Source organism: Sciurus carolinensis, chromosome 2 (genome assembly GCF_902686445.1).
Source record: "Sciurus carolinensis chromosome 2, mSciCar1.2, whole genome shotgun sequence".
Classification (NCBI taxonomy): Eukaryota; Metazoa; Chordata; class Mammalia; order Rodentia; family Sciuridae; genus Sciurus; species Sciurus carolinensis.
In genome coordinates this window covers 190,510,036-190,650,718 of record NC_062214.1, presented here as the reverse complement: position 1 = coordinate 190,650,718, position 140,683 = coordinate 190,510,036, and the positions used below count along the sequence as shown (strand labels likewise).

At 52.5% G+C, this 140,683-nt stretch overlaps 4 protein-coding genes and 2 long non-coding RNA genes across 9 annotated transcripts in view; 3 read left to right on the top strand and 3 right to left on the bottom strand.

The window, feature by feature from the left end:
* Window positions 1–25,660: 25,660 nt before the first annotated feature.
* Window positions 25,661–29,648, bottom strand: LOC124976645 (putative serpin A13). Its single transcript, XM_047539415.1, is given in 7 exon segments — window positions 25,661–25,669; window positions 25,781–25,901; window positions 26,478–26,496; window positions 26,712–26,960; window positions 28,688–28,891; window positions 28,894–29,161; window positions 29,559–29,648. Coding segments are annotated over 7 exon segments (960 nt in total).
* A 6,962-nt stretch (window positions 29,649–36,610) lies between these two features.
* LOC124977894 (alpha-1-antichymotrypsin-like) lies at window positions 36,611–45,896 on the bottom strand. Its single transcript, XM_047541815.1, has 5 exons — window positions 45,743–45,896; window positions 43,467–44,116; window positions 39,960–40,233; window positions 38,132–38,282; window positions 36,611–37,049 (listed from the first exon to the last, which is right to left on the bottom strand). Exons 2-5 carry the CDS (start codon window positions 44,104–44,106, stop codon window positions 36,846–36,848), a joined length of 1,269 nt encoding a protein of 422 aa, XP_047397771.1. The 5' UTR covers window positions 44,107–44,116; window positions 45,743–45,896; the 3' UTR covers window positions 36,611–36,845.
* LOC124977895 (uncharacterized) lies at window positions 43,473–45,977 on the top strand. Of its 2 annotated transcripts, none has more exons than XR_007107279.1 (3): window positions 43,473–44,134; window positions 44,647–44,771; window positions 45,283–45,977. It is a non-coding gene; the product is annotated as an uncharacterized LOC124977895 (long non-coding RNA). The 2 variants fall into 2 exon arrangements; XR_007107278.1 differs by having other exon boundaries at window positions 44,647–44,829.
* Window positions 45,978–65,681: 19,704 nt separating this feature from the next.
* Serpina5 (serpin family A member 5) lies at window positions 65,682–74,954 on the bottom strand. The gene is made up of 5 exons (XM_047534346.1): window positions 74,839–74,954; window positions 69,386–70,054; window positions 67,701–67,971; window positions 67,216–67,363; window positions 65,682–66,705 (listed from the first exon to the last, which is right to left on the bottom strand). The coding sequence occupies exons 2-5, from the start codon at window positions 69,999–70,001 to the stop codon at window positions 66,520–66,522; spliced, it is 1,221 nt and encodes a 406-aa protein (XP_047390302.1). The 5' UTR covers window positions 70,002–70,054; window positions 74,839–74,954; the 3' UTR covers window positions 65,682–66,519.
* Window positions 74,955–85,312: 10,358 nt separating this feature from the next.
* LOC124971836 (uncharacterized) lies at window positions 85,313–102,884 on the top strand. Of its 2 annotated transcripts, none has more exons than XR_007106389.1 (3): window positions 85,313–85,396; window positions 102,318–102,409; window positions 102,702–102,884. It is a non-coding gene; the product is annotated as an uncharacterized LOC124971836 (long non-coding RNA). The 2 variants fall into 2 exon arrangements; XR_007106378.1 differs by lacking the exon at window positions 85,313–85,396 and adding an exon at window positions 88,396–88,548.
* A 31,116-nt stretch (window positions 102,885–134,000) lies between these two features.
* Window positions 134,001–140,683, top strand: part of Serpina12 (serpin family A member 12) — a 12,603-nt gene continuing 5,920 nt past the window's right edge. The window contains exons 1-2 of one of the 2 annotated variants that reach the window (XM_047540790.1): window positions 134,001–134,153; window positions 138,774–139,411. In XM_047540790.1, coding sequence (XP_047396746.1) covers window positions 138,778–139,411 — 634 coding nt within the window. In that variant the 5' untranslated portion in view covers window positions 134,001–134,153; window positions 138,774–138,777. Of the gene's footprint in view, window positions 134,159–138,773; window positions 139,412–140,683 lie in introns of both variants that reach the window. The other variant, XM_047540791.1, reaches the window with a different exon arrangement.

The window sequence follows — 140,683 nt, the reverse complement described above, 5'->3', positions numbered from 1 at the left end:
CCGCAGCATCCTCCAGGGCTCTGCAGAGCGCTACCTTCCCTGGCCCAGCTCCCCCCGCTCTGCTGACCCCCCGGCCCCTGCTGTACATTCTGCACGGCCATTTCTCATCTGATGCCGCCCTTCACACCTTGCCTGTGGCCTGTCCGCCACCTTGGAAGCACTCCCCAAGGCAGAGGTGCTGGGCCGCCCTGTTCCCCACAGGACATTCCTGCACAGGAGTTCAGGGGACCCCAGGGGGAAGGGCAAAGCCACCCCCCAAGCCGTGCCCTGGGTCATCAACCTCAGTGACCCAACACACCCGCTCACAAGCGTCTCTGCCTGCTGTCCTGGGCGGAGCTTCTCCATAGCGCCTGTGCTCTTCGCGGCTCGTGACAGACTCTAGACCCAGTGTCGTCACCTTTGGAAGGGCCCAATGTGCTGCTGGTACTTTCCCCAAGTGTCTTCCTAAGGCAAAGTTGCAGTCAGACTTTCCGAAGTTGACGGTTCAGTTTCTATTTACTGATTGTGCTTTCACAGGTCATGTGACAGCAAGAACTCAGTTCTCTGAGATGCCTGTCACTAAACCTGGCCCCACTCCAAGCTTGGGACCATCAAGTGCGGCTGCTAACTGCTCCTCTCCACCTGGGCCTGCAGAGGACAGAATCCAGGTGGGGTTTGGTTTACAGGCCAGAGGAAGTGGAGTGGAGAGGACTTTCTCTTTTCCCTCTGTCCTGCCTGCGGGTCCTCAGCTGAGCCTCCAAGGAAGCCCCAGGACTCAGAGCTGGAAACGCATCTCATGCCATTTCTGCAAACCCAATCCACTTACACACCTGAGCATGAAATCAAGTAAATAGTGAAAAGCTGGAGGAAACTGTAATGATTGCTTATGTCATCTAGGAGGGGAAACTTTTATATACATTTATTTGGGTCACTCCTATGCGCTGAGTAATTCAAGGTCACCAATGTGTCAATCAGAACTGCCTCTCCTGTCGTTCCTCTCCCAGACACCCCACCTGCCCAGGTCATCTGCCATTTTGGTGTATTCTTTTAGAGGGGTCTGTGTATTTAAGAAGATCAGTATGGAAGTACATTTCTCTCACTGCTTAATGCTCGACTTTTCCAAAACACAACCCATCATTTCTTACCGGGATGTGTAGGTCTGCTTCTTCTTATAGGATATAGCTTAATATGCTTTGATAGCAAGCTTACGGGAACAACACAGAGGACAGATAACTTTAAACCTGAACTTGCATGTAGGACATCTCAGAAAAGTACAGTAAATGAATGGAAGCACCGGCCGAGGAAAATGCACCAATGCCATTTAGCTGCCATCAATGAGAAGTTTATTATTATTTTTTAAGTCCAGATTCTGGTATTGCCCAGGAAAATTTGACAAGTTTTTGAAAAATTATTGTAAAAGGTTGAATTGCTGCAACTTGTTCACTGAAACATTCTTATTGCCTAAACGCTCTCCATCTTGCATTCATATTTAACACTCGCACACAAATGAAAACGGAAAGCTGCCGGTACCCGATTTCTCTCCAGTTTTCCATGATTGCTCAGCAATCGCACAGTACTTAGGTACTTTTGGACCCCAGGGGCAAAAAAACAGGGTTCCAAACCACCAATAACAGGATGAAGAAAAAGGTTTATTTCTCAAAAATGCAATGTTTCCCATTAAGTGGCTTTTTCAGGATGCTCTCCATGAAGGAAGGTGGTGAGCTGAGTGTGTTTTGGCAAATTGTCCCAGCGGGGCACCCATAGTGTATAGGTTTGTGTCCTTTAAAAAGCCAGTAACATAAACCTCTCGGCTCCTGGAAAACACCAACTGCTGCTCTCTGGAGGCACAGTTATGCTCTGAAGTGCCTAGCACCTTTGGGTACCAGACAGTGGAAGGAAAATTTGCAAATCTGAAGTTTAACAAATTTCTGATGATGTCCAATTGGACGGAGAGCCAGGCCTGTAGTCATGCTGTTGCTCCACCTGTCCAGCAGAGGGTGCACTCTGCAGGGTTTTGTAGCTGGTTGCTTCTGAGTGGATTTGCAGGTAGTCTGCTTTCTTCAAACCAAGGACAGAGGCCACCTCCTTTACCTGCTTCTTCAGTAGAGCTCCGTGAGCTAGCTGCAGTGCTGGTCCTGGAGATGACAGGCAGCACAGTTCCATAACTTATTTCCTACATTTCATCATCTATGTTTTTTTAGAACATGATCCTATACATTTTTTTTTTTTTTTTTTCCGGTACTGGGGATTGAACCCAGGGGCATTTAACCACTGAGCCACATCCCCAGTCCTTTTATTTTTCTTTTGAGACAGGGTCTGGCTAAACTGCTTAGGACCTTGCTAAGTTGCCAAGGTTGGCCTTGAACTTTCGATCCTCCTGCCTCAGTCTCCAGAGTCACTGGGATTACAGGTGTGTGCCACCACACGGATCTGATCCTATAAATTCTTATGAACAGGTGAAATAGTCAATAAGGGCATTTTAAATTTTGATAAATACAGTAAAATTGCTTCCCACAAGGGTTGTAAAAATTTGTGTACCCACTCAAGTTTCTGAAAGTGTCTGTTTTCTCTTTACCTTGGCTACACAATGTACTGCCGATCTATCTATCTCAAGAGATCTTTCTCTGCCTTACACTGAAGCTGTGGATTTCATTTAATGTGAGCTGTATATTTAAATGCTGTATCTTCCCTTCTGTGAACATATGTGTTCTTTTCCCTCACTCCCTCTTTTTTCTTTGTTCCTCCCTTCTTTCCTCCCTCCCTCCCTCCCTCCCTCCCTCCCTCCCTCCCTTCTTTCCTCCCTCCCTCCCTCCCTCCCTCCCTCCCTACTTCCTTCCTTCCTTCCTTCCTTCCTTCCTTCCTTCCTTCCTTCCTATCCCATCCCCTCTCTCTTCCTCTTTTCACTCTCTCTTTCTTTTAACTGGGCAAGTACTGTACCACTAAACTAAACCCCCAGAAAATTTAAAAATTTTTTGAGTCATGAGCTCACTAAATTGCCCAGAGTGGCAACCTGGGATCCTTCTGCCTCAGCTTCCTGAGTAGTTGGGATTACAGGCAGGTGTCACAGGGCACAGCTTCATAGTCAAATTAATTATATTAATTATTTCCTTTCTGGATTTTGGACTTATGTTCATGATGAGGAAGCATACACATGCACATACATACATATATACATAATACACACAAATCAATCTTGTCATCTTTATACTTTCAAAACATTTCAGTTTTTAAACGTTAAATCATTGCTTCATCTGGAAGGTATTTGCATTACAAATGAGAAAGTCAAAAATCAATTGTCTGCATGGTTGCATTATCCTGAAAATATTGATTGAAAATTTTTCTTTTTCCCTTTCAAATGTCACATATATCAAAGATGAAATTAAGAAGGATATTTTAACCTAAAAATAATGGGAAAACTACAATGTAAAAGATCAATAGAAATGTCGAATTTATGCACATGAAAATGTGCTATCTATAAAATTTAAAAGTAATAAAAAAAACCCAAACTTTTTCCCCTTCAAACTAGGACAAAGGACTAGACATTAAAACTACAAAGAACTCCAACAAATAAATGAAAATAAGCAATTGAAAGGAAAATAAGTACAGGTCTAGAGGAATTACTGACAAAATGCAAAGACTAAAACAGAAAAAAATTTACTAATAATTGAGGAGTAGGCAAAGTTTTCTTTTGGCCTAGGACACTTGTCAGTATGGTGCTGGAAATGTTGATATTTGAATATTTAATGAGGCAGATGCATTACTTGTAGTAAAGAAATCTGTACATTTTGGAGGAAATTTAGAAACATCCATAAAAAACTTGCAAGTGGTACTTTTCCTAGATGTATAATTCTAGTTTTGGGAATCTACCTTATGAAAGCAACCCAGATATTAATTTGTGGAATAGGATAAAACTTACAATATTTATTTGTGATAGTGAAATATCTAAAGGAGCAAGATATCCATCCACCAAAATACAGGAGCTTAAAAGTGAATGTAAATTTGAATGCTGGAACTGGCTTTCATTGGCATATGAGAGCAGATGGTGTACAATGTTCAGTGACATTACATTGGTAATGTCATAACTGACCATGATGGAAGCATTTACATCAAGGAAATTGGCAAATGCTATGAAGAGGTAAATAGGGACCACCTCCCAACACCCAGAGAACCTGTCAGTAAACATTTGCCAGAACACTACCACTTGAAATTACATGATATTCATGTAATAGACCATCATGTAAAATAATTATTTATGACCAAAGCACCAGCTGAAACACTATAAACACTATACTCCTAGTTATCACTACATATAGATATATCATTTGTATTTTGTTTTATTTTCCACTTTAAAACAAGTATGAAAATAATCCACAAAAACAACCAGTTTTGTTTCTAGGAAGTGATATTAAGAATAATTTTTAAAACCATTTATATTTTAATAGTTTTATTTACTTATTTACATGTGGTACTGAGGATTGAACCCAGTGCCTCACATGTACTAGGCAAATGCTCTACCACTGAGCCACAACCCAAGCCCAGAAGAATATTTTTATTGTTTCAAGTTTTTCATTTTCCAACTACAGAATCCCTGGCTTATGATAGTTTGATTTATAATTTACATTTTTTTTACTTTATCATGGTGTGAAGGAGATATTCACTTAATAGAAATTTTGAATTCAGTTTTGGATTTTTTTTTTTTTTTTTGCAGTGCCAGGGATTGAACCCAGGGCCTTGTGCTTGCAAGGCAAGCACTCTACCAACTGAGCTATATCCCCAGCCCCTGGTTTTGGATTATTTACCTGGCCTACTGATGCGGTATGTAAGCTGCAGCTCCCAGTCAGTCACATGATCAGGAGGGTAAACAGTCCACACTGTGGTGTGCTGAGCTGCTCAATGGGGAGGCTTGGTAAGTTAGGTGTATTCAGTACCATTTTCAACTTAGGATATTTTCAGTTTACACTGGACTTCTCAAGACATAACCTGATTGCAGCTTGAGAAGCAACAGTGTATGAATTTCATGATCAAAAAATAAAATTTAAATAGAGTACTTTCTTGTAAATTGTGTAAACTGTGCTTTGGTTGAATTGGTGCTAGTGGTTACTTAGGAGGTTGGTTGTCAGAATTTGGGGAGGATAAAGACAAGGTCATCAAAGAGCTGCAGACCAAGCAAGGGATTTGTCTTTCCATGAATGGATCTATTTTCACACATGTACCACACTGTTTTAATTGATGTGGACTTACAACATGTTTTTGTAGCTGGAAGCATAATAACTATTTTACTCTTCTTTTTGAAAAATTATGTTTGCTATGCTAACTTTTTACAAAAGTAACTTTAAAATTGCTTCTGTCAAATTATGAAAAACTTCTGCTGGCTTCATTGTTACTACATTAAATCTTTATTTAATTTGGGCTGAATTGACATCTTTTTCCCATGAGTGTCTTCCCGTTTGGGAACATTTTCCCTCAATTTTCCTAAATCTTCTTTTATAGCCCTCAGTAAAGTTTTACATTTTGTTTTGTATGGAATCTTTCATTATCTTTTTGGAGTCATCCTTAGAGATTTTTGTTGTTGTTACTGAAGAAGGAGTCGTTTTCCCCCTTCATGTCTTCAAGTCTATTATAGCTGGTATATAAAAAAATTCTATTGACTTTGGCCCACTAGCATGTTTCTGGTCACATGATTGAATCTCGTTATTTTTTAATAGCTTTCTGATGATTCTCCTGGGCTTTCTTGATGTATCACACTGTCTGACAGTAACATGATTTCATCTCTTCCCCCAGAAATTTCTCTCTCTTATCTGCACTCGGTGTGGAGTTGCATCACATGAGAATTCAAGAGCAACGTGGCCTAATACGTACAGCCCTGGCATCCTTTTCTTGTCCCAACTTAATGACAATATCTGTGATGCTTCCCCATGGAAACTGAGATTAAGTTTGACATTTTGCTTTTCTTAATTTTAGAAAAATGTTAAAAATTTAAATTGAGAATGAATACCAAATTTTATTAACTGCCCTTGTGACATTTGTTAAGACCGTACACATGCATTTTATTATAGTAGTAGATTCGCTACTATCAAACAGCTTGCCTTCCAAGTTTCTCTGCTCTGTCCTGGCCGATGTTGTCATGAACAAATTTGATCTTTGGGTTTGCTAATGCTTACTTGTTTTTCCACTCGTATCGTATGTCCGTGTGGGTGTGTGTGTGTAAGCCCAGTGGGTTTCGAGTCCAGGCCAGTGCTGACATCTGCAGGACCTAGGATGAGGTCAAGGCCCTTCGAGCAAAGCCTGAACAGAAGCCCACACACTCTATGCCTAAGCATCAATGAGTCGTAAAACAAACTGCTGGACCATTCATACGCATTTCAGCCTACCTTTTCAAATATAGCCATCCAATGACAAAGAAATCATGGATAAAGCTATGACTGTATGAATTTTTAGTATGACTACACTGTAGCAAAGTAATTTTTAACAATTGAAGCTAATCATTATTGCACGTGTATGTCTGTCTGCTCTCCTGATGGACAGTCAATATCTGGTTGTGTAATGGAATACACAAGCAGGAAATCCTAAAAATGGTATTTTTTATTAAAATTTTTTTATTTCTAAGAACAGTAGTTTGATCTTCACAGTTCAGCAAAATCTCCTATCACTGTGATCAATATTAGCACACAATATTTTCTATTGATAACGAGCTAAAAATTTTAAAATAAAATGGATTTTTTTTTTTTTTGGTGCTGGGGATTGAACCCACTGATCCACATCCCCAGTCTTTTATTAATTAATTAATTTAATTTAATTTTTAAATTTTGAGACAGGGTCTCACTAAACTGCTGAGGTTGACCTTGAACTTGCAATCCTCCTGCCTCAGCCTCCTGAGTTGCTGGGATTATAGGCGTGTGTTCCTACACCCAGCTAAAATATAATTAAATGTCAAGTAGTACATATAAAATATGAGGACATTTTTATAAAAATGTAACTAGAAATGTAAAAGAAAATTAAAGTTTTCATATTTTTAAATCATGATTTTTTTCTTCTAAAATATTAAAAATTATCTTTTACTAGATGAGATAATACAAATCATAATTGATCTACAATTTTAAGTCAGAATTATTGAAATAAAGCAGAACTTAGATGTAAATTTAATTAAATCTTATTACATAGTTTAGGAAATATAAGACCATCTGCAGTTCTAGCAGAGGTGCCATGTGTAGTTTGTATGGATCAATGTTTAGACAAACCTAGGAGTAATATGAATTATCAGAATTAAAAATATTCCTCGGCTGTCGTGAGCAACTGGGAATATACTAATTCCTGAGGACCTTCAGAAGCACCCGTTGTAACAACAACAACAACAACAAAGCAAGAAGATGAATAGTCATTCTTCCAAAAACCAATTCTCCATTGCCCACGAACCTCCTGCACTTTTGCTGTCTGAGGCGAAGGTTTGGCAAGTCAGCATATTTATCTTCTTTCTTCCCAAGTACTCAGTCCTTCCCAGACTCCATGCAGGGTCTGTCTCCAAAATCAACAGAAATGCAACCCACAATCCCTCCCAGCTTCTGCACACACTCATCTTTTGTCCTAATGATGTGGACGAGAGACAAGGAATGTTTCTCTTTCTATGTCCTAAACAGTGTCGGTGGATAAGAATGGGTGTTTAGGACTGCGTGGTCAGCACCAAGCACCCAACCCTGAGACGGAGATGCCACCTGTTCTTTAATTCATTTGTGTGTGCATATATACGTTCTGTGACTTACCTTCACGTGGACCAACAACAATATATACACACACACACATACACACATTTCATATATATGTATTTATATACTTTCCCTCCATATGTATATTTCTCAAGTCTATCTATTATCTATCTATTTATCTATCATCTATTTTTCTATCAAGAGGAGCAAAAGCAGATGAAGTAACGTGTCAGTAGCTAGTAAATCTAGGAGATAGACGGCTGATCGTCGTGCAATTCTCTTAACTCTTCCATGTATTTGATATTTAAAACCTTGCTTGCTTCTTTCCTCTTATTTGTTTTGATTTCAGCCTGTCTTTAACAGAACTACGCTCTGCATAGGGAGCCAGTCCTGGCAGGGCCTTGGGCATCCCCGCGATCGACCTCTTCCCTGTACGACTGTCAGGGGACCAGCAGGTTTGGGAGTTTGCCAGATCCGTACCTCGGAGGAGAAAAAGAATTGAAAATAAATGCAAGAGGTGGTTCCAACAATTGGACTCGGGTTCCGGGGGAGGAGGGAGATGATAGGCACGAGGGAGGCTGAAAGGGGAGGCACCAGGAGTCAGTGAGGGAAGATTCTGGAGTGGGATGCTTGGGGTTGGTGTGCTGCAGCCAAGGACAAGGCTTAGCTTCTGAGAGCATCACTTCAAGAATGGTCAATTACTGGTCATGACCGTTTCTAGGGATCAGAGGGAAAGACTGTTGGGAGTGAGAAGCATCAAGGGCTTAGCAGAAGGAGTCTGAGCCTATTTCCTAAATGCTCCAGAGCCAGCCGCGAGCAGCTGAATGCAGGACCTCCTTCCACACTACCTTGGACAGGGCACTTCACCTGTCTGAGACTCAGTTTCCTCCTCTGTAAAACAAGGCTGTAGCATGATCAGTGTAGCACGGGGCATGGCCCAGTACAGTTGGGCTGTTAGTACCATTGGATGGAACCTTGAAACTACTACTGTTGAACACCTTTGATCCCCCAAAATGGTGATTTCGTAGAGTTCAAGCTAATATTTGAACATTTTATTCTTTTCAATACAGGTCATGTATTATATTTCCAGTACAGTACAGCTTAATAATTTGCAGTGCTGTTTTATAATTTCCTAACTTGGGGGCTGTAAGATAGATTTCCTCAGGCTTTAGGGGCCCAGATGTTTGAAAAAAGTGCACGTCTCAGGAGCGGCCACTGAACCATAGGCTCCCAACTGTCCTGTGGCAGAGGGGACGTCCTTCTGGAGGACTCTGGGTGTGAAAACCCGGAAGGGTTGGCCCAATTGCTGTGACGACGCCCGGTTCAGTAAGTGTTCCTGAGCTACAGAGCTAGTCCGTTCTTGACCTTGAGTGCCAGATGCCAATTGCTTGGGAGTAGAAAGTTCCGGGGACACACTGATAACCACAGTTGGGCTGCTCATACTCATGAACTTGCTCCACTTGCTTTGAAGAAACTTTCCCACAATACCCTTTTAATGCTAAAACATTAATAAACATGCTGAGCTTGCAGGCTGAACCACCAAGCCCAGCCTTTTTCTCTATTTGTGGGTCAGTCTGTCTTTTCTCCTTCTTCTCATCACCTAGTCCAGTAATCTCCGTGGAGCAAATTGTCCTGCAAGTCATGACAACTGGCACCAAAGTTGGGTCCACACATTTGCACAACATGCATGTCTGTCTGCTGAGCTCACCTGACCTGAAGTCCAGGGTCTGCATGACTCGGGTTCAGGGACTGATTTCTTCCAGCCCACCAATGGTCATCTCTCTCTGGATATTGGCCAGCCTCAAGGTTGGTTCCCAAAGTCCAGGGCCTGAGTGATAAGCTCTGCCAAAGCCGTGGGGAACCCAGGACTCCAAAGGGCAGAAGTTGGTGCCAGAGCTGAACCTGCTGAGCCCTGGCAGATGCCTGGAGAAGGGGCCCTGTAGCCAGGTTCCACGGCCAGGGCTCCTTGGCACAGGGTTCTGGGTCCGAGCCCTTCTGAGTGAGGCCAATTCCCCATTGTGCTGCAAAATGCCATCGATGATCTGATTACCACAGGCACAGGATGTTTTGTCCTTGGCTTGGCAACTTTTTATTTATTGATTCACTTCCTGTTGGGTTTCTCTGTCAAGACTCGGCATCAAAGAATTTGAAAATGAACTCTGTGTGCACATGAAAGCCTTGCGTCACCAGGACTGGCACTTCTCCCTAACCACGTAGGATAAAAATGTCACGTCGCTGGTCCTTGGGAGTCATTTGGCACGAGGACTTTATTTTGGAAGAGCTGAGGAACAAGATAATGAGAAGGTGGGTCCTTGTTTAGAGACCAAGATCTTTTGAGTCACGAATTCTAAAGATGGGAGGACCTTAGGAACGTGCAGTCCAGCTGCCTGCTAATGGAAGAATCCACAGTGTCGGTTGGAAGTGATTAAAAGGCTCTGGCTCTGAGATCGTAGTTCCTCTGAGGAATCTGGGGCAAAGTTGTCCATCTTCTGTCCCCGCAAAGGGAAGACTCAGTGTCGACTCTCCCTTAGCTCTTGGCCTCAGGCTTTGCAGTTCACCGGGCAGCCTGGGAGGGTCTCCCTCCGTTCTCAATTCCAGTGTCCTGGCAGAAAGGTGGGGACAGCACACAGGAGAGCAAGAGCCCTGGCCAGGCAGCCCGGGGGACACGCCTTCAGGAGAGGGACAGTGAGTGAGGGCCGTGAGTGATGTGTTGGTTCTGGAAGGTTCCCTGGGCACTGAGGGCGGGTCAGGAAGGGAGAGACAAACAGGGAGGAGGAATGCTTCCCTGTGGGAAGGTGGGCGTTGACTAGTGGACACCCGGCCTGGCCTGCTGCTGCCCAACGCCTTCCGTGTGTGGTTCAAACCCAGATGGCAGGCAGAGGGCAGGGGTCCGGAGTCTGGGATTCTGCATACACCCGCCGTGAAGCCTGGGTTCAAACCTGGTCTTCCTGATTCCTGCACTCCCCCTGCCACCCTGGGGGACAGCTGCTCCTGGAGTGGGCACGGCAGGATGGGGCTTCATCCCACCATCTACAAAGCCCCCTGGGTCCCTGGTGTCTCCTTGTCGTTCTTCCCAAATTGATGTTCATCAAGGTGGAGTTGGTGGTTCTGAACAGGAAACTCTCCATGGGCTTAACGACGGCTTTCTCTCTGAAAAGGAAGCGGGATGAGTCACCTTCCTGGGCACTTCTAAGACAGGAGGGTGGAGAGCACACCTGCCTTTCTGGAGAAGCTGGGTGGTTCCCCTCAGAACCTTCTAGAAGACACCAAACTTGGGTCTCAGGCCTTCCCTATGGGAAGATCACCAAAATAAACTTGGGACTTCCCAAGGGACCCTACGTCTCGTGCTTCAGAAATACGAGAAACTCAGTGCAGTGGGGAATTAGGGTCGATTGCCTTGAGCCTTTTAGGTGTGAGATTTCCGAGGCATCTAGAGTCCCGCAGTTATTCCCAGTACTTGGCTTTTGTTCTCTTCCTTATTTCAGGTTGGCTTTTGAATGGGTGAAGTCTGCCTCTAACCCTCTGCCAGGTACCAAAGCCCCTTCCCAAGGCAAACACTTGGGAGCACCTTGCATGTTTTTGCGGGAACATTCTCTTCCCGTGCAGACGGCAGCACAGGGCCCAGGCTCTCCTGCGCCCAACTCCTCACACGCATTTGGTCTATTCTGGCGACCTCCCGTGTTAGTCACAGAGGACCACAGCGTTTATCCATTCCTCTTGTCGGCGTCACATCCACTGTGTGCCTGGAACGTCATTCTTATCACCATTGTTTACTGGTGACTTTTGGGGTGTTTTTTTTTTTTTTTTTTAAATTCTCTTTTGCAATTTTAAATGATGCCTGCAACGAATGACTTTGAACACATGGCATTCCTGCTCTGGTACTGTGGATACCTGTGGGTAAACCCTAGAAATGGAATCGCTGGGTCAAAGGCCATACACGCTTTCAGTTGTGAGAGGTAGCATCACGTTTCCCTCTTACAGAGGCTGTTCCCATTTATACTTGCCCCAGGAAAATATGCCCACACTTTTACCAACAAATATTTTATCTTTGTTAATCTGTCAGGTGAAATAGGGGTTTCACTTGTGATTCTAATCTGCATTTCTCTTTACCTGAGTGAAGTTGAATATATTTTCATACAATTAAGAGCCAAGTTAATTTGTTTTGTTATGAACAATCAACACACACACACACACACACACACATACACACATATGTATTTTCTTGTGATACTAAAGATTAAATCCAGAGGAGTGCTGCCATGTAGCTACATTCTTAGCCTTTTTTGAAACATCATTTTGAGACAAGGTCTTAGTAAATTGTTGAGTCTGGTTTTGAACTTGCTGACCACCTCCCTCAGCCTCCTTAGCTGGGATTATAGGGTTGCACCACTGTATCTGGCTTCAATAAATATTTTTCAATGAATATTGAGTTATTGGTCTTTTCATACTGTATATATAAGTGAAATATCCTTTTTCAATGATAGAAGCTGTATTTCTTTAGTTTTTTTCATATTTTGACTCCACTTAGTTTTTGTCATACAGAATTTTTTTTATTTGTGCATAAACTTATCAGTCTTTGGAAATATGCCTCTTGGTTTATTTCTTAGTTAGAAAGGCATTCCATACGCCAAAGTTTCAAGTATTTCTCTCATGATTGCTTCCAGTAGTTCTAGTTTCATTTTTAAGGTTTACATATTTGATGTTTAAAATTTATTCTGTGAATGTATCAGCTAGGATAAACTAGTGTATGTGGCAGTAACAAAGAATCCCCACAGATTTACAGTTGAAAATAACAAAGACTAATTTTTGTATTTGTTCTTTTTAGATCTACATGACAATAGAGTGTATTTTGACACACATACATGGAGTATAACTTGTTCTAGTTACAATCCTGTTCTTGTGGTTGTACATGATATGGAGTTTCACTGGTCATGTATTCATATATGAATATAGAAAAGTTATATCTGATTCATTCTACTGTCTTTCCTATTCCCATCTCCTCCCTTCCTTTCATTCCCCTTTGTCTAATCCAATGACCTTCCATTCTTCCCCTCCTCTCTCTTGTTGTGTGTTAGCATCCTCATGTCAGAGAGAACATTTGGCCTTCAGTTTTTTAGGACTGGCTTATTTCACTTAACATGATCCATCCATTTGCTGACAAATACCATAATTTCCTATTCTTTGTGACTGAATAATATTCCACTGTGTATATATTTTTCTTTATCCATTTATTCATTGAAGGGCACCTAGGTTAGTTCCACAGCTTAGCTATTCTGAATTGAGCTGCTATAAACATTGATGTGGCTGTGTCACAGTAATATGCTGATTTTAAGACCTTTGGGTATAAACCAAAGAGTGGGATAACTGGGTCAAATGGTGATTCCATTCCTGTTTTTTAGAGGAATCTCCATACTGCTTTCCAGAGTGGATGCACCAATTTACAGTCCCACGAGCAATATGTGAGTGAACATTTCCTCACCAACATTTGTTGTTACTTGTATTCTTGATAGTTACCATTCTGACTGGAGTGATATGAAATCTCAGTGTAATTTTAATTTGCATTTCTCTAATTGCTAGAGATGTTGAACATTTTTTCAGATACTTGTTGACCATTCACATTTCTTCTGTGAATTGTCTGTTCAATTCCTTTGCCCATTTATTAATTGGGTTATTTGGTTTTTTTTTGGTGTTAAGTGTTTCGAGTTCTTTATGTATCCTGGAAATTAATGCTCTATTTGAGGTGCAGGTGGCAAAGATTTTCTCCCATTCTGTAGGCTCTTTCTTCACATTTTTGACTGTTTCCTCTGCTGTGAAGAAGTTTTTAGTGTAATACCATCCATTTATTGATTCTTGATTTTACTTCTTGTGCTTTAGGTGTCTTGTTGAGAAAGTCGATTCCTAAGCCAACGTGATGGAGAGTTGGGCCTACATTTTCTTCTAGTATGTGCAGGGTCTTTGGTCTAATACCTAGTACGTGCAGGGTCTTTGGTCCGTGATCCACTTTGAGTTGAATTTTGTACAGGGTGAGAGATAGGGGTTCAACTTCATTCTGCTGCATATGGATTTCCAGTTTTCCCAGCACCATTTGTTGAAAAGGCTGTATTTTCTCCTTTGTTTAGGATGACAACTTTGTCTAGGATGAGGTAACTCTATTTATGTGGGTGTGTCTCTGTGTCCTCTATTCTGCTCCATCGGTTCAAAGACTAATTTATTACTCACAGTATGTGTCCTGTTTTGATGAGCCGAGGACTCGGGGACCCAGCTGACAAGTGGATCCTTGGGAACATGGTTGGCCACTATGGCAGAGGCGTGGAGAGATGGTGAACCACACCTGGCTCCAAACACCTCTGCTTAAAAGTGCTGCACTCTTGTCCGATTGGTGGATTGAAGCAAATCCCAAGGTCAGGAGGAGAGGGAAAGGAGAATACCCGTGAACAGCAGCAGTGACCACTTACCAGAAGTACAGGTTCGACATTTCGTTCCCAGATGACACCGTGTTATCTCAGCCCTACGTGATGACGGATCCACCTTCTCCACTGATTTGAAGCATATTTTCATATTCTACACTCTGCTACCTATTGGGCCATTTACGTATTTCCTGTTTTGCTTTACCCACCAGTCTTTCTTCTTCTGTAGGGTACAGTTCTGATGACACCCATGAATTGCATACCGTTCAATGACCAACCATAAATACAACGGCGATTCTATAATACATCACCTTGTGACACTGCAGCATCTGGCTTGTGTCCATCACTCTAACGTTCACACATTGGTAACATCACCTCTTGATGCATTTCTTAAAACGTATCTCTGTTGTTAAGTTATACATGACTATATATTTTTATGGTTAATTGTAATTTTATTGTTCATAATTCATTGTTAAAGATTTTAGAATATGCTTTACTATCTTGAAGGACTAGCCCTCACTCCAAAGGCTTTTGTTTTTTTCAGAATTATACTGACTTTTATGACATCTTTCATGGGAATTTTATTTACTTATTTATTTTTGGTATTGGGGACTGAACCCAGGGGCATCTAACACTGAAAATTCCCAGCCCTTATTATTTTATTTTGAGACAGGGTCTTGCTAAGTTGCTGAGGCTGGCCTTGAACTAGCGGTCCTCCAGCTTCAGCCTCCCCAGTTGCTGGGGTTACAGGTTACAGTTGCTGGGGTTACCACGGTGCTGGCTTCCTCGTGGCTTTCACTTGCACTTCTTGGTGACGAGTGGTGTTGGGCCTCTTTTCATGTGCCCATTGCCTGTCGCCTGTCTTTCTTGTCCTTCCCCCACTTTTTTTTCCCCACAATTTTTAAATTGGTGCATTATTGTCCTACACATTGAAGGGACTTGTTGTTACCTATTCGTACTTGTGCACAACATAACAATGCAATCTGGCCAGTATCACTTCCCAGCCTTTCCACCTCCCTTTCCTCTGCTGACCTCCCTTTGATTTTCATGAGATCCACCCCACCTTTCTTTTCCTTTTTCCTCTCTAGCTTCAGCACATGAGAGAAAACATATGACCCTTAACCTTCTGAGTCTGACTCACTTCTTTTAACACCATGGTCTCCAGTTCCATCCATTTTCTCACAAATGACATAATTTCATTTTTCTTCATGGCTGAATAAAACTCCACTGTGTATATAGACCACATTTTCTTTGTCCATTCATCCATTGATGGGCACCTGGGCTGCTTCCACAGTTTGGCTGTTTGGAATTGTGCTGCTCTATGTGTGTTATGCATGTATCGCTGTCGCATGCTACTTTAATTCTTCAGGATGAATACCGAGGAGTGGTATAGCTGGGTCACAGGGTGGCTCCTTGCCTAGGTTTTTGAGGAACGTACATACTGATTTTAGTGGTTATATAATTTACAGTCCCACCACCAGTGTAAAAGTGTTCCTTTCCTCCACATCCTCTCCAGCGTTTATTATTGCTTGTTTTCTTCATGACTGCCCTTCTGACTGGTGTGAGATGAAATCTCAGTGCAGTTTTGCATTTCCCTAATTGCTAACAATGTTGAACATTTTTTATATATTTTGTTGGCCATTTGTGTTTCTTCCTTTGAGGAGTGTCTGTTTAATTTGTTTGCCCATTTATTAATTGGGTTAGTTTTTTGGTGTAAAGTTTTTTGAGTTCTTTATGTATTGTATATCTAGATATTAATCCTTTGTCAGAAGAATAGCTAGCAAAGATTTTCTTCCATTCTATGGGCTCTCTCTTCACATTCTTAGTCATTTCCTTTGCTATGCAGAAACCTCTAACTTGATGCCATCCCATTCATTAACTGTTGGCATTATTTCCTGAGCTTCAGGGATTCTATTGAGAAAGTCATTGCCTGTATCCATGTGCTGGAGTTTGCTCGGAGGAGATGCATCGTTTCTGTACTAATTCCCAGGTCTTTGATCCATTTTTAGTTGATTTTTGTGCAGGGTGAGAGATGAGGGTCTAGTTTCCCCCCTTGTTTGATTGGTGCGAGCTCTTAAGTATTTTTTGCATTAAGTCCTTGTCAGCTATACGGTTTGCAAATATCCCTTTCTATTCTGGAGGTGGCTTACCCACGAGGTATGTGCAATGAAATATCATTCAGCCTTAAAATGTAGGAAACCCCGAAACACGTGACAACGTGCATGACCCCAGAGGACGTTTTGCTAAATGAAATAGACCAGTCACAGAGGGACAAATACCCTGTGATGCCACTGACGAGAGGTTTCCAATACGGTCAAACCAATCCCTGGATGCAAAGAGAAGAATGGCGACTGTGGGGTGGGGGAGGGGAAACCTGGAGCCGCCAATCAACAGGTATGAAGTTGCAATTAGGCAAGATGAAGGAGTTCTAGGGAGCCGCGGTCCAGCCCTGTGCCTGTGGTTCATGCTGCTGTGCTGACCTGGAACAGAGGGCAGACCTCATGCTAAAAGTCCTTGGTTATAATAAAAGGAAAAAGGAGAGGGATTCAGCAGGACCAGTGCACTTCCAAGGCATTTCCTGCTGAGCCACCGGGGGCTTTCTGTGTTTTGGTGTGGCACCCAGTAGGTGAGCCCCCCACCTGTGTGGAGTGCAGAGCTAGCCCGTTTTAAGGGGCACGCCTTCTGGGCTCTCCCAATGCACAGCGGGGCTTCTGGGGAGCTCGGGCAGCCAGCATCATCGGACCACTTTCCTTGGCTGCCCTCCCCAGGAGCAGGGCAGTCAGTGGGACACCAAGGCTGGCTTGGTGAGCTCTTGTCCAGCAGGCCCCTGTGACCCTGGTTCTGTCTGCAAGGAGACCTCTAGACCCGCTAAGCGACAAGACTGTAGTGGGGAAGGCCAGCTCCAAACCCTCTGGAAGCAACTCCTGCTTTGCTCAGGGGATCTGTGAAGTGTTCTGTCCTGTCTTCCTGCTGACCCCTCTGCCAGTCATGTCCCAGGGCTCCACTTTCTCTTTCCCAGCCTGCTCTGTGTGCGCGCGTGCGTGTGTGTGTGTGTGTGTGCACGGCGCACACAGGCACGTGTGTGAGACAGGGTGCACCTCAGTCTTCGCCTTCTCCCGGGCTCTCTTCCGTGCTCCTGATGTTGGAACCGCCCGGGTCTGCTCAGGGTGCCAGCCAGCCAGACTGGATCACCTGCAGATGCAGAGTTGGCTCAGACATGGTTCAGTCTGTGGTAGGAGCGCTCTTGCTGACATGCACAGCAGAGCGCTCAGGTGCAGAAGAGGCCGGCAGGGGGCCCTGGGCTTGCAGGAGGCAGACTCCTCTTCTATTTGGGGGGTGTTGAGAGGCAGTTGCTTATCCTCTCAGTCCCTGAGTGTCCTTGGCTGTCAAATGCGGGGAGCCCTACTTGAGGACGGGTTTGCAGGGGCTGCGTGAGTGTCCCTCAAGTTCTGAAATGGTGTCTGGCAGAGGCCAAATGTCACTGTGGCCTCCAGTGACCAAGGTGGACTCAGAGTGACCATGCCACTTACAGCCACACAGCTAGTGGCTGGCATCCAGTCACCTCCCAGCTCCCTTGGTCCCCAGAGTCTTTCTGAAGGGCCACTGGCTTCTCCTTGTCTTGAACTAGAATCTATTTGTCATGGTGTAACTGTCTCACATTCTAGCAGAGCGTCTGTCCCCATGTCGCTGGTGCTTGCTTGTCCCAGAAGCAGGCTAACCTTTGAGCTTCCTCGTTGCAGGAATCTCGGGCCATAGCACATCTGGAGGGCCCCTCCTGGCCTAGGTATTGTGAGATGATTGGACCACATCATCTCTAAGAATGTGGGAGCCTGGCCAGACTGGAGGGACATAGACATACGAGTCTCTTCAATGGGGACAGTCAGAGGTAGGGCGCACTGAGCCACCTCAGTCCTTGCAGAGACTCAGTGGTGACGGGCCTCCAGCAATGTGTGGGAATGGCGAATCTGGAGTAGCTGCTTGAGGTCCCCAGCACAGGGCAGGGCTGGCTTCAGGGGACCATGCAGACCTGCACCAGACTCGACTCAGCCTCTCGTGCTGAGCACGCTCTGGGTGGGCTGCGTGATGTTGGCCAGGCAGGCCTGAGGAGAGCCCCCAGTGGCTGAAATGGACTGTCCTGCAACCCCACAGGATAGAGGGCCAACAGATCATGTTTCATCTGGGGAAACTCAAGGAAGAGGGCACTGTGGACCAGCAGATGTGTGAGAGCAGTCGCACCTGCTGGTGCTCGGCCCCACGGGGTATTCATCCCGTGACGTCTCTCTGGCGGCGTCTGTGGTCAGCCTACGTGCAGGAGATAGGCCGTGAAGGGACGCTCGGCCATTGCCTGAGCTCCTTCCCTACGCTGAGGGCGGGGATCCCCTGATGGAGAGGGCCTTGGTTGGTGCTGCCTTGAAGAGGAGTTGCTTCGGGTCTCGAGTCAGTCCTCTCAGGGAGTGAGCTCACTGGGGGCAGGCAGCGGGCAGCTGGTGTTGCAGGCACTGGTCTGCGTTAGACTCTGTGCAGTACCGGTAATTTCACGCAGACTCCAGGCCCATGCTGCGGTGCCCAGTGGCAGTGGATTAACTCCTTAGGGCTGTCAGAGCAGTGACCACCGACTGGGTGGCTTCCAATGACAGACGTCCTTTCTCTCACATTTCCAGAGGTGGAAGTCCACAATGGAGGTGTTGGCAGGACCGTGCTCCTGGAAGGCCTGGGGGGAGGATGCCTCGCGTCGCCCAGCTCCGGTGGCTCCAGGCCACCCCTGCTGCTGCGTCCCACTGCTCTCTGCTCTGGCTTCACGTGGCCTCCTCCTCTGTCCATGTCTTCTCTTCTTCTAGCTCTTAAAGGATGCTTGTCAATGCACTTGTGCCCTTGGATAGTCCAAGATGATCTCATCTCCAGATCCTCAACTAGTGACATCTGCAAGGACCCTTTTTCTAATCAATCACGGGCCCAGGGCCACTCTCCAGCCCCTCAGGTGGTGACAACAGTGCACTCCTCCAGCACTTACCTGGTGTAAGGACAGCTCTGAGCACCTCTCCTCGTTGGCTCCTTCCACCTCGTGCCCTTGTCCAGCAGGTGCTAATATCACCCCTGTGCGCAGGTAAGGGGCTTCCCATTTATACAGCAGACCAAGGCCTGAAATTTGCTGCAAAGTACGAATCAAGTGGGAAATTGAACCTGGCTCCTAACCACTAGGCTGCCCTGCCCCTGGGTGAAGAGGGTCATTGGTGGGCATGGAGATAACTCATGGGCCTTTGGTGTCACCAGCTCCCATGCTCCCAGGGCCTTCTTGCCTCTGGGTGTTGCACCAAAGGGCCTGAGGAGGAGTTCCAGTGCGGCCTGTGGGTGCAGGCTGGACTTCTTACTGGGCACTGAAAGGCTGAATCGCCAGGGTTGCTGGGTCCCAGATGGAAGCCCCAGCTCTGACCCTTCTTCTCAACACTCTAGGTTGGCTTGATCCGGTCATTTCTTTCCTCCTAAAATAGAAGATCAACCCCATCCTCACCATATGCCCCTGAATCCTACGCCAAGAGCAGCCACTCAGATTGGGGTGTGCTGACGTCAGGACCCTCCTTGCCAGGATGTCGGGTGCCAAAGGCCTTGGCTTCTCCACAGGCTCTCATGCAGGGTGGGTTCCTGCCCCAACCCTCACCCCATCACTGAAGTTCTGTGAGCACACGCCTAGTGCCTGGCATACAGCAGGCACTCAATTGATGCTTGTGGAATGAGTGATGGAGGAACCGTTCAAGAGGGACAGCCCATTCTGCGCTGGGATCCCCTCTTGGCCTCTCTTGGGCCGAGAAGCTGGGACTCTGCTGTCTCCCTGTGCTCTCTTGCTGTCAGGCCTCTGCTGCTGCAGCCTCCATCCAGTCCCAGCAGGACCACAGGAGACACCTGCCGAGGCTGGCGGGAGCTTAGGCTGAGGCAGGCTGTCCCCCAACACCATTCACCCTTCCTTCTCAAGCAAGAGAAGTCCCGAGGTTTAACCACCAGGTGGTCACCTGAGATAGGATCTCTGTCTCCCCGCTCTCTTGCAGCGAATTGCACCACGCATCGGGGACTGGCCACAGGATCTGAGCTGGAGGCCTGTGTAACTTGTGTGCTGAGCCATCAATAGGAATGGGTTTGTCCTTCCCTTCTCTTGCCTGCTTCTTGCTGGTTGGAAGCTGGAATATGTTGAATCATCTTCAAGCATCCAAGTGGAGAGGACCCCTGGGGACAGCAGACCCACAGGGCTCCATCAGCCTGGGCTCCTGGTACCTGGCTGAACTGCCCTGCCAGCCTGCACTGCCACAGACGACAAAATCTAAACTAGCCTCAGCCACTTTCATAGGCAACTAACCCCTTTGGATTTGGCACCTGATCTCCAGCCCATCCAAGTCCCCACCACTGACCCAGTTCTCTCCTCTCAGTCACTTGTATTTCTCCAGAAGGGCTGTGGAATGCGCAGGGATAGCCACGTCCTGAGATAGGGAAGACTCACAGGGCTGACCGGGCCCTGCTGTCCCTGGAAACATGATCTCTAGCGCTTGAGTTCAGCGTGCTATGTGGTCCTGGGGTGTACAACCCAGCTAGGGCTGGAGGTGCTGCATTGCAAGTGGGGCTTGCACAGGGAAGGCAGCTTTGCTGGGCCTGGGGGGCTGGCTCACAGTGGACCCCAGGGTTCAGGCACCCCTTCCTGCCTGTCCATCATACACCAGCTTAATGTAACCTGTTTGCATGGGTCTCACTGGACTCAGCCAAGTTGGTAATTAATGCCCAGAGGACCTGCTTTGCACCAGGTATGGGATTTGGTCTCTGGTGTGTCTGACCCCAGGCCTGTGTGGCTCCTTTCTGATGCCAGGACTGAGGCAGAGGGTGACCTACAGATAGAGATACACACCTGTGATTTGCTTAAAATGAGGAGAAAGTATTTAGAAGACTCGTTTTCCCCAGGATACCTATTCATGGCTGATCCCAAAGCAAGCTTTGTCTGCAGATTTCAAATAGATTTACCAAAATCTTTGCTCAGTCCCACAAAGGGGTCCAAGACCCAATGCTACTCTTCTGCCCTGCTAGAGACACAAGGTTAATCCTTCCTGGCGTCACAGGGCCAAAGAGCATTTAGGAGCTACTGCTCAAAAATGTGGTCACCAGAGCAGCAGTCTCAGCATCACTGAGAAAGGCAGGCCCTTGGTCCCACCCCAGGCCTGTGGAGTAAATATTTGCTTTTTAACAAGATCTACAGGGGACTGGTATATGCAGTCAAGTCTGAGAATCATTAATTTATTAACATGGATGAGACCAGAAGCGTCAGACTTTGAAATAAAATGACCTGAATCCCAGGACTGCTGCTTGCTGCTGAGCCATCTTGGGTTTATTTCTCAGCTTCTCTGATCCTCAATTTTGAAAAGGGAGAAATAATATTAGGTTCAACCTCAAGAAAGTGCCCTTTTTTTATAGTTGAAAACAAAATAAAATTAAAAAAAAAAAAAGGCCAAATACAAGATGACTGAGGCTAATACCTATTGGGTTGTTGAGAGAATTTATTTAAAAATGAGATACAATCTATAAAGCCACTGGTACGCAGAGGGTGACTTCGATGGTGGGCATTGCCTGTGTGCAGTGGGCGTGGCCTTGATGCCTCTTAATCTTTGTCCCCGTGGATTCCCATGAAAACAAGCCAGTGAGCTGGACATTTGCAGTGTCTCGTTAGACTTGATTCTGCAACAGAGGTTCCTGGTGTGTGCGCCAGAGGTTATCTTTGTGGCTGTGTGAAACTGTACAAGGGCTTGCCCTCTTTTCTGCAGCAAAATATTTCCCATTCTACTTCCAGACAAAGAGACAGAGTCTCAGACAGCCTGATGATGTCCCCAGGGTGCCTTGACTATGACTCAGTGTCCCAGTGAGTGTCTCCTTTTCTATTTGCTCTGAGTCACCCCGCACGCCCCGGAGCACTATCCCAGTGGGTTTACGACCTTCCCCAGGAAAAGCACACTGCCTGTTTCTTTGTGGAAAGTCATCACCAGGAAGGGCCAGCTGAATCCAGCAGCCGGAGGGGTCGGGGGGGGCAAGGTCTGGGTCGGGCTTGGGAGTGAGTTGGATGCTGGTGGCAGCTGCAGCCTCTGAGCCCCCCTCCTCCAGAGTCATCATGGCCTTGTGAGTCACCTGCAAGGAAAATTCTGGAATCATCAGCTCTACCCCAATTTTCTTTCTATTCCTTTACATGATCCAGTATTTGTCCATCCATCAACTTACCCAGTCACCTACCTTTGCATCTGCCTTTTGAAAAATTCACTCATCTATCCACCTAGTAATCTTCAATACACCTGTCCACCTGTCATTCATCCATTGACCCATTTATTCAACAAACAATAATCCATCCACCTGAACTGTCAACTATCTGCTTATCCATCCTCTACTTATGTGTTCATATAGCCATCTACCCACCTATTCAATTGTCCATCATCCATCCATCCATCATTCATCCATAATCCATTCATCCACTATCATCCATCATCCATCCATCCATAATCATCCATCATCCCTCCATTATCCATCCATCACCCATCTATCATCCATCCATCCATCATCCATCTATCCATCATCCATCCATCCATCATCATCCATCCATCACCTGTCACTCATCATCCATCCATCATCCATCCATCATCCATCCATCACCTGTCACTCATCATCCATCCATCCATCCACCATCCATCCACCATCCATCCACCATCCATCATCCATCCATCATCCATGCACTCACCCACCCATTCATCCTTCCTACACCTAGCCAGTCATCCATCCACCTGTCCGCCCTCCTATTGAAGTGTTAAAGTCTGGCACCTGCATTACACAGGTTGCAGTATACTTTGAATATCACACCAGCATCTGCCCACCCACTTCCCCACCTATTTCTTCCTGCATCCATCCAACCACTCTTTCACCCAATCAGTTACTGATTCTTTCATTCACTTCATTTTGACAGGAATGGATTCAGTCAGTATTTGTGGAACCTCCTCTGTATATAATCCACAGGGCCAAGCCCCGTCGGGGGACTGTGCACACAATTGGAAGGACTCCCACGGGGAACTCGTTGTTGCTTAGGGCAGATACGACGTCTAAAACCAAGAGCAGAGACTTGCCAGGGGCGATTGTGTCCTGCTTCAGGTGCGGGCATGAGGGATAGAATCAGAGAACGCTCTACAGGGGTGACATACGGGGTCTTGACAGATGGGCAGAATTTGGATATTTGGAGATGGGGGAGGATATTTCAGGAGTTTTTTTTTTTTTTTTTTTGTCCCAGCCAAGACAGTAGGGGACAAGCCTGGGCAAGTAGTTAGGACGAGATGATGGAGGAATCAGAAGATCACACGAGGAGTGGCTTCATCCTGGAGTCGGCAGGAAGCTTGAAGAATATGCTTCCATGGAAAGCAGGGAAAGGGGAGTGTAGAGAGGAAAGAGGTTAGGAGGACCAGCAAGGCGCTGGGCGGGGCCACCAAATGAGGGCGGGGCCTGGCTCTGGGATCCAGCTCTGGGTGATGATGGGGACAGCAGCCACAGAGAGGCTGGTGACCACCATCACCCTTCCAGAGCTGATGGAGAGAGAGATCACCGGACACCAGGGTCCCGATGCAAGAGAAAGACTTGGGGAGGAGCTGCAGGAACCATCTACCTGGTCTGCAGAGCGGTCTCAGCCTCCTGAGGGCACTGGAGACAAGTGGTGACAAGCCTGGACGTGGAAGCTATCGGCCTGGGTCCAAATCCCGGCTCCACCTCTTCCTAAGTGGCCCCTCACCTTGTGCCTGGACCATTGCAACTGTGCCTTCCGTCGGGTCTTCTACTTTCACCCCTGTGCAGTTTATTATCCTTTTTTAACGTAGGTGGAATTCATTACATCATTCTTCTGTTTAAAGCCCTCTGTGGTTTCTGTCTCACTTCTGGGAAAATCAAAGTCCTTTGATCTTAAAGAGCTCTGCCTTTCTGTCTCCTGCCACACTTCCTCTTGTCTACTGTGTTCCAGCCTCTCTGGCTCTTATATGGCATGGTCATGGCAGAGCACATGTCATAGGACCTTTGCACATATTGAGCACCCTGCCAGGAACCCCTTTCTTCCCCTTGTTCAGGTCCTTGTGAAAAGTCACTTTCCCATCAAGAACTTCAAGATTAGTGTTCCTGGGACAGACCCCCACCCCCCTTACCCTGCTGCTTCTTTGTGGGTTTACTGCCACCTGACCAACTGCATGCCTATCTGTGTATTCATTGTCTGTCCCTCCACTGCGTCCACCAGAGGCTAACTTTGCCCTGCTCACAGCTCTATCTTTGTACCCCAGCTCTGTCTGGGGCCAACTAATTCCTCACTCCACCATCACATCTCTTTTATCGGTATTGCTGCATGTAAAAGTCACCCATCCTGAAGCTGGGGACCCAGTGGTGCTGTGATATTGGACAAGGTACTTTCCCCTGAGACGGGGCCCAGGGTCCCAATCATCCGATGAGGAAACAAAGGCCCAGGGAGGTGATGTAGCCCGAGGCCACACAGCTAAGATGACACAAAGCCAGGACTCAGGCCTGCCTGGCCTCAAACCCTCTGTCCCTTCTGGGACGTGTGTGACACGCAAGTAAAAGGTAGGTGCCCAGTGCTGGTGGAGGAGAAAGCAGTCCTTGCCCCGAGCCCAGATCCTGCCTTGACCTCACTAGCATGGTACCTGGGGGTCATTCTCTTGGCCCCTCCAAGAGGGCTTTGAATGCCCCCCAAGTTCCATGTTGAGATTCAGTTGCCAGCAGAGAAGTACCAAGGGGCAGACCTGGGAGACTGGACTCCACGTGAGGGCTCTGATCTCACACCTGGACTAATGCATGATGGGCCAGGGGTTGGTCCATGGCAGTGAATTCCTGAAGAAAGGACGATTTGGCCCATTTCCTCTCTGTTGGCTTGGCCTTCCTCCATGTTAGCACACAGCAGAAGACCCGCGCCAGACACCCTTCATCCCGGCTTCCGTGAGGTAGGCAGTTCACCATTACCTAGTCGGTGGTAGTCTGTTACTGAGGCAGAACAGGGATCCATACACTGCCAGCCTCAATCTCACCTACAAAATGGGGAAGGCCGCACTTGCCTCGCCTGTCCACTGGGAGGTGCTGACGTGGCACCTGGCTAGGGCTGGGCCTGGTGAATGTCCTTGAGAAGTGGACAGGGAGGGGTGGGGACGAGGCTGTCACCTCCTCCAGTCTCTAACTTTGCCTCCCCCTGCAGAGTGCTGGCTCTGTGGGTTCCTTCCATTCCCTTTCTAGGGCCTGGTTGGACTTGTGCCTAAGCCAGTCTGTCCTTCCTAGATCTTTCTAGAGCACAAATAGGCTCATGCTACTTTCCATCTTTTAGTAGGTCTCAGGACAGAGTCCCAGGTCAACCAAGTAGCTAGAAGGGTCTTCTAGGGCCTCAGCTCAGGGCAAATGGGGACTCTCAGTTCGGGGGGGCACCGGCCCTTCCTTCCCAGGCTGTCCCTTCTTCACCAGCTTGCCCGTAGGACCCAGAGCAGGAAGCTTCCTCTGCACCCACCGCCACCTCAAGAGAGAGCCCAGCATCTTGGCTCAGCGGGGCTGCGGGGACGTGGAACAGGGACAGAAAAGCCAGACCGCATTGCGCCTTGAGCGGTCCCGGCAGCTTCCGATGTTTCTCAGACGCTTCGTCGGAGTCCCGCCTGGACTTACCTTCGAGATGCCCAGTCCAGGCTGCCCCGGGAGGCCACCACCCACAGGCGCACGCAGGAGGAGCATCTCCAGTCTGGTGGTGCTGGAGATGGAAAATTTGGGGAAGTAGAAGTCGAGTTCTCTGTGGAGAGACGGAAATGGGTTTGCTGTGCAGGTCGGGGAAGGGCCTGTGTGTCCCACGAGGCCCCTTCCAGCCCCAGCTCTCCAGTCAGCCCTGCGGCCTCCCCTGGCCTCTGGCCTCTGCCCCACTCACGCCCTTCCGGCCGGGGGCAGGGGTGAGAGCTTTCAAGCGTGCACACCACCGTGCGGAGCGTGCACCTGAGGGCCTGGGGCTCCAGCCCGTCCACCTGTCCACATCCTCCCTGTCCCCTGCCTCCCTCTGCTCCCAGGCCGCTCTGTTCCTGGGTGTCCGCACGTGCAGATTGCTTGTCCTGGACGCCCTGCCTCACCCAGGCCTCTGGGGCCTTTTCCTTCCTGGTGGCACGCTGGGCTGTGGCCTGCCGTGGAGGCCGGCTGACCCCAGCACAGGCAGCTGTGGCATCCTCACCTGCTCTTACAGGACAGAATATCAGCTCCTCCTTTGTAGGTTTGTAGGTCCCTGTGGTTGTGACTGACCTTCCACCTCTGAGGAGACGCAGGTCCCTGGGAGGGACAGCACTTGCCCAGGGTGCTGCCTGGCCTGCAGCCGAGTTGGGACCGGCACTGGATTCCAGAGTCTTGGGCCAGGCCCCATAGTGGTACTTTCAGGGAGACCGGGGACCTCACCTAGAGGTGACACTGTCTGGTGGGCTGTGACAAGGCCCAGGGGTGACGGTGGTGACAAGGCCCTGGGAGTAGCAGGGCCATGGGGGACAGCACCCTGGGGCCTGAGCGAGGGGCCGGCCCTGCCTCCCTGCCCGCGGGAGCAGCCGACCTGGTCCTGAGCAGACGCCCCACTTGATCAGCGTCTGCGGCAGCAGCGCCTCTTCCACCAGCCCCAGCTTGCCCGGCTGGGGAAGACGGAGAAGGTGGTGGCTTGCGGCGCGGTCCGTCTGCAGCACGGTGCGCTGTAGCTCCGCGTGCTGGAGGAGGCGGTGGCCGGCCTTCTGCTTCACCATGGGGACCTGCACAGCCCTCTGCTCGTCCAGGAAGAACTCCTTCAGGCGGGTGGCCCGAGGGTCGAAGGGCTGCCTCCACTCAGCTGAGGGGGAGGGAAACGCCACACTGTCCTTGCAGAGAACAGAGAAGGGCCGGGTCGCCCTGTGGCCGCTGGGGGACGGTGGTCCAGGCCCTGCAATCCTGGGCTCACACCTGGATGCAGAGCCCAGCCCCATGACCCAGTCCTGACCTGGCCCTTAGCACCTGGGTGACCCCAGGGGCTGAGCCCTTGACCCCCACGAGTTTCTGTCTTTCTGTTTTTGTAATAATACAGTGGTATTAAAATTGCAAAGGTACTGTCACTCTGCTGCTGTGGGGTTTTGAATGTTCCCAAAGGCCCGTGTGTTGAAGGCTTGGTTCCCAGGGTGGTATAGAGGGAGGTGGTGGAACCTTTAAGAGGTGGGGCGTAGTGGGAGGTCTCCGGGTCCTTGGGGGCGTGCCTGGAAGGGGACTGTGGGACCCCAGTCTCTTCCTCTTCCTGTCTTTTTGCTTCCTGGCTGTGATGTGAGCAGCTTTGCTCTGTCAGGGGCTGGTACCATGGTATGCTGCCTCAGCTCAGGCCCAGAGCAACAGGGCTGGCCAACCATGAACTGGAACCTCCCAAACTGTGAGTCAAAGCAAACCTTTTCTCTCTGTAAGTTATGAACTCACTCAGGCATGTTGTTACAGTGAGGAAAGTTGACCAGCACACCCAGCTCCTAAGTCTCTCTGGGAGGTGGTTGATTTTTAGGAAGATCTCGAGCTGTATGAGCTCTCTGAAGGAGGCTCTGTGACTGGCTCTCTGTGCCTGTTTCCTCATCTCTAAAGGGGACATAATAGCACCTACCTTCTTGGGTGATAAGAGCTCAATGGAAATTGAATATTCACGTCATAACCATGGTCATCAGAGCTCCATACTTAATGCTCATGCGTCTTTGTGTGACTACGTGTACATGTCAGAAATATTCACAGACCGTGTTGGAGTGAGGCTTACTGACAGGAGCAAATACATTTTCTGTTTAAAAATTGTCTCCCCATCTGAGAAATGGGAGCACTGACCTTAGACCTGTCTGCAGAGGTAAGCCTTGCTGCCTCACTCAGGGGAGAGGGTGGGATGCACTCAGAGACCACAAAGAGCTGCACAGATCTAACCGGGTCCCCCTCCTGAGCCCTGAGTGAGAACAGGCTGTGAGGGCAGCAGCCCGCCTGCCCGCACCTGGCCACCATCTGTAGGAGCGCTGGGGATGAACCCTGAACCAGCCCTGGTGGGAACACAAAGCCTCTTTGCCCTTTTGAAAAAACAAAGGACCCCTCTGCTTCAGAACTCTGATGACTCCACGTCTCCTGGGATCTGCCAGAGGAGGGGACCATGCTCTGTACTGCAGGGGTGGTTTCTAGGGCCAAAGTGAAGATCCCAGCCCCCGGCTGCAGAGTCCCATGGGGGAGGGAGGAGAGCTTTCTCAAGTGGGGCCTTGGGTCTCGGACTTGCCCACCCACCCAGTCAGGCACTCGGGATAAGCTCTCCAGGGAGTGTTTATGCATATGAAAGGTTTGGAGATCCTTCTCTGAAAACAAACTCAACGAATGGCATTAAAATGTGGTAGGTGGTGAGCGCCCCATCCCTGGAGGTATTCAACCGGAAGCATGGAGGATTCAGTGGACAGACCCTAAGTGCCTCCTATCCCTAAGTCAAGAGAGGCTGAAGAAGCTTCTCTTTGTTGTGAGGGGCAGAGCCAGGCTGTGGTCAGATCCTGGCGTCCAGAAGGAGCTTCGCTTGGAGGCCCACCTTACCTCTGAGAACCACGTGATTCACCAGAACCTCTGTGGCTTCCTTCCCCATGTCCTCCACCCAGGGCCCAAGCCTCCCCTGGGTCTGCTTCTCCGCGTACTCCTCGATGTGTTTCTGAGCCTCCCCCAGGTCTTGGGTGACCCTGGGGAGCAGACTGCCGAAGCTTCTCTGGCCTGTGGTCAGGAGGAGGCGAGGTCCCGTGTGGGGAGCCTGAGCAGCAGGTCTTGGAAGCCCTCCCGGATCTCGGCCTCCGACATCGTGGTGAGGTTGAACCCCAGGCCCTCCAGTAGCTGAGTCCTGCTGGCCGCCGGGGCTCCGAGGGAAAGGGTGACCAAAGCCAGGGAGACACTCGCTGGGGAGAAGAGAATGTTCTCTCCAGGGGCGTTCAGAGGCAGCTGTCAGTAGAGGCCGAAGGCAAAGTCGATGTTGCTCACGGAGATTTTGTGGCAGGGCAGGGCCGGCCGGGGAGCGCTGTCCTGGGAGCCAGGTCCATGAGGTCAGAATCTCCTTGGGCCAGAAAACGAGTTGCAGCCATGAGCATAGTGACCAGCAGCCCCCTCCCCGTGGCCTCCATCCTCCAGGGTCCTTGGTCTGAAAGAGGAGGTGACCTAGAAGACAGCAAGGACCAGCTCCGTAGTGACGAAACGCCATTGCTGGCGCCTCTGCTCTGTGCCAGGAGCCGTCAACGCCCGTCCTTCAGGTCCTCTGGTCACCCTCACCATGGCCCATTGGGGGAGAAGTTGTTTACACCCCCCTTTGAGAGCTAAGAGGAGTTTTAGAAAGGTCAGGAAACTTGCTGGAGATCCAGCAGATGGTGGGCGGTGGCCAGAACCTGAACCCAGCTGGGGGCGGCGGGGTGGGTGGCGACCACACCCAGAGCTCCCGGACCTCCTGCCCCCGCAGGGAGCCCCAACTTGCACTGCCCAGACACTTATGGCCATTGGAGGCACTCCTGTCCTCCATGTCTGTCCCTGGGGTTGGCAGCTGCCATGGGCAGACACCTCCTGCTTCCCGCTCACGCAGAGATCAGGGCTCACCTGACAACTCACGGTGCCTCCCCCAGTTGGACCCTTCTTTGAACCCTGGCTCCACCAGATACAAGGTGCCTGGAGGGACCAGGAGGAGCGGGGGCGGCCTCAGTGACTTTAGTTAATGGCCTCTCGGGACATTGACTTCTGCTGAGAACCCCCACATCACAGGGCTGCAGGAGCGCAAAGGGGCAGTGCCCCTAGCAGACTCAAGTGTCACCCAGTCGGTGACACAGGCTATTGCCTTAAGGGTCTGGAGGCCCTGGTGGAGCCTGGAATCTCTGGTAGTGAGGGCCTGAATGGGGAGCCATTGTGGTCCTCATGAGTGGTACGTCAGAATGCTCCCTCTACCCCAGAAGTCGCTGGTCCTCACGCTTGGGGAAGTCCACGTCCCTCCTCCCCAACCTGGAGAGGAAGCCCTACCTGCAAGGCCCTTGCCGGCCTCCCAACCTCACCTCTGGCCCTCTTCCCCTCTCTCCCTTGGCTCCGCTGCCGTGGCCTTCTTCCTGTTCTAGAACTTACCAAGCTCACTGCTGCCTCGGGTCCTTTGGACTTGCTGTCAGCCGCCGGTACAGCCTTCCTCCAGCCTTTCCTCAGCTCGACTGCTTGCTATATTCTGTTCTCTGCTCACCAGCCCCTCCTCAGAGGCCACCTCTTACTGGACTGTTTATCCTATGTCCTCCTGCAGTGACAGGGCGCCTTTGCCTGGCTCCCCCCCTGGAAGGTGAGCCCCACGAGGACAGACACTCTGTCCCATGCACTGCTCAATTCCCAGTGCTCGGCAGAGTGCACCCTCCACAGGTGGAGTGTGCTCTACCCTCTGTGAAACCTCAGTCCTGGGCTTCAGCCTTCCTGGTCCCCTGGGATCTCTCCCCGAGCCCCATTCCCCGCTCCCTACTCCCCTTGCGACAGTCTACTTGGGCCCGCCTGTTGCCTCTGGATTTGGGTTAATTGTTGACAGGTTTGATGCTCCTTACGTTCCCCTGTTCTGCCCCCGATTTTCCAAGTGACCTTGAGCAGCCTTGGACCTCAGTGAGTTTGAGCTCCTTCCTCTGCACAGGGAAGGGTCAGCTGAGAGGCAGCCTCTAAGAAAGCCTTGTGTGTCTGCCAAGGTTTGTTCCATACATTTATTTCTTGACAGAGAACCAGCCAGTCTGCATTTGTCCATGTGTTAGTGAGAAAATAACCTGGAGGAGGAAGTGTGGATGTGGGCTCTCGGTTGCAGAGGTTCAGTTGGTGGTTGACTGGCTTCATTGCTTGGGGCCTCAGGTGAGGCAGAACATCATGGCAGAAGGGCCTGGGGAGAGAGAGAGAGAGGGAGAGAGAGGGGAAGGGACTGGGAGAAGTCACAACCTGCCAGGAGGTGTCCCCAGTGACCCTCTGCCTCCAACAAGGTCTGCTCCCTAGTTTCCATCACCTCTCAATAATCCATTCAAATGATTAATCCAGCAAATGGTCAGTCCACTGACGAGGTTGGAGCTGTCATGATCCGTCACCTCTCCAAAGCCCCATCTCTGGACAATGCTGCCCGAGGGACCAAATCTCCAGCACTCGAGCCTTTGGGGGACACGTTGTCACGGTCAAGCCATAACAGTCCATTTGCTCGGTGAGCCGCTCAGTCATGGACAGACATGGCTGCCGGCAGCCCTTCGACTCATTCACAAACAAACATGGACCAGGTCTGCCATGTGCCGGACTACAGCTACGTTCTGGGGACGTGAGGGGGTGACTCACGCCTGCTCACTCTCCGGCTCAGGCCCGAGGACAGGTGCACGGAGGCTGAGGCAGAGCGGCATGCTGTGCGTGAGCCCACGTCCTGCCCGTGTCCTGACAGTCGCCCTCACTCTGGCGGGCTCCCGGCCGTGCGGAACGCGACTTTACTTGACTCTGCTCACCCCCGCCTTGACATCCAGCCCACAGTCGGCTCTTTTCGACTCCCCGGCACCTCATTCTCTCTTTCCTCTTGTTCCGGTGGGGAGCCACCTCTGCCCAGTTCCATCACCCCTAAAGGAGGTCCCATACCCACTAAATAGTCACATGCCCGTCTCCCCTCCCTTGGCCCATGCCAGCCACTAGCCTGGTCCCGGCAGCGGTGAGTGTACCTGTTCTGTAGACTGGATCTGAATGGAATCCTGGCACCGGACCCGTTGTCTGGCTCCTCCACGGAGCACGCTTTCGAGGTTCACCCACGTTGTACCACACATCAGGACTTCACTTCTTTTTAGGCATAAGACGTTGGTGGATAGCCGTTTTGTCTGTCCGTTCATCTGTTGATGCACACTCGAGTTGGTCCTACTTTTTGGCCATTGTGAAGAACGCTGCAGGGGACATAGGCTTCCAGCATCTGTTCAAGTTCCTGCTGTCAATTCCTGAGTCCACATCTAGGAGTGCAATGTTGGGTCTGATGATAATTCCATTTTGCCTTTGGAGGAAATAAAAACTGTTTTCCACAGAGGCTGCATCATCTGACATTCCCACTGACTGTGTAGGGGGTTCCAATTTCTCCATATCCTGAATGACACTTGCTATTTTCCTGTTTAAATTTGATTGATTGATAGTGGTACCAGGAAGGGAACCCAGGGGCTTGTACATACTAGGCAACTTTTTGAAATATTGCGGGGATCCTGGTAGATGCAATGTGGAGCTCACGTGGTCTGGATTTGTATTTCCCTAAAGACCAAGGATGGTGAATATCCACCTGCTTGTTAGTCATTCGTGTACCTCCTTTGGAAAAATTTCTATTCAAATGCATTTCTGTTTTTAATTGGATTTTGTGTTATTTTATTATTGAGTTGTAATCCAGATTTTTATTATTTTTTATTATTGAGTTCTCCAGATTTTAAAGTATGATTTCCTTATCAAATCAATTTTTTAAACTTTATCTTATTCACTTATTTTTATGTGGTGCTGAGGATCAAACCCAATTCCTCAAATGTGCTAGGCAAGTGCTCTACCACTGAGCCACAACCCCAGCCCAGCAGCACATGAATTTTAATTTATGAATTTCATATTATTGTGTATTATATTTTCTTCTATTCCTCTGAATAGTACTAGAATTATTTCTGTGTTGCTTTTAAGATTTTAAAAGACAGATTCAGGAGCTGGGCCTGTAGTTCAGTGGTAGAGCGCTTGCCTAGCATTTGTAAGGCACTGGGTTCGATCCTTAGCACCACATAAAAACAAATAAATAAAATAAAAGACAATATACAACTAAAAGACAGATTAAGAGTGGCCTTTGGTCTGGACTAATTTGGCACTACTTTTAATTCTGTTGGCTCTACCCAAGATTCTTATCTTTCCACTCTTACTGCTGGCAAATAGGAAGCAACACCTATCACGTTACCTTTTAGTGCTTCTTCACTTTATCTCAGGTAGATTTCCTCATGCATATAGAGTAGTACCTGGCCAAAGGCCTGAGTTGACCCTCTGTAGATCTCGGTGGTATGCTGTCAGCATCTCCATTTCTGATATTCTACCTCACAAATGCTAACCACCTTGGCCTCTTCATATTCTGAGATCCATCTCTTCAGCCCAAGAAGATTGACTTTCTTTGGTTTTCCTCTTCCTGGCCTAAGGCCTAGAAACTTCCTCCAGGTCATCAGATAGGCAATAGTAAAGCCCATGTTGTGTGTCTGACTTCTCTCAGGCGGACAGTCACCTACAACTATTATTCACTGTCTTAACACCATTGCTTCCTATATATTGTCCAGTTGTCTGGTTGTTCAGGAGAATTTGTCCAGTCATTATTATCCCATTGTGACTAGCAGGAAGATTTTTTAAAATTTTCTATTTTATAATTTGTTGGAAATCTTATAATAATTTATTAAAATGCTCTCCTTTGTGTTATGGGGAACAACTTAAGAACAGACCGATCACCACTGAGAAGTCCAAATTTGAGAGTCTTTATTAAGCCAGCCGGCTGACTGTCTCACACGATGCCCCAAAAAATGGCTATTAGGAGAACAGCCCCGACCACAGGGTTATAGGGGTTCTTATACCAAAAATCACATTAATCATAACATCATGAGATCATCAACAGAGGGGGAAGTAGGTCAAAATGACCCTTACCTAGGTACAAACTAAAGAATGGGTACTAACATCCACACAATCACTGTCCACATGATACATTGTTTAGGAGCAATAGGAATCAAAAGAGAGCAATTTTTCTTTACATAGGAATTGTCATTCTGTATTGTTAAACATGTCACACTAAGTAACTGATGATGGGCACAGAAGCGGGGTGTTCCCATGGGAGAAGCTTATTTCCTACATAACATGGAGTCTCAGAGCAAAATGGAGTCTGTTTAGTCATTTCCCTTAGAGTCTGGCCTATAACATTCTCATGGAGTCAGATCTGTCAGCCCATCACAATTGAAGTTCGGAGAATATGTTCTGACAAAAATTTTTAAAAAGTTGTGAAGGCTTTGTTTTTGTTGTTCATAAATAATTTAAAAAAGGTACTATGGACATAAAAGATGCATATTCTCTTATGTAGTCCTGGGGATGAAACTCAGGGTTTGGGGAATTCTATGCAAGCACTCTGCATACATACTAAGCTACACCCCCAACCCTTTTCATTTGTTAGTTAGAGACAGGGTCTGCTAAATTGCCCAGATTGGCCTCAAACTTGAGATTCTCCTGTCCCAGTCACCTGAGTAGCTCAGATTACAGGAACATGCCACCATGTTCCATGACTTCCATGTGTTTATAGAGTTCCACACACAGAATACAGGAGATCAAGGGACACAGGGCATCTCCAAGGTCATTGGCATTGCAGGATTTATTGGGCTTAGAGTCCTGAGGCCCCAAGTCTTCTTTGCTGGACCTGCTCACTCTGCAGAAAGTTCTAGGCTTTTCTGAAGTTGAAGTAATGACATGAAGACCACCAGGAAAACCTGTGGATCAACTGGGTTTGTTGAACCTCCTGAGCAGGTGATAGTACCACTGCTGTAGTTGGAATATAGCCCCTACATTCATGTTTTGAAGACTTACTCCCCAAATTCATAGGTTAATGGTACTTGGAGGTGGAGCCCTGGCCAGGTAATGAGGATTAAATGAGGTCATGGGCCCACCTGACATTGGTGGCTTTGTTAGAAGAGGAAGAGAGACTGAGCCAGCACGCTTGCCCCCTCCTGCCATGTCATGCCCTCTGCTGTGTTATGATGCAGCAAGAAGGTCCCCACCAGCTGCTGGTGCCATGCTCTTGGCCTCCCCAGCCTCCGGAACTGTGTGCTACATAAACCTCTATTCTTTATAAACTATCCAGTTGTGGTATTCATTATGGAAATAGAAAATGGACCAAGAACCCAGCTTGGCAGCATCTCTGCAATGTCGTCAAGGGGGGCCTTTGGGGGAAGTTGGCAGAGAGTCCCCTGGGCTGGAGTCAGTCTGTGGTTTCCCTGCATCCCAGCCTGCACTCCTGTCTTGGCCCCCAAACCCCTTTCCTGTTCAGCATCCAGAGTAACTTTTCCAAGATACAAACTGTTTAAATGCCTTCAAAGCACCTCATGACTCTCGGAACCGTTCTAGAATCCTTACCAGAATCCTGCTCCTCTGTAGTCCAGTGGCTGTCATGGTCCCTTCCTCTCTGCAGCCTCTCTGTTCTGGACTCCAGAGTCACCCACCTTTTACCAGAATCTTTGGAATGCCCCATTGCTTTCTCCTGCCAGGCCATCTCCTTTAGGATCCCGTAACCACCCTCCAGTCCTCCTCTGAGTTAGCCCAGAAGTCGCTTCCTCCAGGAAGCCTTCCCTGGCTCTCAAGCTGAGTTTGGTATTCTCCCTGAAGTCCAGAGCCTCACAATGCATCATTTTTCCTTCGGATTCTAAGACCCTTGAGGACCATGGCTGTGAAAATCTTTCGGAGCATGCACGGTTTGAATCTGGAATGTTTCCTAAAGTCTCTCGTGTTGAAAGCTTGGTCCCCAGTGCAGCAAGGTTCAGAGGTGGGGCTTTTGGGAAGTGACTGAGTTGTGAGGGCTCTGACCTCGTCAGTAGATTAATAATTGGAAAGCATTATTTGGAACCGTAGGCAGTAGGACCTGGCTGGAGGAAGTAGGGCACTGGGGTGTGCCCTCGAGGACTGTGTCTTGTCCCTGGCTCCTTCCTCTCTCTCTACGTTGCACCTACCATGAGCTGAGCAGCTTTCTTTCACCATATCCTTCTGCCATGATGTTCTGCCTCATCTGAGACCCATGGCAATGGGGCCAGCTGAGTCACCTGAAACTGAGCCAGAACAAATCTTTCCTCCTTTAATTTGTTCATGTCAGGCATTTTGGTCACAGTGAAGAAAAGCTGACTAACAGAATCACTCGGTGATTGAAAGTGTTCCCCTGGTGTCAGGTGGCCCTACCAACACCTTCAGCTTGGTGAGCTGCAGTGAGGTTGCGTGTTTGTCACTTGTCGGTCCCCAGCTCTGCATTCTGGTGACTGAAGGGGACCATCTGTCAGGCGAGATCTTGGAGCTGGGGAGGCAGTTGAAGCACTCAGTGGGAACCTGGAAAATAACTCTTCTCCCCCATGGGGGTGCTGGGGTGCAGAAGAGGTGATCCCTCCAGAAGACCCCCTCAGTTGCAGGAGGAAGGGGTCAGGGACGTCCCTGCAGAGACAGCAGGTGGGCAGAAACTGGACCTTGGGCAAGGGAGGAAGTCGAGAACTGGGGACCAGGTGACTCTGGAAGCCAGAATGGGAGAGAGGGCAACAGGGTCTCCTCTCTGCCCTGGTCCTGAGGTCCAGGTGAGCTTGGCCATAACTCGTATGGTTCAGCCAGGCTGCTGAAGATGAAGGTAGAAGGAGCCCAGACCCCAGGTGGGATGAACCTGCTTGAGAGGTCAGGAGGCTTGACTCTGGGACACCGGCGGAGCAGGGAGCCAGAGAGCAGAGAAGACACGGGGGAGAGTCCAGGCAAGGAGGTGTTTATTGCTGTCAGGAGACCGCAGAGCCTCGGGCTGAACGGTCCACAGGATCTCTGTGCACGTGGGAGCCACACACGCAGGTGCCATTACCTTCCCAAGGAGGAGCGGACGAGGCTGGGCATCTCTGGGTGCACTGCGCCCACGCCAGGCTATGTCCGGAGGCCCATGCCCTGGACTTGCATCCCTGACTCTTGGTGCTCCGCTGCTCAAGGGGGGTCTCTAGTTTTGCTTGGGGTTGGTGACTTTGCTCAGAAAGAGGTTGACGTTGCTGTCTGTATGGACGATGGCCATCAGAAAGGGCCTGTTGAAATTCACAATGGTCTTTGGGCCCAGCTTTGCAGACAGGAAGGTAACTTTGACTCCAGTGGAAGCAGTTGCTTCTGTCCCCTCCTCAGTCACATCGAGCAGAGCCTTGTGGACCACCTGTGGGGACACAGTGCATTAGTCCCTGGGACAGGGTTGGCGGGAGGGAAGTAGCCTGCCTGCGTGCTCCTAGGGAGCCGACGCATCGCGGGCCCGCGCTGGCCTGTCTGGGCTGCTAACTGGTTTGCTGCTCCCAACCACCTTGTCTACTGGCTTTGTGCTGTCCCTGTGCACAGATGTGAACACTGAGACTCAGAGGAAGGGGTAATTTGCTCAGCCGTCCAGATAAAGGGCACTAGATCAGAGAGGCCACCCCAATCTGGGTGCTGTCTGTCTGAGTCCTCCACGTTGCCCCCCAAGTGCCCACGACTGGTGGGGGAGGCATGAGGGCAAGCCAGGCGTTTTTCCTGAGTGCAGCTTCCTGGTGACCCCCAGCCATGAAGCAGCTGCTCCTCGGGCAGCACAGGCTCCAGAGTCTCCCCTACTCCAATCTCTTTGGGGTACTGAGCAACTTTGCATAGGACGTGGTTTTGCATCCCTGGACCTCGCAGTTCCCCTCCTGGGCACATGTGCCTCCGTTCCTGTGCTCCCGTGAGCGCAGAGCACAGGGACGCTGCAGGACTGCCCGGCCCCCGGTTCTGCTATTGTGCCTCTAGAAGCCCAGTCTGAGGGTCCCATGCCATCGTCTCTCATAGTCAGTGTCTTTCAGCACAATTGCCTTGTAGCCATCACTATTACCTGTCACCTTTACCTACCCTGCCAGAAACTGCGGACTACCCAAGAACTCGTGCCCCTGTGTTACAGATAAAGGCTGACGGGAAGGCTGCACCTGCTTTTCACTGGAGGGGAGCATGAGGCGGTGTCTGCCGCTGTCCAGCCCAGGCCCAGCCTCCTCCCTGTGAAGGGCTCCCATGTCTCGTGGTCCCGTCTGTGTGTTTGGGGGTGGGTGGTGACCAGCCCGCAACCCTGCAGGAGGAACTGGGCTGTACCTCTGCTGTTCTGGGCTTGGGGAAGACCCAGGGAGGGTGATTGGCTATTGAGAAATACAGTTATTTGTACACATTCGAGATTCCCCAAATGTCCACCTGGCCTTCACTCTTCAAGTTTAGGCATGGCGGGTGAACTGCCTGGTTCAGACTCACCTGAGAGACCATCAAGTTCTTGTTCCCTGTAATCCCTGACAGGTCAGCCAGCCTGGAGAAGACTTCCCGAATACCCAGCTGGGGAAGTATGCTTTCCAGAGAGAAGTCACTTGAGATGCAGAACTTGGGCAGATGGAGCTCATCTATCCACCTAAGGAATGAGAAAAGCAAGATCTGAACATCACTTGAGTCCCTTGCTACCCTCCCCTGCCCTGCAGCAGGGGCCCCCAGTTTCCTCCCCAGCTACCCCTTCTTGCAGGAAAGATGTCCTCTTCCTTGATCTCTTGTGTTGCTCTTAATTCATTACTTATCCATGAGCATCTAGGAAAGTCTACCTGGGCCGGGCAGTGTGCCAGCCTGGGCCTGGAGTCCTGCCCTTCCCCCAGCTGGCAGCTCAGCCAGGGTCACCTTCACCCTAACAGGGACCTCACAATGAACTGAGAGACTGGCCAGGGCCGGGGCAGCCACACTGGCTGCACAGCATCTTGCTCCACAGGCACCAGGAGGACTTCCTGTAGGAGGCATATCAGTCTCCAAGGACAAGGAGGACCAGTGGGTGAAGGGGGCCCCAGGCAGGTGGAAGAACTTACAGGAAGGAGGGAAGCCGGGGGGGGGTGTTCTACAGCATGGAGGGCGGTCTTGTTGTGGGTGGAGGGAGAGGAGAGGGATAAGGGTGGACGGGTCGGAGGTGAGACATGGAAGACCTGGGGCTGCTGAGAGGTCCAGCTGTATTGCAGGGCTTGGGGGTCCTGAACTGGTCAAGCTCAGGTTTCTGTCTTGCTGCCTGCGAGCTCCTTAAGGCAGGGCTGCTTCCCGCTGGATGCTGTCCTCAGGGCCTGGTGAAGGGTGGAGCAGAGCTGCCTCCCACCTCTGAGCACCCCTCCGTTGGCTTAAGGCCCCTTTAATTCTCTCTCTCCTTTTTTTATTTTGGAACTGGGGATTGAGCCCAGGGTCCTCAACCTCTGAGCCACATCCCTATTTTGTATTTTATTTAGAGAGAGGGTCTCACTGAGTTGCTGAGGGCCTCGCTACATTGTTCAGGCTGGCTTTGAACTCGCGGCCCTCCTGCCTCAGCCTCCTGAGATGCTGGGAGTACAGGCCTATGCCCCTACACCTGCCCCCTTAATACTCTTGTCGCTGCTTGGTCTTACAGCTGCCCAGTGCAAGGAGGTTGTGTCTCCCTTAACCCTAGAGTTCCGTGGGTGCATCCTGTTTGCCTTTGGAGAGACCTGCTCTGTGCTAGCAAAGAAGGAAAGGGAGTGTTTGGAAGGAGAGGGTAAGTGGACCGATGGGTGGGAGCCGGGTGTCCCGGGGTCTCTGGGATCTGGTGTGAGGAGGGCTGAGAGTCGGTAGCCCCAGCAGGTGCCCCTCTGGAAGTGCTTGGGCTTAATCTGTAGCCTCAAGTTAGCATCGAGGCAGGTCCTTGCCCTCTCTGCTCTATAAGTGTCTTCCTGTCCATTACCCCATCAAATTCTCAAAATCACCCCACGAGGACAAGGACCACAGGACGGGGCTCCACCTTCAAGAGGCTGAGGCCAGGAGAAGGCAGGCGTGAGTGCTGGGGACTGTGCTGGGGACGGCTCGTGACTTGGAACAAGTCCGAGTCAGGCAGCCTGGTTACACTGGATGTCCTCTTAAAGAAGCAGAAACCAGGCTACAGCCACCCAGGCAGCAAAGGGGAAAATGACCTCAGATAACACCTGTCCCCGCATGGGTTCTTCCACCACAGTGCCCCTGGACACTGGTGAGACCCTGGGGTGGAGGGCTGCAGGGCCCCAGGGGCCGGGATGCAGGGGGCACCGTCAGCACCAGGTCCTGGGAGACGCACCGCATCTGCAGCGAGTCTTTCCACTTCTTCAGGGTCTCTGGGAGCAACACGGCTTCCACCTTCTCCATCTTGCCCTCATCGGGGAGGATGAAGAGCGCGCTGGCGTTGCCTTCGTACTTGAGCTCCACCACCGTGCAGGAGTGCTCCTCATCCCGGAAGTAGGGGATGGTCAGGTCCTCCGCGCTCATCATGGGCACCTTCACCGGCTTCCCCGTGCTCAGGTAGAACTCGCCCTCCACGGTATCCCGGGGGTCAAAGGGCCTCATCCACTTGGCTAGAGGTGGAGCAAGCAGTCGGAGACCGTGTGAGCACCAGGGCACCCAGGCTTCAGCCCCAGCTCCCCCAGTGCCCTGAGCAGCAAGAGCTCCCAGCCACTCAGAGTCCCTCTCAGGGGTGGCCCTGGCTGGGTGTGGCAAGTGGAAAAGCCCCTGGGGAAGAGGAGAGACCCACGGGCCTGGATCAGAAAGGGGGCCTGAAACAAAGACCTGGTTACTGGCGCCAGATGACAGGTCACCAGGCGTCTGGGAAGAGGGAACGCTAGACAGAGCTGGGCATGGGGTGCAGGGGCGGGGGAGGCGTGACGAGAGCTGCGAGGAAGGGGGATCCCTGGTTCCTTAGGAGGAGCAGTGTCCAGGAAGCAGAGGTCAGCACTGCAGAGAGGCCAACACATGGCCACCCTCTGCGCCCCAGGCCATTGGAAATAGGAGGGAAGAGACAGGGATCCCCCTGAGAGCTACTGAGGGGCAGAGAGAGGAGAATGCCTTGCAGTGGGAACCAGCTGGGAGGGCTGGGGAGGCAGGACTCTGAGCAAGAGTGACCACAGCATAGAGCTCATGGGCACTGTGACGTCTCAGTGGTCAGGGCTACTGGACATCCCAGCAGCCGCGGCTAGGAAGTGCAGGTGTGGTTCCTCAGCATACATGTGGGTCATGGCCATCTGCACGGACCGTGGACATCTAGCTCAGACCTGCCCGGATCCGGAGTCTGTGGTCCTAGTCCCGTAAATCCACGGAACTGCGAGGATTCCTCGGGAGCCAGGGGCCCCACGTCTCCATCGCCTCGCAGTCACAGCCTTGTGGCTTCTGTGCTGTGGCTCATGGAGTCTTGCAATTTGGCCGAACGCTTCAGGCCTTCCTCACTCTCCTTCCTGCTCTCTCCAGCCCATGACAGCGTGGGGCCCAGGCTGTGCCCCTGTCCTCTATCCTCTGTCCTTTCCTCTTGATGATCACCCTGCTTTCTAAGCACCAGCCTGCCAGGTGCCCAGGCTCTCTGCCACTTACTGCTGGCGATGGGCACCCAGCCCCGATTTCTGAGCTCTTGCTCCCTGTTCTCTGGGGTTGAAGAGTCTGGGGGTGGGTGTGGATCTGTGGCCTCTGGATGGGCCCCTGTCATGACCTCTCCACCAGCATCGTCTGTGCCGGCCTCCAGCTCTCTCCCCTTGACCTCTTCGGGGTGCAGGTCCAGGACTCCCCCATGGGTGCTCTGACCCTCCAGGCTGAGCTCGTACTTGTGTAAGTTGAAACCCTGAGACTGCTGGGTAACCGACTCGCCTGGAGATCAGTAAACTCAGGCATTGTCTGTAAAAAGTAGTGCCTGGGAAAGGGAGGGAGCTATCCGACCCCCATCTGGTTTTCAGGGAACCTAATTGGCACCATTCGCTCCTTCTTTTTGTACTGTAAAGGACTTTCCCTAGGACCTAACTACTGTCCTTGTAAGAGGAGCCAGTCTCCCTGACCAGCTCTGCTTTTGTAAACACGCTTCCTGCTTGAAAACACACATAATCATATACGGGTTTTCGAAACCTCGTGCACAGCTATGTATCATTTTAGACTAGAAAATGTACCACACTAGAGAGCCTACACAGGCTGGGGAACACTGGGGAGGGGCGCTCAGAATCTGGAGTGCGGATCTCCTCTGGGCCCGCGGCACAAAATAGTTTGGTTTCTCTCACTCCGAGTGCCCTTTGCCACTTCTCGCCTGGTTCCCACAATACCACGAGCAGTAACCAAACTGTCATAAAAGACACTCACAGTGAAGAGCCATCCACGGTGCTTCCTGTCCCTCTGGGCCTGGAAACCAGCTTTCAACAGAAAAGCCTTGTCTCCCTGCCGTGGGGGCCTCCCCTTCCTGCCCACCTAGGATGGTCCCCGGGGCCCTCCAGAGAGAGTCCAAGTCTCCCAGGCCGCCATTGACTTCCCAGTGAAGGGCGACCCTTCTCCTAGTCTATTTGAGTTTAGAAGAAAAATAAAGAAAGCAACTTCCTGGCAAAGTCTTTCTTTCTTGACTCGGGGGCCCCGCCCCAGCCTGTTGCACCCGCCTGCCACCCTCAGGTTGTCTAGTCTGCCTTCCGGCATCCCTCAGTGAGGCAGTCCTGTGTACCTGTGGCCAGCTGGGTGCTCCGGGGGGAGCCCATGCTCACCAGCCCTTCTGAGCCGGTCTCTGCTGTCCACACTGCAGCCCGGCCATGACCAGGCTGCCATACACACTCCAGGTCCTGTTTGTGATCAGGCTGAAGAAACCTGGGAGACCTGGAGGATTGGGGGGTGGCCAGGGAAGTACGGCCCAACTTCCTGGGGCAACGGAAGCACTCCGCTGCCTGGTCTCCACTGTTAGAGGAAGAGGGGACGAAAGCAGGGGTGGCTGGTGTGTGGCTGGGAGGCAGACCCAATCCAGCCATCCCTTACAGACACCATGCAGGCCTGGGGTGGGGGGCTTGCCCAGGGCTCCGCCAGGCCAGGGGTCCCCAGAGCTCTGGCTATGTCCACCAGCTCCCCAACTCAGGGTCCTTTTTGTGTCCCCATCTCTTCTCTTGCCTATAGCTGAGCCACTGATGGGATCTACCTGTTTGCCCTCTGTCCTTCAGAACTCATAGGCGGAGGTGGCCTTTCTGAGTTCCCATCAATGGGACAGGGCACTGGACCAATTAGAAAGGGTCCTGCCGTGGATACTGCCCTAGGCAGAGGGTCTTCTCCAGGGGAGGGCTGTGCCTCAAGGCTAGAGGAGGACAGAGCCCTGGAACCTCAGGGTGGCTGGCTCCATGGGGCCATCCTGTCTTCCCCTGAGAAGTGGCCCTAGGCCTGCCTGGACTCTCTCTAGAGACAGAGGGGCCCAGCCAGTGCAGGGACAACCCTGGCTGTACAGGTCAGACATGTCCAAGAGTGCACAGGCAGAGGGTCTTCCCGCCCACATTTGGCAGCATGGGGACAAGGACCGGCTGTGGTTCCTGCCTACCCTGATGGGATTTGGAAGGAGAGCCTCTTCCTTCTGTCTGCTGAGCAAGTTCAACCTAGACACAGGGTTCATGGGACAACCTGAGGTCTTGTGCTGGAACCACAGGGAGAGGCCCACAGCCCAGGGGAGAAGATGAGGACCATGGTCAGGGTGCGGTCTGGTGCCCAAGTCCCCCAAACCCTGGGCACCTCCTCTCTAGTGGCGGCTGGCTCTCCGAGCCGGGCCAGGAAGCTCCGAGCTTGGAGCCCGCGTCCTCTGCCCCAGGCTGGCACTCACCTTTAAAGAAGATGTAATTCACCAGGACCATCATGGTCTGGGGGCTCGGTTCCCTGATCAGCTCTGCAATTCTCCCCTGGGTTTTCTTCTTCACGTAGTCGTTGATGCTCTTCTCTGCGGCATTCGGGTTCTGGAAGTTGGTGATGAGGGCCTGGGCCTCATACAGGCGCTGGGTGTCCTCACTGAACTTGGTCAGCACCTCCATATGGTCCTGGATGAACATGGCGTTGCCCGTGCTGAGCTGCAGTTGCTCGCTGGGCCGGCTGAGGGCGTGCAGGAGATGCTGGAAGCCCTGGTGGATTTCTGCCTCGGAGGTTTCTGTGAGGTCGAACTTGAGGCCCTGGAGAATCTCCGTCAGCGTGGTGTTGCGGGCCCCCAGGGACAGGAAGACCAGGGCAGTCGAGATGCTCAGTGGGGAGAAGACGACGTTCTCACTGGGCTTCGTGGAAGCCAACTGTTTGTAGAGGCTGAAGGTGAAGTTGGCGTTGCTGGAGGCTAATCTCAGGTTGTTCGAGGGCGTTGCGTCTTTCTCTGACCCCTTCTGGGCCAGAGTCCCTGGACCTGGTACGGCACATGGGTGGCAGAGGACAGCAGGACAGAACCCTGCCACCAAGAACCCTAGAGCCAGGAGGAGTGGCATTGTCTCTACTCTGAAAAGCAAAGATCCTGTAAGTCTGAGAGGGCTGTTGGCACCAGACAGCCGCCCCTCCTCCCACCTGGCCTGCACTCTGTCCCTGTCTGCCACCTCTTGCTGTCTCTGTGACCCACTTAGGTACCGTCCCTGCACCCAGCACGCACATTACACCCTGTGCCCCTTTCACCTTTAGAGGTAAGTGCAGTCACTTTGGTCATTGTTCCCAATGGGAAACCGGGAAGAGAGGTAGGGTGTGCGGGGGGGTGGCATGCCAGCGGGTGGAGGCACTGCAGGTGGCTGCAAGATGAGACCCTCAGAATGCCTCCCCCTGCTCAGCGGGCTGACCCGAGCAGGGTGAGAAGGAAGGGGACCTCTCCCTTTGATGACGATAGCCCTGGGCAGACCCTCCACTGTGTGGCGCCTGGTCGTAGTGAGGGTTAGTTGAGAGAGACTCAGAAGACAGCGGGTGTGGGGCCTGGAGGCTGGCGGCCCTGAAAATGGTGTAAAGAGCAACAGCAGATGGAATGTTCCCTTTACCCCCGCCAGGTTACCATGTGATCATGCCACCACAGGCCTGGAAGACCTCTTGCTGGAGGGAGAGCAGAGTGTGCCTCAGAATTTCTGACCTGGGCTGGATTTCCTTTGGGTGATTGCTGTGTGGTAGCAAACAGGTGACTGAACCTCTCTGGCCTCGGTCTCTGTCTCCACGCTACACGTAGAGAGGCTTGGGTAAGGTCTGTGATGAAGGAGTGCCTCATAAAAGGTGTTCCAAAGGGCCACCTCCTGCCACTCCCCTGGGCTAGGGCCCGAGAGCTGAGCTCAAAGCAAACGGCGAGCTCACCTGCAGCTCCTGCCCACTCTGTGCCAGTGTTCAGGGGCAAAGGCACAGCTTGAGTGTTGGGGAGGGGGGAGAGGAGGAGCCAGGAGGAAGGGTGGGGAGGAGGAGATGGGGGCCGCTGAGCTGCTGTCACCCAGGGCAATGGAAGTGGCTTCAGACAGGCCCAGAGACTGTGGCAACTTGGTTGACTCAGCTATTTGTTTACTCTCAGGCTGAGGAGACCATTGCTTTGGAAAAGCATTAAATGATATTTTACACCCAAATGTTTTCCAGAGAAGAAGGGCTGGTGTGTTTGGGTTGTTAGAGGTCTGGCTGTTTCTGAGTTGCCTGTCTTTCTATTTCAGGACAGAGATGCAGCCTGTCTGTCTGTCTGGCTCAGGGGCCTTGATGGGAAAGTGAAGTCTCAACCTCCAGGCGGCTCCCATGGAGACCCTAAAATCACCAGTAGCCTGCTGCTCTGCCCAGAGGGACCCACTGTAATCATCACGAGCCCTGGGTTCTGAGCGGGCACCCTGTGCCTCTTCCCGCTGAGGCCCAGACTCCAGCTGGCTCCATGCAGAATCCACCCATGTTGCCCAGGGGTGACCTCCACACTTTGCAGGCATGAAGACGCAGCCCCAGGGAGGAGAGGGCTCCCCTGGGAGAGAGGAGGTGTCAGCCCCAGAGCTGCCCCTTGCCACCCAGCAGCCACCTGCAGGGCTCCCGGCCCCCACCCACCCCACACATTTCAGGCCTGGCCTAGCCCCATCCTGGAGAAATGGAGTCCTTTGCTCCAAGAAAGAAGGCCTGAGGCCTCAGGATTACCTGGCAGGAGGGCCGGCTGGACACAGAGGAGGACCTGAAGCCGTGGCCTGGAGTGCTGGATCCTCCCCACGGCCGAGCCTCTTTACCCCAGCGAGGACTCCTCCCCCTGCTTAGGAAATACTGAGCAGGACAAGGGAGTGCTCTGTTCTCAGGTGGAAATGGCCTGATACCAATTCCTGGTAACATGGATTTACAAGATATTGCAGAACAACCAGTTCAGGAATAGCCCCTAACTTTTGCTAACATTAAAAAAAAAAAAAAAAAAGCAACATCAAAACCACTGTCTCATTAGTGAGATTTCTGTTTATGAAATGCTCACTGAGGAAAATGGAGAAAACCAGAAAATAAGAAGACATCAAAAATATCCCCTGGAAGTTTATCGCCCAGAGAGGGCCCCCCGCTGACATTGGGGTGTATTTCTGAGCCATTTCTTTCCTCTCTGTGTTTGTGTGTGTGTGATGTGAATCTCCATGAAAACAGATGTAAGTTTTAAAAATACAGGACTCTATTTTTCTGGCATCAACTTGCATTCTGAGCATCCTCCCCATGGGGGGTGGTCTCAGGACTCTGTGCCTCCCTAGAGGTACACCTAGAAATGGGGTGGGGGAGACCAGCTCTGAGCACAAGCACTGTGGGGTCCTTGTCTCCAGGTGCCATGTGTCACTGGGGCCTCCATTGGGGCTAGGACTTCATCCTTCTGCACCTTGCCATTGATTCTCCCCAACAGCTGGTTGTCCCTCATCCCTGCCATTGGGTTCCCTTCAGGTCTTTCTCTTATACAATCTCAGATCTGTCTTGGGGTGGGGAAGCCATCTCTTCATTCCACAAAATCACCCGCCCCCATCACAACAACTTCTGAAAAACTTCAGTGGAACCCTTGGGGTTCCACAGAACCCAGTTTGGAAACCACTGACTGGTGGTGAGGTTGTAGCTTTGGCATGAGGTAGGCCTGACTTGAATCCTGAAGGTGCTACTCATGGCCTCCCTCACCTGGAGCAAATCACTGGAAATCCCTAACCCTCCCTCTCCTGGTGCCTAAGACGTAGATCACAACATTTCCCTGGTAAGTGCCTCTAAAAGTCAGGTAGAATACAGTCAGCCCAGTGTGCTTGGTGATGGAGACTTGTTCTAAGAAACGTGTTGTCAAGTGGCTTTGTCCCTGTACGGACATCAGGGAGGGCGCTGTCACACACCCGGCTGGTGCAGATCCTTGCTTCATGTGGCCTCCAGACGCGGTAAACGCCACATCTGGGGCTGCTGCTGGTGTGCGGGGCAGATGCTCTATAGTCAACTTGATTTTTACAAACAGACATTCGCTCTAAAATGCAAAAAGGTCTAGCGTGGTAAACCCAGGACGGGCGCCACGGTGGTCCCCCTCACCCTCCCTCGCCCTCAAGCCTCGTGCCCTGAACGGAATTGTACAGACTGCACTTTGAATGGCGGGCAGCGTGGAAGGTCTGCCACAGCCGCGACTCTGCAAGTCGGAGGAATGCCCGGGCGAGGCTCGGCTGCTCCGCCTCCATTGTGATCTTAGGGAACCGCCTCCAGACGTCCTGTCCGTCATTGACTGAAACACCGTTACTGGGCTCACGATCGTGATGACAGGGTTTTCTGTGGCACGACATCCTTTGAGGACCTACCGAGCAAGTGTTGGTTGTAAAGATCAGTCATCTGTGGGTCAGAGTCGGTCCCGCCCTTCCCCATGTGATGATGCTTATCATTTCGGGCTCCCCGTTTTCTGTTGAAGACATACCTTATCTTATTTGAGCTGGAGACTGAACACAGGCCCTCCCCCATGCTAAGCATGGGTACTATCACTGCGTTCCACCCGGTCCTGAACGTGTGTTATACAGAATCCCTGAAACAAGAACGAAGTTTATTACCGTCTCGTGTAAATCCAGATGGAGACAGTGGGTTGAGGGGGCAGCTCCGCTTTGTCAGGATCCCAGGCTCCCCTGCCGGTTCTGCCATCCCAGTGGCTGTTGGCCTCTGCAAGATGGCGCACTGCCATGTCTACTTTCCAGCCAATACAAAGGGCAACGGGGCAGGGAGCCCACACCCTTCCCTTTGGGAGGGAAGAAGTGACCATTACGTTACTTTGATCTTTCCACTTTGTTCCATTGGCCAGGACTGGGTGTCATGGCCACACCTAGCTGCAAAGGGTGCTGGGCAGAGGGTGCACGTGGGGTAGCCATGTCCAAGCGAAACACTTGGGATTCTGTTACCATGAAAGTGGAGAAGAGCACGGACACTAGGAATGACCAGTAACCTTGCCACAGCATAACTGAGGGCCCTCAAGTTCCCCAACCAGGGGAGAGGCAGAATTTTCTTTAAAACTGTGGGTAAAACCTCTATCCAACAGGACAGCGGGTGATTCTCTACCTTCTGCAAGTACTTCTGAGGATGCTTGTGGGGAGATAACATGTCCTGGGTGCCACCTGTCACCAGGGCCCTCAAATTGACACTCCAGGGCCATATGCCTCTCACCCCCACCATCTTTCATCCTCTTCTCAGGGTCCAGACAGTCTCCATTGGTCTGTTTCGCCCCAGCCTTGGTAGCAACCCTCCCTTCGATTGGGCAACCACCGTTCATAGGAGAATGGCCTCAGCCACATGGTCTCCAGGGTCCCAGGAGAGCAGAGAGGAATTACAGCACCAAACAGTGAAGCAAAGGTAATCTCAGAGTCACCTTCAGAACCCACTGGCTTTGCGGGGTTCCCTCTAAGTCAGCTCCCCACTAACTGCTGGGCTGCAAGGTTGCTGGAGCCTGCCTGCCTCCGGTTCAGCAAGCCCTTCAGAATATGCGCTCATCTCTCATCCATATCTCTTCAGAATATTCTCTCATTTTGTGAGGTTTCTCTCCGGGAAACCTCACAAAAGAATGCAGAAAGAAAATTAGGGGTGCACTGGTGTCTGTAGGAATGCCCCTGGGCACGAGGAAGAGCCGTGGTGCCCTTGCTGCACCCCAAGAGTGGTCCCTGAGGCGGCAGCAGCAACGCCCTGGGGTTGGCTAGATACGCAAAGTATTGGGACCACTCCAGGCCAGTGATTCAGAATCTGCACGTTAGTCATCCCAGGTGATGCATGTGCACCTACAGAGCACGGATACCGCTCTCCGAGGTTCATTTAGACTCCCCATGTGTCTGGTTGCTGAGTGAAGATTTGTCCTGCGTCTGCATCAAGCAGCTCCAGAGTGGTCTCTCCCAGAACCCCCAGGGCCTTGTCCGAGGACAGAGTCCAGCCTGCCCTTACAATGAGCAGGGAACTGGACTTCAAAGCAGTATGTGTTTTTGTTCCTGTTCCCTGTGGACTTCAGAGGTTACCAAGAACTTTCCTATAAACCTTCCATTCGTTTAATCCTTCCTTTATTTCACAAATATTTACAGATTGATTCCGTGTGCCAGGCATTATCCCAGGCACCGGGCATCCAACAGCGGAGAAAACTAATAGTGATCCTGCTCTGGTGACACGCTCTCAGCTGTTTTGGAAGAGTGCCCTTGTTACAGGGGAGGGCTCATAGTGTCTTAGACTTTAAGGGTCACGTATGGTCTCGGTCTCAGCCTCTCCTCTTTGCCCTTCTTGCCCTCCCTCCCATTATTTACCCTCCTTCTCCTCCTCCTTCCCTCTCTTTCTCCTCCTCCTTTTCTCTCTTTCCTCCTCCTCCTCCTCCTCCCCTTCTTCCTCCTCAGTCTTCTTCTTCACAATCTCTTACAAATCCCTACAGCCATCCTTAGCCTGTGAGATATCTACTGTGGACGGGCTACATTCAGAGTGTGACCCCCAAAGGTTCCTGGGCCGGAAGCCCGGTTTCCAGTATGGTGGTGTTGAGGTGGTGGGGCCTTTGAGAGGTAAGGTCTGGGGGAAAGTGGTTAGGTCCCTGGGATGCCACTCTCAGAGGGATTAATACAGTTCTCTGTATGGGGCCTCTGTTAGTTCCCAGTAGTGAGATTTGTTATTTAAAAAAAAAAAAAAAGAGGACATCTCTCTCCTGAGCCTTTCTGGCTTCCTGTATCACTGTATGATCTCTTTCTCATCCACTCTCACTATTGTGATACAGCCCACCATGAGGCCCTCAACAGGGACCAAAGAGATGGGCCCACCTGATCTTGTATTTTCAGCCTCCAAAACTGTGAGCTAAATAAACCTCTTTTATTTATGAAGTACCCAGACACAGGCATTCTGTTATAGCAACAGAAAACAGATGGATGCAATATATAAAAACAGTCTATGGGCTGGATTTGGTCAGTGGTCTGAGTTAGTCAACCCCTGAACAATCCCTTTAAACAGCATCACTGTATGGTGCTGAGATGGATTTGGAGTCCAGGAAAGTGAACAAACACGTAGCCTCTTTAGCTCAGGCTCACATTGTGGTTTCTGGCCAGGCATTGCCCACAGAGATTCGGAGCTGGAGTGAGCTTGTTGCTCCCACTCCGGCTCCTCCCCCGATTCCCAACTCCATTCACCCCACATGCAACTTCAGGAGCCCCCTTTCTAATTGGAATCTACTGTGTTTGAGTGGCGTGCCATGCATCTGTGGCCCTTGCAGAGAGGAGCCTCCATACCGTGAGAGCTTCTACTCCGTTTTCTAGATCTGGCAGGAGGTTTTGCATAAACCCAGCTGCCAGAGTATGAATTCAGTGAGACAAAATGTTTGCACAAGTCACACAAATCAACATTATCACTCACAGATAGGCAGCAGGAATAACGGAGACCCCGATCCCTGAGAAGCCCATTGCCGATGCTCAGGAAAATCCCAGGGCAGATGGAGTCTCACGGCACGCACCCTGGGTTGGATCGCAGCTCAGGAGCCGGCGGGCATTCTGCTCTGGGGTTTATGCCCCAGGATCACTGGGCTGCTGAGCACTGGCAGCAGGCTAGCTCCTCCCCATGTCCAAGATGCGGTGTTCGTTCTTACCACACTCGGCGGTTTTCCGGGTGTGGGAGGGGGATTCACAGAGGCCCCCTGCAGACTTGGCTTTCTGCATGTCCCCCGACCCCGAGGGTTTCCTGATCCTCCCACCCTCTTCTCCTCAGCCCCTGGCAGGTTATCAGATGGCCCTTCACTCATTCAGTCCTGGCAGCCTCCCCACTGGGTGGGGCCCGTCAGGTGAGCGCTGCTGGTTGTTCCCCAGGGAGGACACCTACCAGGCGTCTAATTTCAATATTGCCTTTTCCTTGCGGGGAATGGCTGCCTTTGTGTGTAGCTCCTGTATCTGATCATGTTCAAACAAACCCCATGGTCTTTCATCCTGCGGATGGTTACCTGGCTTCAGCCTGGGTCGACTCCAGGAGGAGGGGTTCGGTGGGAGGAAAGATCTTCCAGTGTTTAGTCCTGTGATTTGGCCAAGCACGGCAAGCAGGGAGGTGCAGGAGCTGCAGAGCTTAGGTAAAGCCAATCCAAGGCCAACCCCAGAACTCAGTGCCATGCCATTTCAACAAACATGAAGAAACAACAAAACATGGCCCCCCAATTCCAGAAAAGGGAGAAAATTTCCTTCGGGAGCACAGGAGAGAACGTGATGGCCTTGTGGGTGTTGGGATCACTGCTTTTTAAAGGCACAAGTTGTCAAGGGTCAATGATCTGTGCAGAGAAGCCTGACTTCTTCGTGTGGGTTGGGGTCTCAGTTGAAGGGGAGCTTTGTCCCTATCAGTTACAGCCCTCCCAGTGGATGGTTTGTCCCTCTGACCTAAAACGGACTCAGATAGGAAGCCAAGGTGAGCTGGAGGTTCACCCTGGCCTTGGTGAGGTCGGGGCCTGGAGGTTCACCCCGGCCTTGGCGAGGTTGGGGCCAAGTCTCTAGGAGCCTTTTCGAAGGCAGCGGAGAGTGATGGAGACAGAAGTGGCACCAGCCTTAGGTGCCTCTAGTGCGACCGTAGCACCTATCTCAAAGTGTCCAGACCTGTGACCAGCAGGTGTACATCTGGAAGGACAGGGACCCTTCCTGTCTTCACCTGGAGTCACCTTGGTACCTATGGAGTCACTCAACCTTGGATGACTCAGGCTGGATCGGCGTTGCTTTCACTGTTTCCAAATCATTGCCTTTGGGGTGCCAGTTGCAATTCTTAAGTGTGGACTTGGCTCAGGAGGGCTAAGGAAAACTGCAGGAAATGGGCAGTGTCCACTCTGGGCTGGGAGTTTGGGTGGGGAGGGGTGCTCGTGAGGCTGGCCAGGGGTACCAGCAGGAATCCAAGGAGGAGGACACCGACCTCCATGGAAAGGATGAGACTGTGAGGGACAGCAGGTCCTCCCCACATGCAGGGGCCACTGGAAGGGCCTCTTCCACAGCATCACCCTGACATGTCTGTAAGCGGGTGGCCTCAGGCCAGCTATCCCTTTGCCTCTCTGAACCTCTGTGGCCTATCGGAGCTCTTTCAAGGACTCTCAGAAGGAAGAAATGAGATTCTGAAAGTGCAGTGTCATAGAACCAGAGAAGGTCCAGTCTCTGTTCCCAAGGGCCCAGGTCTAGCTGGACCAGGAGGGAGCCTGCGGGGGCTCCACACTCAGGCCTGGCTTTGTTTGGACTGACCTGGTTTTGTTGAGGAAGATGCTGGCTGCAGATTTGAGGTTCAGCACAGCCACCCCAGCTTTGTCCCCACAGGGATTACGAGGCACTAGCAGAAGGATCTGGCAGGAGCAGGGGAATTCCTGGTTCCCATTGGCATGCGGCTTACTCTGACCCTCCTGCTCTGTGCTGTCTTATTTTCCTGTGGGGAGGGCGTGGCTGCCACAAATAGCCCTTATCGGCTTCTATTTCACAACTGCCTCCTGGGTTGCATGCCATCGGAAATCACTGGCAAAGGAACCCTGTGGGAGTCAGACCAGCCTGGCGCCTGCCCTTACCAACTGGACAGCCTGGCGGGCGCTCGGCTCTCTCTAAGCCTCTGCTCCTTTTCCCTGTGTGAGGTGAGACGGTGGCACCTCCTTGCTCACCCGCTCATTTTGTTAACTCATTTGTTTTAAAAATTAAGACCCTCCTATGAGGTGTCACTGTGAGGGGTCCCGTGAGGTCTTTCCGGAGGCAGAGACTTACTTGGACCTTCCGGGTCCTTGACACATCACAGAAAATAATTTAAGGGCAAGTCAGGTCTCAGTAGCAAAGAAAAAAGTTGATTACAGAAAGTGAAGTTTCGCACTCAGAGTAGAATACGGGCTCTCTCAGGAGTGAGAAGTGCTTTGGGGTCCAGACTCTATTTTAAGGGAAACCTTTGAGGAGTGGGCATGGGAAGTATGTGGAGGACACACCAGTCTGGTGATCACAGGTGGTGTGTAATGTTCTGTCCTCCAGGATCTCTAGGTTGACATGGTCTCCATCAGCCATGGATGACTTTGGCGGGTACATTCCGTTATAGCCTGCCTGCTGCCTTCTTTCTTTCCTTCTTCCTTTCTTTCTTGGTACTAGAGATTGAACCCAGGGATTCTCTGCCACTGACTACCTATTTTGGGGACAGGTCTCAGTAAGTTGCCAGGCTGGCCTGGGACATGTGATCCTTGAGTCTCGGCCTCCTGAGTACCTGGGAGTGTGCATCACCACGTCCAGCTTATTACAGGTTTCTTAAAATGGTGTCTCTCCCTTTGTTTGATCTATTCTAAAAATGCATGTGTTAGCACACCACACAGGGCAATTTTCATAAGTGGGTATATTGCCAGTCACTTCAGGATTGTGAACGAATTTACAGTAACATTAAGATTTACAGATTTCTCAGAAATTTGAGAGTAACAGGACTGGGAGAAAAACTGGGTGGAGAAAGGTCTGAGGAACTTTGGCAAAGTTAGTCTCCTTTTTCTTTCTTTGGCCTCCTTTATATCATTTTTTAATCCTGCTCCATGCCCCTCCCATTCTCTGTGCCCTTAATTCTTGAGGGCTAATGAAGGGTCAAGGGGTCTGTCCTCCAGAACTGCTTCAAGCTGGCAAGGGACAATGACCCTGCCCAGACAAGGATGGAAAATCTCATCCTGTCTGATCTAAAGGAGACAGAGAGACTGGTCTGTGCTGTGGGAGCCGGTTGGAATCCGTGCACCGCCGTGCTCTCAACAGGAAATTGTTATAATCTGGAAGATGAAATTCTACTAGAAAATAAAGAAGGTAAGCAGGAGGGTCATGGCAACCGAAGGTCTGAGAGTTGTGCGGCCAGGGGAGGCCAGGCAAGTGAGGGCCGAGTGCTGCTCTTGGTCTAGCACTGCTCTGCAGTGAGGGGTGGGCACACATGAACAGGAGAAGAGAGAGTTAGGGCCACCAAGAGAAAGCAGAGCCTGGCCAAGGGACCGATTTCCGATGGAGCAGAGTAGTCCTGATAAACAAAAAAAGCATTCCAGAACCGCAGAAAGGAGCGAGTCTCCTGGGATCTAGAGGATAGGTGAACAGGACTTTCCATTGCTTTGAATAGGACCCACAGATCCTCCAGCGGCTCAGATGGATCCGAGCCCTTTTCTCCTCTCTGTGGTGGCGTGTGGTCCTGGTCCTGTGAGACCGCAAGAGGGGCAGGTTTAAGTTTTGATAACTGGGTCTGGGATGTTTGGCCGTGGATTTTGGCATCCAGCAGGGTGCTCAGGGAGCTCTGGAAGGGGCCCTTCCACTTAGGAGTGGCTGGTCGGTGGGCAAGCACCGTTTTCCAGGTTTTACTAGAACGAGGTCCCTGGACTGAACTTGGGGAGTGACGGGATGGACTCAGGAGCCGGAAGGGCTGGATTTCTGTATTCCAGATGGGTCTTTCATAACTGCCCAAACTGATAACAGGTTTAATAATAACTTCCATGTGTTCCAGGATTAGCAACAAGGTTTGAGGTCAGAAAAGGCTTTCTGTATGCTATTTTGTAGGAATTCAGTTGGAGAAAGGTTTTACCCTGCCCCCTAACCCTAAAAGTGAACGCACCATAATAAGTCATAGAGCAGGATACGAGAGGGGTCCAAAGTCAGATGTCTAATTAAGTAGACCATAGGTACTGGGAGTGGTACTTATTTTTTAAATGGCTCCCCAAGTTGGCTTTCCCCTTTGCCCTTCAATAGGACCCTTGCCTCTGGTTACACTTCCCTGCTGGGTGTTCAGGGCTAAGCAGGTACCTTGTCAGTCACATACAACATACATGCGCAAAAATGCACACAAAAATAGAAAACTACGATTCTAGATCTTTCACTGACCAAGTATTGGATCCCCACGGCCAGGGACAAGAATTACAGACACTGACTAAACAGAGCATGGGCCCGATTTAGAGCTTCAGAAACCTAAAGAGAGCCTGTCACAGATGTGTGTCGCGTGGTTCCATGAGCAGTAACGTGGAGAGGAAGACCACAGAACACAGACACAGGGGTGGCCCACACAGTGGGGGGTGGCAGGCAGCATTCACCAGTCACCCCTGACACTGAGGCAGCCCAGGTGGCCCCTTGCCATCCACGAGGCAGGCCCTTGTTGACCACCACTACTGTTCACCCCGCTCTTCAGACCCTCTAAAGGGAAAGACCCTCCTCTCCTTGTTTATCAAGTGAGTTAGCGCTGCACACCTGCTCTGCGGACACACCTGGCTTAACGGCACTTGAATAATGTTTTTTTAAGATGGCAGAGAAAAAGAAGAAAAAGACTAACTAGACAGAGAGGTTAAAGGCCTTTATGTTAACCTGTAATAGTAATTTAAGAATTGTCTTAAAGTCATGTATAAGAAATAGTTTAGGTATGTCAACCAAACAAAATATTAGCCAATTTTCTTGCTTTCTAGCTTATATTGAAGCCAAGTGGAACTGTAAAGGGAACTCCGTCAGAACAATGAGTTATACTCCATTTATGCATGATATGTCAAAATGCAGTCTACCGTCATGTATAACTAATTAGAACAAATTCCAAAAAAACAATTTAAAAAACCCCTGCCTCTTCTCGAGGCCGTCAATCTTAAAAAGACAATCCAGTTATTGACAATGCCACCCGAAGAAGAACCTACTGGAATGGACGAGGTGTTGCCCAATTTGTTTAAATGAGAAGCCTCAGCTTGGGCATGAGCTGGGGCCTCCATCTTTTTATGCCTGAAGGAGAGAAAAGGGAAATTGCGGGGAGCCATCCATGTTCAGCAGAATCAGGCTCGGCTGAGCCATGGGATACTGAGGTCTGACTCCCAGGAACTGGCAGTCACGAGAGACTGTTTTAGACAGCTGGGGAGTAAGTGACCCGGTACAGAGTTGGCTCACCGTCTGATAGGCTAACTCCCTAAGCAAACGACTTCCCTAACTCCACCCATCCTGTTCCTCACAGAAGCCCCTCCCGGCCTTGGCCCCTTTTACCTATGCAACTATAAATAAAGGGAAAGTGGGCTTCTCCATCTTGTTGGAGGCCAGATCTGGTATGGCCCGGTCCATCACGCCCCCTCCCATTTGAAAAGAGTATTGGCTCTTGTGTTTATTGATTAGATAAGTTTATTAGTAATTAATTGATCCCCAGCACTGTCATCCTCTGACAGAAACTTCCCCTTATCCACAAGGGATTTCCCCCACAGGATTGCCCTCACCTCTTGGAGAGATCTCAACCTAGAGGCAAGTGCGCCCATGGCAGAGCTCCTGAAGAGCCAATCCGAAGCGGGAAGGGCCACTCCCGATGAACAGCACCCACTCATTCCCTCTGCCAACGACCCGTGGCTGGAGCCTGGTTGCCTCTGACCAACAGACAGGCTTCTGCTTCAGGTATGACCCTCTCAACCATATTTTCAGTGTCTGGGAGAAAGAAAAACCACACTTCAAAAAAGGCCTAGATGGCGTGTGTGATAACGGAAATGATTCTCATTTCTGTTCCGTCCAGGGAAGCATGCTTACTCACATGGGTACCATAGCAACAGGCAAACACCCTGAAGACTTTCCAAGTATTGAGTCAAGGATGTCACCCATGTGGATAGATCCGTGATGGATATGTCCCTCTGGTCTGGAGAGAAAGGGAGAGGGAGAGAGGAAGAGCCTCTTCTTTATCCACTGCTGGGTGAGACCATGTTATCTATCAGAACAGAAACCTACAGAGGGTCGAGAACCTCCCTGAGGGGAGGTTCTCTCCCAGGTGTCCAAGTTTAAGATGAGGAGAAGGACCGCCATAGGCATGTCCCTTGCAAGGTATCCCAAATCCACTTGGGTGGGATTTCTAAAGTAAACAGATGAATTCCTCCAGAGCATACGTTCTATAAAATCTAAAGGACCTTCAGGGATCTGCTGGGGAGGGCAATGGATCCAGGAATCTGCCAGTGCAGAAGGTGGTAGAAAGAACTAAAGGAAGGCTCGTAGGGGGTCCCTGCTGACCATGGTCACCCAAACCTCAGAATATCTTTTTCCCGGGGATCCTGAGAGTGCAGTAACTAAGGAGTGAAGAGAGGAGGCAGCGAAGGTGACAGTGCCATGGAAGAAGGTGGCCGACTCCCCAAAGAGGAAGCTCACCAGTGTCTCGAAAACAAACCCAGGCGTCCAGGTGGCAGAGAGGAAGAGAGGTGGGCATGAGGAGTAGAGTCGGAAGGGAGGATGGACTGCTGGACCACTGTGAGAGCTGGTCTGGGGGCTATTTCACAGGTGGCTGATTTCCTGCCCTGACCCTCAGTGGTGGCCTGCTCGTGGAGGAAACAGGAGGTTGCATGAGGCAGTGGGTGAACTTGTGTCTCCCTGGACAAGCTTGTTCAGCTCCATCTGAACTGGGAACAGGTATGTTCATTTGGGGGCTTTCCCTAGGAGGCCACTGCCCGTCCTGGGGTGCACCCCCTGGCACCTGGTTGAGTTGGAGGGAATGAATGCCTCTTATTTGGGGTGTCTTTATAATCAGATGCTCATTGTTTTGCTAAACTGGAAAAGAGGGAGTCTGCAGGCATTATAAGAGGAGAGAAGAAAGAGTGAGAAGGAGGAAGGATGAAAGAGAGAGGGTGGGCCATTGAACTCCTGTTGGGCTCAGAACTGTGGTTCCCAGTCAACCATAGGAGGGCATCAGCTGTCACTCATGTAGCTCAGCAGAGAGGAAAAGGATAGAAGAAGAAGAAGCTGCAGATTCTCATGGGAGTGCAGGAAGGGCACATCAGACCCCTCCCTGACACACCTTGTCAGGTCCATGTCAGTAGGAGGCTCCGGGAGGTCTCCAATCACAACTTGCTGGCTCTTGACATGTCACAGAAAAGAATTTAAGGATACACGAGGCTTTGGTGAAGAGGAAGAATCTTTTCAGGAAGCAAAGGTGAGAATGCGCATTCCTGGCGCCCCTATGCTGACACAAGCGCCCACTCTGCTGGTCCTGGGGTGAGGATACACTTACGGATGTGCCCACAATGCTCTGAAGTTCCTTCTTAAAAACACAGAGCTGCCTTAGGCTGGACTTGGTGACTTGCTTCTGATGAAAGGCGTATGTCAGAAGGGATGGGACATCATTTTGGTGAGTGAGTTGTCTACAGACAGCTGCTTCTTGGGCTCCGTGTTTCTCTCCCACACACTCTCTCCCCCTTGAAAGTCATATCTGAACAGCCTTGAATGGACTCACATGGGGAGGAACCAAAACCTCCTCCCGCGAATCATGAGAGTGATGGTGCTGGGAGGCAGAACCCTCTGTCCCTGTCAGATCTTCAGGAACAACAGCCTCTTCACCAACTCGATGACAAGCCCCCAAGAGACCCTGAGTCAGACCGTCCAGCTCAGTCCCTCTGGGATTCCTTGCAAATGTTAATCATTTCAAGCTATGGTTTCGGAGGTGATGTATTCTGCAGCAGTGGACAGCTAACGCCAAGCCACGTCTTCTGCCCCTTGGTTCCTGGGACCAGAGGCAGACAGTAAGACGAGAATCTGAAGATGCTGTGAGAAAACAGGTCCGCCTCAGAAGGGTGCGTGCTACAGTGGACACCTCACCAGGAGAGGTCTTTGCAGATTCCCCTCCCTCGCTCCGCTCCGCAGAGGCCTGATGTCATCGATGAAGGTCATTAGTTGCTCTGGTTTTTATGCTTAAGGGCTCACTGAAGCCCCACAAACACCCATGGAGGCCAGTGTGATTCCTCTCCCGTACACACTAGACCGAGGAGACCCTGGCACAGAGAGGTGACGCGAGTTCCCGAAGCCACATCACCCTCAGGCTGAGTGGAGCTGGGATTCTGAAGCAGTCCTGCGGGGTGGAGTCAGTCCACCCTTTCCCTTTCTGGCCAAAAATATCCAGCTAACGGGTGCCCAGACTGCTGTGGGGACACAGTGACCTCAGAAGTGAGGAGTCACCTACTGAGGTCCTCCAGCGGTGCCAGTCTGCAGAAGAATCCTGAGATTTGGGTCAGAAAACAAGGGCTTGGGGCCAGGTGGCGTCGATGAGGACTCGTGCTTCTCTCAAGACTCCGGGAGGCTTCTGAGTTAGGGATGAGAGGTCCTGCCAGAGTTTTCAGTGGGGATCCATCTCCTTTACCTGGGGTTCCGCAGCTCTTTCCACACCCGTGGCGACTGGTAACCAGAGTTTTGATGGAGGATTTTGATATGGGCATCTCCCTGAGCCACCGTCCCACTGAGCACGCTTGAACAGAAAGCCCTCGCTATGTTCTGCAGCCCCGAAATGTGCCGCTTCTTTCCTGGTGCAGCCAGCGACACGGGCGTCGCCCTCCTCCCTCCAATCTCCGGTGAGGCCGGGCGGAACACCCTCCTCCGCACGGCCTGGGGGAACGGCTCCCTATCCTCTGTCTCTGCTGACCAGTCCATTCCCAGACACCCGCACCGTGCCTGCAGCAAGGACCCCTAAGCTGTCCCACACTTCCGGGCCTGCCCCAGCAGCTGGTTTTCTACACGGTCACCAGAATATCTTTAAGAATACGAGGCCTTCGGGCCATTGGCCTGTTTCACGCCTTCTGCGGGCTTCCCAGGACCCTGAGACTCAAGCGGTCCCCACTTCCCTCTCCAGAAGCCCTCAGCCCTGCCCACCTCCACCTGGAGGTGATCTGTCCCCGCCCACCGCGCTCCTGGGATTCCCACCATGCTCCCTAGAGCAGAGCTGCTCCCTGCAGGATAGGATCCCCCAACCCGAGCCTGGGGCAGTAAGGAGAGGGCTTGGATCCTAGTGGAAATAACTGCAGAAAAGCCTCTTCGATACCACAGGCTGGCCCCCATCCCAACAGGTCTCAACTTGCCCCACCTGACTGAATTAGCAACCACCGTGGACCAGGGGACCTCAGGGAAGTTTCTGTCTCAGGCTTCCCCCCTTGCGGTCCTGTGTGCATAAGGCTTTGTTATACTTCCAACCGTATGTCCCATCGCAGGACGCCTCCCGGAGTCCTTCCATGTGGAACTGCTCTCCTAGTTATCCAGGCCTGGATTCCACACCCACTGTGGTGAGCTGTCCTTGCCCCGTGGTCAGTGACTCCCCGGCCTCTCTGCAGGGAGCTGCTGGCTTCTGGCCACAGAGGTGGCTACCTCCTGCTCATCACTGTTCCCTGCAGAAGGAGTTGCCTGATGGGCAAACAAAAACACTACAAAGTTCACAGGACATACGTGCATGAAAGTTTTTCCTTATATGAAGCTCACACTTCTCTGGGCCCCGTGTATGGTCAGCTTACCTGGTAGTCCTCAGCGCATGTGAGTGGCTTAAGGACCAGGAGTCCCTAGGCATAAGCTTGGGGACTTGCAGAGGTGGGAACATCAGTGTGGTGTGAGCACAGGGGGCGTGTTTGGAACCTGCAGGTGCCCTGGTAATGGCTTAAGAAGAGTGACTCTGAGCCTGCGCAAGCTGAGGGTACAAGGGTCATCTTGGACACAGAGGCGGGTGGGTGGCATTGCAGGGAGCAGGGAGGCAGGGAATCCCTGGGGCATGAGTGTCAGGGTGACCTGATGAGCTGATCGGAGGGCCCGCCCTCTCAGGGACTGTAAGCAGTAGGGAATAAAAGACCTGTGTGTGTGTCCCAATTCCAAGGTGGAGTTGAAAGGCCATGCCTCAAATGTTCTCATTCCCGGGTGGGCCAGAAATACGAATTTGAAAAACAAGTTTTCCTCCACAGCGGTAGGAAGGCCACTGCTCTCCCCCTGCCAGGCTTCTTTTAAGCATTCATACAACCACGTGACCCAGGCATCCTTCTAATGGATTTGGGCCATAATCCATATAATCTTGAATGTCAATTCTAAATGTTGAAATCCCAAAAGATCAAAATCCTCAAAGATCAAAGTTCCTAAAGCCTGACCCAAAAGATCAAAATCCCCAAATTATATTCTATAAAAAAAATAATTTGGTTAGTGAGACCCTACACAATTAGCAAGACTCTGGGGATGGGACTCAGTGCCCGTGGATTCAATCCCTGGTCCCAAAACAAAAGAAGCATTTCAAGGACATTTATTTAGGTTTTTAAAGAGCATTTATTTGAGAAAAACAAAAATATGACCAAATGCTTCCTAACCACTTTGCACAGTAAAACAGGCAATAACAACATGTGTATCTTTGCAAGCATGAACCTCAGAAATACTGTGAACAGCCACAAGGCTGTAACAGTTATGAGGAGGCCACATTCATAAAGAAATAGGTGAAAAGTGAATTGCAGAATACCTATCACTATATTGGTAAAGGTGTACTCTTAGCTTTTAATTTATTTTATTTTATTTTATTTTTTTGGCAGTACTAGGGATTGAACCCAGGGGTGCTGTACCACTGAACTATATCTCTAGACTCTTTTAATTTTTATTTTCAGATAATAGGGTGTCTCTAAATTACCCAGGTTGGCCTCAGACTTTCCATCCTCCTGCCTCAGCCTCCTGAGTCGCTGGAATTACAGGTGAGCACACCGGCTTGATGACCGGTCATCTGGAATACTGTGAGGGACAGCTGAGTCTTTTGAAGAGATGGATCAAAACCTGCAGAGGGTCACCTCTGCATATAGTTGCCCCAAGAGCCCACCAGTTGGAAGGAATGCCAATGCAGACAAAGGAAGACACTTTAAAGGGAGGTTTCCATGGTTGCCACGTGGCGTGACTAACCCACTCACCTGAATTTTCCCTTTCCAGATTTCTGCTTCCCCTGCTCTCTGACACAGTCGCCATTTCTCAAAGGGAATTGTGGGTTTTCTGGGATTTCTGCTTTCAGAATTTTCAGACTCAGGATTGTGATGACTGGAGTTTTGATTTTAGGAGTTGGAGACTTTAGGGATTTTGATCTTTAGGGGCTTTGAAGTACGGAGATCACGGTGTTAGGGATCGTGCCCTTTGGGCTCATGGTTGGCAACAGTCACTCGGTAGCCCCCACTCCCCGACATGATCTTGGGGAGGTTGGGGGTGGTCTGTGCTGGGGAATGACCACAGGAGGCTGGAGAGGGCCAGCGATGTCACCTGCTCACCATGCCCCAGCCCTGTGCAGGGGCCTCCTCACTAACTGAGTCCATGTATACAAAGGGCTCAGAACGAGTGCCCGACACGCAGGACGTGGCCTCGGTGTCCCTGTGACTCCACTGGGGACCCTGCGCGGTGTTGTGGCTACTGAGGTGGAGGCAGCCTCTGCTCCCCTCCTCTTCCGTCACCTGCTGCAGCCACAGGTGCCCTCTTCCACGTGGGGAGCTGCCGGCGCCCGTGCCCACGCGGGCACACTTAACCTCAGCCCCTGGCCTCCTCTGCCCCCTCGGGTCTTGGCTTCAGCGCCGTCACTTGGAGACACCCTCTGCCCTGGCTCGGGAAGGCTCCAAGTTCTCTCTTAGCACCGTTCTCTTCCTTACCTCGGGGCCTGCCTCTGTCTTTGGGACTCTCAACCCCACTCCGATTTCCTTTCTGTTTTTTTCTGTTTTTTTCTTTTTTTTACATAGTATAGTTTAAAAAATCTTTTTGAGACACTTTGGGACTTACAGAAAAGTTGTAGAAACAGTACAGAGGGCTCCAGCTTCGCCCCCCAGCTCCCCTGACAGGAGCCCACGTCACCACGCGTGTTTATCACCCGCAGGAAGTGAACACCCCCCGACCCAGCCTAGCCGGATGCCACCAGCTTCCTGTTCCAGCCTCCCATGCTGTACTTGGTCTGGGGTCTCCTTAGTCTCCTGGGGTCCATGGCGGTTCCTCAGGATCTCCTTGCGGTTCTCGAACCAGCCCTTTGCAGAGGGCTGGTGGACGTCTTGTTGAATGACCCTTAGCTTGGGTGTGGCCACTGATTTCCATGATTGGACTGAGGCACGGGTTTGGGAGAAGACCTGCTGATCCGCAGTTCCTCACACGGTGTTGGGGACAGGAGATGTCAATAGGGTTCGTTGCTGGTGACGCCACTGCCACCCCTCAGCCGAGGTGGATCCTACTGGGTCTCTGCGGACACCTGACTGTCCTCCGTTTCCCTCCCGTGCTGCTCTCTTGGGTGTGAGTCCCACTCCGCGGCACACCCCCTCCTAACTGACTTGCCATGAATTCTACTTTTCTGGGTTTTTTTGTCGTATTTTTTTATTTTACTCTCACTCCATGCTAGATCATCAGCTCCCCAAGGGCAGGGATATTGGGGTTTTGGGGTTTGGGGGTTTTATCTCCAGTACTTGGAACAGTGCCAGGCCCACAGTGGACACTCCTAAACAACTGTGGGTGGATGAATGGTTGGCATCACAGTTCGTGACTCTACGCTAATTTATTTGCTTCCCTGGTTATTGCAGGTCCATGGCTGCTGGCCTCACCACAATCCCCTTGCCCCAGCTCCAGGCTAGACTCCTAGTGGCACCCACGAGCAGCCTTTGATTAATGAGCTCAGTAGCTGGCATGGCTGATCACTGGGATGGGAAGTGTTCACCCTGGAGACCAAAGTCACTCTCTCGTCGGGTCTCTCTGGGAAGCGATGGCGGAAGACCTTCTGGTCCTCAGCGTGGTATGGTTCCTCTGCATCTGAGAGGTGGTCCTAGAGTCCACGTGGTTAGAGGGAAATAAAGTAAGTTTTCTGAAGAGTGAGCTTGACAAGGAGCGTCAGGAACTTGGAGGGATGGGGTGACCTGTGGGATGAATTGTGTCCCCCTCAAAACTCACATGCTAAAGTCCTAGCCCCCAATACCTCAGAATACGACGATTCTTGGAAATAGAACCTTTAAAGACATGATTAAGTTAAAATAAGGTCATTAGGTGGGTCCTAGCCCAATAAAGCTGGTGTCTTGATAAGAAGAGAAAATTCAGACACAGACCCACACAGAGGGAAGACCACGTGAAGACACGGGACAAGGTGGCTGTCTACAAGCCAAGCGGAGAGGAAACCAATCTTGCTGGCTTCCTCAATCTTGAACTGGTAGCCTCCAGAACTGTGAGCAAACCGATTTCTGTTGCTTAAGTCATCCTGACTGGTTCTTTAGGAAGCTAACAACGTGGCTAAGATGGAGGGTCCTGAGAGGAACAGTCAGGCCTGCATGGACAGGGACCCTACAGAATGTAGTTTACTCGATGGCAGAGGTCAGTCCTCAGAAGGGGTGTGGGGCATCGGAGAAGCTGTGAGCACCCCCTAGGGGTGGGATGGAGGCACCTGCTGATCTGCAGAAGGAAGAGGACCAAACAAGAAGGGGTGCAGGAGACTCTGGGGATGGCGTGAATGCCAAAGGAGAGTGATAGTAAGGAAAGAAATGGGGTGAAACATTGACCTTGTGTCCATCCCTGTCCCTAACCATCGCACGGTCCCCTCCTTCCTCGTCCTCCTTCACTCTCCCGACGCTGGTCCAGAGGAGTCTCGGTGATTTCGCCCCACCCCACAGCTCACCCACCTCAGCTCTGCTCCAGGCGTTCCCTCTGCCTGCGAGTCTCCTACCTGCTGTTGAAGGCCTGCTCGATCTTCAAGACCAACCCTGTGTCCCCTTCTGCAAAACCTTTCCTGGCTCCCTGAAAGTTCATTTCTTTTCCCCTCTCTCTGAACTGCTGCGTCATTCTATGCACCCCAGGACCATGTGGTGACCTGTGAGGACCCCAACAACAGTGCTTTGGTGACGGGCAGCAGAGGCTCAAGCACCAACCCCACCCCAGACTCCCCACAGCTCCTGCCTTGTGCCCATTTGCCCAGTGACCTTTGGACAGCACTGGACCATGGCCTTATCCATGACACACAGCAGGGCCTCCCTTTGACCTTGGACAGGCTAGGTAAACAGGGGGCTGAACTATTTGCCAAGAGAGACTAGACATTATGCAAGGGAAAGTCACACAGGGGCAGGGTGACCCATGAGGAGGCCCCATCCTGGAGGGCCACCCCGAGCTCAAGGGTAAACACAAACAAGGTGTCTGGGTCTGTTTGCAGCCAAGTCCCCTGCCATGGTCAACACGAGTGCCACCTGGGACCTTAGAGTCTGCGCCCTCCCCATCACCAGTTGATTTCCCCTATAAAATGAGAACAATGACAAGCCTCAGCAGGAAAGAATGAGGAAAGAATGAGGTCACACGCGCAGAGCATCCAGCGTAGGCTGGCACACAGAAGGTGCTCAATTCTTTGGGAGATCATCAAAACCTGGGCTTTTGGCCTCGGTATTTCCAGTGGGTGCCCGGCTTCAATAGAGTCCAGGTTTCGAGGTCAGAGCAGCCTCAAGGAAATCAGGATAAGAACATGCAGGTCAGGGGGCAGGGGCTCCGGGGGGCAGCTCATTGGGGATAAGAGGGAAGTTTTGCTCACTTGCGTGCTCTTCAGTTCTAGCGTCCAGGCCCCTGCATTTGACAGAGGAGGAAACTGGTTGGCATGGTGAAGGCAGGGAAGGAGCTGCCCGGGCCACTCCCAGGTCTGACCAGACCCTTTGTGGCTCTCATCATCTCTCCTCCACAGTAGGGCATGGGGCTGAGTGGGTGGCTTGGGGACATCCAATCCTGGCTCCACCTTGTCTGAGCTCTGTACCTGGGTAAGCTGCCCAGCCTCACCAAGGCTGGCCTCCCCGGCTTCAAAATGGGGATGATGGTGGCCCCTTGCCTCTCGGGTATGGTGAGGGTGAATGTGAGCATGCCGGCCAAGTGCCCAGCTCCACGTCTGGAGCATGGCGAGTGGTCAGTGTCACCATTCCTAGGGCTGCTGCCACTCAGACAATGAGGCCTGGTATTTGCAAAATGCTTTATTTTTGTTGCTGACATAAAACGTAGACCGTTAGTCACCGGCGTCTGCGACTGTGGCTCTGCACGCTGTCCTTCCCAGCCAGGCCCGTGGGATCATACCTTCTTCATGGGTTAGTACAGTCCTGCACTGGGACGCTTCCACCCTGGCCTCCGTGTTACCTAACAGATGAGTAACCCTCAAGTCTGCCCAAAGCAGCATGTCATGCCAGGATGACGGTCCAGCTTTTAAAAGATTTCAGGGGTCCTTTGCTGGGATCCTTACCCTAATCTTTCACTGGAGACATGGGGATCCTGAAATCCAGAGAGGGCCAGTGTGAACCCAGGGTCATATAGCTGGTTAAGACAAGGAGAGTAGCCCCTCCAGAACTCTTTCCAAACATTGATGAACTGACAGTTGTTGCTGCTGATAGACGGGGGATAAGAATTAAAACGTGCCTCCTGGCGTCTCTCATATACTGGGACTACCTTCCAAATGTGCTTCGTACCACTGATCTGAGCCTCAGTGGCCTGGACTCTGGGCCTGTCTGCTACTAATGCTATGTGAGCTTGGACACGTCAACTGGCCTTTCTGGGCTTCAGTGCTAATCTCTACTGTTGAATCATAAGGACCAGACCAAATATTCTCCCAGTTTCTCTGAGGCACCCATGTCTTGCAATTGCGTGAGAAGTAATCACCAGTATATTGATCTTTGTATTATTTGTGACACCCCAGTAGTCAGCTAAATCTACATTAATCACTAGCTACTAGCAGATAGACGGGCCATGGCACACCTCTGTCTCCCCCGGTGGACACCTGTGAATTTTAGGAGAAAACTCCCCTCAGGGTTTAGTCACTTTGCCCAAGAAGAGGATGTTCTTGTTTTCCACAATGGTCAGCAGAAAGGGTCTGTCAAACATGATCATCTGAGAGACCCGTCGGGCTGATCTGAACATGAAGTTTGTCTCTGTGACTGCAGCTGCTCTGGTTCCTGCCTCGTCCACCTCCACCACGGCCCTGTGCACCATCTGCAAGGAGACAACAGGTATCATTCAGCCACCAGAGATGGGGAGAGCTGTTGGTGGGACATGGCAAAGATGCCTGTGGCACCAACATTGAGGCACCTGTGCACCTGGGCCTGGAAATAGTAGGAACATCTGAACGGCCACCTTGTGCCAGCAGCTGTGTCCAGAGCAGACTGCGCATGTGCCAGTCACTGAATTCTCGCGCCATCTTAGACGGAGGTGTGACTCCCCAATGTTATAGACAAGAGAAAGGAGGCTCAGAGTCTCGAGTATTTGTTGGAGATCACACAGCTACCAGGGGAAGGAACTTGCACCAGATTCTGAGTTTTGACCACTGACTACAGGGCTTCACCCGCCCCCGCGCCCCAGGCATGATGGAGGTACGACTCCCTTTGCAAGCAGCAGGGAACATAAAGTAGATTCTCTGTGGAAGGGAGGAGGGGTTGGGAGAACGCAAGGGCAGCGCAGACAAGGCAGTTTCTGCAGGCAGATCTCAGTCGCTTCTGGACTCACCTCAGATATCTCAATGTTAGAGTGGTTGCTGAGGCGGCTCAGGTTGGCATGGGGGGTGAAGACTTCGCTGATCCCCATCCTGGGCAGGATTTTCTCCAGCTGATAGGAGCCCTCAATGGAGAACTTTGGAAGGAACAGCTCAAGCTTCCTAGAGAAAGGGAAGAACCTTCCTCAGACTGAGCATGGGCTCCCTGAGCTTGCTACTCCACTCATGCCCCTCATTTCTTCTTCTCTGCCCTTCATCTTGGACAGAGCTCCCCTTGGTGGACTTGGACTTGGGCTGCCCCATTCTGGCACCATCCTAGGGAACCCAGCTTCCAGTCCCAGTTCCTTCAGCAGGCTCAGGACTTCACTGGGTGACTTTGGGTTTGGAAGGAGCTCCATAGCAGGTTGGGTCTTTCCCACCACCACTGTGTGGTCCTGGGGCCGTGTGTGTCTCTGGGCTGGGTGGGGTCAGGCTGGCCCTGGAGTGGTCTGAAGAGTACCTCTTGATGAACGTCTGAAGCCAATTCCTCAGTATTTTCTCATTCAGGCCCTTCTCCACTTCCTCCATCTTGCCCTGGTTGGGGAGAATGAGGACAGCCGTGGCATTGCCCTGGTATGGGATCCCCACCACCTTGCAGAAGAGATTTCGGTCCAGGAGGTAGTAATAGAGATCCTCGCGGCTCATCATGGGCACCTTCACCGTCGTCTCTGGGGTCACGTGGAAATCTCGCTCCCGGGTGTTTTCGAGGCTGAAGGCTGTCTGCCATTTAGCTGAAGATGAACACGGGGGACAGGGAGGGAAGAGAACTGTGTGAGGGAGAGGTATGCTCTGCCGCAAAGGAAGAGCGTGCAGCAGCAGAAGCTGCACCCTGGGCTGCGAAGGCAGTTCCCTTTCACACCCCAGGATGTGCCTGGACTTATGGCACCTTTCTTTCCATATTTGCCAAACAAGAAGATTAGCTTTCATCTCTTTGGAGGCCCTTGACCCCTCATGTTCTTTGATTTTCTGATGTGATGCAAGGCCAAGTTTCCAGTGCAGAGAATTATAAAACTATATGCCTGAGGATGCTCCCTGACGTCTAGTGAGGTGCTCTGTGTCTCACTCTCTTCCTGATGTTGGATCATGACCTGAGTTTGGGACAGAGGTGTGTAAGGGTCCTGGAGGGACAGGAGCATTCTTGTTGGGAGGTCTTCCCTAGGCTCCTTCTCTGGCTGCTTCCTATGGGCATAGCTAATCGAGCATGGCAAATGATAGCTTCTGACTTCTTAATAGTTCTCAAGGGTGGACCCCACCCACCCCAGTACCATGCTTAGCTTATTTCACAGTTGGCCTCTGCGGCCTGCTGGAAGAGGGTCAGTCCTGGACTGAGGGACAAGAAATCCAGACTCCAAGCCTGGCGTTCGTTGCTGTGGTCTAATATTTGTGCCCCTCCCCCTCCCTAAGTCCATTGTTGGAACCTAAACCCCAAAGTGATGGTGTTAGAAGCGGGGCCTTTGGGGTGGTTAGTTGCAAGAGTGGAGCCTGGTAAGTGAGGTTAGTGCCTTTGTAAGAGGGGTTTAGGGACCCGTGGGCCTCTTCCTCCCAGTGAAGAGCAGCTGGAATGTGCTGGCTATGAACTGGGGAAGCAGGCTTCAGCAGACACCAAGTGAGTGCCTGATCTCAGGCTCCCCATTCTCTAAAAATGTGAAAAATGAAGTTCCATTGCTTAAAATCCAGCCAGCTTGTGGTATTCTGCTACAGCAGTCCAAAGGGACTGAGGCATTTGTGACTCGGGGGGTTGACAGTGTGACTCCTTCCCCTTCCTCTCCTCTGGCTGCCCACCCCCTCCCTTTCCCTGCAGGACACAGGGTTGAGCATCTTCAGGGAGAAGCAGATGGTCATTTTTTTTTTTTTTTTTTTTGTGGTGCTGGGGATTGAACCCAGGGCCTCGTGCTTGCGAGGCAGGCACTTTACCAACTGAGCCATATCCCCAACCCCAGATGAGCCATTTGAAGGAGCAGAGATGTTTTCAGGGAATGCCAGGGAGATCAAGGCTCCACCTCCATCAAGAGGCCTCAAGGGCTCCTGCTGGGATGAAGGACTAAAGCTCCTTCCCTGACTCCTTTTGTTGGAGAGAACTGGGTATTGTTCTGACGAAAGCAGCAGAGAGAGACAAAGGTTCAGGTTTGAGTCCCGTAACCTCACCTTTAAAGAAAATGTAGTTCACCATCACCATGACATGGTTGTTGCCGAGGTTCTGGATCAAGTTCACAATCTTGTCCTTGGTTTGCTTTGCCACATAGTCATTGATCTGCTTCCGGGCCCCCTCAGGGTTCTTAAAGTTGGTGGGGAAAACGTCTGCCTGGTACATTGTCTTCATGGTCCTCAGAAAGTCCTCCTTAATGCTCACCACAGGGTCGGTGAAGAGGGCGCTGCCAAGGTTGAGCTGGAAGCCCTTTGTGGGCTGATTGAGCTCCTGTAGAAGCTTCTGGAAGCCTTTATGGAGCTCCTCCTCTGAGCTGGACTGCAGGCTGTGGCCCAAGCCCTTGAGAATCTCCTTCTTAGTGTTGGAGTCGGCCCCCAGGGAGAGCATGGCCAAGCTCAGGGAGATGCTCAGAGGGGAGAAGAAAACGTTCTGGCCAGAGCTATTGGCAACCAAGGCTCTGTAGAGGTCAAAGGTGAAGTCCCTGCTGCTGGGGGCCTCCGTGGCACGGACAGGGGGCTCCTTGATCTTCTTCTTGGTCTCAGGAGAGTTGTGGTGTTGGAGGGTGACCACCTGAGCGCTGAGGAGCATCAGGCACAGGAGGGGGACCAGCTTCATGGCGGCTGCCACCGTCCCAGAGGGAGTGGTAGGAAGGGGTCCTGAGGGAGGAGCTGTGGGCAGAGAGAGGCGGGTGAAGCTGATGTTCCAGAGTTGTCACCACTCGTCACCGAGCCTGTGGGCTGGGTCCACGTGGTCTCAAAGAGGAGGGACCATACCCATGAGGTTGGGGGAGGGAGTGGGGGTGCTATGGCTGCAGGGGCTGGACTGGGGTGTGGGCATCTGAGGCTGGGGAGAGGAAGGAGGAGGCAGAGGAGGTGCAGACCCCAGGTGGGCGGGCCCACCTCTCATCCTCAAGGCTCACGACAGCGGTGGGCACGGGGAGGAGGCTCGCTCACCTTCTGCCCTGTCAGCATCCCCGAGGTTTCCAGGGATGAGCGGCCTCTGACCGTCACTGGGGTGTGGTAGTCCAGCTCTCGCCAAGGCTCCGTGCTCCCTCTGGGAGCTCAGAACCGCTCCTGCCCCGGGCCTCAGCCTGGCGGGCTTCGTCATGGCTCACTCCCTGCCCACTCAGCCACCCTGCCCTGAGCACCTGCTCTGTGGGTGGTCAGGGTATGGTGGCACTGATCTGTCTCCCAGGGCTCCTGCAGGCCACCTTTGTCCCCAAAGAGACGCGTCTCCTCCAGAGAAACTCTGCACTCTTACTGCAAGTATCCTGACCCCCCAACTCTTCCTTCAGGGTCTGAAATGTGCCCGTCAAAATTCCTGATCCCAGACACCTCACAATGTGACTAAATTTGGAGAAAGGGCCCTTAAAGTGCTGATCGCATTAAAATGAAGTCACTGGGCTAGACCCCAAGTCAATAAGGTGCATTCTTATTTTTTTCAAGGTGGGGGAGGGGAGGTCAGGACACAGACAGACACACAAGAGCGAAGACCTGTGCAAGGTTTTCCACTGTTCCTGCCTTGCAGGCCTGTCTCTCTTCCTGTCCTCCCTCGTGCCTTCCCGGGAACCTCCTGCCTGTACCTCCCATCTGGCTGTGGCCCCAAGTCCTCCTTCCATCCCCATAGAGATGAGGAACCGGGCTCTGGAGCCCGCTGCCTGGGTTCACCTCTCAGCCCCGCTAGGACTTCACGCTGTGATTCCAGGTGGCCAGTGCTCCCCAAGCCACCTTCCCCACTGTGAGTTGGGGTAGAAGCAGCACGGGTGCCCTGGGGGATGAGAGGGTATGAACCCCAACAGTGTGCGGAGTGCTGGTAGTGGAGTCCTGCACAGAGCAAGTGCTACACAAATGTGAGTCAGCCGCCTGGCTTGTCCTCCAGAGCTCCACCTGATGCCCCATGTCCTCAGCTGTGCCGTGGGGCACAGCCCTTCCACAAGCCCTCTCACAGGAGCCTGGCAGCAGCTCGCCCAGCTCCTGGGGAGCGTCTTCATCCTGCACACTGCTCTTGGAGCAAATCCTTCTCTGCTGGGTTTGTTCTGCAGGCACCATGTCATCAGGTCCCTAGAGCTAGGGTGAGCAGAGATAGCCTGCCAGTCACAGGACCCAAACCAAACCAAACCCCAGAGGAACCCAAACTGCACCTTTGGAAACTGCCGTGGAGTGGTCCACTTGGGGAGACCTTGAGACAAGAACAGGCTGGGGCATCAGGCAGACCAAGACTGCAGGCCTGTCTGCGAGCATGCTGGAGGGACTCAGTGTGTCATCCTGACTAACCCTTGTCTCCCACTTACATCCTGGGCTCAGAGAAGAATGTTCTGTCTGCAGAATCTCTGGTCATGGGGAGTCAAATGCAGCAACCTCTGTAGTCACGGGCCATGGGGGGGTTTGGACACAATGCCCACCCTCTGCTATCAGGTGCTCCACTGTCTATCCACTCCTTTGGCCCACCCCATCCTTGGAGGTGGGCTCGCTTACCACTTTGGCTTACAGAGGGGTAATTCAAGGTCCAAGGAGGAGCCTCCTGTGATTGGCAAGGCTTGGACTTAGACCCAGTTCTGACCCTGACTGTGTCTCTCTGTCTCCTGTGTCTTTGATCCTGGTTCAGCAGCCACTGAGATAGCCCTAATCTGCAGATAACTCAGGAACATACTCCCAGATTCCAGACTGTACTCCCTCCCTGTTCCCACAGTGGTGGCCGTCTCAGGAGGTCTGCGAGGGACAAGGTGGCTGTGTAATCTCGGGTCCTTTAAACTAGTGTATCTACAGCACAGTCTGATCCCTCCTGCAGAGTATGAGAACCATCCACGGATGGAGTAGCCTTAGAGAAACCATTTGGCCGAGTCCCCTGCAGATCAGCACAGAGCTGATAACTCCCCTGCTGGAACAGGCGGGAGCAGGGGAGATCCTGTGTGGACAGACCTCTCCTGAAGCTGCAAGACAGCTGGCCAGGCCACCCCACCTGGGCCTTGGATTCTACATCGGCAACACCAAGTCTGTAAGTACTGTGGCCAATAGTTGCCCCACCATGCCCCCCAACCCCATGAACACCAGAGACCTGAGAATGAGAAGCCCTTAGGTCTCCCGGGAGAGCAAGCTCTGTTCTTGGGATTGGTGGTGGTGGTGGGGGGGGTTCCCAGGTTCACTCAGATTCCCTTAGGCCTCAGGATTGAGACCCAGAAGTCTTGCTCCATTTGGGCCTACCCTGTTATTAAGACCACTGTTTATGAAGCACCATTATCACTACATCTAATCTTCTCCAAAAGTGAGTGTTACTAGCCCCAATCTTATGGTGAATCAGCTGAGGCTTAGTGTAGTGAACGTGTTCACTCCCAAGTGTCCACTCTCCCTGACTGGTAACCCTCCCAGCCACATGGACTTGGCATTGTTATCCTAACTGCACAGAAGAGGAAGCTGGGTAAGAGAAGCCCCTCTGAAAGTGGAGGCCTCATGGTGTGTTTTGGTTTCTTGTTTATAAAGTCTGGGCTTTCACCATCATGCTCCTGGGGCCTCTGGTGGAAAAAGGTGGCTTTGATAAGGTTTAGTGTCATCTCTGAGGCAGGATGACCCTGTGCCAGGCCCAGCGAGTTTTCTGTGCAGCAGATCAGCCCCTGCTATGTGCTGGGAGAAGCTGGCATGGCTGTCCACAACCTGGGCCCTGACATTAATATTCCTGCAGAAGGAAGAGAGGAGATCAGTCAAGTTCACCTGGTGGGGAGGGGAGGAGGCCCTGTCCTGTGTTCCCACTGGTCTCCCACCACCCAGGACTGAATCTGCTGGCTTTCCTTCCAAATGTTGGGCAACAAAGTTGCCACCTGGCCTGGTTTCAGACTCAGCTGAGAGAAGTTCGCCAGTGAGGAGAGTCTTTCCAGCATCTGCTAATTACAAAGGGACCAGGGTGTGGATTTCTATTAAAATAGGCCTCCAACCTTCCTGCCTCTCCCCACTCTCCCCACCACCCCAAGGGAAGACCCTGCTTCCACCTGGACCACGAGTGGCCTCCCGCACTCCTCACATGGCATGTGGAACAAGCTCCTTTCCTCATGGCCTCTGCGCAGCTCTCCCTGGCTAAAGAAGACCACTACTGCCCACTGCATGTGGGGCAGGAAGCCCATGTGCCCGTCACGCCTGCCCCCCCCCCCCGTTATTTCCTGTGATGCCCCTCCTGGTTCTCTCACAGCTCCGTCAGTCCCAGGGTGCGGTTCCATGTGCACTGGTCAGTGGGGCCTTCTGTTCCAGCCCCTCTCCCCACAGGAATGTGCTCCCATCAGGGAGGGTGTTGTGCTGCCCCAGCCCGGAGCCTCGCCATCATGGAGGAGGGCCCCAGCGCCATCGCGGAATCAATGAATGGAGGCAGCCTGGACCCCGCCTCCTCCTCAGAGGTGTCCCATCGAGTGGGACACCATAGTGGACAGAGAACCAGGCTGGGCGCTGCCGCTGGCTCACCCCAGCCCCGGGCTCCCCAGCCCCATGACCCTGAGTAACTCCCTCCCTGTGGCTCAGCTGAGTCGCCCCCTTTTCTTTTTAACACCCTCTCTGTTGAGGTCTAGCTGACCAACAGCTCTGCCTCCTACAGAGCAGGATGGAGTCTGGAGACAAAGCACACCGTTAGGCGCCACCTGGGTCAATGCCATGCACAGGTCCTCCACCCCCGGTGTCCCAGCCTCTTCCCGCTCCACGCCGCAGCCTCCAACCCATGGATGAGGATGCTGGCCCAGGGTCGCTGTGGCCCCTTTCACGCTGGCATTTCTTGCTGAGGCTCCGTCCTTAGAAAGACTGAAGACGCCGCTCACCTGGCCCTGTTCAGGTTGCCTGGCAAGCTTGCAAGTCTCCTGGGGCTGTGGCCCTCCTGGGGCGCCTTATCTAGGGAAGCAGCTCCTACCCGCAGCTTTTCCTGAGTCCTGAAGGGCTGAGGCTCACGGGTGGAGGACGGCGTGAGTGAGCTGCAGACAGCTTGTCGCCACTGCCTGGGGTCAGGGCTTCTCAGTCTTGGCCCTGTTGAATCTGGAGCGGGAGCGTTCTGTGTGTGCGAGTGGGGGGCGTTGTCCTGGGCACCGGAGGGTGAGCAGCAGCATCCTGGGCCCCGGCCCAGCAGATGCCAACAGCGGCCCCTCCAGTTGTGACCACCAAACCTATCTAGGTTCCCAACAGGTGTGTCTGCTGAGCGCTGCCCCTGAGTCTGCTCCTCAGTCACAGGAGCGCGAGCTGTAACTACCTCCATCCCCCCTGTGGGGAAGCGGAGGCTCAGCCAGCTGCAGGGTGCAGCCTGAGGTCACACGACTGGGAGGACTCCGCCTGCAGCTCCGGGGGCCCAGCTTGTTCCCGGGCACTGTGAAGGCCCTTCCTGTCCCTCCCGAGAGATTTCCAGCCTTCCAGACCCGATACTCTAGAGTGCCACTCTGTTCCTCCCAGCTGCCTCCAGTCCGCGGGCCCGCAGTCCCAACGCCTGTACTCACTCTGTCTTGCGGCCGAGTGTGCACACAGCAGGGTAGCCGTCCACGGGGCTCAGGACAGGGCAGAGGGCAGGCTGGACTGCAGTCTGTTTTGTCACTGACCACAGCAGCCCTGTCCCTCCCCTGGCCCCACCCAGGCCCTGCCTGTCCTACTCTGGAAGGCTTCCAGCCAACACGCTGGCCACAGGGAAGCGCCTGCACACAGGCTCCTACCAGGCCACCCACTCAGTGTCACCAAGCCTACTGTGGCCATCACAAGCCTGGAGAGGCAGCAATACCAGGTCACCAGCTGCTGCATTCCAGGGAGGGGAAAGCACCCAGCCGGCCACCCTCCCTTGGCCAGGCCCATTCTTTGTTTTCTGTGGTCATCGCCTGTGGACCCAGGGGCTGACTGGAGCCACCTCCCCACAGGGCTGCTACTCTCATTAACCAGGGACAGTCCCATTCTGGTGGCAATGAGAGAGTCTCACAATGGCCGTGATGCTGTGCTCGTTGTATCCACCCAATTACACCAACACCTCCACAGGCTCAGAAGGAAAGGAGACGTTCAAGGTCATGCACCAAATTAGGGAATGAAGGGCCCAGTGCCCAGCTAACTGCAGGGCCCCTGCTCTTTGCTCAGGAAGGACTGAGGCTGGGATTCGCGTGGCTCAGCCCATCTGTCCTTTTCGACTGTGAAATCGGGGCTCTCTCTCTGCCCCCCACTTTGAACAGTGTTCCCAAGACGCTGGTGCTGGTGCTGGCTAGGCCCTGTTACGCTCCCAGGGCCCCAGGCCTGGAGCTTCCCTCATCACAGGGCCCTGTGTGTGACCACCAGCCGGGACGGTGTGTGGGTGTGACCAGGTGTAGAGCTGGCCTGGCAAAGCAGAGGACGGGTGGCACCCAGGAGGCGTGACCTCCGTGTTCAGCCGGCAGGGCCCCACACCCTCCAGGATGCTTCCCTGCCTGCCCCTGACTCTGAGGCAGGTTCTGGCGCCTTTGGAGTGGTGAGGACTCGTATTCACGGACACCTTTAAAATACGTTTCTTCTTTGCGGCACTGGGGACCCAAACCAGGGCCTTGAGCCTGCTAGAGGAGCCCCCGCCGCTCAGCAGCGACCCCAGCCCACTTTGTGTTTCCTACTTTCCTTTATTTCGAGGGACGGTCTCATTACATTGCCTGGGCTGGCCTCTAGCGTGGCGTCCTGCGCCAGCCTCCTGAGGAGCAGGATTGCGGGGAGGGAGGACTTTACACCAGAGCCCACGGTCCCCCAGAGCCCTGGGCGCCCTGACCTCAGCCGCAGAGAGAGCACGTCCACCAGGTGACCTGTGCACTGGGCCCTCCCGTCTGGAACCTGTGTGTGACACCTGTCAGGACAAGAGGGACTTTCCAGGTGTGATTAGGGTAAAGACCTAGGAATGGGGAGAGCGTCACGGGTCACCCAGGTGGGTCCTCAGCATAATCTCAGGTTCCTCAGAGGAAGAGATGCGGAGATGGAGTGAGAGGAGGTGATGTCATGCCGAGGGCGGGGGGACCTGGGGTCGGGGGGTGTCTCTCCAGGGGGAGGAAGAGGACCCTCCCCTGGAGCCTCCAGAAGGAACGGGCCCTGCCCACCTGGGACTGTGGCCCAGCGAGGCCTATGCGGCTTCCCAGCCGTAAGAGGATAAACGTCCTGTGTCAGCCTCTGCGTTTGTGAGGTGAGGTCACAGCAGCAACAGGAGCAAGAAGGAGCCCAGGATGGAACTGCCTTGGGAAAGAGGGGGCCTCGCAGGAACCTGTGGCTCTTCCCGGCTGGGCACTGCCCGTGCTGTGGCCATCCAAGGTTGAGAGGCGCCACAGGTGTGGTTTTCCAAGTCAACAGATTGAGGAATATCTCGGGGAACTGGGAACGATCCATGTTGTCACTCAGAAGGGCCCCGAGAAAGTGGGGGCTGAGGGCAGGTCAGTTTTGAAGGGAGGGGTCTGGGGGCCTCAGGGCTCAGTACCCCAGGGGTTAGTCGCCAGGGCTGCTGTAGCCCAAGGCCATGCTGGGTGGCTTAGACCCCAGGAAGAAAGTTTCTCTGCAGTTCTGGAGGCTGGACGCCCTCCTGGGTCAGGCCTGGACCCTCACGACCCTCTTTGCCTTAAGTACTTCCTAAGGGCTTTTCCAAATCCTGTCACCTGGAGATTAGGGCCTGTGGGAATTGTGGGAGGACACGGCTCAGTCCATGGCACCCTGGTGAGGACACAGGGAGGGCCAGTGGTCAGGATGGGGGACTTGGCTCCAGGAGCCTGTTAGGGCCTGGGAGGGCTGGGAGTGGGGAAGGGCTTTGGGGGCAGAGCCCAGGAGCGTGGGTGGCCTTTGCCACCCTGCTCGGTGGGTGGAGACTGGCTCTGTCTGCCCTCTGCTCCGGGTACTGGGCCCGGGCCCACCCTGGCCTTGGAGGGTGGAGGCACACCCGCCAGGAGCTTGGGGCCATTCCTGTTGTGAACGGGGCTCCAGTCTTGGATCCCAGTGGGGGGACCACTCAGCCCCCTTTGCCTGGGAAGGAGGGACTTTCCCAGGCTGTGGGACAGTCAGTGGTAAACCAGCCGAGACCCTGGCAAGCCGGGGGCGTTGGACCCTCGTTCCCTGGCTCTCGACTAGTTTGGGATGTGGCCTTGGCCTCAAGCTCCTAATCTAGCCTTGGGTCTTAGTGATGTTCCCAGGTCCCTGTCTCCTCACTCTGAGGGGCTGGCAATCCTGCCGTCAGCCTCTGCAATGATCCTGCTGTGGGCCACCTGCCTGTCACCTGTCTGTCACTTGCCTGCCTGCTGGAGAGATGGGGGGACCATACAGAGGAGGAGAGGACCAGGGAGAAGACAGGGAGAGAACTCTGGGTCCCACAAAGACCCTGCATAGAGGAAGGAGAGCTGTCTGAGGGGACAGAGACGCAGGGGAAGGAGCGGCTGATTCCAAGGGAGGAGACGGGAGCCACTGCCAGGGTCAGGGTCAGCAGGACCTTCAGGCAGGGTGAGGGGAGTCAGTGGCTCCCAGAGGCCACGAGGGGCTCAGTGGGGAGGTGAAGCAGTTGCCTTCCCTCACAGCTGAGGCACCTGAGGCCCAGAGAAGAACACCCAGTGTCCTGTGCTGAATTGTGTCCCCCACTTACGTGGAAGTCCTAGGTCCCAGTACCTCAGAATATGGCCTTAATTGGAAAAGGGGTCCTTGGGGATGTAGTTATTTAAGATGGGGTCACACTGGAGCAGGGTGGGCCCCCGATTCCATAAGATGTTATTTTAAATAGGGAAAATTTGAATAAAGAGAAAAGGAAGGAGAGAGAGAGAGAGAGAGAGAGAGAGAGAGAGAGAGGGAGAGGAAGGGAGAGTGAGGGAGAGAGAGGAACACAGAGGGAGGGAGGGAGAGAGGGAGGGAGAGGGAGAGAGAGGGAGAGGGAGAGAGAGAGGGAGGGAGAGAGGGAGGGAGAGGGAGAGAGGGAGAGGGAGAGAGAGGGAGGGAGAGAGAGGGAGAGGGAGAGGGAGGGAGAGGGAGAGAGGGAGAGGAAGACAGAGGGAGGGAGAGAGAGGGAGAGGGAGAGAGAGAGGGAGAGGGAGAGAGAGGGAGAGGAAGGGAGAGGGAGAGGGAGGGAGGGAGAGGGAGAGGAAGGGAGGGAGAGGGGGAGGGAGGGAGAGGGGGAGGGAGAGGGGGAGGGAGGGAGGGAGCGCCCCATGCAGCAGCCCCTGCAGTGAGCCTTCCGCCCTGGGGAGGCGATGGCCAGCGACCCTGGGAGCCAGGGCAGCATGGTGGCCCACATCCTCTCGCAGCCTCACGTGGACCAACACCTGGAGCGCAGACTCGTGGCCTCCGGAGCGTGAGGGCAGCAAGGCGGAGGACGGGCCAGGTGCGGGCTCTGGGCTCCATGGCCGGATGTCTCCTGAGCGCGCGGCCGGCCTCCTGCGTGGCAGAGCCTGGGGCTGGGGTTCTGGTCTCACCTCAGACAGGGGCCCAGGTGGACGCCCAGGTGGACGCCACGGAGCGCCGCCTCCCGCCCTCCCCGCCACTGCGTCCTCATTTGTCCTCCAGTCTGGAACTCGCAGCCCCGCTCCTGCCTCCCCGCTGCACCAGGCGTGACGTACAGGAGGCGCACGCACGCCCGCACCCTGCGCTGGAGTCCAGGGCCTTCGCGTGCCGGAGGACAGCCTGCCACTCCCTCGCCCAGGTGAGCTTGCCGCACGGTGCAGAGGCCTCTGCTCTCCTGCTGGAAGGTGGCCACGGCCTCTCGGGCAGGCCTGCTCCTCTGCTGCTCACTGAGGACCCGAGGAGCCGGCCTCCCTGGGCGCCCAGCGAGGGCCCCGCGGACCAGACACCCCGCAGGCGGCCACAGTGCCTGGGCGGCTCTGGAGGAGCAGGTTCTCCTGCATGTGTGACGAGCTGACAGATGTGACTCCATGAGAATGTTCTAGGCCAGACTCTAGACTGCTCTGAGACTCCATGTTATGGAGGAAATGAGCTTCTCCCATGGGAACACCCCGCCTCTGTGCCCATCATTGGTTGCTTAGCATGACACGGTTAGCAATACAAAATGACAATTCTTATGTAATGAAAAATTGCTCTTTTGATTCCTATTGCTCCTAAGCAATGTACCATGTGAACGGTGATTGTGTGGGTGTTAGTACCCATTCTTTAGTTTGTACCTAGGTAAGGGTCGTTTTGACCCACTTCTCCCTCTGTTGCTGATCTCATGATGTTAGTTTGTAATTTTGAATCATAGCAACAGACACTTATGATTGATGTGGTTTTGGTATAAGAACTCCTACAACCCTATGGTCAGGGCTGTTCTCCCAATAGTCATTTTTGGGGCATTGTGTGAGAGAGTCAGTTGGCCGGCTTAATAGAGACTCTAATTTGGTCTTCTCAGTGGTGATTGGTCTGTTCTTAAGTTGCGCCCCATAACACATGGAGTCTACAGTCACTTATTTTTAATTCTCTCAAGGGGCCCTTTGAACTCTGAGGAGTGGGGACAAACATTTGCCCCATCAGTGCCAGGTCAAGGGGCGTCCAGGTGCTGCCCAGAACCCCCGTGACCTTGCACCCACCCCAACCCTTCCATCAAGTCCCACATCCACACGGCTGCTCATTCACTAATCAAGTGCCGGGTGGTCCTCTGCCTTACAGGGTGGCCGGGGGCCAGGAAGCTCAAGGGCTGCGTGGACAGGGCCCTGCCTCTGAGATGCCTCGTCTGAGGGGCTGGGTGGGGTGGCTGGGAACGAGGCTCAGGCCAGAAGTGTTCAAGGGAGGATCATAGCCCGCTCGGGCAGATGAAGCACTGGTGTGGACCTCGGTAGACAGCAGACTCTCAGGGACGGGGACCTGCCTAAGAAAGGCCTGGAGGACAAGCTGCAGGCCACCTGGGGAAACGCAGGACCTTCTGTAGCTGGCATCACAGGACACATGCAGGACTGTGTCCCTGCTAGGCCTACTGAGAGAAAGGGAGAGAACTGGAGAACTGAGGGCTGATCTAGAACCTTCTGGAAGCTCAAGCAGGACTTTCTGGAATTTGTATCAGAAGGGCCTACAGAACATCTCCAGTTTAGGGAAACCCCTGCTGGGATCCTGCATCAATCTTCTGAGTAAGAAAGTGCCAAATTAGAAGGATTGGGGTCCCCGAGGCAGCTGGATTTGATGGGAAGCGATCACCACTCAGAGGTGGCAGCACCGGAGCCACAAGATCGTGGTAAGAAGGGTGGAGCTAATGCTCCCAGAGCCTCATCTCAGGACGTCACACGCATATTAAGTGTATAGACTTCACAGTGGCTCCTGGAGGTGGGTAGAACCATCGTCATCTCCATTCTGTAGGTGGAGATACGGAGACCCAGAGAGGCTGAATAACCTTCTCCAGATCACGCAGCTATTCAGCAGCAGAGCTGGGATTTGAGCCCTTGATGTTGACTGTGCACAGGGGGAGCAGTGTGGCCCACTGGCTCACGGCCAGAGGCTGAGCAGCTGAGGGCAAAGCATTGTGGGGATTCTCCCTCTGGACCTCAGAGCAGAAGCTGAGTTGGGCCCAGGAAAGATAGGGGAGGGGTCACCCCGGACTGTCTCTGGAATTCCATGTCCATGGTCAGAGAAGCCAGGCTCCTGCTGACCCACTGGCTCAGGTAAACCCAGGGACTCTGCCCAGAGAATGCTTTTGGCGGAATCCACTGAGGTCTGCCGTAAACCACGCCGGTTCCAGCCGCCCCGCCTCCTCCTGCAGGGGAGTATGGACCCTCCTGGGAGAGGCCCCCCTGCCTACTGGTACACTGAGAGCTCTGAGCCAGGTCAGCTGGGACAGCCCTCCGTACCCAGGTAGGGAAACTGAGGCCCAAGAGGGGAAGGGATTTGCTGGAGGTCCCAGAGCACGTCTCCACAGAGCCAAGGTGTGATCCAGGCTGTCGCACACACAGCCATCTGTCCTGGGGGTCTCTGGCCACACTCACGGCTACAGGCAGGGGTGCCTGATCCCACTCCTCCAGGCCTCTGTCCAGCCTCCATGGCCTCCCAGCCCTGCCCTGGAATGAGGCACCTTGTGGGGCAGCAGCTTCCCCTGCCCCCCATGCCTGGATGACCTAGTGCAACCTGGGGCTCCCACACCCGTATCTGGAGCAGGGCCGCCAGGGAGCAGGGCAAGCCCTGGAGGGACAGGCCACGGATGTCTTTGTTGACGGTCCCATTGCAAAGCCCTGCAGGGCCTCACGGACATCACTCGGCTTACGCGAGCGGCCACCGGGAGGGCTCCCCACTGCAGCCATCTTCCACCCTCGGCCCTCCCTGGTCAAGCCGGGGGCCTGGCCTCGAGGCCCCTTCCTTGTTCATCCCCAGCTCCGACAGTGGAGCTGCTCACACCAGTGCTCCTGGCCACGTCAGCCTGCAGGTGACAGACAGGACCCCCTGAGGGCACGGGGGCTGTGGTTCCCTGGGGTCTTGTCCAGAAAGAGGACACTCTGGGTGCTGGTGGAAGAGACCACTACCAGGAAGGGCCAGTTGAAACCAAGGACTTGCTGGCTGTTTCTGGCAGACAGAAAGCTGACAGGGGCGTTGGGGCGGCTGCATCCTTGGTGCCGACTCCACTGGCCTCCAAGGTGGCCTTAAGGAAGCTCTGAGAGAAATCACAGGCGTCATCTCCCAGACGGGACAGCAGGGGAGCGGCACGGGACAAGGGCGGGAGGCAGGTGACCAGCACTGCTGTGCCAGGCTGGCAAAGTCACCCGCTGGGACGTCACACAGTGGGAGGCAGCTGGCTAGAAGGACCCCTGGATGCACGATAATGACAGCTGTCATGAACTGAGACCCCAGTGTCCCACACGTGTGTGTGTGTGTGTGTGTGTGTGTGTGTGTGGTCTCATGTAACCCTCATAATATTCTATGAGGTCAGTCGTACTGTGTCCTTTCTGTAGCTGAGGACAAGTAACGCAGGGACCAGGTGACCCCCCAGAGTCATAAGAGCCACAGCTGGAATTCGCGCTCTCAGCTCCTCAGGCCGTGCCCTCTGTGCGTGTCTGCTCCCCTCAGTTGAAGTCAAGGTCTTGCTCTCTCTCTAAAACATCCCCCTATTTCTACGATTCCATTCACAGCTCTGTCACCATGGTCTATGCAGATGTCATCTCCCAGACTTGACCAGAGGCATCTCCCAGGGCAGGGACTGAGCCGTGGCCATGGTATCTGGGGCCAAGAATGTGGCCAGCATGTGGCAGGTTGGTTTTGGATTGCAGGCTCCTGAATGACCCAACAGACCCAGGCTCTGGAATGTCACCTAGTGGCAGAGAGCACACCCACCACCCATTTGCTTCCAAGGCACAGATGTCCCCACAGAGGTCTCCAGGGTTGAGGACCCTTGTTGACTTCCTTTGGACACCCCCGGTTTCTGCTGTTCAGTGATGCTGGAGAATCTGGCCCTCTTGGGGGACAGGTCCTCAAAGCCCAGCTTGGGCAGCCTCTGATCCAAGGCACAGGAGCCCGAGATGGAGAACTTGGGGACATTAAGCTCCAGCTCTCTGTGGAAATGCCTGATGGGCATTGGGTTCAACCTTAGAATCGCAAAGCTGCTGGGCCTGGGCCGGTCTAAGTTTCCTGAGCAGCCTCCACTCCAAGTCTGCTCCCCACAGACACCTGCCACTCACACTGCCCTGCGAGGGAGAGTGGGCTGCTGTCTAGCCGCATCCTGGAAGCCCATCCTTCTGGGGCACACAGGAGATGGGGGCAGGTCTCTCCCTGGAACAGGCTGCCTGGGCCTCCGCTGAGGCCCTGTGGATGGCCCCTGCTCTGGGGCAGCTGATTCTGTGGCGGGGTGTCCCTCCATTGCTGGACTGGGTGACTCTTCCACCTGCCTGTGGCTCACTGGGCCTTTTCTATGTGTGACTGGAGTCTTTTCCACTCGGGGTCCCAGGGTGATGGGAAGATGTCTTGCTATTACCTTGGGTGGGTAGGTGGACTTAGGCCTGCTTGGCACTATCTGGATGGAGGTCTCTATGGCTGCCCATCAGAGAAGAAAAGCCACTTGACCCCAGGCTTGTGTAGCAGAAGAGCTACGTCCAGAGCCCAGGTGGCCTAACTCCTTCCTGGTGGGGGTCTCTTCATGGATGAGAGTGAAATCATATTCTAGACACAGCAGGAGTGTTCCGGAGCTGAGAAGAGCCTCGGGCGTCTTAGCACATCCGGGGATTCTGTCACCAAGTGCCCATCACTCCCTCCTCTGGTGCTGGCTCTCAGGACAAGGTCCATTTGCGGTGGCTCTGTGGATTCAGCCCCAATCACATGCTGGTTGCCTCTTCTGGGGCAAGTGGTTCCATCTTGTTAGCACCTCTGGAGTCAGCGCCTGCTGGCTGCTTCATCCTGCCTGGGTAATCCAGCCGCAGCGCCGCGCGGGACGCGTCTGTCATGAAGACCCCAGCGCTGCTGCTGCTGGTCCTGCAGCATCACGCCCAGTTGTGTTCTCGTCCATGTGGAAGGGGCAGTGGTCCTGGAGAGGAGGAAGGGACTCTCCCCCAGAGTTGCAGAGAAATAAATGGCCCCTGGGGCCCAGAAGTCCGTCCCCCGGCCGGGAGCAACATGCCTTCCTGAGCCCAGCGCCGGGCCTGAGCAGCCGAGAGTGTGGGGGGTTCAGAGGGGGCGGTGCTGACCCTGGCTCTGGAGAGTGGGCCATGAGCCTGCGGCCGAGGCCTGTGAGCAGCGAGTAGTGAAGGTCTGTGTCTGTGGGCCCCAGGGGAGAACGTCACCCTTTGGGTTCCTTTCGGCACCCACACTGAGTGGCAGGTATAGTGGTAGACTCTGCAGGTCCTGGGTTTAAGTAGCTTGGCAGCGTCACCAAGGAAAGAGGAAGAGGTGGGGTGTTGGTAAGGATGGCGGCCACGGGCCTCCGGGTCTTAGGCCGCATGAGGTGGGGCGAGGACAGAGGTGTGGAGAACGACGGAGGCCTCAGTGCCCAGAGCCAGTCCAGGGGCCTTGGCAGCTGCTTGGGCCAGGCTCCCTCGCTGTGCAGGCCTCTCTGCTATGCACATCTTTGCTCGGTTATTTCAAATTAAAGAGTTTTAAGTGTTCAATGGCGCGTGAGATTTCCCATGTAAAACACGTGAGTGGGGACTAATCTGCCTGGACTACAGGTCTGGAGAGTGTCCCAGGATTTTGTTCCCTGTCCACTCTGAGTTCCAGCTGGTTGCAAGCTGAGATTTGAAAGTGGGCGGGAGCCTCCCTGGGCTCTTCATGGGCAGATGTGGCCACAGACAGGCCGGGCGATGCCTGGGCCTCTAGTCTGTCAGCCTCCCAGCTCCTGCTCCCCAGCTGGGAGCCTGTGGAGCAGAGGTGGCCGGCCCCAAGCTCCCTGCTGCTCAGCTTTGCAGTCCACATAGCTGACCAGCACCACCTTGATGTCCGGGCTCAGCCGGCTGACCAAATCCACCATCTCGCCGTGGGTTTCCTTCTTAAAGTGGTTGTTGATGAGCTGGGTTGTGCCCTCGATGTCTCTGAAGTTGGGGTGGAAGAGCCCAGGGCCGTAGAAGCTGCAGTGGCATTCGGGAACCCAGGAGTGGCGGCAGGTCACGGCTCAGGCGCAGAGCGCTGCCCACGCGCACTTCAGCCTGCAGCTTGGGAGGCCTAGTGTGCTCAGCAGCTGACTGAAGCCCAGGTGCACGCGGGGCGTGGGCAGCGTGGTGACGTGGAGGGTCAGGCCCGCCAGCATCTCCGCGCAGCTGTGCCTGTGGCCTCCCAGGGAGGGCACAGTGAGGCGGCCGAGATGCTCAGCAGGGAGATGCTCCCCGGAGGCTTCCAGAAGTGAGCAGAAGGTGGAGGCGGAGGGCAAGTCGTGTGGCCATGGGCACCTGAGGCTGGGGGAGCCCTCCTCCGTCCCTGGAACCCCATGATGGGAGCATGGGTGTGACCTGGTGGCCCGGCTGACCGAGAGTCCAGCCAGGAGTCCAGCCAGAAGGGGCAGGCAGTGGCCAGGACGCATGCTCGGCCTCTCAGATCTGCAGGAGGAGAGCAAAGTCCAGAACATCCCTGCAGACGCCCAGGCCTGCTCAGCAGAGGTGAGCGCTGCCCTCTACCCCTGCACAGGGTTGCCAAGGCAAGGGGACACCCGGCCCCCTCCAGGTGAGTGGGACACACATGGTGACACTGCCTTAGACCCCAGAGCACACTCCTGGCACTAGACTCCCACTCTCACTTCAGAGGGGGAAACGGAGGCCCCAAGGTGACTTCACCAAGTCACCAACCAGGAGACTCCCAGCTGGGCCCCAGGTGTCCAGCCTCCTCCGGGAGCTGCTGCCATGCTGCTCCTTCCCGTGCTTGTCACAGGCTACGGCCCCTGTCGCGCTCTTCCAGCATCCGCCAGGGGGAGGTGGGTAGAGAGGTCTTCCCGTCATCACTGCCCAGAGGAGAAAGCCACGCGCGGTGACCTGTGAGCTGAGCCACAGGACTCCTCCCCTCCCCACGACAAGCTTGACCTGCCCAAGACCGGCTGCTCCATTTTCTCCACCAAATCTGTTCTTGATTCAGCAAATGACCAACAACCACCAGCTTCTCAGACCAAACACCCGGCGGCCACCCGGACGTCTCTCTGGCCTTCCGCCCACCCTGCACCCTCTCCCCACCAGCACGTCCTGGAGGCTCTTCCTGGGACCCCCACATCCCCTGACACCAGCATCCTCAGCCACGTTGCCACACCCGTCCCTCAACCAGGGTTCAGAAACCTTCCCGTATAGGGTCAGAGGTCCTAGCCATGGCTTTGCGGGCTCAGTCTCGGCTGCACCGTGGCTGCAGGGAAGTAGGCAGAGAAGTTGCTCGTAGGTGGTCAGGGCTGGGTTCCAGCAAGACGAGTGGTGGACCCTGAAATCTGAATTTCAAATAATTTTCAGATGTCACAGATATTGTTCATCTGTTGGTACTTTCAACCATTTACACTCTTACATTGACATTTTAAGTTTACGACTTACATTTTAAACTTGCATGTAGGGATTTTGTGCTCACACTACATCTTGCACTCTTGGCTCATGGGTGGTGGGCCCCATTTGGCCCAATCCCACCTTGCTGACCTTGACCTAGACCAGTAGCTCCCAATGCTCTTCCTCCTGTTTCCCCCCGCGGCAGTGGAGGGATCGTTTAAACCACACCTGGGACCCCCACTCACTGCTCAGCACCCCGCTAACACCATATACTCTGTGACTCTCAATGAGATTTCCCAGAATCCCCCACTGGCATGAGCTCACCGCCTGCACCGGGACCTGATGCTGCCCTGAGCTAGCTGTGTGGGAGACCTTGGGCGCTGGGTGCCACCTGCCCAGCAGCTCAGCAAGGAGGGGGGGCATGAGCCGGCAGGGCTCCTTCTAGCCTTGGTGTTTCTCATGTCTAGCGAGGTGACTATTTGCCCAGGACTTCCCAGGCTCAGCACGGAGGCCACATGACCTGGTGAGCTCTCAGTCTTGACCAGCCGGGACCATTGGTCACTCCCCTTCCAGTTTCCACCAGCTCCATGGCCTCTGGATTACTCACAGCACACTCAGTCCTGCAGTGGCCGCGAGGTGGTCATCTGGCCGCAGGGGTGACTTGTCAAGCTCGGGACTGGAAAAGGAGGCCCTGTCCGGACGCCTCCTGCCTCCCCCACCTGCCAATCATTAACACACCGACGCCTGGGTCTCCACACAGGGAAACCTCATGGGAAGATGGCCGTCTGCCTCCTCAGGGAACGTGCCCACCCTCCCAGGGGACCTGAGGTTGGCAAGGCCCAGGGGAAACCGGGGAGGGTCTAGCCTCCACCTGGCCTTCACTTACTGTGTGAACGTCAGCTGGTTCATCTCCCTCTCTGGGTTTCAGCTGCCCACCTCCCCCTTCAAAATGAGGGCTGCACAGGAGCAGGGGCAGCAAACCCCAGTGTCCCATGAGCCAGGTGAGGACTTGCAGGGTGACACAGTGAGGAACGGGGCCGTGGAACTGGGAAGAGCCAGCGTGCAGGCCAGGCAGGACCCCTCTGTGGGCGGGACCCTGCCCACAGCCTCCACTAGCAACCTGGACGACGGCATTTCTGAGGTTGGAGCCCAAGCGCAGGGCTTCCCAGGAGAGGTGGCGTGGAGTGACCAGACCCTTCTTTGGCTGGGAATCCACCTGGCACACTCCCTTTTCAACGATGGAGACGGAGCCTGCCATTTCTCCAGGAATCGAGTCTCTGCACCTCAGAGCCCTCGGTGGGCGGCCTTTCCTCAGGCCATTTGGGGGAGGACCACAGAGAGTGAGGTGGCCCTCATTGCAGGACAAAGGTGGCCGTTCAGGCTCCCTGGCAGGTGATCTCAACGTGTTTCCCGGCACCAGAGGCCTTCACACAAGCCCCATGCGCACATCAAGCCCCGGCCTCTGCTGTGGCGGAGCTGGCTGGAGCTCCGCCCTGGCCCAGCGGGCAGGGGTCCACGGGAGAGCAGGCTGGGGTCCACAGAACATGCACTGCTGGGCAGGAGGCACGCAGCGCCCACAGGACATGGACAGCAGGACAGAAGCCCTGTCAGGCAGAGGGAGGCCAGCTCTCAGTCCCCACCTCCCACACACTGGGAGCGCTCCTCTTGTCCCAGTCTACGCCCGAGGACACCAAAGCCCGGAAGCGCTCACCCGAGGCGGGAGTTGGGAGCTGCCCAGGGCTGGAGAGATGTGCACTCTTCCAGCACCGCGGCTGCTCTGCCGGGACCACTCCTCATTACACTGGGACGGCAGCTCCAGGTTTGTTCCCTGCAGTGTCCCAAGGGCAGGATAGGATGTGGCTCATGTAAAGTGTTCTGTCAGCACTCATGGGACGCTTGTTCTAGGTCTCAGTAATGTGAAAATAAATCATGCCCTTCACCAAAGTCCACCCCGGGGGTTTTGCTTCCAAGTTCTGGCTCCTGCAGGGAGAGAGGGGCTGATGCAGGATTCCAGGACCGGGGGTGGACTGGGCTGCAGCCCAAGGGATGGGCAGCATGTCCCCGCTGTGAGCACACAGTCTGCCCTTTGCTTCCTGGCACCTGCCCCTGGGACGCTCAGGACAGAGTCTGAGCTTTGGGATCAGACACACTTCCTTCCCCCGACTTTGGCAAATCACTCCACCTTGGCTTCTTCATCTGTCAGGTTAGGGACAATCACCTCTACTGGGGGAGGCTGGCACGACGCCAGGGGTGGCAGCCTGCAATGTGCTGAGCCCCCAACTGGCTCAGGTCCTTCCCTCCTGGTTCCAGCAGGGCTGGAGAGCCACGCTGCTGCTGGTACTGAGTCCTGCTCCCTGCTGGGTAAGTTATTTTGCCTTGGTGTCCTCCTCTGTAAACTCTGGGTGCTCATTGTCCCTACATCTCAGGGTTGTCATGAGGGTCAGGAAATCACCATCCTCAGGTGCTTAATGTGAGCGGGAGTCCGTCATCATCTATTCCAGATGGTTTTACACCAGTCCTATCCTAAGGAGCGAATGTGGCTGAAGCAGAGTTCCTAAACTTTGGGCTGTGGTCCTCTAGACAATCCCAAGATAGCTTTGGACTCTCCCTGAAATATGCACAATCTGACCACTGAGGGACAGGGGGCATTCCTGAATTCCACAACAACTGGGCAACCCCTCCGTGCTGGGCAGTTACTTCCTCCCACAAGGAGCAGACCCATGGGACTAAAGGTGTGAAAGGCTTCAGCCCTGGCTGGGAGCCCCTGACTCCATGGTGGAGGGCAGGTGCTGCTGTCCTGGGCGCAGGGCAGACTGGGCTCAGCCCCTCACTGTGGGCTCAGTCCTGCCCCACAGCCTAGCTGCTTCTCAGCCTGAGGCCTCTGGGAGGGCTGGGGCATGGGTCAGCCTCTGTGTCACATCTGGAAGGTTGATGGGTTCTCCTCAATCCTCTGTGAGGTGCAAGAGGACAAGGACTCCTGCCTTGTCACATCTGCCCCTCCACATCAGGGTCTGGCCTGGGGAAGATGCCTAGAAGCCTTGAGCAATGGCTGAGCTACAGAAAGACTTCGCAGGCTCTCCGGGAAGTGGCAGGCTTCCTGTCCACAGTGCAGGTTCAGGTCAGGGAAAGGAGCTGTCTGAGCAGCGAGACCAGGTCAGAGGTGGCCTGGGCCTTTGATCTCTGCTGCTGGACCTGCCACTGTGCCAAGTGGGGCTGCACAGTACCCCTGCACTGCCCCTGCACTGTGCCACACCCATGGACCCAGGGACAGATACAAACAGCCTATGAGACCCCAGAGGCAGCTGTGAAACTTAGGGACAGTTTACTTTTTCCTGGGACAATTTTCCCCAAAATGTTGCCCTGAACTCTTTCAAAAGAGGATCCTTGTGAAAAGCAAAGCATCACAGTCTTTTCCCCGAGCCTCTTGACTCAGAGTCATGGTGGGGATCCAGGACTCTGAACTTGAGACTCAAGTGGAACTTGAGAACCACCTGCTCCCTGTAGTCCCTGCATTTCGACATTTCACCACCAGGGGGCGTGCCCATGGCCCGCCTCAGGAGCATCTCCTGGCCAGTGGGTACCCTGAGGTTTTTCCAGGGTTTTGTGTGCAAAGCATGGTTTTGTGTGTGGGAGAGCTCACCTGTCTCCGGCCACTCTTCTGTCTCATGTAGGCAAGTAACTCTTACAGAGAGGGGCAGAATTTGCCCAGGCGGGTTCTCAGGGAAGCTAGATGCATAAAGGCACACAGCTCTGTCCACACCACGGACGCCCCCTCTCTGAGCTCAGATCTCCCTCCTGCAGGCAGGAGGGGAAGAGAAAGCGTCCAGCGGGGTCAGGGAGGAGGTGGCCTCAGCAGCAGCCTGTGTTCACTGTAGCTCTCAGCTCTTTGCTGAGCTCTGCAAGCTCACTGGCCAGGCAGGGAGGGTCACCTGCATCTGATCTGAGCCAGGACTCAGGAGGCAGGACCCACTGCAGTGGTGGTTCTCCTGAGGAAGGAACCTCTGAGCAGCAGGAGGGAGCTGCCAGGGGAAGGTGGGGGATTGGGGAGGGGAACAATATGTTCAAACGTCCTGCAGAGTGCAGCCGGGACTGAGCTCAGGCGGTGCCTGGGTCCAGGTGTGCAGGGAAGGGTGGTGGGAGAGGAAGGAGGCAGGCCTGAGACCCAGGCGGAACCACCTGGACCCCAGGCAGCAGTGGTGGCAACTGAGGCCACCCCAGGCAAGACCAGCAGCCACTGAGCAAGAGGTGGAAAGGGCGGCAGGAGCAGCTTCCCGGAGGAGATGGCCTTGGGTTGAGCCCAGTGTGGTTTGCTTGCCATGTGGTTCGATTCTGTCCATGCAGAGCAATTACCATGCATGTTTTCTGTCTGACCCCAGGCAGGTTATTTGAGAAGGTGAAAGGCCCTGAACCGCAGTCAGGGCAGGATGGGGTCTCGGCTCCCAGGGCAGCCTGTCCTCCAGGCCCACCTGCCTCCCTCCCAGGATCTCCTGGGTGCTCCACGGGTTCAGAGCAGCTGCAGACTCAGTGCAGCCGGACACACCGCCAGGCTCCGGGCACTCTCCCTGCCTCCTGCCACCCCTGCCTCAACCCAGAGCCTCCTGCCTGTGAGCCTCTAAGCTGGAGTGGCTGCGGGAACAAGCGTGGGGAGAACGGGGAGAACCCAGGGGTCCCACGGGCTCCAGCGACCATCTGATTCTGTTATTTGATTCTGACCTTGGACAGGTTTTCACCTCATCCCTCCCTGGGCCCCAGTCCCACATCTGGGTCTGCTGAGAGTGTTATGGGGCGCAAATTAAGAACAGACCATTCACCACTGAGAAGTCCAAACTTGAGAGTCTTTATTAAGCTGGCCAGCTGACTGTCTCACACAATGCCCCAAAAAATGGCTATTGGGAGAACAGCCCTGACCACAGGGTTGTAGGGGTTTTTATACCAAAAATCACATCAATCATAAGTGTCTTTTGCTATGATTTAAAATTACAAACTAACATCATGAGATCATCGACAGAGGGGGAAGTGGGTCAAACTGACCCTTACCTAGGTACAAACTAAAGAATGGTTGCTGACATCCACACAATTACCGTTTACATGGTACATTGGTTACTACATAGGAGTTGCCATTGTATATTATTAAACATGTCACACTAAGTAACTGATGATGGGCACAGAGGCGGGGTGTTCCCAAGGGAGAGGCTTATCTCCTACATAACATGGAGTCTCAGAGCAAAATGGAGTCTGTTTAGTCATTTCCCTTAGAGTCTGGCCTAGAACATTCTCATGGAGTCAGATTTGTCAGCCCATTACATTCCCCACTGGTTTTTTGTACATAATCAAATCATTGATTCCTGACATAGTCCAAGCAAGAGAAAAACATGTTTAACATTTTTTCAGCCTTATCTTTAGATGGTGGTTGGGGTCTCTGAGGGCTATCCATTTTTCTGTTGTCTTGACTCAGATGTGATCAGTCCATGTTGTGAGTAAGGTCTCTTCCATTTCAGCTGGGTGTTAGTCCTTTCTGGAACAATTTGATGTAGACATAGTCTTCTGATTGAAATGAGTGTTGGAAATCAGTGGTCTCTTGGGGCTGGTTCTCTCATAAGTTGAGCCTGTTGGAGAGACTTAACAGGTTAGAACAGGAGCAGGTTCTTGGTAAGGGTGGAGGAAGGGCTCTGAAAGCATGAACATTTTAATCTCTCAGAGGTCATTTTGCCTCCAACTTTCTGGACCCAAACTGGCCCTTATTTTTGTGATTTAATCTAATTTACCTATATTGACTGTCTTTTAAAAATTTTATTAGTACCCCTCTAATTTTAGGCACTTTTTACTGCTGTAAGGAAAAAGTGCAATGCTGCTCTTGCTGCTTCGAGCTGAGAGGGAGTGATGTGGGGTGGGACAAGCAGTTAAAAGTTCCTTTCTAGGGGTAAAAGTCTTGTTCTATGAAAGAAACAAAAAACATGAGTACAAAATAAATAGCATCTGGAACGTGTCAATGAATATCATGAAGCTGATGGAAATTAATAATCTCTTACCAGGAGGTGGAAGAGCTGAGAGGTTGTTCCCATAAAAAGGCCTAACAAAGTTTAACAAGGCTGGAGAGGATAAGGAGTTTTCAGGAATGTAATCTTAACACTGCAGGAGTTATCAGGAATGTAAACACAACATTTAGTTAAGTTACTTACTGTCATCTGATTTTTGTAAAATATCTTTTTATTGGCATGATCTCTTTGTTTAGTAGAGATCCCTTTACTTTTGTTACTTAGGGTTAGAGAATCATACTAACAAACATGATTAAGTCTACCTATATCAGTGGTTAGGATGATCTGCAGGCCTTAAACTGACTAAAATCTTGTAACTCTGGCAGTTTCTCTTGATAATTATCAGGCATTTTTATCTAAGAATATTTTTTGTTACCTCCAGTTTTATTTATTTTGGGGGCTAACACAGTGTACATCTTAAGTTACATGAAAATAACTATTGTTTTAAGGAATGACTGTGTTTTGGTTTTAACTATTCTGCTAGGTGTTTAAGACCAAGCTTGTCAAATTGACCTTGTTCCTATCTGCTTTTAAGAGTCAGCTGAGTTCCCACAGGGCTCACTCTTAGGGAACTTGAGAGCAGCTTCTTAGCTCCTTTAGTGCCATTCACCTGGTAGGGTCTCCTTGATGAGGTGGCTTCCTTTGGAAGCATTAGGGATGGTTCCCTTTTCCAAGGACCCTCCTCTGCAGCAGGTGCACTAATTGGCTTCTTATTCTCTAGAGGTCACATCAGTCTCCCTGATCGGAAGGTTGTGTGGCCCAGAGTTGCAAAGCTCCTTAGAGAAGTTCTCTTGTTCCCTCGGTTTAGGCTGACTCTGAGGGCAAGAGCCAAATATTGATTCTATTGACACCTTTATTTTAATCTCAATCTTTTAAGTTTTGATCTTAAACATCCAGCAAGTCAGTTTCACCAGTCATTCAGTAAGAGTACTGGGTTTTAACTTTAATGTCTATGACTTTATAGTTATTTACCAACTTTTATTAAACTGGGGTCTACGTTATCTGTCCTATAGGTGATGGCTTATTATCTCAAATTAATTTAGATTGTTCTTGAAGCAGTACCTCTGTAAAACATTAATCAGTCAACAGTTACAGAGTTTACAAGGAAAATACAAAATGGAATTCAAAGAAAGCTGAGAGAGCTTTGAACTTTCCTTTTGTGTAGTAAAGTGGCAAAATGTTTTCCTGATTCATGATATTAACTTTTAAACAGATCAGGCTCTCATTATCTTTTAGAAATACATTTACATTTTTATCCCAGTGCAGAAGGCAACATAAGGTTCAGGTCCAGTTACAGAACACTAAATGATATAAATAAATCCCCAATAAAATTTCTTATTCTGATAAGTTTAAAATTACCATTACAACTTCAGGTTGGAGAACATCATCTTGATAAAATGTTCTTTTAAAAGTTTTAAAGACTTGTATACCTGGAAGATATGAACACATTTAATATATAAAAAAGAGTAAAGAAAATTTAGACTTTGTAATGTAGTACAATACTCTAAAATAAGAGTTGCTGTTTAACCAGAATTGTACAAACCCCCAATTTTTAAGACTAGCTGTTCTAGAGAATAAAACTTAACAGATACAATGTTAAGAGTAAATTAATGTTTTAAGAATTATCAGTCATTTCAGCATATAGACTGAACTTTTGTTTATATCAGTACATTAATATTTGACCTTAGGAAAAACCTTGAATAGTTTTAACTGTTGTGTTACTTACATATACACATAAACCTTTTAAAATTTGCTCATAATTAACATTTTTAATCACTTAATTAGACACTCTTGTTGTTTACTTAGATGTATTACAGCCTTATTTTATCACATAAAGACTTTTTATCTAGAAACATTTTATTAAATATATTTTATATCTAAAACCTTGTAATATTTTAATCTGTTGATCCCCTTTTTAAAATTTATATCCTGAAACAACCCTTATAAATTTCTGAATTCAGATCAATTACTCCATTTTAATCCGGTGAAATACGTTGTTACTTATAGAACTCTATTTAAATACAGTTGAAACTTTTGGACCCTTTATATAGAATAATACCTGTTAAGACTTTTAGTAATCATGTTTTTGGTGATAACATAAAGTAAATTTAAATCCTTTTTTTATTTACCAATTTATGAAAACACCAAAAATATTTTAAGTATGTTACCTGTGGAATTTAAGGAGTTAAGAGTATTTGTTATATTTAACAGTTAGCATTTTAACTTTCTAAACCAATCAGATGTCTCTAACAAACACATCCATGATCAATCCCATATATGTTAAATCTAATTTAGTTATTTTTTAAAAGCCAAGATATCAGAGAATTGTATTGAGCCATATCAGTCATTTCTTTCCTGTTGAAGAAAAATCTAGAAACAATGAATGTTAGACATTTTATAAAATTAACATTTTATTTATTTTTTTGACCACCTGGAAACAAAACTGTGTTAGTAACTTGAAAGCCATACTTTTGTTTACCCAATTTAAAAACCTTTTAAATCATGTAAATCAAAAGTATTTGGATCTATTTTTTTTTATTTTAATTTTAATTTTTGAGCTCACATGTCAATTTTGGTACCAAATATATGTAGACATAACATAAACAATACACCAGTGTACATATACATAAAATAAACAGATGGACAAAGACCTTATAGCTTATTTTTAAAAACCCACTAGACTGAGAGTTAACCCTTGTAAACTGACCTCTGAATGAAACAGAGCATTAAGAAAACTTTATAGTTAGATAAAATAGGTCTGATCAAAAATTAACCTAGGCACACCAGATCGAAATTATAAACTCAAAAAAATAGAACTTTAAAAGTTTTTTTGTCCTCCATCCTGAGATGTAAAAGAATTAAGAGAGACAAAGGTTATGCCCTGTCCCTTCCTGAAGGAGTTTCCCGAAGAGACAGCAAGGGAGCTGCTTCCATTGGTCTCCTGGGAGAGCCCCCTCAGGTTGGGGTCTTGTTTTAAACCGGTTTTTCTGGTCTCCTGGATAGCAGCCATCAAAATTTTAGCCTGGCATTTTGGTGGACCAACTCCAATAGTTGGAAGTTCCTATTGGCAGCAGTTTACATTTTAATGTAAGCTTCAGCGAACATGGCTAAAAACATTTTTAACCATTTTTTTTACCCAAAGTTGATTATAAAACATTTGATCAGGATGTTCAGGCTTCCCAAAGACAATTTGGTGATCCCCTGAGGGGGCCATCTGACCTCAAAATTTGGTCATTCTCTCTCACAGAATTTAGAGAGAGAAAAGACATCGCAGCGGGTTCCGTGGTCACTGGCTCTCTTCTGGAATTCCTGGAAATTAGTTAACATGCACTGGAGGGGAGCACATGACTGACATGAGGGAGACTGACCCAGGCTTACACTTAAAGGCAACAAAAAGCAGAAAAGGAAGAACACAGAACAGATAAAACACCAAAGACACGGACAAGTGGCCACTCCAGATTCCAGACCAGAGGAACTGAGCAACGTCTTGCCAGCCCCGGACTCGGGACGTAATGCTGCGTCCAGCCTTCCTCAGAGTCCCCAGATGCGGATCCGCCAGAAACAGACTTACTGGTCCCCCAGGGGTGCAGAAACAGGTGACTCTCTCGGAGAATTTAGTTCAGTCCTGGGTGGGGCTCCACAGACCATGCAGCCTGGGGCTGAGGAACGTCTCTCAGAGGCCTTCCCCTGGGAGCAACGCTGTGGCCTCTCCGCAGGAGTTCCCAGGTCAGTGGTGAGCGGTGGTTACCCACCAGGCAGTGAGGATCTCTCTGGGGCCTCCAAATGTTATGGGGCGCAACTTAAGAACAGACCAATCACCACTGAAGTCCGAATTTGAGTCCGAATTTGAGAGTCTCTATTAAGCTGGCCAGCTGACTGTCTCACACAATGCCCCAAAAAATGGCTATTGGGAGAACAGCCCCGACCACAGGGTTGTAGGGGTTTTTATACCAAAAATCACATCAATCATAAGTGTCTGTTGCTATGATTTAAAATTACAAACTAACATCATGAGATCATCGACAGAGGGGGAAGTGGGTCAAACTGACCCTCACCTAGGTACAAACTAAAGAATGGTTGCTGACATCCACACAATTACCATTTACATGGTACATTGGTTACTACATAAGAGTTGCCATTGTATATTATTAAACATGTCACACCAAGTAACTGATGATGGGCACAGAGGCGGGGTGTTCCCAAGGGAGAGGCTTATCTCCTACATAACATGGAGTCTCAGAGCAAAATGGAGTCTGTTTAGTCATTTCCCTTAGAGTCTGGCCTATAACATTCTCATGGAGTCAGATTTGTCAGCCCATCACAAGAGAAGACCCAGGGCCCCTTCCTTCGGTGCTGGGGCTGGTTCAAACCATGCTTGGGAATCCTCACCCCCCACTCCAAGCCACTGTAGACCCCCACCTGGCCGCCTTCCCTGGCTCTCTCAATCCATTGTGGAACCAGCCTGAGCAAGCAGGCCTGCTCTCCCCAGAAACCCTCCTAGGTAGGTACGAGGCTTGGTCCTCGTCTCGGGGGGCTCGCATGGTGTCATTTATCTTGACCTTCAAACCTAACTTTGGGGAGGAGTCTCTCTTGTCTCAGTTCAACCATCTCCTCCAGGATCTGCACCTGATACAGTGGTCAGTCCCCGAGTGCTGGCCAGCCCTGTGCCTTTCCCCCCAGGCTGGAGCTGGTGACTCAGTTGAAAAGCAGACCGATGAGTCCCTGTCCTGGGAAGCAGAATTTGGAAGTGGGAGGAACAGTGGTTGTATGTGCTGAGCTGAGGCCGCAGCAGAGCCTGGGAAGGTGGCCCACAGACTCCTGCAGCCGGCCCCCAGTTGTCTTCCCTGGGTCCCTGGGTTTCATGCTTCATGAGTCTCCCCGGTAGCCATGCTAAAAATTCTCTTGCTCGTTTATTTAAGCAATTCAAAGTGTGTCGCCGACTCTGGTTGCAACCACAAGCAGTGTGACTTGCATCGTTTCCGGCACCTTTTACAAATCATGAAACGAAGTTGGGTTAAGCCATGCCTCAGTTTTGTCCTTTGTATTTATTTGCTCAGCAAAACCTTCCTTGACCACTTGCCCAGCCATCAGGTGTAGACTCTGTGTGAATAATTGTAATCCTCTAATTACTGGCACCAGGCAAGGCCCTGGTCCTTTCACTGGGGCCTGAGACGGGACTGGTTCTGTGGAGGGTGAACTACGTCTCCGAAGGTTTTCTCCTCCACCCACCAACAGGTGGAGGCTATTTCCCTCCCTCCAAGTCTGGACATCCCCTAGGCTTGGCCGAATGATACGGGGTGGAAGGAATGCTGGGTAAAGTCCCAGGGGGAACCTGAGATCTGCAGCTGGAACCCTTCTTGGAAACCAGCGGCTACATAAGAAGCCTGAATACCCTGGGGCCACCACTGGGGAGCAAGCCCAGGCTGACCAGATGGAGAAAGAGCCAGACACACAGGAAGGCTTCACAAAGCCCAACAGCCCAGCCACCTGAATCAGCCGGTGCTGGACACCAGGCCGCCCCGGCGGAGCAGAACCGGCTGAGCCCAGCCTGAACTCCCGACCGGCTGACGCTGAGCACGGAAGGTCCTTGTTTTCAGGCACTGAGGTTGGAGTCACTTGTTACAAGCAATGGATTCTGCAATCAGTCCCAGAATTGAAAAGCCTTTTAAATGGCTATTCTGCTTCCCTTTTCTTTTTGAAGAACTCCAAAGCAAGTCCACCTGACAGCTGCTAAGCAGCCCAGTGTCACATCTGGATCTACGATGTTCCCACGGATGGAAGAGGAAGCTGAGGTCTGTGGTAAAGCATGGGGCATCTATCTATCACCAGCTGTTGACGGGTGTCGACCCTGTGGCAGGTCGTGTTCCAGTCTCTGGAAACAGGCTGAGCAGGGCAGTGGAACTGAGCCCTCATCAACTTTCCATCAGGATGGTGGCTCACACAGGAAGCAAGGGGATGAAGAGTGACCGGGGCAGGCGGGCAGGGAAGTCCAGTCAGCGCCCGTGGCATTTGAACCAAGACTGCAGGAGAGACAAGCTAGAGGAGCCAGTGTGGCCAGACGCTCCGGGAAGATGCCAGTTGCCCAGGCCACGCAGGAAGTCAGGGCTGAGGCAGGCGCAGGCGCACGTGAGGAACACCAGCTGACGAGAGGAGGCAGGCGCGGCTCCCCTGTAAGCAGCTTCCGTTGCTGGAGACGTGGCGAAGGAAGCGCCGTTCCCTCTGCAGCACTGTGGAAACTGCAAAGAGGAGACCAGCCGGGGAGAGGCGGGGAGGTGGGTGACCTCTGTCAGACGTGCAGGTGGGACACCAGGGGACAGATGAGCTGACCATTGTGCAGAGTCAAAGTGACCGCGCCACCTTGGAGATGGCGGTAGGGTACTCCTGCTGAGAGACTTATTGTGTTAGGTTTTCAAAACAGCCAAGGACTTCAGGAGGGTCACTCAAACGTCAGACTTGGACTTGGTGGGTTGTGATTCATCAGGGGACAGAAGCTGTTCACAAGGTGTGTCCCTCTCAGCTGGAGGCAGGAGGGAAGCCCCTCCCAGCCTGGCTGGTCTTGTCAGTCCGCCCAACCGGGGACATGCTCGGTGGGAACAGGGGGTCCTGGCAACCCTGAGAGAGGGGGGGCCCGTGAGAAGGCAGGATCGTGGCCAGGGAGCAGGAAGGGCTCCTGTTCCACGGCCGCCAAGGCTGACCTGGGAATGGAGGTCAGGAGGCCTGGGTTCCACTTCCCAGGGGCCATCAGCAACTTATCCCTCTGGACCTCGGTTTCCCTTTCTGTGAATGGAATCTGTTGGAGAAGTTGCAACTGGACCATCTCAGGACAGGTTGTTAACATGACCATGAGGCCAGTCACCAGGTGGCCACCTCCCCAGGACCAGGTGTACCCACAGTACCAGGGGCCGCACTCACTGTGTGGTAGACAGTGAATACTGGAGGGGAAGATGAGCCCCTTGCCTGATCCAGCAACTCCAGCGGATCTCCTGGTTGTTCCAAGGAAGTTAGAAATTTAAAAGCTTTAAAATATAAACTATCCCAATTTTCAAATATGAGTCCCTAATTTCATTTAAAAAATGTACCTGCCAGGCAGTGCTTGTTTGGCAAAAAGACCTTCACCATCTTCCTGGCTCTGCCTTCTTGGGAGGACCAAACTGGTGTGGTACCATAAAGGATTTGAAGCAGCTTTGGGACCTCATTTAAATTTCAAAGTTTTACATTTAAAAATCAGACTCAGGCAATTAGGAAAAATGTAAATTAAATCAGAATGCTGATCAAAGCGATTATTTAAAAGAAGAACAGAGTCGGAGGAGCTGCCCGGCCTGAGTCCATGACGTGACTGTGAAGCCACAGTCGGAAGCCACAAATCGGAAAGCCAGAGCTGGAAGGCCGTGTGTCCATCCACAAGCTGCAAGGATTCGCAAGGCCATTTGCCTCTAAGCTTCCGAGAGACCAAAGTCAAAAGGGTGGTTCTCAGTGCTCATGCTGGAAACGGAAGGAAGCTTCTCTCTTGACGTCTGTGACCGGCCAGCTGCACACCCAACCCTCCTGCTTCTGGGTGGGCACACTCAGAAGGATACAGCAGGGGACCTAGGGACAGCTCCTCCCTTGGGGCAGAGTCCTCCAAGGGCAGCATCCCTCCATCAGTGCTAGTGGGGAGAGCTGCTGTGTCCAGGGCCCAGTGGGTGGCCGTTGCTGCAGGGGAGCTTCCAGATTGCCGTGTGTCCTGCCCAGTGCATCCGGGTGAGACCGGGGTTGGGGGCAGCTGGGGACACAGGGCTGGGGCCTAGAAAGTGGCTTGGTTTGCTCCTGTCCTTCCCCTGCCTGGGAGGCTATCTCCTGCTCCTGCTGATGAGGGGCCAGCGTCCTCCTGCTCACCCCTGACCACCCTCCCCGCAGTGAGGCGGCCCTCTCCGGGCATCTTCTCACTCTGGACGGTGTGGGTCAAATTCAACTGAGTGCCTGCTTTTTCCTGTGGTTCGATTTAATCTGTACAGCAGCCCACCCTGCTTTTCCTACCCAGCATTGGACTGTGAGCCCCCCACCCCCCAACATTAACAGATCCTTCCAGATATCCTAAGATCCCCTCTTTGGGAACTGCCACTGTGAGCTTGGACAGTCCCCTATGGCTGGCCCATTCATTTACTTGTGAACACACTTTCAGCCTCGGGACACCATGCTGGGGGACATCCACAGCACGACCATCCCTGACTTCTTCCTCAGAACAGTGTCCTGGAAATGGGATTCTGGCTGTGATGCTGTGTTAGATTCCCTGGGTGCCACACAAGATGCTGCACGGAGAGACTGGAAACCACAGAACCTGTTCTCCCGGCGTTCTATGGCTTGTGGCCACGTCGCTGCGGTTTCAACCATCCTGCCCACAGTGCCCCTCCCGTAGGTCTCTCTGAGCTTGGCTCTTCTCTGCCTTTGTCCTAGTAGGACACCTGGCACAGGCTTCAGGGCCCACCAGGATTATCCAGGATGATCTCATCTTGAGGTATAATAAGTATGTCTATAAGGTTTTTCCCAAATAAGGTCCCAAGCACAGGTCCCAGGAATCAGGATGTGGACACACACTTTGGGGGGGGACAGCTCTCCAACCCACACCAGATTCCCGGCTGAGTGTTCTCTTGGAGAACCTTCCCCAGCCTTCACAGGCTGTCAGCGTGGACCAGAGAGCCGTTTCCCTTGCCTCCTGTCAATGGCCTCGGAAAGCCTTTGTTTCTCTGAGCTGCAGTTTCCCCTCAATTTGACTGGGGACAATCATCCCAGGTTCTCAGAGGGCCCAGGGAGATCAAGGGCTGAAATAAGAAGTGGGGACTCCTTCCCATCCATGCCAGGATGGCTCACCTTCAGAATCACCCAGAGCGGTTCACTCTGACCCCGCCAGGATCACACAGAGGCCTGAGATCCCACCTGGAGGACCTGCCAGTTGACAGGTCTTAAGGACAATGTGATGCCCATGTGGTCTGGGAATTCCAGGTCAGCTGGAGGGACCCACCCAGCTGCTCCACCAGGGAAACACAGTGTGCCCACAGGACACCAGGAAGTCCCAGGGTGGCAGACTGGCCCAAGAGAAGCCCAAGGCTATGGTTTCTAGGAAAGTCTTTTATTTAGATCTATGCAGTGGGCCCCCGTCTGCAGGTTCCTCATCTATGGCTTCCACCAACGGCAGAAAATATTGGTTAACAATATGTCTCTACTGAACATGTGTAGACTTTTTTTCTTATTATTATCCAATACAATATAAAATAGCAATACAATCTAATTCAATATACAATACGAGCATTTCTATAGTATTTACATTGTATCATAAATCATCTAGAAATGATTTCAAGCATTGGGAGGGCGGGTGCCTTACATCCTGTGTAAGCAACAGGAGCACAAGATTGGGGTATCCACGGGGGGTCTGGAACCATCCCCCATGCATGCTCAGGATCAGCTGCATTCAGAGCTGGACACTCAGACCCTCCGTCTCTACCCCCACCTCTACGTGTGTCCACACAGGAGTGTGCCTGGTTTGCATGTAGGTCTCTGCACACATTTCTCTGTAGCTGTTCAGTCTCTCCCTAGACATGGATGATTTATCCACATACAGATATGCACAGAGAGTCATGTGTGAACACAAGCACACACACACACACACACACACACACACACAGACAGGGAGAGGGGAGGCGGGGACTTAGGACTTCATAGAGACAGAATCCTAACAGGAAAGTCACTGGTAGATGGGCCTCCGGGGGTGTCAATCAGCCCTTGATGGGGCACTGAATTAGGGCCTGATGCACTGCTGTGGGTCACGTCATGTTTCGGGAGCTTCCCCGGGTGACACCAAGGCAGTCACTGGCACCCACGGACATAGAAGCACAGCGGTTTCCAGCTGGAGGGGCAGGTCAGACAGCAGACAGACGCCTCGGGCACCACCGGCCCTCCAGCCACGCGTGTTCTCGGGACGTCACAGCATCACACGGGGTCTTCTTAGACCAAAGTCCTTGCAGAGGGAGGGTGGGAGTCTCCATGGGGAGAGAGGGCCCTGGAAGGTCACTTTCTCCAGGAAGCGATTTTCAGAACCTGACGCTGCTTCTCTGTTGGCAGACGTTGGATTTGGGGCTCTCAGCAGACACCCTGGAACCTGGGAGCTCCACGTGCTTTGTTGATGGAGGAGCAGCACAGGGAGCAAGACTCAGGTAGGTCCTAGGGTTAAATTTAATTAACAGAGGGATTTAATCCTGTCCCTGTGCCAAGAAGCACTGGACAAAGTATATTCCTCCACAATCCACGGTCACGCAGGACTCCAAAGTGGAGGCCCCTGGGGAGAGGGACGCTTCAGACCTGCTCCTGGAGCCCCCATGACGATGCTCCTTCTTGCAGTTGGAGATGCTTCTTGGCCCAAGGATGGCATGTGCTGTCCCTGATGGTGGGAGCCTGGGCTGTGAAAATGGCCAGAATCAAAATGGCGTCACTTTTGTCAAATCGTAGGAAACACATCAAACGAAGCCAGGAGGAACTGAAAGAGGGGACCTCACGCCTGGTAACAAGGACCATCACCAAAGACTGACATGGCCTTGCTCAAAGGGTGCTGTGCCCTCACACCAAGACACTTGCACAAGGACAAGGACATCTGTCAGGCAACCCTGGGCGGACACCATCCTGGCTAGAGATTCTCATAACCAAAGATTATTGTTTCAAAGTGTCTCACATGATTCTCCTCATTTTGCCTTGAAAGTCTCACCCTCTCTGGATAGGCACGTAGTCACTCGCCTCACCCTCTCTGGATAGGCACGTAGTGCACGCACAACATCCACAGTCACACAGGGTGGGTTCCTGAACAGCCCGACCGTCCTTGAAGAAAATCCCTGTTTGTCCTTGAGGTGGACAGGATAGCACACAGGAATGCCAGGCCTCCAAGGGGGCATCTCATCTCTCCTTCCACGTCGCTCTGGCTCCAGCAGAGTCTGCTCAGGACTTTGAGTTGGCCAGGCCCGCCCCAGCTGGCCCCGCAGTGCGCTGTTCGCCTGCCCAGGGGCAGGTGGTTTATCCACCCGGGCCTCAGTTCCCATACCTGGAAGACAGGAACTGCCACTCCTACCGGGTTGTTCTGCAAATTCACGGGAAGAGGGGACCTCCACGAGGTTCAAGAGTCTTCAGGGTCTGCCTGAATCATGGCACGGGGTCCCTCTGGGACACGCGGCTGGTGGTGCACTGGTTGACGGCCGTGAAACTCAGTGCCTGCTGAAGCTCCAGTTTTGTCGCTCATGGGGTCTCTCCTCCCTGGCACACGTGGGGTCTCCAAGGACACATGAGTGACCACATACCTCTGTCTCCCTATTGGCTATGACCCTAACCCATAGGCAATCCGTTCCCTCTGTGGCTTCCACTGACTGGCCAGGCCTGAGCTTCCCTCCCCAGGGGCCCAGGGGTCTATGGGGGTTCAGGAAGCCCCTACCTTGTCCAGTGGCCAGCTGGCCAGTGGAAACCTTTCACTCCAGGAGGAACTGAGTGCACTAGCAGAAGCTGGTGAGGACCCAGAGCCACATGAGGCTGAGGGAGGAAGATGGAGGAAAGGCAGGTGTCCAGGCAGCAGGGTAGGGCCAGGGAGGGGCCCAGTCACCTTCAAGGCAGGACACTGGCTCCCTCCCCAGAGCTTGCCAGCAGTTGGATTAACCCCCAGGCCAAGGGCCTGAGGTCCAGCTCCCCGTGAGCTGCGGTGCTGCTCCTGGTCCTCCCACGTCCTGCTCCTCCCTAAGGTGTCCTTGCAATCAACCTCGCGTCCCAGCGTGCCTTTCCTCCTTCCTAATCACATGCTGTCAGGCACATAGGACGCCAGCCCCAGAGCCCCTGTCCCGTAACCATCCTGCAAGGACCTAGACAGGTGACAACTGAGAGGGGTTTCATTAAAGATAAGCACAGTGTCTGGGTAGCAGCAGGAGCTGGTGCCTAAAACTGCCTGTTGAGTCTGCCCAACTACCCTTTAAGTTCAGTACACCGCTGTTCTGCCCATTTTTCAGCTGAGAGCACTGAGGTCTCCTGACGTGAACTGACTTCCCCCAGGCCACTCACAGAGAAAGTGGCAGAGCCAGCATTCAAAGATGGCCTGACTCCCAATTCAGGAATCTGTTCTGAACAGATCCCGCCTTAACTGGCTCCAGGGACCCACTTTCTTTTGCACTCAGCACAGAGTGGGGGCTCCAGGACTCATGTTGTGAATGCACGCTGTTGGCAAACTGCTCAATTCACAAGGAAAGAAACCGATCCTTCTGGAAGAGCTAAGAGCAAGCCTTCCCCTCTCCCCACGCCCTCAATCACAAATGATTCCAAATCCTTTTCTCTAAAGCCCGAGGCATTCCTGCAGGCTCCTTGAGGGTATCCAAGCACACACCTGTGCACCAAGGCCAGGATCTGTCCCCAGGAGGCACAGAGCACCATGGGAAGCTGAGTGCTTAATGTAAGGTGCAGCCTGATGCCGCTGTCCTCTGAGCTGGGCGGAAACTGTCCCACACATCGTGAGATGTTCAGCAGCATCCCTGGTCTTCTCCACCAGATGTCATTAGAACTCCCTCCCCAAGTCATGACAACCCCAAATCTCTCCACTGTCATGCCCCACTGGGAGGTCCTGGTGTGAGGGAGTCTGCAGCTTTCCCAGCGGGACCTTGTGAGCCCGACCACCTGGTCCTCCCCTGGTGGGTGACTCCACAAAGCGCACACAGGAGTCGCGTTAGGATGCTTCCCCCGCCCATTGCTCTGCGTGGGAGCCCCTGAGCACCTCCCAGGCACGTACCTGTCAGCAAGACCAGGCGGGGCAGCAGCGGGGCTGCTGCAGAGGTCATTTCTCTTCTGCACTTCCAGGTGAGTTCTAAGGGTCAGGTAACACCGGGGCCTAGAGGGGCATTCCAGCTGGGGTTCTCCACCAAGGGAGGGCCACCCGCAGGGTCGTTTCTGGTGTCCATGACTGGGGACAGACACATTTGGTAAAGCGTGGCCAGGAAAGCTGTTGGACAGCCTGGAGAGCAGAGCCCAAGTGCAGTGGTGCCTGGGTTGGAAATTCTGGCTTGTCGGTGGGTGAACTGAGGACCCAGGGCTTCCCTGTCTCGGTGTCCTTTGTGATCACATGACCTGGCCTAGGATGGGAGGGAAGAGCTCTGTGGCTGAGCCACCGAGCCCCGCGCCCGCGGCGCTGTCTGCCACTAGGGTGCCTTGCTAAGGGGCTGGCTGGCTTTGAGTACAAAGCTCCCTCCTGCTCTTCTTTGTAGTTGTGAGGCAGGGGCAGGGGAGATGCTGAAGTTAATTGGTCAGTCGACCCTCCTGGCCGCTCCCTGGACATGCGGAGGCCGCCCCTCTGCACCTGGCACCTTCACGCTGCCGCCTCCCCTGCTCACTGGACGGATGCCTTCCCTGCCCCCTGAGACCTGGCTCAGGACTCTCCGCCTTTGGGAAAACTTTCCTAACTACTGCCTAGCCCTTCCTGGGCTCCCACTGTGTGCTACCCTTTCTCGCAGCCCTACTGTGTGGAAGTTGCAGGATCTGAACCGAGGAGGGCAGGGGAAGGGCTGGGTTGGGGGAGAAGTGGAAGATGGGCAGGACAGGCGGGGCAAGGAGGGGCGATTCCTGGAGCCCATTCCCTGGGGTCTTATCCACTCTCTCTGTCCCTGTACACACCCCTCACCCGCAGAAGGCTCTAGCACCACGCAAGCTCCATGGAGCTTGGATCATGTCCTCAGAGGTCGTGCACGTTCGGTGTCCAGATGCATTCAAGGCAGGCTCAGGACTGGGGTTTCATGCTGACCTCAACACGTTCCTAACTGGGGGTCTCGACCTGACGCCTGGGCTTCTGCTGGGCACTGTGCATATTTTGCCTCATTGAAACTGCATAAAGACCCTCAAGGTTGGGGCTGGGGACCATTCTGTAGGAGAAACTGAGATGCGGGTGAAGCAAGGTGGCCCAGGACACGCAGCAGGAAGGTGACAGGGTGGGAGGCAGACTGTTCTCTCACACAGGGCAGACTCCCCAATCTAGCACCCTCCTCCCATCTCTGCCTCAGTTTCTGTCTTGCACTGGGCTGCAGGCTGCTTGAGGGAGAGGGTCTGCTTCCTTTCTCTCTCCGGCATCCAGCAAGAGTGCTCAGGGGCAGGCTGAGCTGGACTGGATCTTAGCCAGCACATCTGTAGACACCTATAGGCATATTTAAGCATCACCTCCAGACCAGTTGTTTTAATGGCTGCCTGGAGTGCTCAGCTCAATAGGCAAGAGTCCTAGGATCAACTAGTAATGTCTGCTCTGGGTATGGAATTGGAGGATGGGAAATTCAGTCTGTTTGCTGATCCCAGAATGGAAGATGGAAGTACCAGGAGGAAAAGATCATATTAGAGAGGAGCTTTCTTACAAATGCACTCACCGTAAGACAGACAGACACCAAGAAAGGGAGATCAGTGGAGGAACGGGACCAGGGGACAGAGAGGGGTGGGAAAGGGGTGCTAGGGAGTGATACTGGGCAAATTACACTGTGACATTGTGTGCATGGATGATATGTGACAACAGAGCTCATTGTGTACAACTCAGATGCACCAATAAAAATGTGGAAAGAAAAAAGGATACACTTAGAGTGACAGAAACAACAAAATGTCCATCAGAAAGATAGTAGCTAATGGAAGGGTTTCGAGGCTTAACTTTTTGTTACATTATGTCCCGTTGTAGGGAGGCAGTGAACTCGTTGCTCACCAGGACGGACCTCAGGGAACAGCGTTGAGGACTGGTATCTCCTGAGATAAGGGAGCTCTGGGAACTTCGGAGAGCTGACCACCGGGCAGGACTCAGTCAGGAGACGTTGGGAATAATGACACGTTAACTAACTCAGGCTGACTCCTTACTTCCTGGTGGTTGAGCAAGATCAAGACCTCAAAGGTGGTTTCAAAAGTTAATGACGATAAACGGGACCACCGTCAGGGATTGGTTAACAACAGTTCTGCGAACGTGGTCAGCTCGTGCTTGCCATATAGTCCTATGGGACTCTCGCCTGCGTGAACCCCCTCTGCCTTGCTGACCTTTAAGCTGATTGGTTCCCACCTAGCCCCCACCCTACATAAAAGCTGTGTGACTTCCTCAATAAACGAGTTCCTGCTGTGACGAGTCTCCCTGATGCATCTGATTGTCCTCCGCCAGGAGGGCTGGAAGCAGGCGGTCAGTTGGCCCTACCTTTCCTGGTCTGGCCTTGTTGGGGAGTGTCCCCTTCTCTTGTCACTGGTTGAGAAGAGCAAGGGGGCTAAAGACCCCAACAAGGAGACCCAGCAGGCGAGCTGCCCCAGGGCCTGGGGTCATTCTGTTCTCATCCCTCCAGGCTGAGGCTGGTGAACCTCAGCCCTCGGGTCTCCTGCTTGTCTCCCTTACATTTCCACCAGGTAAAGGTGACCACGGGGCTAACGGCACTGGGAACAGGAGCTGCCGCCAGTCCCACGTCTGGTCTGAGCCCCTGCCTCCTGCTCCCACCTCTTAGCTGGCTCCTATCAGGGGGCTGAACAGGAGGGAGGACCCTTAGCCGTCACAGGCTCTCCAACCGGCTGCCCACCCCAAACGAAGAACAGGTGCTGATTCCAACTCCATGGGGAGACGGAGGCCCCTAAGGTCTGAGGATGGCGGGGCGCTGAGCACAGTTGGGGGCTGAGAGTGTCCACTCCCTCCTCTCGACCTAGGAATCACACCTAGGGGCCATTGCTGTTGGTTGAGGGGACGGAGAGGTGGGAAATTGGGGGCAGGGTAGAAAAAAGAGTGACAGAAGGTGGCCAGAGTCACTGCCCAGAGAGGGGAACAGAGAGGACAGAGAGGGGTCCGTCCCCTCTGGGGGAGCCATGGGAACAGGCACTCTGAGGCTAGCCAGGGAGGATGCCGTCCTCAGAGGTCTCAGGACAGATGAGTCCCAACCCCGTCTCTAAACAGCCAGTGACAGTGCCCGACACTCAGCTCTTTGAACCTCTGATTCCTTCTTTAGAAGTGAGGACGCACACCCCTTAGCACTGATGCTGGAGCACATTAAATACGATCAAGACACTCCTGCCCATAAGAGGCGCTCAATTAATGTGACTCTGCTGTGCCTTTACCCAGAAGCTGAATTAAGAAGAAACAGAGTTTGGAAGAAGGCAGGTGGAAGTCCACCGTCTCTGCCCATTTCTAACCCTGCCTGAATCCCATTAAGGTCCCCTCCTTCAGGCACAGACGATGGGAACACAGCCAGGACGGCAGATGAGGAGGAAGAAGTCTTTTTCAGCCTGCGTCCTGGAGCCTGGCTAAGAAGGCAGGATCGGTTCTGGGCTGAGGTGCACTGGGATGTGCTGGGGCATTGTCTTGTCTGACCAGTCCTCAACATGTGGCTACTGCCAGCCATATGTGGGCTCTGCCACGACTGTGCCACAGGGCCTTTGCACATCCCATTTCTCCTTCCAGGAGCACTGCTCCAGGCTGTGGCCTTCTTGAAACTCAGTTCTGCGCAAGTGTGACCTCTTCCAGCAGGCCTTCTGTGACACCTGGGGAAAGCTTCATCCGCACTCTGCCCAGAGTCCTTCCACATCAAAAGGTCCTGTCTAATTCTCGAGAAGCAACCATCTCTACCTGCAGTCTTGTGCCCGTTTATCTGTTTGCTGTCTGTCTTGCCCACTAGCCTCAGCCTTCAGAAGAGCAGGCAAGAGGACTCCTTGGGGAGAGGAGAAAATATTAGCACGTTCGCTAATCCAACAAAAAGGAACGGGTTGTGTGTGAATCCAAGAAGTGTTGACGGCAAGCCTGGGTAGGCGGAGGGCAGTTCAGCCTCAGTTCAGCCCGCTGGTCCTGGCGCAGGTGCTGCGTGCCTGGCTGGGCACCCACAGAACGTGCAGATCGTGGTCCCAGGGGTTAGTGAACCCGGCTTCTCCAAATGGACCACCTGCTTAGAGGCTCCTGCAGAGAAGCCCTGTGGAGGTGGAGCTGGTGAGGGTTCCCCATGGCCTGTCCTACTCCATGCCCCTCATCTGCCCACCACCAGGGGCTGCAGCGGTCAAGGCCAGAAGCCAGGTAAGGTGCTCAGGGGGACTTGAACACCCCTTGAAAATCATGCTTAAAGTCACGGCCAGCCGTTGCCTTGGAGACCCCGCTGGCTGCTTCTCCCTCGGCCCTCCCTCCTTCCTTCCTGCTCACAGAAACCTGGTTTAAAGAGCAAGAGCTGCACCCCAGGAAAAGCTACCTCTCCTAGCCTCCTTTACAAATTAGGGTGATCATGGAACAGAAATCTGGCCAAAGAGAATTGAGCGGATGTCTTCTAAGGATTGGGGAAAAGTTCCTTTTTCTAACATGAGAACTACCTCTCCTCCTTCTGGCTTCCTCCTCTTAGCTTCCTTCTTCCTTCCTGGAATGCAGGTGTAATGACTGGATATGTGGCATCTACATTGAGATCTGGGGAGAAAGGGCAAGACGACAGAGAAGACTGGTCCCTGGCACAGTCGCACTGCTGAAACCGTGTCATCGTTCTGTTACACGAGAAGAAGCAAACCTCCGGATTTGTTCCAGCTAGCGTTGGGTCAGGTTTTCTGTTGCCTGAGGCTGGACATAATTTTAAGATTCCTTTCTCCTTGGCGAATGTCATTCCTTTAAATATTACCTGGAACCGGCTCAATGAGTCAGCCATTTAAGAACTAAGAACAATGTAGTACATTTTTTTTCCCCAGAAATGTCTAAAATCAGGTAGTATTCAATCTGGAACATTACAAAACTGTATGAATTTTAATAACAAAGTTTAGGAAACTTCAATTCTATTAAATAGTAATAAACATAAAAACACATGTAAGTGGCTAGCTCATTAGTTATTCGCCATCTATCCAAACAGGACCCCGCGCAAGACAGGGGACGTGACCAACCTCCAGGGAGGCTTCTTTGGGAATTTCATTAACAGCGAATGCAAAAGTCCACGTCCTGTCGGTCCTGCCCCAAACGGGTAACACCGTGGAAATGATGGAAAGCCACATGGCCACCAGCCAGAAGGCACCCCCTTTTTTATCCAGTACAGCTCAACACAACTCAGCGCTTCACCGTTGGAGGATCAGTGCGCAGAGCTTTGCGGCAGCTGCATCTGATCCACCTCCCGTTATGACCTTCGTGGGATTCTGCGCCTCTGTCTCAGCGGCGAGCAATGCAGAAAAAGGCCTATTATCTGGGGGAAAACACTAGAAGAAAGGTGTACTGGGGAATACGTATTTTCCAACACTACATTCTATCTTAAGTCAAAATAGTCTTCTTAAGGGGAAATAGGGTGGGCGCAGTTGCACGCTGGCTGAGCACAGCTGGGCTGTTCATGGAAGTTCTAGGACTTGAGAATCTCCTTCGAGTGGCGTCCAAGAGCAGATGCGCAACATCATTCAGGTGTGTGACTTTGTAAAAAGAGGTCTTTAAATTCTTTATCATGGAAGCAAGGCTCATTTTAAAGTCCTGATTTGAAAAGATATTATAGATATAGTGAATTATTTAATAAAAGAATGCCTTAAGTGAAATCTTCACAAAGAAGGGATTATGAGGAGAGCCCTGATACCACATGGAAATTTCTGCTTATTTTGCACAAAGTCCAGGACAGTTTAAATCCCATACTTTTTCTTTTACATAGGATGGTTTTTTCAAGTGTTGACTTTTTTTTTTTTTTTTTTTTTTTTTTTTTTTTTTTTTGGTAATGAGAATAAGTGGAGCTCATTTCCACATGGATTTATTTCCAAAAAAGAATCTCTTTTTGATGTAAAAGATAGGTTTTCATTATGAGCCAAAAAGTACCATTTTTCAAAGTATTAAAAACAACCTCATCTTTTGAAAACAGATATTTGGAAACATTTTATTGTTCTGTGGTGTTGCTGCCGAAAGTCATGTAAATGCGCCGCCTATAAAAATTCTTATATTTGTAAACTTGAAAACACTTGACCACGGAATTTTCTGATCTATGTCTTTTTTTTCTTTTTCCCCCAAGCAAAGAATTTCAGTGCTTTGGAACCTGGGGAAGCTTAGCTCCCTCACACGCCTTAGAAAAGATCACATGCTGACCCTGGACGATGACATGCCCACAGAGTGACATGCGTCACTTCTGGAGTTCACATGCCATGCAACGCTTGTGACAGTTTTCTCACCACTGAGCTGCCATTGGTGATACTCAGGAAAGAGTTGGTTCCAGAGTGAACACACAGGCCAGCAGGCTGTCTGTGACTGACCTGTGGCCTGATTAAGAACCTGGTCCCCTCACCCAGGCCAGAGGCTGCTGGGGTCCTGGATAACTGGATCTGGTCACCCGCCTTCATCTGAAATAAGACGAAATGACATGAAAAGGAAAGTTACTTTAATCACAGTTTGGCCCAAAATGGGAACAGCTAATCTGTCTTCTCCCTTTCTATAGAAAGGTTACAATTTATAGGAACAGAGGTTGAGAGATATACACAAATATCAATTTTGCTAGGCCATGCTAGCCTAGGGCTAATTACAATTCCTCCTTCCTTGATGCTTGCCTGGGCAGCTTCTGTTCCCATTCTCAGCATGTGGAAGCTGGAATAGAGAAAACATAGCTTACCAGGAAATGGGGAAGGAAGGAAAGAAAACAATCTGGGGCTTTTAGTTTGAAAGGAGACCTGTAACAAACCAACCATTGTTGTAAGCCCCTGAGATGCTGGGTTCATTTGTTATCACAGCATACCCTCACCCATCCTGACTCATTTGTTAAAAATATAAAAATATACCAATTGCCAACTTGTTTTCAAATGCAGCTGATTGACATCAATTCTAGATTATCAACAAAACCGATGAGTTCCTAGTCTGATTGTTGGCAGGTGCCTTTTCCAGTCCCTGAGGAGTCTGGGAGACCATTGAGAGTTTAGAGATATCTCAGTCATCTTTGCTGTTTCTGAGTTTAACCCAGAGAAAGCAGAACAACATGTTGCCAGATTATGTGTTTGGAGAATGAATGAGTATGTGCAGACCACTCCATCTTTGACCAGCTGCCTTCGTCCTCCATGATTCCATTTATTTGAACTGGCATTTGCAGAGCCTTTGTACCAAAAAGTGGTGCAGAGGTTGGTCTGGAGTCGGGGAATCTGGACTCGTGGCTGACGTTAGCATTTATTCCTCACCTCCGTGTGATCTCTGATTTGTGCTGTAAGGTGACATGGCCTCCCTCTCTGTGAGATGGGTGAATAGCCCCCTCAGGGGGTCATTGAGGGAACTGCACCCGATGACACATCAAAGGGCTTTGTGACTTTCCATATGCTGATACAACTTTATCATCTCCTGAGCCCTGTCGGGAGCATCCTCAGCTCTTTGAATCTGTCTCTTTTATTGACACTGGTCTGTTCTGTAGTCTCTGGAAAGAAGGTCGAGAACTTGGATAGGAGGTTGTATCATGAGCAAAATAAATGGAACGAGCCCCCACCTGGCATTTCAGTTCAGCCAAGCGCTGTCGCGGGTGTGTGGCCTCCTCGCTGATGGCCTTCCCACGCAGGCTTCTCTTGAGTTTTCTGGAGGTGGAGTTAGTGGCTCAGCACCTGAGAGACTTGCTGTGTCCCAGGTAAGGTAGCTCTGCCAGCTGTGAGGGGTCCCACAGGCTCCGCAGGCTCTTTCTGCAAGCCTCCACTCTTCGAGACCCTTCCACAGGGCCGGCCCACGTGGTTCTCTCCAGGGACTGATCCAAGATGAGGAGCGAGGCCTGCGGTTCAAAATTCAGCACCTAAAACGATTTTTCACACTAACATAGGAGACAATTCAGTCCCCCAGGGTGACCAAGGCTGCAAATTCTTTAAGACCCCGATGTGCATGCAGGGTTGCTGGGTGTGGAATCCCAAAGGGCAGAAGGGGCCAAGGGGTGAGTCCAAGGGGCCTGAGGGGGTCCAGGTTTTTTGTTTAATCAGCTCATGACCTCAGGCACGTCACTTAACCTTGAGCCTCGTGCTCCTTGTCTCTAAAATGGCCAGGATGGCCAAGTCCTGGTGGGGGTGACAAGGGAGTGAAGTACCTGGGTGTGCCTGTCAGTCACTGGCCCCGGGAAAGTCTCTGGAGCCACAGGCTCCACATCCTGGCTTCGATCAACCCTGGGTCAAAAATACTTGAAAAAAGTTTTTTTATTTTATTTTTTTTAGTTGCCTGTGTACCCGAGGGCCCTACAACAAGGACAGACATACGTTTTTCCAGTTCCTACTTTCTGCCTCAAAAATGATCATCTCAAGTGATTAGTAGAAACCAAACTCTTAAAAACACAACAATAAAACACACAAACAAGAATAATCCAGCATAGCAACTGTGATGTTTCCACGTCTTATTGTGAGTCATCTAGAATGATCTGAAGGGTCCAGGAGGGGGTACTCTGAGCAAATGCCACCCCATTTTACCTGGGGAGCACCAGCATCCGTGGAGTGGCCTCTGCAGGGGTCCTGATGTCGTCAGGGCCGCCTGCTCTGAGGTGGGTCTTGGAAAGCCCCTCTCCCCGAGGTGCCTCAGTGAGGACAGGAAGTGTTCAAGAAAACAGCTTTGATGAGATAGGGTGGATGTGCAAAAGCAAAGCACACCTGTGCCCTGTCCCACCTACAGCGTGAGCACAGCCCGGGGCACCGACACACAACCCAGGTGGTAAACAGGACCCTCATCTTCACACCTTTCCTGTTGTCCCTTTGTGGGTCTCTTTTTAAATAACCCTAATGTGAGCTCTACCGTCTTAACAGAGGGCTAAGTACACAGCACCAAACCGCTGACTCCAGGCTGCGGGAAGGGTTGGCTACACCACAGTCCCAGCTGATGTGAGCCCGGCCTTCCTCTCCATTACTACTTTTTAGAGACCCCACGTTTCCCGAAGAAGCCACCATTGGGAAGCGAGTGTGAGGGTCAGCCTCGAGGAGGCAGAGACTGTTCTAGAAAGGGAAGCTCTGAGTCTTACCACACCCAGGCCCCAGCTCAGGGGCTTCTGGGGTTTTGGCAGTTTGTAGCCAAATTTTCCCCAAATATTTATGATTCAGCTGGGAGTGGTGGACTCAGGATGGACATAAAGGACAGAACAAGGCGGGGGCTTTGGCCAAGGCCTGCTTCTTAATCCGGGGGCTCTGGTGGGAGTGCCTGGGCAGAACAGACCTTGCACCAGAGCCCCAAAGCCCCAAAGTGCTGTACCTCTGCACCCCAGGGAGAGGACCCGGGGGTCACGAGGAGCAGGGAATGACGAGGAGGGAGAAGCTTCCAGAAAACTCTCCATGGTGCCCCCTCACCTGGAAGCGTTCCAGCGAGCCTCACCTTCACGCCACCACCTCTCCCTGCTGCTTGTCCTTCTCCCCAGCTCCCTTTGCGCTGCGTCTTCTTTCCATTACTTCAAACTGACTTTCATCATCTCCTTAGTCCCCTGGCAGAACCAAGCCACCCACAGAGCCGAATTACACCTCCCGGTCCCAGAGGGCAGAGGACTCAGCCTCCCTTAATGTGGAGTCCAGACTCCTGGGGAGGAGGCTGTTGGCCCACCTGGTCCAGAACTCACCCAGAACCAGCCGTGTGTGGGTTGGGGACACTACTGTGTAGCAGCTGCCGGGCTGATGATAAAGAGCCAGGGCACGGGAAGCGGGAAGTTTCTGGATAAAGGACATGGAATGAAAACAGGAGTCTCACCCGCAGCAGCTTAACTTTTTACATTTGATGAATTTGCCGTGTTTTGTTCAAGGACGACATTTCGTGTGTCAATTCATGAGGCGTCAGCCTCTACGTGATTCCATTTCTTAGTGTAATGCCTACATTTTCTCCTAAAATAAAAGTGGAAACACACTACCTACAAAAGCTGTGCGTCGTGTCTGTCTCGTCATTGAAACTTGTGCCTTTCTCCTCTCTGTGCAGACGCATGGGGCAAACTGCTGCGCCCGGCACAAGTGTCCCGCGGGGTGTGGGATGGGCGCCCCGGGTGGGCTTGTCTGGCGTGTGGCACACCCTTTCCACTCCATGTCACGTCACGGCACCCCGGGGCCCTCCCACGTGGCACCATGTTCTTGGGCTTCCCAGAACTGAGAGCCAAAGGGATTTCTCCTGCTGGCAACCTGCGCAGTCTGTGGTGTTTGGTTCCAGCAGCAGAAGATGAGACGTCTGATATCAGCAGAGGAAGAGATCTGCCTGGTGACAGTGGTCTGTTCTGCTTCCCCACCTGCCACCAATATGCTGAAACAACGTTAAACCAAGCATTGGAGGCCCAAGTGGTCTAAAGTGAAAATTATTTCCCAATAAAGCTGATAAAAAGCTGTGAGTGAAACCATCCTTCCCACAGATACTTCCAGAGCACCTACTCCTCCAGGCACAGCTCCAAGCCCTGGACAACAGCAGGTCCGTCCTTGCAGAGGTGACGCTGGTGTGAGCAGAGACAGATGACGGGCAAGTGCTGGGTGACAAGGGCTAGAGAGGGACATGGCAGGAATGGCACACACCAGTGCTGTTACTGCAAGGGTGCCACTCGCTACGGTCATGAGCGGATGTTTCCGAAGCCAGAGTTTGGACTGAGGTCCAAGGAAGGGGAGGCCCAGGTCTGAGGCCCAAGGAAGTGGAGGCCCAGGTCTGAGGTCCAAGAAGTGGAGGCCCAGGTCTGAGGTCCAAGGAAGTGGAGGCCCAGGTCTGAGACGTTCAAGTTCCCACTGGTCACGACCAGGAGTAGCACCAGGGGTCAAGGTCCGGCTGGTGTTTCTCCACTGTGGCTCCGGCCCGGGCTTCCTCAGAGGCCAGCTGGGGAAGGGGCGCCCCCTTCGATGTCCCCACACTCCCCTGTAATCAATGGGCACCTCTCCCTTGTTTCACTGGGCTCTGTGCAAACGTGCCATTGTTTGAGCCAGTGGTTGAGTTGTGAAGCTGAAGAAGCCGGGAGCCACGGAGCGGGGTGTGGGGGTGCGGGGAGGGGTCCCCTGGAAGAATGCGATGCTGAGATGGGATCAAGGGCTCGGAAAGGCAGGCCCACGCTCGGGGCTCGGGGCTGAACTGTCCTCTGCAGAGAGATGTGCGGGGGCCTGGCTCCCACTCTCTCAGATGCGACGTTTGGGAATAGGGTCTTCGCAGAGGTAGCGTCAGCATGAGGCCACAAGCCGGGCCCTAATCCAGGGGGATCAGTGTCCTCCTAAAACGGGGATCTGATCATGGGGGCCAGGAGAAGATGGCCTCAGGGTGACAGAAGTGGGGGCTGTAAGCGGGGAGCAGCGAGGGTGGCCGGCCACCACCTGAAGCTGGGAGGAGGCGAGGCAGGAGCCCCCCGGCCCCCGAGGGAGCGCAGCCCTGCCAGACGCACCGTCCTGAGCTTCCACCCTCCAGCACCCTGAGTCTGCTCGGGCCTGTCGCCGCAGCCTCCCAGCCTGCCTGCCATCATGGCAGCAGCGCCCACCCGTGATGGGACTGCCGAGCCCACGGGGCAGCGGGTGTGGGGCCAGCAGAGGGTTTGCATGGGAGGGACCCTGGATCTGGTGAGGGCCATCTACTGGTGAGTACTGCAGCTGATGGTGACAAGACCCAGCAATGGGCCAGGAGCTGCGCCCGCCCCAGGTGACTGGTGGCATCGGGACCTTCTGGGAGGGGTTAGGGTGGCTGCCAAAGATCTGGCTGAATGGCTGGTGGACAGTGGGGGCATCTGCTGAGACTGTGAACTTGGGAAGAGGAGTGATAATGACAACCGGGGACAAGGGAGGCCACCAGGGGGCCTTGTGGGGCCTGGGAGCTTTGGCAAGATGTCCAGGTTGGACACGCAGTTCTTCCCTGCCTGGCACCTTCTCGACCTCAGGACTCAGGTCAAAGGTCCCTCCTCAGAGAAGTTTGTCACCTTCCTCTCCCTGCCCCGGGACTTCTCCCAGTCCCTCCCTGTCCCCCACCCTGTCCATTCTCCTGGTGTTTCCCATCATTTATTTGTGTGTCTACTGGTTTCTAGACGTTCCCTCTCTGCTGGTCCATGACTCCCACCTCATCTGCGACCAGATCTCAGCACCCACGATGGCGTCCGCACAGGTGGACACCCTGTGATCAATACTGGCTGCATGAAAGAATGGACAAAGAAAGGTAGCGTCAGCGCTGGGCCTTGGGAAGCAGGTGCTGAGACGGAGCTTGAGGTACAAGAGGTTTGTCAGAATCCACACCTGTGAGAAGAAGTGGGAGGAGCAGGTGAGGCAGGTGGACACGCCAGGCTGCAACGCCACCTCACAAAGCTCTCCCACCCTGGGGAGGTCCCCTGGCAAGCGGCCATCGCTTAGCAGAGTTCCCTGTTGGGCTAAAGTGGCCAGACTACTAAATCTCCATCTTGCTGGGTTCCTGGATGCCACCTGTCCTGGGAAGGGCAGCCTCCGAGAAGACAAGAGCTGGAGGCTGCCTGCTGAGCACCTCCCATGGCTGCAGGCAGGGCCCCCATCCCGCCAGCTCCAGGCTGGACCCACAGAGTCAGAGGGCCAGGGGGCTGTGGCAGTGAGTTTGGAACCAGGAAGATGGGCAGCTGGTGAGTGTGGCCTGTGGTCCCTGTCACAGGCCGCATGCAGGTCAGTCTGGCGCAGGAGAGGAGGGTGCTGCCTCTTCTGCCCGGGTGGAAGCAGGGGAGGCTCTGGGGAGGGGTGGGATTGGGTTGAGGAGTTGATTTATGTGCCCTTATCAGAGTTGGGTGGAGGCAGCTTCCAAGAGCAAGGTGGGCCCTGGCCAGAGCTCCGCTGAGGCGTGGGCGCTTCTGGGAAGGCGGAGGGAGGCTGGCCGCGCGGGGGTGGGCCCTGGACGAGGCGCCAGGGCGGCCTCCTTGCTGACATGCTCTGCTGAGAAAACAAGCGCTTCCCAAAGGCTCTTGCAAGGATCAAGGCCTTTTTGTTCTCTTTTTGGACCCAGCAGGGAACCAGGGGCTGCCAGGAAGGCTGAACAGAGCTGGTGGGCGAGAGGCAGCTGGGGAGCCAGGCTTCTGCAGGGGGCCATCTTATGCAAGTGCCCCCAAACTAAAACCCCACTTACGGAAAAGAGAAGCAGAGTTCAAGAGAATGTGCTTAGAAACGGCTGGGAAGGACGCAAAGGATCAAAGTCACCCAAGACGTGACAGAAGAATCCGTTTTCTACCACAGTCCCCAGAGGCAAAGTGGAGCCAAAGAAACCCCTGCTGGCTTCTGCCATCATCCTCTGGAGGGACGACAGAGCTGCCGGCCCATTCTGCCCCCAAGATTAGAGATGGAGCCGTGGGAAGCCCCTGAGGGGTGGTCACACCAACTTGAAGTGCACATGCCGTGCCAGCACCTCCTGTCCCCACTGGCCTGTCCATACTGACCATTGGGCTGTGATCTCATCCCAGAGGGGACCCCACAGCTGCCCCTGTCTGCTTCTCCCTGCCCTTTTGCCCCCTCCAAGGGCCAAGCCTGAAACGCCAAAGACCCCCAAGACCCCAGGACCCTGGCTGTCACCACAGTTCCTACCAGTTAAGAGGGCAGTGGAAAGTCAGCTGGTGGCATATGCCTGTAGTCCCAGCTCCTCGGGGGGCTGAGGCAGGAGCCTGGGGCCAACCTGGGCCACCCAGCGAGACCTCATCCCTTAAGACAAAACAAAACAGGGTTTAGTCAAGGAATCATGAGTTCTCTTTTTTTCCTTTTATTAAATACCTATTGGGGGGCCTAATTACCTAGGTCAGCAGACATGGCAAAGCCAGAGCTGAATTGTGGACATTTCCCTCACTGGATTCCAGATGGAAGGAGGGGAGCTGTTGTACTTCCCCAGGGGGATCCTGCACTGAGGCGACCTGAAGGCATTTTGTTTAGCACTGAATTTCCAGTACCCACCACAGGCCAGGCATAGAGAAGGCAGTCAAGAAAATGTGGAAGTGGACAAATGAATGAATGGATGGCGGGTTTGAAGACTGGCCAAAGGAGGAAATTCCTTCCTGAGGGCCTGAGCCCCACTTTTTTATGCTCTGTTCCTGTCTGGGATGCTCTGCTGGTTCCTCTTACCCATCTATCAAAGGAACCTCAAAGCCTCTGTTCCCACTCAGAGAGAGACGACCAGGAACAGGTCAAAGATGAAACACCTGGAGATTTGAGTGTGTTGAATTTTAGGAGAATGAAAGGGAAGATAATATGGTACTTCATCCTTTTTTACACAATTAAATAATTATTAGGATGAGGATTGATTTAGTGTCTGCACCATTGAAACCATCACCACAGACATTACTACTATTAACTACACCACCACCACCACCATCACCACCACCATGATCATCATCATTACTGCCACCACCACCACCACCATCACCACGATCACCACAACACTACCACCATCAACAGAACCATCATCACCATCATCACCACCACCATGATCATCATCATTACTGCCACCACCATCACCACCATCACCACGATCACCACAACACTACCACCATCAACAGAACCATCATCACCATCATCACCACCACCATGATCATCATCATTACTGCCACCATCACCACCACCATCACCACGATCACCACAACACTACCACCATGCTGAGAGCCATCATCACCATCATTACTGCCACCAGCACTATCACCACCACCATCACTATAATCACCACCAACACTAGCACCATCAACATCACCAACATCATATCACCACCACCATGATCACCACCACCACAACCACCATTCCTACAATCCCCATCATCCCCACTGTCACCATCGCCATTATCATCCTAACCACCATCACCCTGACCATCACCACTACCATTGGCACCACCATCATTTCCCCTGAAAAAAGTGATATCCAAACTGGAGTTTGAAGCTGAATAAAATTTTCTCTGGTGCATGAAAAGCAGATATTCCAAGTCCAAGACCCAGAAAGCATAAAGACAGGACAGTATTGTTAGGGCGATGGCTAAGGATTCTGGCTCTTTCCAAGTGTGAACACAGCAGAAAAAACTGAGCAGGTTGGTGGTGGGAGAATTGGAGTAGCAGGTGTTGACTTTGCAATTATAGCACTTCTGATGGTTTCTATTTAACAAACTTGGATTTTCTGTCATAGGCAGGAGGTTTTAGCAAAGGAAATAATACTTATTCATTCATTTATTCAACAGATAATTATTATGTGCCGTCTTGTACAAGGTTCAAGGGATACAGGCAAGAACAAAAGAACAAAACCACAGAATCCATTTAAATGACCTCATTGATCTTCATAATAAGCCTAAGAGGTGGTAAGTGTGTATCCACTTTGCTATTATTGGTAAAAGTAGATTCTGAGCCTTAAACTCAACATTTACATAATTACTTCTGCTGGCAGCCTAAAGGGTACGTGGAGTCCATTTTCGGGAAAGCAGTTAAACATTCCGTTCAGACACATCCAGCCAATCAGGACTGCAGCCAGGATTCAAAGCCAGGTTGGTGTGGCATCTTTGCTTTGCTAGGGCGGTCTGAGAGAAGCACAGCTGTGGCTTCCTGGGGTGTTCCAGGAGCCTCAGGACGTTTCTGACGTTTAACTTGATTTGCACTTGAGGACACAGTCTTTCGACTGCCCCCTCATCTGCCCTGCTTAAACGCAATGACACAATGTTCTCTTTTGCCCTTACTTTCCTGTCTCCACTGGGCGCACCATAGGATTCTGGGAAGTGTGCTGACTGGGAGCCTTTCCCAGCAGGTCCGTGGAGGCTTGGGAGACCCCGGTGGGTCCATCCACACGTTTCCAAGCAGCATTTCAGCCTGGCCTGCCTCTGGAGGACTTGGGGCCTCACAGCTGGGAGCTCCCTGGGTAATCACGGAGGCCCTGGGGTGTCTGGGCAGGTCATCCCTGCCAGCCTCCCACCTGGTGTCTTTCTGGCTGGGAGGGGACAGAGGGTAGGCAGGTGGTGAGGAGAAGCCAGCTGGCAGCATTGAGACCAGTTCCTTCATCCAAGATGGCGCAGCTCCATGCCAGGCGTTCTCCCAGAGTCTGGAAAGAATTCACCCCTGGGGGAAACACAGACTCCCATGGCTGGGAAAGCAGGAGGTGGAGACTGGAAAAGAACATGCACCCGACATGTGGGAAGATACGGAAACCAGCTCAGAGGTACGCAGGCGCCTCTGAGCCTCCGGCATCCAGGTGCTCAGCCGCACGGCGGCATTGGTGGCCCGTCTATCCTCCCTGACTCCAGAGTCGGCTCCCCAAGGGCAGGGGCAGCACTGGCACAGGGTTGATGCCAGACAGCACCTGGGAGCAGAGCTGTACTGGACGTTGTCCCCGACTCTGAAGCCGGTGGCAGAGTGTGGGAGTGGAAGCGCTCGCGTTCACACCGAGAGCGACAGGACTGGCTGTGCCCCGCTCTGGGTCCCGAGAGCCGCGTGCCCTGCCCGGAAGGGCAGGTGTGTATGCCCGCCACCCGCAGGCTGACAGTTCTTCTTGACGCCAGGCCCTCCCCCACTTCCTCATCTTAGTGGATGCGTGTGTGAGTGGTCACTGAGATGACATGGTGGTAGCCTTCTTGTCCTAAGAAACCGCCTCTGCTCAGGGGCTTGCAGGAGCTGCCGTTATCACCTTCCTGCCCTGACGCTGGCTCCAGAGGCGTGTGACCCAGGGAGGGACACCTGACCCAGAAGGGGCCACACAGGCTGTGGGAGTAGGGGCCCGGGTCAGGCAGAGCCAAGGTGCAGGCGCTGGAGCACAGCCTGTGAGTGTGGACCTAGGAAGAGGTCGAGGGGCAGATCCAGGGAGGCGCGTCCACGTAGCCAGGAAGGACGACGCTCCTCAGGATTCTAACCCCTTGCGCAGCTCCAGCTTCCGTGCCCACCAGAGAAGTGAGCATCGGTCTGGAAGGTGGATGTTCAGGCATAGCCCAGCCACTGTGCTAGCCCCGGGGCCTGGGAGCAGTTTCCTGCGCTGCTGGTGTTGTGTTCACAAGCGGCATCCATGCCAACCACGGCTCCCCCAGAGTTTCCACTTCCCAAGCCAGGGGAAGAGCATCAGCACCTTCCAGGGCTGAGGCACCTTAGGACTGCAAAGAGATGTGGGCCCTGCCCCATCAAATGCCCTGCTGACCAGTCGTGGTTCCGGGCTGACCAGCGGACCTGGGCTGCCAGCCTTCCACAAACTTCTCACCCCCTCCGCCCCCACCCTGGGGACTTTATCCCTGCCGGAAACTTTTACAGCGTGTGGTTGGGCTGCCATGGAGAAAGTCAGTGTGCAGGAGACAGTAAAGCTGGCAAAGATGAGGGCACACAGAAATTTCCAGAAGCTTCACATCCCACAGCTGAGGACTTTCTGAGGCACTGCCATCTCCGGCTGTCACCGACTGGCCGGCCTCAGCCTCGGTGGCCGTGGCTGATGAATCCCCAGGCACACTGGGTGGAGCTGGCCTCCACACTCCTCTTCCCACCGTCCCGGAGTCTGATCCGACACAGCCTCTGGGAGGCGCCGTGATCGCCCAGGGCTGAGCTAACTGGCTGGGGGCAGAGCTGGGGTGAGACCGGGTCTGTCTGACCTCAGACCATGGGCCTTCCCTCCACCCTGCCGCCCACCGGCGCCTGCGAATGCAGCTTTGCTCCCGTCTCCCCAGCTCTGGGCTCACCCTCAGCAAACACACTGGGCCCCTCGGTGTGGTCCTTCTGGGGCAGCAGGCCTGCGGCCGCAGGCAGCCCCAGGCACTGGACACGGGAGCCAAAGGCCCAGCGGCAAGACCAGCAACGCCACAGTGAGCAAGCCGGCTGTTCAGAAGTGCTGAGGGTGAGAGGGCACAGGGGAGCCGTGGAGAGGGCTCCGTGCCGCTTGAGATCCAAGGAGAACCTCTCTGGGGTTCACGGGACAGAGAACAGCTGGACGCGAGTCCCCCAGACGGGGTGAGATCACGGAAGGAAGAGGATGAGGTCCTTGCGTGGGGAAAGGGCAAGGCAGGGGAAAGACACTCTCCGAGTTAATTCCCTTGCATCCTGTTTAGGGAAAAAGAACAATGAACAAAAATATTAAAAATAAATACCTAACGGTAACACCCCAGGACATAGCCACAGCCACCATAAGGAGGAGGGAGAGACACCGGGGCAAGCCGCGAGCATTAGGAAGCCCTGGCTTGCGGGGTGGAGGGGCCCCTGAGCTGGCCCTGGAGGCCAGGCCAGCTTCAGATGGGAGGTAATGGGACCAAAGCTTCCTGGGAGAGCCTAATCCAAGGCACCGAGCAGCAATCTTTGTATCCATTAGTTTTGGTGTGGTGGAAGCTTGAAGAGGGTCTTCAAGCTGAGGCAAAAGTTGAGACCAGATTGCGGAGAACCTCAGATGAGAAGTTAAGAAGATTCCTTCCATGGGCAGTAGGGAGCCACTGAAGGTTTTTGAGCTGGAGAATGATCAAATAGGAGTCGTGTTTGCAGAAAAACCCCTTGGTGGTAATATAAAAATCAACCCAGAGAGGGGAGGGACCGAAATTGGACTCATGGTCGGGGGACGGTTACTTTAAGGCTGCCACTCCAGGAAGAGGAACGGAACCTGCGGAAGAGCCCCCTGGACGTGCAGGTAGGGGCAGGGTGGGGCACACAGGTGGACCTGTGGCCTCTTCACCTCCTTGGTCCTCTGCTTCTCCTGGCAGGAACGTGCACACACTCTGCGTACCCCCGGGAGGGCCTGCTCCGTGTGTACACTCCATCCTGAGCGGAGCCCCACCCAGGCGGCCGGGATGACAGCCGGCTGAGTCCCATTTCCCTGGCCACAGAGCACACGCTCTGCCTCTCACCTGGCCTCCGCCTCTCTGGGACCACAGTCTGGTCCCAACATCCAGACAACCTCTTCTCCACCTCCTCGCCCCACCCCACTCCACGGCTGGGTCCACCCTGTACCCCGGTGGCCACAGAAGCCCTTGACTCCAGTGAATGTGGATTCAAACTTCACCCCTTATTGCTGGTGGGACTGCAAATTGGTGCAGCCACTCTGGAAAGCAGTATGGAGATTCCTCAGAAAACTTAGAATGGAACCACCATTTGACCCATCTATCCCACTACTCACTTTATACCCAAAGGACTTAAAATCAGCATACTAGAGTGACACAGTCACATCAATGTTTACAGCAGCTCAAATCACAGTAGTCAAACTATGGAACCAGCCTAGGTGCCCTTCAATAGATAAAGGGATAAAGGAATGTGGTACATATGCCCAATGGAATATTACTCAGCCTTAAAGAAGAATGAAATTATGGCATTTGCCAGTAAATGGGTGGCCCTGGAAACTACCATGCTAAGGGAAATAAGCCAATCCCCAATAACCAAAGGTCGAATGTTCTCTCTGATATGGGAATGCTGACTCACAATAGACGAGGATTGGGAGTGGAGGGTCACTGGATTGGAGATGAGGGAGTGGGAGAAATGGTGGGATGGGAATGGGAAAGACAGAAGAATGAATGGGACGTAACTTTCCTATATGTATATACACACACATATATACACATACATAAATACAGAACCAGGGTTAGCTCCACACCATATACAACTACAAAAATGATAAGTTATACTCCATGAACGATATGTCAAAATGCATTCTACTGTCAAGTACAACTAAAAAGAACAAATAACAATTTTTTTAAGTTAACAAATAACAACCACATGGACATGTCTCCAGCCACCAACTGCCCCCACCCAGGACCCTGTACTTTCCCGGCCCTCCAGACTTCTACATTGGTCAAGATCAAGTTGCTGGAAATAGACCTGCCGGCTCAGAGAACCTGCGGACCCCCATCCTGGACACCGGTATGAACTCAAATCGCACGGACCCCACCCCAGTCCTCATGTCCAACTCAAGCCCTTGAGAGCTGCTTCTAAGCCCCCACGGGTGCCCGGCCACGGGCTGCCCACCCTGCCCTCTCCTGCCTCACTCCACCTCCGCCGTCGTGCCTGGGATGTGAGTCACAGCTGCCAAGGGCGGGCTGAAGGTGCCGCCTGGAGGCTTGGTCCAGCTCTGCCCACACTCCTGCGGCACGTGCCTCTGGCCTGGTCCCGCGTGACCAGGCGGCCAGAGCGTGCCTGGCTGGGAGCGGCAGGTGTGGGGCGGTGATGCGGCCTGTCTGTGGAAACGCGCTGCTTTCCAGAGCTCCAGAGCCACTGCCCCAAACAAGTCACTGCATCATCCGCGTCATCTCAAGCAATAATTCAAATGGTGTGTGGTGGTAATGATGATAATGACCACAATAACAAAGCCGGCTGCTGTGAGCACTCCGTGCACCCGGCACAGCCCAGGGCTGCACGGGGATCATGTCAGTCACTGTGGGCTGTGGGTGTGGTCAGCCCCATCTCGCAGGTGAGCAGGCGGAGACCGGAGACAGAGGGCGGACCCGCACCAGGCTACCTCTCAAGCCACGCCGCCGGCCCGCTGCCAGGCCCTGGGAGCCACCTGGCCTGTGGGCTGCTTGCTGAGAGGGCAGGTCATCCCGGTCTCCAGGCACGTCAGAAACTAGCCGCCTGACTGCAGCCGCCACCAGCCTGACTGCACCCCGACACCTGGAACCCTGACCCAGGATGCCGGCTTCAATCCCAACATCACAGATTTCAATCTGAGCACCCACTATAAGCTTTTTTAGTTTATCCCAAAAGGGAAGAAAATGAAGCTACTAGTCCAGTTGTTGGGGAGCGACCTGTGCACGGTTGATGGAGGTCCACACTGTCCTCTTAGTGCACTAGCTCAGTCGCTCCGTTTAAAAGCGTTTCCCCAGTTCCGCAGGAGAGGAGATCAAGGTCCGGGGAGATGAAGGGAGTCGAGGAGGCAGCCCCGCTGAGAAGTAGCTCATCTGGCTTTCCGATTCTCCGGTCTGCGCTCCTTCATCTGTCTGCTCTGTAATCTTTCCCCTCCAGGGCCTTTCCTCCTGCTTCAGATTCCTGGTATCACCTCTTTCTTTCCCAGTATCAGTCATTTACATTTTAGTAAGAGTGATTTTCAATCCCTATATTCTTTCTCCAAAAGCACTCATTCTTTTTTTGTCTTGGGTTATAGAGACACGCCTCTCTGAAAGGGTTGTCTGGTACCAGCAAGCTCTGGCAGCTCAGACAGGAGCTTTGCAAATAAAGGTGACCTACTTAGCAGTACCGCTTGGCTTCCTCTTACCCTGGACAGTCTTGGAAACAAGGATGGGTGAAGGGAATCTTCCCTTCTCCCTGCAGGGCAAGCTGATGGATGGCTGCATCCCAAGTGCCTGGGGTATATCGCTCCTTGCTCTTGAGCTACTGGCTGGTGGCTGGTCTTGAGCCCATTTGAGAGTGTGTGGAGCATCCTGGGGAACAGGCACCCCTGTCTGCACGTTTCCTCACCCCTCTCACCCTGCCGCTGGGCTTCCCAATCCTGAGGATGGGCCCTTCCCTTGATCTGAGATCAACAGCCCTTCCGTTTTCCTGAAAATTCAGAAATGAGCTTTTCCCGCCTTCAACTGCCCCACAGCACAGGAAAGAGGAACATCTCTTCCTCTGCAGATCTTGACCTCTCCTAAGCTTCTATTCCTGCAGTGTGGGTATGGATTTAAAGCACATGTCTTTTTAATGGCACAGAATTGTCCTTCTCCAGGTCCTGTGGCAGGATTAAGGACTCACATACTCTGTCTAGATGCAGGAAGGTGACTTGGATGAGCAGAATCAGCTGACTGTCCTCATCATCGTGACTACTCCTGTTAATCACCATCATCACTATTATGAGGATTATTATTAATTATCTTTAATTTTCTTCCTTCAGATCAGCCATTGTGCTTGATAGCATTGTTAACACCTGGGGAAGGAGATGACATGAGTACCCCAGTAGTCCCATTGAACAGAGGGGAACACTGAGGCACAGAGAGGGGAAGTCACCTGGGTGAGGTGGCTCAGCAGATGCATTGATGCAGGAGTGAGCCCGCTGTGACTGTGGGACCTGCCTCCCCTCACGGTCCCCGTCACAATGACCCTCAGAGGAGGTTGCCTGGGCCAGCAGGGTTGGAAGGCCTTGCTGAGTTCCATGCGCCCCTGCGATGGGTCAGCACGGGGCACCACCCCTCCCCGTCCACCCAGTCCTCTCTGCCCTCCTGGTCTCTGACCTGCTGCTCTTCTCTCTATGGCCCCAGGCCAGCGTGATGGGAGAGCGGGATGTGGCCAGGTACACCGTGGAACGTCTGTTCCTCCACATGCGACACCCGGAAGGTGCCACCCTGCTGCTGGCCCAGTTTCCAGGCAGGTGGGACTTGCATGTGGCATTTGGCAGAGGGGCCCCTGTGGCTCTGGGAGGAGAACTGGATGGAAACCAACCTCTGCCTACTGTGCATGTGCCCGAACGTCCCCTGGGTCTTAGAGAGGGAGGACACCAAAGGTGACCTGCCTGTGACTTCCCACAGCCTCCTGTGGCTTTGACAAGGCCACCTTTCCAGCATGCTGGGCTGCTGGAACCAAGCAGGACGCTCAGACAGACGCACATGGCCTGCTCCAGGAAGTCCTCCCTGCTCTCCCGGGTCACGAAGGAGCACCACTCCACCAGGACTTCCAGTGGGTCCCCTAGGACCTGGGGCCCAGACCCAGCAGCTGTGTCTGTCCCTTCCTGGTCTGTGAGCTCAAGCGGGAGGGGCCTGGGGTTCTGGCTCCTGGCACGTTATAGATGCTCAATCCATGTTCAACGCTAGCTCTGCCACCTTGGAAGGAAGCAGAAGAGGAGGAAGGGGACGGCACAAGAGGGAGGCCGGTGTGATTCCAGGAGCAGCCCCCACGCCTGCCAGGCTGCACGAACCATCAGGACACGGCCGAGCCTCCCAAGCTCATGATGGCTTTAGGTGTGCTAGCGGGGACAATCCCAGCTTGTCCTCAACTTCTCCCAGGGTTTCCCGCTGGAGGTCACCACGTTTATACTAAGACAGTCCCAAGAAGATGCACCTCTGCTTGAGAGCTGTGTGCTAGTCACAGGCTCCTCGCCCTCCAGACTTCAGTTATCTAATCTGCACGGACTGAGAATCAGACGTGTGCACCTGTACCTGCACAGGTGTGTGTGTGTGCGCGTGCATGCGAGTGCACATAAGCATACACTGATGAAGTCAAATTGGTGGTCTTATCTGAAAAATGTAGTCAAACCAATTAAGGACTTTTTATTTTGCAATTTTCAATTTAAATTTCCTCCCATATATTTTTCCTGCAGTGTTCCGTTCTTACATATTTTATTATCCCAGAATCTTCCTTGGCTAGAATGACATTTAGCACAGACTTGGGTCTGTATTATTTGAAGTGAAATCAATTGACAACATGACTTCCAAACGGTCGACTGTTCAGAAAGCCATAGAGCCAATGCAATTTCCTGCTGCCCATTATGCAGGTGGATAAACTGAGAACTACAGCAAGGAATGGTTTCCCCAGTCACCTGGTACATCCTGGTCTCCTGGATCCTAACGCAGGCCCCTGCCCAGGGACCTCTCAGAGCTTGAGGGTGGGGTCAAGTGCCTGTTCTCAGCCTGCACCTGTGAGATGGGACTGGCAGGTAAACATATGTGCCAGGCAGCTGGAATTCCACAGCAGTGCCAGGGCACCCACGCCTCTCCTCCCTTGCCCCCAGGAAGGAGCAGGTGCATGATTCTACCCAAAGGCATCACAGGGATCAGTCCATGGAATCGGGGATGGAATAGAGCCGTGTGCCTCACCTGACTCCAGGAGGCATACTGGGTGCCAAGCACTTGGGTTCTGCAAGCCGGATGCCCTTAGAGGATTTATAGAGCACCCACATGTATCTAGCACAGTGCTCATGCACTTGGGTGGGGAGGGAAAAAGCAGGGCTGAGCTGCTTGCAGGGGTGCGGGAGAACTCCCGGCTTGTGGCAATCTGGGTGTGGAGCGCACAGGCCTCCTGCTGAGCCAGTGGGGTGGGGGGCAGCAGGCCTGGCAGAAGCCCACCCAGTCTGCAGAGGAGGCAAATGGGTCTGGGGAGTCAAGGGGAACACAGCAGAACCCAGAGGCCATAGGACCGGGGCAGAAAGAGGACCAGAAGGAGGGGAGCTGCGGGATCTGGGGAGGCCGAGGAAGCAACCCAAGGAGAAAAGAGGGTCTGTGTGATCAGCTCCAGTTGAGAGAGAGAGAGGGGAGAGAGAGAGAGAGAGAGAGAGAGAGAGAGAGAGAGAGAGAGAGAGAGAGAGAAGGAGTTCTATCTATCTTAGGAGAGAGAAATAAGGACCCTGGAGAGCGCTCAGACAGACAGACATCCTGTGTCCTTTCCATGCCTGGCCCGGGGGCTGGAGTGCCAATCTGGGTGAGTCAGTTGACCACCCCAAATGCCACGACCACAACTTCCCTGATGGCCTTTCAGAGTGATGCTTGAACAAGCGATGCAGAACCAGGAGACCTGCTCTTTGAGTCCTGGGTCTGCTAATTATCTGGTTGTTGGGACCTCAGTTTTCTCACATGCAAAACAGGTCCAGCAGCACAGAGCTGGAAGAGTCCCCGTGAACGGCACATAAGAACCCATCAGAAACCGTGTCTGCTAGCAGTGTGTGGGGAAGGTCATTGGCTCACAATTCCAAGAGGAAGGAGAGAGCAAGGTAAAGGGAGTGGAACGCAAATGAAGAAGACGACGAAGAACGGACGCCCGACTCACAGGCTTTGAGGTGCATGATTTCCCCATGTTCTTCGCCTTCGCTCCCAAGATGCAGGTGGCACCACCCGTGTGTCAGAATCTCCGTTGCTGAAAATGTCAGCGCTCGATAGCGCACGTGGGCTGGTTTCTGACCAGTCTGCATCTTGCATTTGCTGCAGAGTTTTAAGACATTATACAAGGACAGTATGTGTATTTCTGGCTCTTGTTTGTATTGATCAAGTTCTTTCCCACATAAACAGATTTCCTCCAATTTTTTAAAATTTTATGTCTAAATTTTATTTTTGGAGTCGTTTGTTTCCCGTGACATTTATAATATAATTTATAATATAATTTATAATATAATAACTTTTTGAATAGCTGGCTTGGATGTGAGTTTCTTTTTGATTTTGCTATTTACAGAATGTTTTCTAAATTTCCAAGATATAATTATATTTCTCCTCCTTTTTTCTTATTTGCTTAGATTTTTCATTTGGAAAGGTTTTCATTATTTTGCACTGAACTTTCTTTAAGGAACCAGATCTTGTTGGAGATTGCTTTAAAGATGTTAATCTTTTCTTAAAATGGATCATTTGTTCACTGACATTATGCATTGGTTAAACTCCCTAGCTGGAGCTTAATTCAGTGAAGGAAGTCACATTTTTGTTAGCTCAGTCTTCACCTTACTGCTCCCAGGGACAGTTTAATTTGTTCTCTCGTGACTTGGGCTCTGTAGTGCCTACCCGCTTGGTCATGGTCTCCATGGCTTCCCCGATTGAGTGTCATCTGGGGCATCCAAGGAGAAACACAGACTGGACCAGGGAAATGGGAGCGATGATCCGGAATGGTGTCTGAGAAGCCCTCTCTCCTGCATGCTATGGTCATGGCATTTGGGTGGCTCCCCCTCTGGGGTTAGTGCGCAAAGCTGCGTGGGGCACCAAGTCTCCATGAACCCACAAGCAGAGTTTCCACTGGGCATGGGCCCTGGGTGCCAGGAATGGGTTAAAGGGCAAGCAAAGGTTTAGCGTTTGTGGTTCCTGCCAAGTGATTTTCCAAAGCATTGGTGCCAGGTCACACCCCCGCCTGCTGCATAGGAACAGAGCACACTGGCTCCAGCCAGCAGCGTCAGTTCTTTTCATTTCGGCTGTTTCCTAGGTGTGTCACGGTAGCTGGTTGTGGTTTTATTTTGCATGTTCATGATGACTGACGAGGTTGAGCACCTTTGCACGGTCACTGGGATCCCTCCTTTTGTGAAGGATCTATTCAAATTTTCGCCTATTTTTAAAGTGGTCTTTTTCTCACTGATCTAAAATCAGGCATGGGTCCTGATGGGAAGTTCCATTCCTACTCTGTAAGTTACCTTTGACCTCTCTTAGGTGAGTTTCTTTTCTTTCTTTCTCTTTTACTTTTTCCCACTGGGGACTGAATCCAGGGGTGCTGTACCACTGAGCTACATGCCCAGTCCTTTTTTTTTTTTTTTTTTTTTTAAATTTTGAGACAGAGTCTCACTAAGTTGCGGAGGCTGACCTCAAACTCGCCGTCCTCCTGCCTCAACTTGAAAGTAGCTGGGATTATAAGCCTGTGCCTGGCTCTTGGGAGCACTCTGATAAGCAAAATTCTTAATAAAGTTCAACTTATACATTTTTTAATAGTTAGTACTTCTTCTGTGCTATTTAGGAAGATTTTTGCCCATCTCAAGGTCAGGAAAAGAGTCCACTATATTTTCTCGAGAAGTTTATTGTTTTGATCATTGCGGGGTTTTTGGTAAAAACAAAAGTGATCAACATCATTAGTTTCACCTGGGCCAATCCAAAGCCCCTCACATGCAGACTTACACTTTCTTACATCGATTTCTATATGTAGAGTGAAATGGGTCACGGTGAGTTTTCCCCACGTGGACATCCAGGGGTTCCAGCACTGCTGGTTGAGAGGACCCTCTCCCCGCTGAGCTGCAGGGGTGCAGTGGCCAGCACCAGGTGGCTCCTCCGGGGTGCTCTGTCCTGGATTCTCAATCCACTGCCCCCAGCATCTCATGGTCTCCATGGAGATAGCGCTCTGGCCAGTCTTGATACCTGGCAGGGTCAAGAAGCTCAGTGCTTTAAAGATGTCCCAAATGATCTCCAGAAACATGTGTGGAATTCCCCTGCTTTCCAGCAGAGATTCCCAACCCTGGATGTTCCCCATCCTCCTCTAGGAAGCTCATGAGAGCTCCCTCCCCGGGCTTCAGCCCACCCCATCCTCTGGCTTCCTTGGGGCTGCAGTTCTCAGACGCACTGGTCTGTGCGGCACGAGGGGTTCTGCAGTTGAAGGCTGAGGATAGGAGCTCCCTCAGCAGCACGGCCTCCAGGAAGCCCTCCTCAGCGTCCCAGGCGGGGTCAGCAGGTTCCCCCTACCAGAAAAGGCTCTTGTCTCTCTTTTCCTGTGTCCCACCAGAGCCGGGCTCTTGGAGTCCAGCTGGGGATATTAACATGTTCCAAGTTGGCTCACAGTTTCCCTGCCTAGGAGAAATGAGCAGGAAGGGGGAGACCGAAGATTCTTAGCTGCCCTCTCGCCCCCACACAAGGCGGTGGTGTAAGAAAAACATTCAGGCCCCTCCTCGGCCTCAGGCCAGTGTCTCCGTCCATCAACTTATAGCAAAACCCCAGGCTGGACAATCGCCTGCGTCCTCCTAGCCCCCCACAGACCCCAGGCCCAAACCCATGGGGCTCAAGTCTTCCCGTCTACAGGTGGTTGGGGGCAGCCTCAAGTCTGGGCCAAGGTCCCCTGATGGGCGCTGGGGGGGCACTGGTCCCCCGACAGACATCTCTCCACCCCTCCCACCAACTTCTATCCTGCAGGCTCCTCTCCCCCGCTGGCTGGGCAGCTCCTCACCAAGACTTAGCCCCTCTCTGGCCTGCAGTTCACCGGGGCTGCCCTCAGCCGGCGCCTGCTGGCCTCTGAGCACTGCCAGGCCCGGCCACCTTCAGAGCCCCGTGTCACCCAGTGGCCTCCTTGCTGGGATAGCCGCCGCATGCCTCCTGTAGGAGTTGCCCTGGGGCTTAGAGAGGTTGGAGGCAGCTGGCAGGCGGGGACCCAGGACTCACGCAGGCCTCACCCTGTCATTAGCAGGCAGCGTTCTTCCTCCCAAACCAGGGGTGCAGACCCGGATTCTGGGTCAGCATCCAGCTGGCTGGCCCCTGTCCTCCACCGAGGAGCCTCTGCTCTGTGGGACCACCGGCCCTGGCTTCAGTCCCTCCTCCCACCTGGGGCACCCCTGCAGCCTGGGCACTGAGGCTGCTCAGCTGGTCTGGTCCCATGTGACCTACACATCCCGAGCGAGGGAGGCTGGTGGCCCAGGGGCTCCTTCAGTCTCCTTCAGTCCTGGGAGCTCTGAAGCCCCACCCACGACCTCTTTGGACTTGTTCAAAGCTGAACCAGGCATGGGCCTGACCAGGGCCCCCTCTTTCCAAGAAGTCTCCACGAGGTCACCTTCTCTATAAAGCTTTTGGGGTGAGAGTTAGGTCTTAGCTAAAAGCAGCATTCCAAAGAGAGGAGGACTGTGCTTTGCACCCTCTTCTGGGGCCTCGTGGCGCTAGGTCCTGCGATGGTTCCTGGGAAGCGTCACTAGAGGGGAAAGGAAACCCGAGCGACGTTCCCGCTCGCTGGAGTTCACTGAGGAGACCACTGACCGTCAGTCCCCTGAGCTCATTGTTCTTCCAACACAGGAGCAGTGGACTTGGGGGGTTCCAACACTGTCATGTGTCTCCCTCTAGGTGATGGAACTAAAAATAAGAATTTCATTTTATTTTAAATATTTCAAAGTTAGCTCTAAAGTAAAACCCACTCCTTAAAGACGATTTGGAAAATGCAGAGAAGCCAGGGAAGGAAACAAAACCCAACTGAAGTCTCCGTCTCTTCAGCACAACAAAAAACACAAAGGCAGACACTTCCCAGATTTCTGGAACAGTCACTAATGTTGAGTTCCTGTTACCCTGACGGAAATTATGCACGTAATGGTCTATGGTGGCTCCTTGGTCTTCTCCCAGGACGACTCCCTGTGAGCTACAGTAACAGAGCTGAGAGTTTGAAGCACTAGAAAAATCACAGAAGAAGCAACAGGGGATGAAGAAGAAGACCCCAGTGCCACTCTTCCCTGGATGACAAAGGATACCTGGGGTTGCATGGTCAATGTCAGGACTACAGGCTACTCCGCTTGTAGAATATTCCAGTCTCCAGACAGTGATTGGGAAATAGAGTAGTTGCAAAAGACATGAATGGACTTCTTTAGAAAGCCCCAGCCCAGTGGGCGTAGTCCCCACACGCCACACCGCGGCCTCCTGTGCTAGGAGAAGCCCCTGGGGAAGTGGTGTGGCCATGGAACCCCATCCCCTGCCCACTCAGGCCAGCTAATTCTATTGGCCTGCACTTGACCTTTCCAGGAGGCCATGGACGTATAAATAATAAAGCAAGAAGGGCAGATCCATTTGGCCGGCACGCCGGATCCCTCCTGGAGGTACTGTGAGTACAAAATCTCCCCAGGGATTCTGGAGTATTCCTCAGGAAGCTAGCTGCAGAATGAGGGGGCTGTAGTACTGTCCAAGGAGAGTGTCTTGCAGAAAATTCTAGAGCCATTCCCCCAGCTGGGGAGCTCCCTGGGGGAGATTTTGCAGGGCAGCTTGCAAGGAGACCTGGGCTCGTTCCCAAGGGCTTCAGCATCCAGCACTTGTTAGAGGGACCACCCTAGAGGGTGTGAGGCCGGAGGTGGTCTTGGAGAGATGAGGCGGCCCTTCCAACCGGAGTCCACCTCTGCCCTCCGGCTCTGGCCACAGTCAGCCTTGCATGCGAGCTGACTGTACCTTTAGGTCTTCCCAGGACAGAGGTTGGATATGCCAACCCGCAGATCAGGAGAGAGTGAGGCCAAGCCATCTGTTTAAAGCAATTTTGAAGAACTGCCTTCACTGAGTGGATTCCACTCTGACCCTCACTGCAGCCCATCGTGACCCTAGTGTCTGTCATGCTGGGCCTTGGTTGCCCCTTTATAGCTCAAGCGGTCCTGAAGTTAATGGCCATCAGCCTTTTCAGCCCCTGTATGCGCTCATTCTAGAATGAAGTCACTGCAGGGGGAGGACCCGGCCAGGCAAAGAGCTGGAAAGTCCTTCAGGGTTTGGAGACGGCTGTGGGGCTGGCGTGGGCGTCACTGCTCAGGCGTGAGTGAGACGTGCTTGCTTACCTGCCGTGTCTACACAGACCATTCCTGGTTACTGTCGCAGGGCCCAGTGCCTGGCTCAGGGTAACGGCACAAAAAATATTTCCTAAAAGGATGAAAGCAGAATTCTGCGGGGCAAATTACTAAGTGGGGTGTGCTCCATCCTGTTTCCCAAAAAGGAGGGGAAAGGACGTGGCAATGGTCAGTGGTCTTCTCTTATGGGACTTCTCCCACTTCCCACCGAGGGAAGAGGAGGTACCTTACCATTACTTAGCTCTAAACAAGTTTTGAAAAATAATTATTTAACTTTTAATATGTCTGGAATAATTTTTCTCTTAGAACAATTTCAATTCTTTAAAATGGGTAGACCACAGGCCCTACCTAGGATGTCTCTTCAAGTCCAGGGCTTGGTGATAGTCTTCTTTTGGAATGCCAAAGTATACCTCTAGGAAAGTCCCTTCACATCTCTGAGCCCCAGGGAGGACAATGAGGGTATCCAAGTCCTATTTACTCTGTCGGGGACTCAGAAAGGACCTGAGATAAGCTGGGGTCTCGGAGGGCTCGGGCTTCCTCAGGGTAGGAGGGAATGGCTGATGTGTCCGGACTGTGCAGAGCACATTCTGGTGGCCTGAGGCTCTCTCTTTGGGGCTGAAGACTTTGGGATGGGAACTTGTCTGAGCTTCCTAGACCTTGTCCCACTGACTCGAGGAAGGATGTCACAGCAACTTTCCTGGCCAGCCAGCTTCATCACAGGAGAGAGGCAGGAAAGTGAACATTAGCCAATTAGTGGGGGAGCCCAGGGGAGGCCTTTCCTCTGGAGCGAGTGGCCCCTGCCTCTGTGTGTGAGCAGGCCCTTCCACGGCCTGCGTGTGCTCTGGTGGCTCAGGTCTTGTTTCCCCAACCCGCTGGTGATAAATGAGGAAGCACTTTGTAAAATTGCCAATCTCACCACAGCGGGCCCTCGGTAGCAAGCCTGGAGGCCAACCCACCTCAGGTCAAAAATATTTAGGGCCAGTCTGAAACGTTCAGACTTTTTTTCCCTTGTCTGTTCCCTAAATGATACAGTATGACAGCTACTTACCTACCAGGCCAAATTAGGCATTATCGGTAACGTAGAGGTAATTTAAAGCACTTGGGAGTGGGCACGTAGGTGACATGTAAATACCGTGCTATTTCACAGAAGGACTTAAGCATTCAAGGATTTTGGTGTCCTTGGGAGGTCCCGGAACTAACCCCGCATGGACTCTGAGGATGGATTATTAAACCCACTGCTACATCTCATTTAGAGGGGGATTCCAATGACTAAGCTTGTCAGGACAGAGGGAGGTGGGGTGGTGCCCCCTGCCCTCTTGTGGGGACCCCCTCTCTGCAGCGTGAGCACTTCCAGTCACCTGTGCTGCAGGACCACATGGCTTATCACCTGGGTAGGTCTGTCTCATGGGTCAGTGAGACACTTTCATCTATTCACAGAAGAAGGAAATTATTTTTCTAAATTTATAGGGAACACGGGACTGGAATAGTCAGGGAATAAAGACACTTATTTGAGTAGCCCTGTCTGCCCCGTGGTATCCCATGGGGTTCAGTTTCTATCTTGTTCTTTTTCTTCTTGATTTATTTTTATTTTATTTAGTTAAAGTGACAACCAAACACACACACACACATTCCAAACTAAAACCCAACCAAGAATTACTCAACTCAGAAGAGTAACCTATCAATTCATTGGGTAATAACCAGTTGCTCAGCTATTTTAATTGTCGAAACAAAAAATTGAACCTGCTCAGGTATCTGGCAAATGTGGGTCACTTTAGTGTCTGTGATGACACATGGAAAGGCCCAGAATGGGACCAGTGTGGGCCGGTGGAGAGAAAGGCCAGCCCTTCACATTTAGAGGGATGCTGGAAGAGTGGCCCAGGGACGGCTGGGATGCAGGCTTGTGGAGGTAAGAGGAGGCTGAGCCCCAGCCAGCCAGTGTACCATGTCCCCCAGGGTAGGACAACCAGCTGATCAGCAGCATCTAGTGGGCAAGAGACCAAACTACGCAGCTTATTTGAATTACTATTACATTGGATTGCACCCAATGTACTAGATGAAGATATTGACACCCTAAAGGGTTAAGAGATGTGCCTGGTGCCCCTAATGCATATGTGGGAGGAGACCAATGTCTGGACTTGTAATTCTCTGATCAGTTCTCACTCCTGAAACTGCGTAGTCGTTACAACTTTGGGGGGTCACCATGGAAACTCCACTGCAGCATCAGTTAGCTTGCCCTGCCCTGGTTGGCGTGCCCAGCTCTGGCCTGTTGCCACAGGGCTTTGCCTCTCAGGTGGCTGGCAACCTTCCTGCAGAGGATGTTCTGCCAGCTTCTTGAGTGACAGGTCCTGGCTCCTAGGCATTGGGAAATAGTGCGTGCATGGCTGTCAGTCTACTGGGAATAGCAGAAGCTTCTATTTTTAATCCACGCGTTTATGTAAACCATCCAGCCCAGGAACTCCCGAGATGAGCTCCTTTCCATTTTCTATTTTCTTTTATTTATCTGAAGCATACTTAAGGATTCTACCAACTTCTCGCCTATAGTCTATTTTCAGATAGCTCATTGGGCTTCTGTTCATCACCAACTATTTTTAATTTTTACCAAACAGTAGTCCTGGGGAGTGCTTAGTGAACCCTGGGCTCAGGAAGTTCTTTCCTGAATGCCACAGGGCCGTGAGGACATGAGGCCAGAGCACGGAGCTCCTACTTGACAGTTTTGGCATTGAAATATGTATACACATAGTAACTGTCAGGACCCTTTTGGCTTCAGGTTCCTTGACCATGTAACTCAGCCTCACAGCGAGTGTGCAGGAAGGGTGGGCTCTGGCTCCAGTTTCTCTGCAAAGCTACTGCCATGCATGCGCTTTGTGCTCTGGTTTTGTCTTCAGTTCCCCCTGGGGCAGCTGGAGTCCCCAACCCTAGCTGTCAGTCTCCAGCCCAGGACATCCAAGGAAGACAGAGGGCAGCACTCCTGGCAAACAGTCCTAAAGCTCACCCTCATTGGGCCACTCGAGTCACATGCCCTTCCCTGAACTTGCCCTGATTGGATTAGGAACCAATCAGTAGCAGGATATGGAGGTTGCCCTCCACCAATCAGGTCCTGCCTTGAGCTGGGGGTGGAGGCACGCAGGCTTCCTGAAGGAGGGGTAGACAATGCAGTAGGGGCGGGAACATTTGGGTAGTGTTTCCTAGATTTTTCCATATTGCACAACAGACTCCTTGAAGACCCACCGCCACCGTGACTCGGAGGCTGGTACCTTCCCTATAGGAAGAACTCGGGTCCAGGGACTCCTAGGTACAGGCCCTGTGCTTGTGTCCATCCACCCATTTCCCTTCCTTCAGTCAAGCAGAAAGAACCTGCCTGGTCCAGGCAGAGGGGACTTAGCTGCAGGGGACCCTGTTGCTGCCCAGTTGGGCTATGAGGGTTGGCTGCTATAGCTCATAGTGACCCTCCTTAGTCCAGAAAATTCTCGTTGGCTGACAGGAGTTAATGTCCCAGAAAATTATATATGCCATGTCGTGTACCCTGGGTACAGATCATAGTCACCAGCTGTCTGATTCACTGCAAAAGGGGAGCTCTGAGACACTACTACCATAAGATGAGGAAGGAGTGTACAACACCGAGAGCTGTCGCTCGTAAGTGAGGGAACCAGGACCAGGAGAGACAAGGAGCAGAGCAGTGATGCAGCTCCAGCTCAGTTAAGAAATGCAGATATGGGGTGACCATACAGGCTAAATGTCATCCTGGATGTCAGAGCACTCAGCAGCCACTACCTACAGCACATGTTAGTTACTGCATTTCTTCTTCCATCTGGTACATTTTTGTACATGTACATACAACAGGGCAGTGGATTTCTTTCCATTTTCTCAGCTAACCTGAGATCTACTACTCAACAGGATAATGAACCTCCCACTGGGCCTGGCCCTGTTTCTGGCTGGCCTTCTCACCACGGAAGGGCTTCTCAGGCCCAATGTCTCTCGAATTAGCTATGGCGACTTGAGTCAGGTCCAAGGGCTGAAGGCAAAGAGGGTCGCCCATGAGCTGGCAAAGCGCAACATGGAGTTTGGCTTCAAGCTGCTCAAGAAGCTGGCCTCCAGCAGCTCCAGGCAGAACATCTTCTTCTCCCCCATGAGCATCTCCATTGCCTTCTCCATGCTGTCACTGGGTGCCCAGGACTCCACCCTGGAGGAGATCAAGCAGGGTTTCAACTTCAGGGACATGCCAGAGAGAGACCTTCACCAGGGCTTCTATTACCTCATTCACAAGCTGAACCAGGAGAAGCGGGACATCAAACTGGAGATCGGAAACATCCTGTTCCTTGATCAGAAGTTGAAGCTACAGAGGGACTTCCTGAGAGAGACCAAAAACGTGTATGAGGCAGAAATAGTGCCCACCAACTTCCAGGAGCTGGAATATACTCAGCAGCAGATCAACAACCATATCAGTCAGAAAACCCAGGGGTTAATCAACAACCTGATCAGGAGCATAGAGCCTGGCACTGTGATGCTTCTTGCGAACTACATTTTCTTTCAAGGTAAGGTTTGAGACATGTTGGCATGGAGAGGAGGGGATGATCAATAGACACGGATTAAAAATCTGGGTGGCCTCTCGCTTGCTCTGTGACCTTGAATTTTTGTGTAACTAATCTCTCACTTACTTCGTAGAGTGAGGATATGGATGGATACCACACAGGGTTTTTGAGAGTTAGTGGGGTAAGTTTCAGTGACTGTGTATAGTGAATAGCAAGTGGATGCCAGTCATTGTAAGCATCGTTGTCACTTTCTTTGTCATTAAAATGAATACCACAACATACAGCCCATCCAGTTGCTTTTGGGAGTTGAGGAGAAATGTTTGTGAAAAGTGCTTCGTGAGGTATAAATTGCTTTCCACTCCTACATTTTCATTATCACTGATTATCCTAATGTGACACTAGATGAAGAGTTTGGAGCGACATTCTCATCTTCATTTCTTAGATTAGAAAAGTGAAAATCAGGGAGAGATTGATTACTTATCTATGTTTCAAAGCTAGTCAGTGGCAGTAGGAATTGGAACCCCTTTCTCTTGGCCTTGGGGCCAGGTATTTTCCACCACACCAAGTAGATGCCTAGGATAGTGATTGGGTCTTGGTGATGGTGATAATCAGTTTGGAGGGTGCCTGGTTCTCCTCATCAGCTTGCCTAACTTCCCTGTGTCTAAGGGGAAACTGAAATGAGCTTTGCCTCCCCTTTCTGCACACAACCACACTCAGGCCACATGCACACACAGGGGTTAAAAGTCACGGAGGCCAGCACCCCTCAGTTCAGACAAGATCACCACTGGACTCTCAATACCATGGGCCAGGTCTCCCACATTTCAGAAGGAGACTGATGGTTACTGAGGGGAAATAACGCAATTGCAGTCCAAGATCACAGTCTGTCCAAGCCAGAGGGAAAGAAAAATGAATTTGGAATTTCTCAAAGTGCCTACATCCCCTACATTACATCAGGAACAATAGTGACACTGATATGCTGATGATGACTATCATCCATTCAATAATCACTATATACGGTTATTGAACTAAATTACTTTATCCTGCCAAGTCTCAAAGTGAACCTGTGAGGTAATGTTAATGTCCTTATTCTGCAAATTAGGGATGCTGAAGCCCAGTGAGATTGAGACACTTATCAAGGTCATTCTTTTAGAGCAGGATTTGAACTCAGGGGTTTGGCCCCCAGGACCCGAAACTGAGATCTATGAGGGTAGCAGGTTAGAAAAGACACAGAGCTGAGTTTATGTGCAATGAGATCAAGGCATTCTCAGGATCAAA

Coding starts and splice junctions, on each gene's coding strand:
- Serpina5 (XM_047534346.1), bottom strand. CDS start 70,001: ATGAAGCTGGTCCCCCTCCTGTGCCTGATGCTCCTCAGCGCTCAGGTG. Junction 67,972..69,385: donor GAACTACATTTTCTTTAAAG/GTGAGGTTACGG, acceptor GTTCATCTTCAG/CTAAATGGCAGACAGCCTTC. Junction 67,364..67,700: donor CTTCAGACGTTCATCAAGAG/GTACTCTTCAGA, acceptor CCCTTTCTCTAG/GAAGCTTGAGCTGTTCCTTC.
- LOC124977894 (XM_047541815.1), bottom strand. CDS start 44,106: ATGCCACTCCTCCTGGCTCTAGGGTTCTTGGTGGCAGGGTTCTGTCCT. Junction 40,234..43,466: donor GAATTACATCTTCTTTAAAG/GTGAGTGCCAGC, acceptor CTCCACCTCTAG/CCAAGTGGATGAGGCCCTTT. Junction 37,050..38,131: donor AGAACTTGATGGTCTCTCAG/GTGAGTCTGAAC, acceptor GTGTCCCCACAG/GTGGTCCACAAGGCTCTGCT.